The 144,179-nt window shown below is 36.3% G+C and overlaps 3 protein-coding genes, 2 long non-coding RNA genes and 3 other non-coding genes across 18 annotated transcripts in view; all 8 read right to left on the bottom strand.

Annotated features, from left to right (window-relative positions):
* The window catches only part of LOC125105380 (uncharacterized), a 77,646-nt gene extending 74,264 nt beyond the window's left edge, over window positions 1-3,382 (bottom strand). For 5 of the 6 annotated variants that reach the window (XM_047738827.1, XM_047738826.1, XM_047738828.1 and 2 more), the window contains exons 1-2: window positions 3,272-3,382; window positions 2,147-2,184 (exon numbers count right to left, since the gene is read on the bottom strand). In XM_047738827.1, the coding sequence (XP_047594783.1) occupies window positions 2,147-2,184 (38 nt within the window). In that variant the 5' untranslated portion in view covers window positions 3,272-3,382. The remainder of the gene's footprint in view (window positions 1-2,146; window positions 2,185-3,271) is intronic. The other variant, XM_047738830.1, reaches the window with a different exon arrangement.
* On the bottom strand, window positions 2,648-2,714 carry LOC125105928 (small nucleolar RNA SNORD109A). Its single transcript, XR_007129167.1, has one exon. It is a non-coding gene; the product is annotated as a small nucleolar RNA SNORD109A (small nucleolar RNA).
* A 32,248-nt stretch (window positions 3,383-35,630) lies between the features above and the next one.
* Window positions 35,631-62,612, bottom strand: LOC125104003 (uncharacterized). The gene is made up of 4 exons (XR_007128559.1): window positions 62,452-62,612; window positions 39,561-39,688; window positions 38,722-38,759; window positions 35,631-38,006 (listed from the first exon to the last, which is right to left on the bottom strand). It is a non-coding gene; the product is annotated as an uncharacterized LOC125104003 (long non-coding RNA).
* A 322-nt stretch (window positions 62,613-62,934) lies between these two features.
* Window positions 62,935-86,313, bottom strand: LOC125104002 (uncharacterized). 3 transcript variants are annotated; one of them, XR_007128558.1, is made up of 8 exons: window positions 85,626-86,311; window positions 84,651-84,802; window positions 72,417-77,025; window positions 68,507-68,636; window positions 66,871-66,982; window positions 65,374-65,524; window positions 63,784-64,064; window positions 62,935-63,289 (listed from the first exon to the last, which is right to left on the bottom strand). It is a non-coding gene; the product is annotated as an uncharacterized LOC125104002 (long non-coding RNA). The 3 variants fall into 3 exon arrangements; XR_007128556.1 differs by having other exon boundaries at window positions 62,935-64,064; window positions 85,626-86,313; XR_007128557.1 differs by lacking the exon at window positions 72,417-77,025 and having other exon boundaries at window positions 62,935-64,064; window positions 85,626-86,271.
* Window positions 82,896-82,962, bottom strand: LOC125105917 (small nucleolar RNA SNORD64). The gene has a single exon (XR_007129156.1). It is a non-coding gene; the product is annotated as a small nucleolar RNA SNORD64 (small nucleolar RNA).
* LOC125105922 (small nucleolar RNA SNORD107) lies at window positions 86,014-86,086 on the bottom strand. Its single transcript, XR_007129161.1, has one exon. It is a non-coding gene; the product is annotated as a small nucleolar RNA SNORD107 (small nucleolar RNA).
* Window positions 86,314-90,254: 3,941 nt separating the features above from the next.
* On the bottom strand, window positions 90,255-104,502 carry SNRPN (small nuclear ribonucleoprotein polypeptide N). 3 transcript variants are annotated; one of them, XM_047736147.1, is made up of 8 exons: window positions 104,365-104,427; window positions 98,028-98,085; window positions 96,639-96,790; window positions 93,686-93,797; window positions 93,105-93,257; window positions 91,083-91,221; window positions 90,536-90,661; window positions 90,255-90,432 (listed from the first exon to the last, which is right to left on the bottom strand). In XM_047736147.1, exons 2-8 carry the CDS (start codon window positions 98,028-98,030, stop codon window positions 90,395-90,397), a joined length of 723 nt encoding a protein of 240 aa, XP_047592103.1. In that variant the 5' UTR covers window positions 98,031-98,085; window positions 104,365-104,427; the 3' UTR covers window positions 90,255-90,394. The 3 variants fall into 3 exon arrangements, with proteins under 3 accessions (XP_047592103.1, XP_047592104.1, XP_047592102.1); XM_047736148.1 differs by lacking the exon at window positions 98,028-98,085 and having other exon boundaries at window positions 104,365-104,502; XM_047736146.1 differs by lacking the exon at window positions 104,365-104,427 and having other exon boundaries at window positions 98,028-98,096.
* SNURF (SNRPN upstream open reading frame) lies at window positions 103,587-121,121 on the bottom strand. Of its 2 annotated transcripts, XM_047736149.1 has the most exons (4): window positions 119,219-119,633; window positions 111,748-111,843; window positions 104,392-104,518; window positions 103,587-103,642 (listed from the first exon to the last, which is right to left on the bottom strand). In XM_047736149.1, exons 1-3 carry the CDS (start codon window positions 119,503-119,505, stop codon window positions 104,413-104,415), a joined length of 489 nt encoding a protein of 162 aa, XP_047592105.1. In that variant the 5' UTR covers window positions 119,506-119,633; the 3' UTR covers window positions 103,587-103,642; window positions 104,392-104,412. The 2 variants fall into 2 exon arrangements, with proteins under 2 accessions (XP_047592105.1, XP_047592106.1); XM_047736150.1 differs by lacking the exons at window positions 103,587-103,642; window positions 119,219-119,633 and adding an exon at window positions 120,988-121,121.
* Between the last annotated feature and the right edge of the window lie 23,058 nt (window positions 121,122-144,179).

Here is a 144,179-nt window from a genome sequence, read left to right as displayed (position 1 = left end):
GTATATAGTAATATAATTGACTTTTATATATTGATCTTGTATCCTGCAATCTTACTAAACTCAGTTTTAGTCCTGGGATTGTTATTGTAGATTCTTTGATTATTTTCTAATATAGGTAATTGAGTTTCTTGTAAAAAAGCCTTTTTTCTTACTTTCTGATTTTTATGCCTTTTATTTACTTTTCTTGGTTTATGACTGTACAGAAAAATATAAATAGATGTGATAGGAGAGGACATTGTTGTCTTGTTCACAATCTTAGGGAGAAAGGACTTCTTTTTAAAGATCTTATTTATTTATTTATTTGACAGAGATCACAAGTAGGCAGAGAGGCAGGCAGAGAGGGAGAGGGGAAAGCGGGCTCCCCACCGAGCAGAGAGCCTGATGTGGGGTTCGATCCCAGGACCCTGAAATCATGACCTGAGCCGAGGGCAGAGGCTTAAGCCACTGAGCCACCCATGTGCCCCAGGGTAGTACATTTTTAATACCTGCCCCTTAAAGCATAAATATTATATGTGATATACTTCTATACCTTGAAACAACAACCATGCACTACAAATGCACTTTTATATTTAAATAAATATTATATAAATATACAGATGGGAAAATATACAAGTGATTATTTGTAGGATCATATTGATTATACTGAAATATATTCTAGTGTTCCTATCATTTATATTCATCCTCAAATATTTTTCTCAATATATAGATAGATAGATATAGATATATCTAGACATATATTTATTTTAATAGTGGAAATTCTGGAGTTTACTTCAGTATCTGATAGGGCTCTTTTAATTTATGATGTTACAATTATTAGTGTTCAAGTCTATTTTATTCATTACTATTGATTTCATTCGAATGACCTTGCTACATTCTGGAAAAATAAATACACACTTTAAAATATATAAATATATATCTACATGCGTACACACATATATAAGTATAAAGTATGTGTGACAAGAACATTGTCAAGAAAAAAAACATTGACCTCTTCCTAAAATATTAAACACCAAGTTCCAGGTAACATAAACCTTCTATATGATCCTGACAAGGAAGACACAGACTATTTTTCTTATTTATGGATATTTCAAATTATAAAAAAATGATTAATAAATTAATATATGCAATTTCACTATCTATTCACTTGATTAACCCAAACTAATATTGTTTATGAGACAAATACCATATGGAAAATTGAATTTCTTTGTGTTTTAGAAAAATCTTTTTTGAATTTGTTTCTTTATCATTTAAATGAAGGCCAAGGGGGCACCTGGTTGTCTTAATGAATTAAGCATACAACTCTTGGTTTTCATTCATGTCATGGTCTCAGGTCATGAGATCAAATCTTGCATCAGGCTCTGTGCCCAGCTTAGAGTCTACTTGCAATTCTCTCTCTCCCTCTGTCTCTCCCCACTCTTGTGAGCTCATGATCTGTCATAAATATATAAATAAAACATTTTAAAATAAAATTAAGGCCTTAGAAAGATCTTAGAAAATTATCTTATATTTTTTCACACCAAAAAATGAAAAGATAAACATAATATAAAATACAATAATGCAAAAAGTAGCAATAATGATCTTACAGATCTGAACAAAATCATCTATCATAATCTTAATCATGGAGTCAATATTATGAAACTATCATAATTTTAAGGAACTCCAATTGTAGCTTAATTTCATAAAAGAATATTTCACTGCAATATAAAACTAAAATCAATAAATTTTCCAAAGTTCTACAACTGTCAATCCATACAGAACTCAGATAATATAAAATTTAAAAGTTGGAAAGGAGGGTGAAGACACTCACCAAAGAAAATGACACATAATGGGGATTCACAGATGGCTCAGTTGGTTAAGCATCTGCCTTCGTCTCAGATCGTAATCCCAGCGTGCTGGGATCGAGCCCCATGTTGGGCTCCCTGCTCAGTGGGGAGTCTGCTTCTCCCTGTCCCTCTGCCTGCCACTTCTCCTCCTTGAGCTCACTCTCTCTGGATCAAATAAACAAATAAAATCTTTTAAAAAATAAAATGAGACATAAGGAAGATATCATCCTGTAAGTCATTGAAAAGATGGAACACAGAGACCTCAGGATGAGGCACAGAACACATGACATATGAATTTAAAGGATGCTGGTGTAGTTACTCACTGCTCTTCTCTGAAGTGGAGGACTTCATTCCATCCCATCTACCTCAGAAAAATATGACAGAAAGAAAAGAAAATATGTAATCTGTGAAAGTCCTCTACACTGAAAAATATTAAGCACTAAAATTGATTCCATTGTCAATATTTAATATAAGTATGCAATATTTCCTTCTTTTAGCCAACTCTAATGACACTTCAAGTACTCATCACAGTTGCTTGAACTCTTAATTTAATCTTTCTTTTGTTTCATATATTACGCAAGAAAATGTTCCCTATATACAAATATCTATCAACAACTCTTTGTTCAATGTGAGCAAAATGAAGCAAGTCTGGGGCCATATAGCATACCTAAAGTTGCACACTGCCTCGTGAGATAGGAGGCTAACACCTTGCTCCAAGAGAAATAAAAGGTATGCTCACAGCAGTATTGTTTTTTTCACTTAAGGTCATCAAATACAGCCAGGCTTTGAGAGTCTTATTTGTCCTAGCAGAGGGCCACTCATCTGGACCTCAGATTGACATCTGGAATGAGTCCCTCAGCATCCTCAGACAATTGTGCTCATCATTGATCCAGACAAAAATCCTCTCAAACAAATAAGCATTTCCATAGCCAGGCTTATTTTCTTCAGGCTTATCTACTACATTATAAAGAATAGTAAATGTACAAGATATGTTTTATTTAGTATCTGAATAATGGAACTCTTATGTACATAGAACAAAAGGCATATAACCTTGGATTTTCTAATAAAATGACACAAAATCAATTGGGAAAACTTAAAAAATAGTCAACTAAAATTTCAAGGAGAAATGAGGATACATTCATAAGTGTGGTAGCAAATAAGGTATGATTACAGTAGAATATGAGTTGAAACATTTATATTCTGGACTTGCCAATAATAAAAAGATAAATAAAGGAATATTTTGGTGCATTTCATTTTACCAGATTACTTACAAACACTATAAAATGGTACAAAAAGCAAATATATCAATGATTCCCAGAAATTATACAGGTTACTTCCAGAAGAGATTTTTTTTTTAATTTAATGAATGAAAGAAATAATAATGAATATTTATTTAACAAAGTAGGCACATTTATGGGGAAAAGAAACCTATTATTAAAATATTCTACCTTGGACTTTTGAAATAATGAACCCAGGGAATGTGATGTTCTGACATTGCTGGTCTCAACACACACAGAAATTTAAAAGCATCAGACAGCTGCACATCTCTCTTCCCTAAAGTATGTTACTTGACCCAGTCTTTGTCCTGCAGGAAAACATCACAAATAATATAAGTTAGAGCCCAGAATACATGAAAGCCATTTAAAAATAAAGCACAATCATTTGTTCTTAGCTATCAACTATCAACCACAGATGGTTCTTAGCCATCTTTGCCATTCATTTCTTCACTTATTTCCTCTCTGAATTATTCATACTTCAAATCATCAATAATCCTCTCTACCATGCTATGTAAAGTGGTGGCACAGCAATTTTCTTTTTGAATGAGAAATTCTAAGGTTGTATTCTACCAAATAAAGCCTTTATGAAGATGCTTTTTGATGTGTAAATTAAAGGCACATGATAGGGGTGTTGTAAGACTTATATTTTTGAAGTAAGAGATAAGAACTTTGAAAATCTATTACAACATATAAAAACTAATGGAACAATTTTAAAAATTAAAAAACAGACAAAAAATTTCATAAGATAATGGAAATTATAAAATAGAACAAAATGGAAAAGAACATCAGAAGATCAAGACATAAAAGGACTAAGATAGAATAACCATAGCTGATCTTTATTCAAAACAGAATGCAATTAATTATCCTAGGAGTTCGTTGATTGGTTAGCATAGGTCTTTGAAGGATAAATGCTTGGTAGTGAACTGGGGAACTCAAAATGCTTTTTACAAGGAGCTGGACCTCAGAGGTTATGTAATGTTAGATTACATTTAAATGACATTTTGTTAAAGGCAAAACTATAAAAATAGTGGTCACAAGAGATTATAGGGTAGAATGAGGGGCTGCCTAGAAAGGAGTAAAATAAAGAAGGTTTTTAGGGGTAATGGAACTCCTCCATATCATATTTGTGGTGTTAGATATACTATTCTATACACTTGTCAAAATACACATACATCTGCACAATAGTGAATTTTACTGTAGGTAAAATAAAAAAAATAAAAGTACAAATATAAAATTGAAAACAGGCTGGGACAAACACATGTTCACTGCACACTCTCATGTATTAAAAGCTCATATATTTGTTAGCAAGCACACATGCAAAGGAACACCATTTAACCAAAGAACAAGACATTCAGAGATTAAATATTTAATACATGAAAAACTGGTAGAATTCAAAACCATGAAATTGTGAGCTAGCACTTAAATAAGTAAGTAGAAGTCCACCCTCATTTGCTTAGAATAGAAAGAGTGTACTGTTTACCAACAGTGGTTTTGTCTCTCATTTTCTTCACATTTTTTACATTCATTCAAAAGGGTACTTTTCACTTGCTGCTTATGAGAAAGAATAGACCTTGAAGTCACCCATGAAATCACACAAGTGTTCATAAACCTAAAACATACTGAACCACTTGATTTACACATAAAAACTGAAGAGGACGATAAATGATGGCTGTGTCAGTTACGAACCCCACAAGCGAAAGTTTTTCACTGTAGTCTACATGAACATTAGTCAAAAAAAAATTTGCATGATTTCTGTGGCAAAATTCTACTGATCTTAACAATCTCTACTATCTTTGAGTATTATGCAGCTCATTTATTCTAGATATCCTTTCTGCATTTTTTTTTACTGGTTGTTTTGCTTTATTAAAAAAACAAAGCAACATCTTTTCTTTTTCCTTTCTGCATCTTGATGTTACAAGGCAAGGAAATGCTTTATATTCAAAATGACATTGATTCTATAACGTCTAGAATTCTACTGAAAATACAAAAGCAAGAATGTACGATGATAAAAATATATATACATCCACTAAGTCAACAGGTATGAGGAAATAGACTTCAATGGTATATATAACACTTACTCAATTGACTTAATTATATCTACAATAAGAGTTTCCTCCACTATTTAGCATAACATTCACTGTGCTTAGACTTTTCTTTTAAATGCAACAAATATGATCTTAAAAATCCTGGTCAAACACTTCCCCAACATAGTAACATAGATTTACCATATTATCACCCCTAAAAAATTAAAAATATAAGATATACACAAAAGCCTCTACACAAATGTTCCTGGCAAAGTTATTCAGAACAGACAAAAAGTGAAAACAACACAAATATCCCCTAAGTGATAAATGGATAAACAAAATGTGATATATCCCCACGGTGAAATATTACTCATCCATAAAAAGGGAATGAGGTTCTGATACATGATACAACATGGCTTAACTGTGAGAATATTTTGCTAAGTGATTAAGAGTAAAAATATTTGTCTGTACCTGTATTTGAACCATTTACATTACAAGCTATAATTTTCCTTTATCCCCTAAATCATTTTAATTTCTTCAAAACAAGGATTTTCTAATACATAGCCATAATACCATTATTATTAAAGCTAGGCAATTATTACCATCATTACATAATACAAAATATAATCTATTTATGGAATTTTACATTTTTCCAGTGTTTCCTTTAAGGTCTTTTATAGAAATCCTGAATCAACATTGTACTGTTTTCATATCTATTTAGTCTAACATAATCTAGAACATTTCCTCAGTGATATTAATGTTTGTAGACTAAATGGCAGTTTGTGGGAGTTTTGTTTGTTTTATAGAATGTTACTCAACTTTGGTCTGTTATTTTCTCATGAGTTGATTCAGTTTTATTTACTTTTGTCTGAGGTACTGCAGAAATAAAGCTAGGTTCTTCCCAGTGCTTCCTATCAGTGATTCCAGATGATTCCAACACCAGTAGTATTATCATGTCTTACTTAATTCAGGTGGGATCTTCCAGGTTCTCCACCATTACCTTTTCTTTGCAACTGGTAAGTGTATCATGGAGGAGATAATAAAATCTATAAAAATATCCTGTTTCTCCTCAAATTTCCTCCAAGAAGTTTTAGCATCCTTTGATGTTTCCTGGTTGAAACAATTATGATCATTTCCTAATGTCTTTATCATTTCTACCTCATTTATTACAGCTGTTATATGGCACTTTACTTTCTACCCTATTTACCCATTCACTCATTCATTCACATATTAGTTCATTATAAACACCTTATCATTATTAATCAGTTTTTTTTGATTCCTTAGAGATTTACCATGTGCAGACATGCCTGAATTTTATCAGTCAAAACAAGAGGTGGTTCACTGCTCAGTGTCAAGCATCTTTGATGGATGCAGATTTATTCATCTGTGAAAGCTTTCTCCTTCTGTACTTCTACTCCTCCTTCAGCATTCCAGATGTTCTAGAGACCCAACTGGGAGTATTGTACATAGTCCATTTCCCCTCAAAATGCCAGAAAATAAAAAGGCAAAGTTAGAATAGCTTTGCACATTTCTTACATTATAAGCCAGTCAAATTCTAAACATAATCTAACCACTGTTATGGCATAGTCAGGCAGAATTTGTCACAATTGTCTTTACCATTTTGGCCAACATTTTAGCTACTAGTTCTGAGTTGATAATTATACTTGCAAGACACCAAGTGTTATCTTTAGAGAAGGGCTAGAATGAACACAGATAACTAAGGAAAGTAAACTAATTGTGAAACCCATATTCAATGGAGGTAAACAGTTTAGAATCCAGACTACATGGTCATAAATTACAGAAAAAAAAATCCCAATAGGAGATTATAACATTTAAAATTTTATCAGTTGGGGATGGCTCTTCACCCTGAGATCTTCATTGGCCTTTTCCCTACTACCTGCTGTATTTATGCCTGCGTCTGTCTACCATCATATCGTATCTATTCCAAAGTTGGGATGGGAGATGAACCATGAGATTCTATGGACTCTGGGAAACAGAGGGTTTTGGGGGGCAGGGGGTTGGGTGAGCCTGGTGATGGGTATTAAAGAGGGCACAGATTGCATGGAGAACTAGGTGTTATACACAAACAATGAATCATGGAACGCTACATCAAAAACTAATGATGTACTGTATGGTGACTAACATAACACAATAAAAAATAAAAATAAAAATAAAAAAACACAAAGTTGGTTTCTTCTATTTAGTGACACTCTTCCTTTTGGCTATTTGGAGTTTGATCTATGCTCCCATGGCATCCCAGAGTTCTATCAATGAGATGGTTTCTGCTAAGGAAGACAGTGACCCATCTCCTAAGCACTGGCACCCCATATTTCTAGAGATCATTCTTTGTCGCTTTATACCATGGAATTTTCCACAAACCAGTGTCCTGACATTATTTTCTCCTGTTCCTGCAATATCTCAACAGCTACACTTTGTAGCCTGAGGAATTGCACTTGAAAATCCTTATCGCTCTGACCTTTAAAACACAGGGAGAATGAATATGACCTCAGAAATGTATGTTCTTCCCCAAAACATGGTTTTGCTCAAAATATTTAGCAGAATATAAGTATTTTTTTAAGTAGTTTCCATGTCCAACATGGGGCTAGAACCCTGGCCTTATTATTATGCTCCACTGACTGAGCCAGCCAGGTTCCCCAAAGTATAAGTATTTTTAATTAACATCTTTCACTGGCTGTTACACCATAAGGTTGCATTTTTAAGTTGCGAACAATAGTATGAATTACACAAACAGCCTAAGACTCAGTTTCTATTTTCCTATTTTTAAAAAAGGCATAAATACCCTACTTTCTATGATTATTATCAGCATTGACTGAGCTAATTCATTAAATAGTGTTTATTTTGGCATTTGATAGACTGACTTAGACTAACAACTCAGTAACTGCTATATGTAATTAAAATGTGTATCTGAAACCGCACATACTCACACACAACACAACGCACAAATGAAACAGCAAAATAATGACCAGAACTCATTATCAACATTTTTAATATTCTTTCTATAAAATTGGTTTATTGATCACATCTGCACAAGCACATATTTATATCATTTTACATGAATGAAATACAATGTTATTGCCTCAAACATACTTGGTACTCAATAAGTGGTAGATAAACTTATGAAAGGCTTGGATTTGCATATCAATTAATTCAAACATACATTACCATATGTAACAGAATATAATCCAACTGTATAAATGTATCAACATAAATTTACTTAGAATTATGATTTTAGGTAAACAGGTTACTTACAATTTTACAAGTACAACTAAGGCTGTAATGATTACCCTTGAGTTCACATACATCTTGGAACACTTCCTATTATAAACTTAGGTAAATTCCTAAAAATAAAATTGTTAGTCAAAATGTGCTAATTTCCATCTAATATATTTTTCACTGTTCTCTGGAAAGGCTGTAACATACTAGGAATTCCAAATTCTCCATTCTTGGTTAACAAATGTACCTATTAATCTGATAGGTGAAAAAAGACAATTGTTGATTCATGGCATTACATGTGTATCTACATGGGCTCACATTTAAATTTCATTATATTTATAATAGTTTATAACAATTTCATATATATTTAATTATTTAATTATAAAGAGTGGTAGATTTGAGGATATTATTCTATGCTTTTGGCCATTCACAATGCTTTTCTCTTATAAATTGTTCATTTATATGCTTCCCATTCTTGTACTGGGATGCTTGTCTTTTTCTAAACTGATGTGAGTGAGGCTTTCAGAGAATATTAACACTGAATTTGTCATATACATTTTAAATAAATACACATATATATTTTTATTTGACTGCAAAGAAATAGCCCAATCTTAAGTTACCATGTTTTAGATTCTGTTTTTCTCTCCTCTAATCCCTCCATGCAGATAACACAAGAAAGCAGGAGTAAACTTGGAAGTCACGGTTTAACTGAGTCATTGCATAAGAATACTGGATACCATGAAGGAGGCTTAAACAACATTTCAACTCAAACTATGTGAAAGGAGAAAAGAAAGCAGTCAAGATTTTGGTCACTAATTCCTTGGTGCCATTACAAATGGAATGTGGGAGAAATACATTCAATTTTGAAATTTAATTTATTGGTTTTAACTGGAAAGGGGTTCATTTTACTCTAACTCCTTATAAAGTGCTGTTTTCACATTGTTTAGGTTATGATAACATATACCACAGATTTATATGACTCTCTTGTGAAGAAAATATAGCAAAGGAGCTAAAATAATTTTAATGAAAATAAAATGGAGATATAATTCTCAGATATTTTTACCATGTGTCTAAATTAATCTGATAATTGTTCAGGTTCCTGTTTAACCAATGCTCTAGTCAAGGATTGGTAAACTCAAGCCTAAAGTCTGTTGTTAGGATAAAAAAAAAAGCACTTTTGCTGGAATACAGCAACACTTACTCAATTACACATTGTGTTCGGCTGCTTTCATACCAGAACAGCAGAGTGCAATGGCAACTGCAACAGTCTAAAAATTAGCAAGGTTATTTGGCCTTTTACAGAAAAGACTTGCTAATCCATGGTCTGCACTGAGGTGATAATTCCAAGTAATTAGAACTTGAATATTAAAATATGGAAGTATAGGAAGACTGGAAAAGTAAAGTCCTCATATTTAAATTTTCTCATGTCAGGCTGACATACAATGGAAGCAGCTGTATTTTGATTGACAGAGTTCAAGCATAATAATAAGGCCAGGGATCCTACTAGGCAGGTCCCTGAATTAATTTTTCTCATTCATGCTTTGTTTTTTCTTTCTCCTTCTATACATCATCACCACAGAGACACTGTTACCATTGTCCTCACACGTCCTTGGTCCTCCATTTCTACCTTCTTCTGCCTCCTATATCTAATGGCAGGATGGATATACAGATAGGCCGACAAATATATGATAGACTAACAGGTAAAATGGATGACAGACAAATTATTGATAGGCTGAGATAAACAGATAATGGAAAATATATTGTCAGGTAGATAGATGAAAGTAGAATAGGGCTGAATTTGAAAATCATTAACGTAAGACCTAACAACATCAATCAGAGTGTTTCTCAAAACTGAGCATCTGTTTCCACAAAACCGTATTTATCTTACATGTTCACTGGAACGTTAGTTCTAAATTTCTCATAAGATCATAGATGAACAGTAGTCTGTTTTTCGATGGTGTGCATGGGAAAAAACTACAACAGGTTTCCTTTTCTGCACTGATTGTCATGGGGGTTGACACAAGGGAGACAAGCCAAAGTGAAAAAAAATTCCATTCACATCAAATGTTATCTTTCCTAAATTCAGAAGTTATAAAATGCCTATGCCCCACTTATCTTCAATAAAAAATGATATTTCAAGAGCTAGATCAATTCTGTGTTAAGAGAATTCACATCAAATGTTTACAATACAGGACAATTCACAAAACATTCTATATTTCTATGCTTTGACCATAATGACAGGGTAACCAATTAATTAAATGAAATCATACTTCTATCATCAATTCACCCCAATCTTTTTACCCTTTTTCTAAACACTCCTGCAACCATATAAGTCATCCTTATACTCTCTAACTTATTTTTTCACTATAATACCATGAAAGCTAAGCCAACCATTTAAAAATATGGAATAATTATTTTTATAGGACTTTGCCTATAAGATATGAATATATATTAAAAAAAAAACAATTCCCTGTCAAAGGAGCTCATTTTATCAAAATCGTGAAAAAGAAACAGAGAGGAAAACATAAGACAATCAGGAACTCTTCAGAATTGCCCTTTATTAAAATATCAAATCCTGCTCTGCTAGACAAAATTTTTGTTTCTACTATTTTCTACAACTATCCAAAGAAGGAAACTTTTCTTTTAATTTAAAAAATGTGCAATATTGTTTTAAATATCTTTAAAGTACTAGAGATAAAAAAGTCAAAACAGAATTCTATATTCAGTAACAGTAATTCAGTAACAACCTCACTAAAGACTGCTAAATTTAAAAAAAATGCTAAATAAAGCTACTGTCAGATAAAGGAAAACTGCCATATAAAAGAAAACAGAAAAATTACCACCAGTAGTTGTGGTGCTAAAAATTCCTTAGGAAGATAGATAATAAAAACAGAAGGAAACATGATTCTTCAGGATAGAAGAGCACTGAAACTGGTTAATATTTAAATAAATAGGATTTTTTCCTCTTCTGTGAAGAAAATATACCGATTTATAACAATTATATTATTGGTGTAGGGCTGTAGGGTTTCTGGCAAATGTAGATATATGACAACTCTAGCATAAAAGAGGACAGGAACTTTGATCAGGATAGCACTGAAAGTATAAATTGCTCTGGGCAATATAGACATTTCCAAGTGCTAAAACAAAAAATCCCAAAATTTATATGGAACCAGAAAAGACCACGAATAGCTAAGGAAGTGTTGAAAAAGAAAAACAAACCTTGGGTATCATGCTGCCTGATTTCAAACTTTATTACAAAGATGTGATCACCAAAATAGGATGGTACTGGCACAAAAACAGACAAATAGACCAATGGAACAGAGTAGAGAGCCCAGATATGGACCCTCAACTCTATGGTCAAATATATCTTCAACAAAGCAGGAAAAAATATCCGGTAGAAAAAACTCTCTTCAATAAAGACTGCTGGGAAAATTGGACAGCTATGTATAGAAGAATGAAACTTGACCATTATCTTATACCATACACAAAGATAAACTCAAAATGGATGAAAAACCTCAATATGAGGCAGGATTCGACCAAAATCCTTGAAGAGAACAAAGGCAGTAACAGATTCTTTGACATCAACCTCAGCAACTTCTTCCAAGAAATGCACAAAACAGATAATCATGTCAAAAAATAGGCAGAAGATATAAATAGACACTTTTCCAAAAAAGGCATACAGATGGCTAACAGACACATGAAGAAATGTTCATCATCACTAGCCATCAGGGAGATTCAAATCAAAACCACACTGAGAGGGGCCTGGGTGGCTTAGTGGATTGAGCCTCTGCCTTCGGCTCAGGTCATGATCTCAGGGTTCTGGGATCGAGCCCCGCATCGGGCTCTCTGCTCAGCAGGGAGCCTGCTTCCCCCTCTCTCTCTGTCTGCCTCTCTGCCTACTGGTGATCTCTCTCTCTCTCTCTCTCTCTCTCTCTCTCTCTCTGTCAAATAAATAAATAAAATCTTTTTTTAAAAAGTTAAAAAGAAAACAAACAAAACACACTGAGATACCACCTTACACCAGTTAGAATGACCAAAATTAACAAGACAGGAAGCAACAAGGGTTGGAGAGGATGTGGAGAAAGTATAAGAGAACCCCCTTATACTGTTGGTGGGAATGCAAGTTGGTGCAGCCACTTTGGAAAACAGTGTGAAGATTCCTCAAAAAATTAAAAATAGAGCTACCCTATGACCCTGCCTTTGAAATACTGGGTATTTACCCCAAAGATAGAGATGTAATGCAAAAAAGGGCCATATGTACCCCAATGTTCAAAGCAGCAATGACCGCAATCACCAAACTGTCGAAAGAGCCAAGATGCCCTTCAACAAATAAATGGATAAAGAAGATAGAGTCCATATATAGAACTGAATATTATGCAGCCATGAGAAAGGATGAATACCTAACTTTTATTATCAACATGGACAGGAATGGAGGAGATTATGCTAAGTGAAATAATTCAAGCAAAAAAAGTCAATTATCATATGGTTTCACTTATGTTTGGATCATAAGGAATAACATGAAGGACATTAGGAGAATTAAAGGAAAAGTGAAGGGGGGAAATTGGAGGGGGAAACAAAGCATGAGAGACTATGGACTCTGAGAAACAAATTGAGGGTTTTGGAGGGGAGTGTAATGGGGGGATGGGTGAGCCTGGTGGTAGATATTAAGGAGGGGATGTATTGCATGGTGCACTGGGTGTGGTGTATAAACCGTGAACCTCGAAACACTGAAAAAAATAAAATTGAATTTTAAAAAAGGGGGGGCATGAACTAGAGAAGTGGACATAAATGGTTTTAAGATTTTTATGGTTTATGTGAAGTGATATAATACTTAGTCTTAAAATACTGAAATAACCAATTATGTATACTTTAATCACTAGAATGTCCACTAAAATATGCAAAGAGATAGAGTTAAAAAGATAAGAGGAGATGGAATTCTCTGAAAAAATGCAATCAAAGGAGGCAGGGAAGAAGGAATAGAAGAACAAAAAACAGAAGAGAGACAAGGGAGAGTAGTTCACACTTAAAAATAAATGATTAAAATGGTAGGCCTAAATCCACCATTTAAACATAAAAATTATGTTAACATAATTAACATGATCAATTATGGTCTAACATAATTAACATAACATTATGTTAATTGCAAATTGGAATAATCCATCTGTTAAAGCTTAAAACATATACCCACTATATGCTGTCTAAAATTATAAAACTTTAAAGATACAGGTTGGTGGGAAAAAAAGATGAAAAGATATACCATACAAACAGTAAGCATATGAAGACTAGAATGGCTTTATTAATTTCAGATAAAGTAAACTTCAAGACTATGTTACCGGAGATAGAAACATTTCTTAAGAGGGTCAAATTGTAAGGAATACAGTAATAATTATGAACGCTTGTGACTAATAACAGTTTCAAATTATGTGAAAAGAAACAGATATAAATAAAAGGAGTTGTAGACAAATCCATAATCATAGTTGATTATTTTAAATTCAACTCCTTTGGTAATTTATAGAACAAGACAAAATATCAGCATAGAAGAATGCAAAAATACTATCAAACCTTTCCTTTTTTTAAAATTTTTTTTATTTCTTTTCAGCGTAACAGTATTCATTGTTTTTGCACCACACCCATTGCTCCATGCAATCTGTGCCCTCTCTAATACCTACCACCTGGTTCACCCAACCTCCCACCCCCCACCCCTTCAAAACCCTCAGATCATTTTTCAGAGTCCATAGTCTCTCATGACTCATCTCCCCTTCAAATTTCCCTCAACTCCCTTTTAATGCACATTTATAAAACACTATAGCCCATGACTTAAGAACAAATGTACTTTTGTTTAAATTTTCCATGGTATGTTCACCAAGATACACTACACTACAGAGTAGGCCACAAACCACGTCTCAAAAACGTTAAAATCATTCAATTGACAAACAACATATTCAATAACCATAAAAAATTAGAAATCCAAAAAATAAAATATCTTTAAAGAAAAAGAGGGAGCCTGGGTGGCTCAGTGGGTTAAAGCCTCTGCCTTCAGCTAAGGTCATGATCCCAGGATCTGGGATCGAGCCTCACAATGGGCTCTCTGCTCGGTGAAGAGAATGCTTCCACAACACCTCTGCCTGCCTCTCTGCCTACTTGTGATCTCTGTCAATAAAATAAATACAATCATATATATATATATATATATATATATATATATATATATATATGACAAATATATATATACACACATACACACACACACACATTAAAAAAAATAAACAGACTCTGAAAAACAATCTGAAGGGTTTGAAGAGGTGGGGGGGTGGGAGGTTGGGGGAACCAGGTGGTGGGTATTAGAGAGGGCACGGACTGAATGGAGCACTGGGTGTGGTACAAAAACAATGAATACTGTTACGCTGAAAAAAAAAAACAGAAATGGTGAGGGAAATATATATTTGTGTAGGTAATGAAATTTGTTGTAGCTGATGAAACTATGATTTTCCACTGTTTTAAAATTAGCCAAACCTTACATGAAGGGGGAAGTCTACAAAGAACTAAAATGCAATTCTTGAAGAATGGTTCCACACTTCAGGAAAAGATTTGACAGAAATATCTTTATTGTTTTTAAATTAAGGAATCTTACCCAAAGCAAAAAAAAAAACCTCTGTTATTAAAATATCATTAAATAAAATACTTCAAATTTGGGGGAGTGGAACAATTTTAGTGCAAAGGCAATGATTTTGATTGAGAACAATTAAAAATTATTGAGAATCAACTAAGATGGTGACTCAGGACACTCCTAAGTTTATCTCCTCCCTCAGACACACTGAATGTACAGCTACAGATTGAGTAGTTTCCTCTGAAAGAGATACAGAAACTAGCTCAGCTTCTAATCTGGCAGGCATCTAGGAGCTGGCTGCAATCTTCTACAAAAACCAAGGGAAGTAGGTGGACACTTCTTGAACCTTCTCCCCTTTACGTTACTCCAATAATAAAATCAAGTTACCATTATTTACCTGGAAGAACACATATCTGGTGCCCCAATTTTTGCAACATTCACCTGAGTGACATGCCCTAAGATCACCTGGTTTTAACAGCCAATAGGGCTTGCATTTACAAATTCCAAAGGACTGTAGCAACCAAAGTAGTTCTTAATGGGTTCAGGAGCACACTCCCATGGCTATACACCCAGGCCACAGGAGAAGAAGCAAGCAAAAAAAAAAAATCCAAATCATGAAAAGATTTGGCAGAAATATTTTTTAATTTATTATGAACACACACACACACACACACACACACACACACACACACACACAGGTTCCCTCTGGAAGGGGCTTACGTTTCCCAGCTGCTGCCTAAGAAGCAAGCATATAATTAGCCTGCATCTATATGCTGACTGATCCTCCCCTTCGGGACACTTATGGGTCTTGGTACACCACAGCCACAAAGTACAAAGAAGGCTTTGACAATCAGCAAGGTTTGAAAGAGAACTAAGAACTCAGGCTGAGTTGATCAGTGTGTTTCATCTTCTATAACAGACCATTCTATCTAATTAATAAATTTAATTAGTCTTTAAAAATCTTAATAAAATGGAGATAAGTGACTTACCTGATCAAAATGTGATTAAAGTAATGGTCACATATATGTTCACTAAGTCAGGAAAGCAATGCATGAACAAAGTAAAAAGTAAGAATTTCAACAGAGATAGTGAATTTTTAAAAAGATTTTATTTTTAAGTCATCTCTACACCCATGATGAGGCTCAAACCTACAACCCTGAGATCAAGAGTCACATATTCTCCTGACTGAGCCAGTGAGGTGCCCCTATATATTTTTTTGTTTTGTTTTTGTTTTTGTTTTTAAATACCAAGAAAATGAATGAATGAAGAACCCCCATAAGACTATCAATATATCTTTCAGCAGAAATCTTTATGGCCAGAAAGGAATATGAGGATATATTCAAACTGCTAAAAGGAAAAAAAAAAACAACACCAAAAAACAAACAAACAAACAAAAAACTCACTACCAACGAAGAATACTCTACCCAGCAAAGTCGTTTCTCAGAATTAAAAAAAGATACAGAGTTTTCCAGGCAAACAAAAGATCAAAAAGTTCATCACTACTAGACAAGATCTATAAATGTTAAAGGATGATCTTTAAGCAGAACTGAAGGGATGTTAATTAATAATAAGAAACCATATTAGAGTATAAAAATTACTAAAGTCAAATATTGAGATAAATTCATAATGGTCTAAAGTTGTAATAGTAATGAGTAAATCACTTAAAACAGGAATAAAGATTAAAAGAAAAAATAAATTATAACAATACATTAATGGATACACAACATAAAAAAGATGTAAATAGTGACATAAAAAATACGTTGTGTTAGAGCATATTTTATACATTTGAAGTTATTATCAGCTTAAAACGGGCTGTTATACATAAAAGATATTTTATGCATGCTTCATGGTAACCACAAAATACAAGCCTATACTAGATACACAGAAGATAAAAACAAAGGTATCGAAGCATACTACTGTAAAAAAAAATCATCAAATCACAAAGTAACAGATTAAGAAAGGAAAAAGAAAACAAAGGCATTACAAAACAATTTACAAAACAATTAAAATACCAACAGTAGGGGCGCCTGGGTGGCTCAGTCAGTTAAGGGACTGGCTTCAGCTCAGGTCATGATCCTGGAGTCCTGGGATCATGCATGGCAGGGAGTGTGCTTCTCCCTCTGACTTTCCCCCTTCTCATGCTTTCTCTCCTCCTCTCATTCTATCTCTTTCTCTCTCTCTCCTCTCTCTCTCTCAAATAAATAAATAAAATCTTAAGAAACAACAACAGTAAATTCAAACCAATCAATAATTACTTTAAACGGAAAGTTATATTCCATGCAAATAGAAACCAAAATAATGCAGGGGTAGCTATACTTATATCAGAAAAAAGAAGACTTTAAGCCAATGACCGTAAGAAGAGACATAAAAGTCATTATACAATAATAAAGGGATCAACTCATTAAGAGGATATGACAACTGTCAATATTTATACACCCAACATTAACACCTAAATACATAAAGCAAATTTTGGCAGATCCAAAAAGAGAAAGATATGACAGACAGTACAGTAATAACAGAGAACTTCAATCATCCATTTTCAACAATGGATAGATCATCCAGATGTAAAATCAATACAGAAACACTGAACTTAAACTACTTATTAGACCATATGTCTTCACAGACATACAGAGAACATTCTATTTAAAAGCAGCAAAATGCAAATTGTTCTCAAGTGAACATGGAACATTCTTTAGGACAAATATAAGACTACTAAACAAGTCTTAATATATTTAAAAATATTGTTTATAGCAACAATGTTCACAATAGCCAAAATATGGAAAGGCCCAGATTTCTATCAACAGATGGATAAAGAAGAAGTGTTTTATATATATACAACGGGATATTACTCAACCATCAAAAAGAATGAAATATTGCCATTTGCAAAGGGGTGGATGGATCTAGAGAGTATTATGCTAAGTGAAATAATGCAGTAAGAGAAAGAAAAAATAATACGATTTCACTAATATGTGGAACTTAAAGAAACAAAACAGATGACCATAGGAAAAATAAAATAAGATATGAAGGAAAAATAAAATAAGATGAAAACAGAGAAAAAGGCAAACCATGAGACTACTAACTATAGGAAACAAACCGAGGGTTGCTGGAGGGAAGTGGGGTGATTGGGGCATGTTAGGAAGGTCACTTTAAATAATGAGCACAGGGTATTATGTGCAACTGATGAATCACTAAATCTTACCTCTGAAATAATATAGTATATGTTAATTAAACTGAATTCAAATTTTAAAAAATTAATGTAAAAAGAAGATTGAAATCATTTAAACGGTTTTTCTTACCACAATGGTATGAAACTAGAAATCAATTATAAGAGAACTGAAAAATATACAAATATATAAAAATTAAACAATATGCTTCAGAAAAATCAATGTATCGAAGAAAAAATATAAAAAGTTCAATGTGCAGCAAAATCAGTTTTAATAGAGCAGTTTATTGTGATAAACACCTACATTAAGAATAAAAATATCAAATAAACAAACTTTATACCTCAAGGAATAAGAAAAAGAACTAAGCCAAAAGTTAATAAAAGGAAAGAAATTAGAAAGATTAGAACAAAAATCAATAGAGACTACATAGACAACAGAAAATCTCAATGAAACTAAGATCTAGTATTTGTGAAAAGATAACCAAAAACAAAAATTGAAAAAACAAACAAACAAGAAACCTTTGGTTAGGCTTACCAAGAAAAAAGAGAAAAGACTCAAATAAATAAAATTATGAATCAAAGAATTAGACATAATGGCTGATAAAGAGAAATACAAAGCATTATAAGAGACTACTTTGACAATGTATGCCAACAAACTGGATAATCCAGAAGAAATGGACAAATCCCTAAAAATATAAAACCTATGAAGACTGAATCATGAGGGAATAGAAAATCTGAACAGATTAACTATTAGTAAGGAGACTGAATCAGTAATCAAAAACGTTCCAACAAAGAAAAGTCCAGAACCAGATAGCTTCACTAGTAAAGTCTACAAAACATTTAAGAATTAATCAAACCTTTTTAATTATTCCCAAAAATAGAAAAGAAGGGAACACTCCCGAACACATTTTATGAAGCCACATTAAAAAAACAGACAAGAACGCACATGAAAAGAAAATTACAGGCTGATATCCCTGATCAACACAGATGTAAAAATTCTCAACAAAATTTTAGCAAACCAATTCAACAATACATTAAAATGATTATGGACCACAGATCATAGACCATAAAGTGGGACTTAATCACAGAGATGCAAGGTAGCTCAGAATCTGCAAATCAATAAATACGATATACTACATAAACAAAATGAAGAATAAAAATCATAGAATAGTTATTTAAATCATTTTAATAAATCAGCATCTGTTCATGATAAAAACTCTTAACAAGGTGGTTTTAAATGTATCTCAACATAATAAAACCTATGTATGACACTCCCATAGCTAACATCACACTCAAAAGTAAAAAGCCAAAAGCTTTTCCTCTAAGATCAGGAACAAAACAAGGATGCCCACTCTTGCCACTTTCATTCAACCCTTTCATTCATGCAAGTCCCAAACAATGCAATTAGGCAATAAAAAGAAATAAAAGGAATCCATATAAGAAAGAAAAAAGTAAAACTGTCACTATTTACACATGACATGTTATATATAGAAAACTCTAATGACTCCAACAAAAAACTGTTAGAAGTAATAAACAATTTCAGTAAAGTTGCAGGACACAAAAATCAATATACAAAAATCAATTCTGTTGCTATACACTGACAATAAACTTTTGAAGAGAAATTAAGAAAATAATTTAATTTAGAATAGCATTAAAAATTATAAAATACTTAGGAATAAATTTAAGGAAAGAGGTAGAAGATCTATAAGATATGAATGAAAGAAATTGATTAATTAATGAAATAAATATTCTGTCTTTATGGATTAGAAGAATTAATAGTTAAATGGCCATACTACCCAAAGCAATCCACACATTAAATTCAATCTCTATAAAAATTCCAATGGAATTTCTTACTAAAGTAGGAAAAATTTCTGAAATTTTTATGAGGCCAGAAGAGACCCTGGTCAGCCAAAGCCATCCTGAGAAAGAAGAACAAAGCCAGAGGTATCACACTTCCTGATTTCAAACTATATTACAAAGATAGAGTAATCAGTATAGTATAGAAGTAGACACATAGATCAATAGAACTACATAGAGAGTCCATACATAAATCCATTCAGCTTTGGTCAATTAATTTTCAACAAAAAAGCCAAGAATACATAAGAAAGAAAGAACAGTTCCTTCAATAAATGATATTGAAACCCTGGACAGCCACATATTTAAAAAATGAAAGAAACCTATGCTCTTATTTTATACAATACACACAAAAAAAATCAACTCAAGCTGGATTAACAACTTAAATATAAGACCTGAAATCATAAAACACCATAGGAACAAGGTCCTTGACATTGGTCCTGGAAACAATTTTTGGGATTTTCACCTGAGGCTACGTAAAACTAAACAGCTTCTGTTCAGCAACAAAATTCATCAGCAAAACGAAAAGGCAACCTATATAATGGGAGAAAACATTTGCAAACAACATATATAGAGGTTAATTAGCCAAAATACACACAGAATGCATAGAACTAGTAACAAAACAAACAAATAACCCAAATTTTAAAAAGGCAAGGACCTGTATCTTCCGAAGACAAACAAATGTCCAATAGCACATATAAAGGTATTCAATATCAGTAATCATGAAGGAAATGCAAATCAAAACAACAATGTGATATTACCTGGCATCTGTTAGGATGTCTGCTGTTAATAAGACACCAGTGGCACTTGGGAGACTCAGCTGGTTAAATATCTGACTCTTGGTTTCGGCTCAGGGCATAATCTCATGGGTTATGAGATAGAGCCCCAAGTCAGGCTCTGTGCTCAGCAGGGAGTCTACTTGAAGGTTCTCTCCCTCTACCCTTCTCCCCAGTCTCAAAGGTGTGTGTGCTTGCTCTCCCTCTTTCTCTTTCTCTCTCTCTCTCAATCTTTCTTTCTAAAGTAAATAAATTTTTAAATAAAAAAAAAACAAGACAGGACATAAATGCTGGTGACAATTCAGAGAAAAGTGAAACCTTGTATAGTATTAGTGGGAATATAAATGGAAAACAGTAAGTAGATTTCTCAAGAAATTAAAAATGGAACAACCTCCTCAACTGTCAATCCCAATTTTGGGTACACATCCAAAGGAAATAAAATTATCTTGAAGACATAGCTATACTCCTATTTTCATAGCAGCATTATTCATAGTAGCCAATGTATGGAAACAACCTATGTGTCCATTAACAAATAACTCAATAATGAAAAATGGTGTGCATATATAAAATAAATAACTATAGATAGATAAAATAGATTAAATTATAATTATATAAAATTTATAATACATAATTGTAATTATGTAATATTTTACTATACTATAGATAAATATCATTAACCCTTAAAAACAAAGAAATCTTGTCTTCTGTGACAACGTGGATGAACCTGGAGGACATTACACTAAGTGAAATAAGCCAGATTTAAAGACAAATCAAAACCACATAGTATCACTTACATGAGAAATCTTAAAAAAAAATGTAACTTCATAAGCAAAGTAGATAAGCAGTTTCCACGGGCTTGGGGTTGTGGTAAACAGGGAGAGGTTGGGAAAGGGTACAAAGTTTTAATTATAAGATGAAGGACATCTGAGGATCTAATATAAAATATGTTGACTATAATTTGTAACATTGTATTATAGAGGATGAATTTGTTAAGAGAATAGAACTTAAATATTCTCACCAAAAGAAAACAAATATATGAGATATGATAGATATTTTAATTAACTTGATAGGGGAAATCCTTTCATATTGTGTGTAAGTGTGTATATATGTATGTATGCATGTATACACAAGTGTATATATACACATATTAATCAAACACCTATATACACATATACACACATGTATGTTATGCCTGTGTTATATATATCATATACAATATGTGTATGTGTATTATATATCAAATCATCCTTAATTATCACTTTATAGATCTTAAAATTTCACATCATACTTACAAAATCTTACAATCATATATATCAGTTATACCTCAATAAAACTGACCAAAATTTAGTTTGTTTTTAAGCAGTATCAAAGAATTTTTAAGCAATAAGAACTGATAAACCTAAGCCCTAATACTTCCATAGACAACAGAGAGAGCATTTTCCTTGCATCACAAAAAACCTCCAGACAAACCTAAAGTGGTTTGTCCCTTCCCTGCATAAGTTCAAGAGTTAGCCAAGTGCCAATAGATGCTTAGAAGGGAGTCCCAAAGAATAATCCTGTTCTCATTTCGCAAATTTAGACATGTTCAATGCGCTTCAACCATTATTTTTAAATACATGATATCCCTGACTTATGATGGTTTGACTTAATGATTTTTTATAACTTAAAAGTTGTATATACTCGGTATATACTTAAAAGTTGTATATACTTGGTAGAACTAAACTTTTAATTTTGAATTTTAATCTATTCCAGGGCTAGTGACATACAATATGATGCTCTCTTGTGATTCTAGGCAGAGACATCAAGTAGCAGCTCCTAGTCAGCCAGGGGATCATTAGAGTAAACAACTGATAAACTCATAATCATTCTATACCTATACAACCATTCGGTTTTTCACTTTCAATAATGAACATATTACATGAAAGTCAATATTTTACTATACAATAGGCTTTGTGTTAGATTATTTTGAATAGTTGAGGCTAATAGAAATGTTCTGAGCATGTTTAAAATAGGGTAGGCTAAGCTATGATGTTTGGTATGTTGGGTCTATTAAAAGTATTTTCAACTTATCACATTTTCAACTTATGAGAGGTTTAACTGTAAACAATTTTATTCTCAGAGTTAATATCTATATGTCTATGTATCAGAAAAAAAATCACTAAATCTAATGTTCTTTTCTTTCAACATTGTCAAATATGAGCTTCTCAAATTACTCAAATATGATTTGTCTCTCTGAATCACACTCTCATTCTGTTATTGTTAGATTCTCTCTCATTATTTATGACCTCTCTCACTCATTTTATCACAAATTTATTTCCCAAACTTTAATGAAATTCTTACTTTAAGGTATTGCAACATAATAGAAAAAAAGTCCCTGTCAAGTAGGAGCTCATGTGTGTTTGTGTGTGTGTGTCTGTGTGTATACATATATATATACATATGTGTGTGTGTATATATATCTGTATCTATATCTATATGTGTGTCTCTGTGTATGTGCATATATATAAATAATGTATAATTAATGATGTGTAAGCCAGGCATAAAATGAATCAAAATTGGTGTGTGCATTGATAATGATATAAACAAAACACTTAAATGCTGAAGTAGGGAGCCAAAGCAAATAGGATTCAATGAATGCAGCTATTTACATTAAGGCGTATGGACCAATCCTGAGATACTTCAGATATGGGTGCCATTCAACAATGGTCTCATCCTGAATTTACCATTTTATTAATGGATCCATTCAGATGCTCTCTCCAAACCAGCATTTTCTCCACTAATGGAAGGGAGGTATGGATGTGGGTATCCAGGCTGGACAAAACATTTCTAGACTTAGGGCTCCTGCAGGCTCAGTCAATATAGCATATGACTCTTGTTAATCTCAGAGTCATGAGTTCAAGCTCCATGGTGAGCACAGAGATTACTTATACAAATATTACTAAACCGTTAGGGAATGACAATGTACAATATTATTATGAATGAAGATAACCATTAATCAATGACACAACTTAACAAGGCATTGGTTGGATCTATCACTCCTCCAAATTGAACCAATAGCATTACTTTTCTAAAGTTACTGAAGGTAAGGAATTCTAAAGGTAATGTAGTCATAAGATATCTTAAACTTACTCGGAACTGCTGATTAAAAGCCAGAAGGAAAGCAAGGAGTACAGATCTTATTTACCTATTGTTTCATTGTCTTTCTGGAATTCAACACTTTCTGACAACTTGGTCAGCCCTTATAAGAGTAACAAGAAAGGCCCACGTACAATTCCTATTTTTCCTTGTTGTCTCTTCTGGACTACCATTTAAAACACCTACATATAATCCCATCCTTCATTAGTCAGTAGACTTTTCTTCAGCACTCCTTGAATCCTAATACTAAATAAATGAACTGGGTCACATAAATGGTTATAATTAACATCTCTTCTGGGGAATACGCATCATACTTAGCATGGTAGAATGGCATACAGATATACAAAAGAATAAATTTTATAATTTAGAAAATTCAAAGACAGCAATATTAATACATTTTAGGGACACTGAAAGGTCTCACTGAAGTCAGTCATATGAATTGTTTATATTGTTCCTTTCCATGACTGAATGTCCTTAGTGACTACATTCTACACCTTAATGTGTTATCATTAAATTGACCTGTCCACAGTCTCTCCTCAAGAACAACTCTTCTCTTTCAAGATGATTTTATTTTTTTTGCAAGGTAATTTTAAAAGTAGAGAAGTATAATACATAGAAAATAAATGTATTCTAGGGACAGATTACACATAAAAAGATAAATACTACAAAACATGTTCATTCTATCCAGAAGAAAAAGTCTACAATCCGTAGGTCCACCAAAAGTCTACCATCCAAGTCTGCCATACCATGCAAGCAGGGAACTAAACAAGGATGGCATTTTACTCCACCAAAATTATCAATGGGAATTTATAACTCAACCCATAATTTTCAACATAAAAAGTCTAATCCAGCAGATACTCAATTCTCCTACACTATAATCTAGATTTGCAATTTCTAACACAGCATGCCTAAAGAATCTATGATTTCCTCATTCATGGCCAGAATATTACCTAAAAAATATTCTCAAGGAGCTGCCTCATACTGGGTCTCTATAAATTTTACTTTCCTAGCCCTTTAAGTGAATAATTCATCAAAATCTCATTCATCCACACACTAAATAAGAAGTTAGTCAACACAATTACAAAATTACATTATCTGCTACATACTAGGCTCTGTAAGGTAACAGAAAGTTAAATATGAATAGGAAAACATCCCTGTCAAAAGGAGCTCATTATTTCTAGTCCGCTAAAACACATAAACAAACCAAAATCTGGCAACTTAAATGTTAGAGGCATGATATAAATTAAATGGTGGTGATTCAGACCAGTCAGATAAAAATTTCCAGTATTCCAGATTCGATTAAGAAAGATCACTTTCCATATTCTTATCTTCTCCTTGACCTTAGTGGTGTCATTTACATTTACTACCCTACAGAACTAGTATTTAAAATGTACGTTCAGCACACTTTAAACTTGTCCTTATAGCTCTTTCCGTCAAAATTCTTCCTTCTATACATTTTGTCTTGCTTCACTCACTTGATTCCTAGCATCATTCTTTCTTCATGCCTTTTTCATTTGTACATGATTAGGCTGTTGGTTTTTCTTTCCCTTGTCTCCTCACCTGCTCCTTTCCTCAATAGCCTTTGCTCAACATCTCACAAAAAACAAGATCTCTGGAACTACAAAGCAGTTTTGCCTTAATGAAATATTCTACTGTGTTCAATAGATGTAGGATCAGATCAACACAATACAAGTGGGAACTCAATGGATCAAGTTGCACAATGATTATTATTTTTTATTTCTAAATTTTATTTTATTTTTGCGGTGTTCCAAGATTCATTATTAATGCACAAAGTTTATTACTGGAAGACTGAGTAGTTGTAATGAAGACAACCAATTATATCCTGTATGCATATAATGTGCAATACTGAAGAGGATCTCAAATTGTACAACTGAGATTATCTTCATTTTATTATGATTCATGCAAGAAACTCGGAAGACATCAGCATGTTTCTATGCCAGGTTGACACTGCTAACAATATTACAAAGCAAATTGTGGACTCAGATGGCTCCTTTGATTAAAAGCGGTACCTACCCTCCTCTACAACATAGGACTTTTACTTAAAGTCAATGACATTCTCTTTATTTCCAAAATTAACTATGCTTTTCAATGCCATATGAAGGCCAACTGCTACCTCATTTTTTTAAATGCATTCATTTCCCTTCAGGAACAATGAAATCCTTTAAATTTCACAGTGACTCTAGTCACACTTGACAATATCTTTAAATAAATTCTCATTTACTCAATACATATCTAATTCTAGTGGTGGCACAGTCTTAGGGTGAATATATTCCTACTCCCACCTATACACCATCTCTAGATGTCAGCCTTTCAAATGGCTATAAGTAGCAGCCTGTACTGATTCATCCAATGTAGTAACTCAGTCCCCAGCCTACACCCTGTGCCCTTGCCTGAGCCCTATTTCTACATTAAAAGTCAAAATCTTAATGCACAGGTATCAGATGAATATAAAACTGGCAAAATAGATCTCTTTCTTACCATGCATTTTAAGAAAATCAACTCTGCCTAGCATAGTAAATGGTATTCCCATTTACACAGTTAGTGAGGCCTGATCACAACTATCTTATTTGAATCCCATTCTTGTTTAACCCATTACCATTCAATACTTTATCAAGTAGGACTGACAATACTTTCAAAATGCATCCAAAACACATTACTTCTCAATAGTTCCATATCATCAACCTAGTACAACACCTTTCATATGACTTCTGAAATAACCATGTGCCTTGCCTTCTTATTTCAAGTTTTGATATATCATTAGTATTTTATTCACAGTAATCTTTATCTTACATAACTTGTTTATATAAAACATAGAAAACTTAAGGATGGTACAAGTCAAAATTTGGAAATTTAAAACAAATGAAAGTAGTTGGCATGGTAATTATGAATAAAATACAGCCATTGAACAGAACAGTAATTCTTGCCCCAACATTATATGAGAACATGCTACCTTAGGAACTGTTGAATGTATCCAGCAAGGCTGACATTCAGAATGGAAAAGAGATAAAAAGCCTCCAAGACCAGCAAAGTTTAAAAGATTATGTGACCACCAAGCCAGCACTACAAGAAATATTAAGGGGGAATCAATAAAAGAAGAAAGAACCCAAGAGTGACACAGAACAGAAATTTACAGAGACACTCCATAGAAACAAGGACTACACAGGAAACATGATGACAATAAAGACTTTTCTTTAATAATCACTCTCAGTGTGAACGGCCTAAATGCTTCCATAAAACAGCACAGGGTTGCAGACTGGATAAAATGACAGGACCCATCCATATGCTGTCTACAAGACACATTTGGAACCTAAAGATACATCCAGACTTAAAGTGAAAGGATGGAGAACTACCTTTTATGCCAAACAGCCTCAAAAGAAAGCTGTAGTAGAGATTCTCATATCAGATAAATTCGATTTAAAGCTAAAGACTGTAGTCAGGGGGCGCCGGGGTGGCTCAGTGGGTTAAAGCCACTGCCTTCAGCTCAGGTCATGATCCCAGGGTCCTGGAATCGAGTCCTGCATTGGGCTCTCTGCTCAGCAGGGAGCCTACTTCCTCCTCTCTCTCTCTGCCTGCCTCTCCACCTACTTGTGATCTCTGTCTGTCAAATAAATAAATAAAATCTTTAATAATAAAAAAAAAGACTGTAGTCAGAGATACAGAAGGACACTACATCGTTCTTATAGGGTCTATCCACAAAGATAATTGTAAATATTTATGTCCCCAACATGGGAGCAGCCAACTACATAACCCAACTTCTAATCAAAATAGTCATATTGATATGAACACATTAACTGCAGGGGATCTTACGAGCCACTCTCAGCAGCAGACAGATCATCAAAGCAGAAAATCAACAAAGAAAAAAGAGCTTTGAATGACACACTGGACCAGATAGACCTCATAGATATATACAGAACAACTAAAACAACCAAATATTCATTCTTCTCCAGCACACATGGAACTTTCTCCAGAATAGACCACATACTGGGTCACAAATCAGGGCTCAACTCATTACAAAAGACAGATTATTCCCTGCATATTCTTAGACCACAATGCTTTGAAACTAGAACTCAACCACAAGAAAATGTTTGGAAGGAATGCAAACACCTGGAAGCTAAAGACCACCCTGCTTAAGAACTTTCACATCAACCAGGAAATCAAAGAAGAACTTAAACAATTCATGGAAACCAATGAGAATGAAGACATATTGGCCCAAAACCTATGGGTATGGCAAAGGCGGTTCTAAGTGGGAAATACATAGCCATCCAAGCCTCACTCAAAAAAACTGAAAAATCCCAAATACACAAACTCTCTTTACACCTCAAAGAACTGGAAAATCAACAACAAACTAAACCAATCCCATGCACAAAAAGGGACATAATTAAGGTTAGAGCAGATATCAATGAGTTAGAAACCAGAGATATAATAGAATACATCAGGAAAACTACAGGCTTTTACTTTGAAAGAATTACTAAGGCCAATAAACGACTGGCCAAACTAATCCAAAAGAAAAGAGAGAGGACCCAAATTAATAAAATTATGAATGACAGGGGAGAGATCAAAACTAATATCCAGGAAATGGAAACAATCATCAGAAATTATTACCAACAGTTATATGCCAATAAGTTAAGGAACCTAGAAGAAATGGATGCATTCCTGGAAACCTATAAACTTTCAAGACTGAAACTGGAAGAAATGACAACATGAATAGACCAATATCTAGTAACGAAACTGAAGCGGTGATCAAAACACTCTCCCAAAACTAGAACCTGATGGACAACCTGGGGAATTCTACCAAACATTCAAAGAAGAAATAATGCCTGTTCTCTTGAAGCTGTTTCAAAAAAGTTGAGAAGGAAAACTTCCAGACTCTTTCTATGAAGCCGGCACTACCATGATCCCAAAACCAGGCAAAGAACCTGTCAAAAAGGAGAATTTCAGACCAATATCCCTGATGAATATGAATGCCAGGATTCTCAACAACACCGTAGCTAACATGATCCAACAATACATTGAAAATATTGTTCACCATGACCAGGTGGATTTATCCCTGGGATGTAAGGGTGGTTCAACTTTTGCAAATCAATCAATGTGATAGAACAAATAAATAAGAGAAGAGAGAAGAAACACATGGTCCTCTCAATTGATGTAGAAAAAGCATTTGACAAAATATAGTTATCCTTTCCTGATTAAAACTCTTTAGAGTGTAGGTATAAAGGGAACATTCCTCAGCTTCATAAAATCCATCCATGAAAAACCAACAGCAAGTATCACTCTCAATAAGAAAAAGCTGAGTCTTATCATTGAGAGCAGGAACACAACAAGGATGCCCATTCTCATCACTGGTGTTCAACATAAGAAGTCCTAGCAACAGCAATCAGACAACAAGGATAAAAGTTTTCAAATTGTCAAAGAAGTCAACCTTCTCTCTTTGCAGATGACATGATACCTTATGTGGAAAACCAAAATATTCCACCTCTAAATTACTAGAACTCACAGAACAATTCTTTAATGTGGCAGAACAGAAAATCAGTGCACAGAAATCATTTATTTTCTTATACACTAACAATGAAAGTATAGAAAGGGAAATTAGAGAATCGATTCCATTTACTATAGCACCAAGAACCATAACACACCTTGGACTACACCTAACCAAAGAGGTAAAGGATCAGTACTCGAGGAACTGCAGAACACTCATGAAAAAAATTGAAGAAGACACAAAATGATGGTAAAACATTCCATGCTCAGAGATCGGAAGAATAAACATTCTTAAAATGTCTATGCTACCCAGAACAATCTGTATTTTCAATGCCATCCTTATCCAAATTCCACCAGCATTTTTCAAAGTGCTGGAACAAACAATCCTAAATTTGTATGGAACCAGAAGACTCCAAATCGCTACGGAAATGTTGGAAAAGAAAAACAAAGCTGGGGGTATCGTATTGATAATTTCAAACTTTATTACAAAGCTGTAATTACCAAGACAGCATGGCACTGACACAAAAACAGACACATAGACCAGCGGAACAGAGTAGAGAGTCCAGATACAGACCCTCAACTCTATGGGCAAATATATCTTCAACGAAGCAGGGAAAAAATCTCCAGTGGAAAAAAAGACAGTCTCTTCAATAAAGGGTGCTGGGTAAATTGGACAGCTATGTATAGAAGAATGAAACTTGACCATTCTCTTAGGCCATACACAAAGATAAACTTGAAATGGATGAAAGACTTCAACATGAGATAGAAATCCATCAAAATCCTAGAGAACATAGGCAGTAACCTCTTGGACATCGACCTCAACAACTTCTTTCAAGACATGTCTCCAAAGGCAAAAGAAACAAAAGCAAAAATGAACTTTTGGGACTTCATCAAGATAAAAGGCTTCTGCACAGCAAAGGAAATAGTCAACAAAACCAAGAAGCAACCCATGGAATGGGAGAAGATATTCACAAATAACACTACAAAAGGCTGATATCCAAGATCTATAAAGAACTCCTCAAACTCAACACCCAAGAACCAGATAATCATGTCAAAAATTAAGAAGAAGACATGAATAGACATTCTCCAATGAAGACATACAAATGGCTAACAGACACAGGAAAAAATGTTCATCACCATTAGCCATCAGGGAAATTCAAATCAAAACCATATGAGATACCACCTTACACCAGTTACAATGACCAAAATTAACAGGACAGGAAACAACAAATGTTGGAGAGGATGTGAGGAAAGGGGAGCCCTCTTACAATGTTGGTGGGAATGCAAGTTGGTGCAACCACTTTGGAAAACAGTGTGGCGATTCCTTAAGAAATTAAAAATAGAACTACCCTATGACCCTGCAATTGCACTACTGGGTTTTTACCTCAAAGATACAGATGTAGTGAAAAGAAGGGCCATCTGTACCCCAATGTTCATAGCAGCAATGGCCACAATAGCCAAACTGTGGAAAGAACCAAGATATCCTTCACCAGATGAATGGATACAGAAGTAGTAGTTCATATATACAATGAAATACTACTCAGCTATCAGAAATGACGAATATCCAACACTTGCATCAACATGGATGGGACTAGAGGAGATTGTGCTGAGTGACATAAGTCAAGCAGAGGAATTCACTTACTTGTGAAACATGAGGAATAACATGGAACACATTAGGAGAAGGAAAGGAAAAGTGAGTTGGGGGAAATCAGAGGGGGAGAGGAACCATAAAAGACTGTGGATTCTGAGAAACAAACTGAAGGTTTTGGAGGGGAGGTAGGTGGGGGCTTTAGGTGAGCTTATTGTTGGGCATTAAAGAGGGTACACTCAAAATTTAATCAATTAATTAAGAAAATGTTAAATGAGAAATTATGGGATGGAAGATTTCTTTGGTCTATAATTTTTGAAGATAAATGACATATCAAATTTAGAATTTACTAAAAAAATTAGAATTTACTTTGTGTAAATTTAAATAAAGAGTAATGTGACCATTACATAATCTCATATGATGAACTATGTAGAAAAATATAAATTAAATTATTTCACACTGTCAAAACTGTAGTATTTTTAACCAATTGCACAGTTTTTCCTTGGAACTAACTTCATGTTCTATCCTATTAAACTAGTTATCAGAAAAGCCACAGGCCTAGACTTTTGTGCAAACAATTTATCAAAGTAACAAAACTCAAGAGACATATAAGGAGCAAAGAGTAGCCACCACTTCTTTCTAGTCACTTCACACTGCTCCCTCTGGGAGGAAAAGGCTTCACCCTGTTTGGAGAGACTTCATACTAATCACTAGGCCTCTCTGTAAGGGGAATTCAGAGTTCTGAAGTCAGCCATGTGCTTACTCTCATTTGCATTCTTTTTTTTTTAAAGATTTTATTTGTTTATCTGACAGAGAGAGACCACAAGTAGACAGAGAGGCAGGCAGAGAGAGAGAGAGAGAGAGAGAGAGAGGGAAGCAGGCTCCCCGCTGAGCAGAGAGCCCGATGCGGGACTCGATCCCAGGACCCTGAGATCATGACCTGAGCTGAAGGCAGCGGGCTAACCCACTGAGCCACTCAGGCACCCCTCTCATTTGCATTCTTATTTCAAATTCATAGGCTGCTACCTTGAAAATGCCTTGTTAGATGAAAAGACCCAGCTACATTGCCCCCTTGCACTCTTCTCCATGGTAAGGACATATGGATTCCATTTAGGTCTGAAATTTGAGAGGCTGAGTTTCCTTTGGTACTACTCTACTACTACTCTACTCTCTCTGTATCAAAAAGTTTTTGGCAGCACAGTTTCTTTTTTTTTTAAAGATTTTATTTTTTATTTATGACAGAGAGAGAGATCACAAGTAGGCAGAGAGGCAGGCAGAGAGAGAGGTGGAAGCAGGCTCCCTGCTGAGCAGAGAGCCCTATGTGGGGCTAGATCCCAGGACCCTGAGATCATGACCCAAGCTGAAGGCAGAGGCTTTAACCCACTGAGCCACCCAGGTGCCCCGGCAGCACAGTTTCTATTATCATCTCAGAGAATAATTAAATTGTAACATGCTCTCCTCTTGTGATTTATTTATTTTTAAAACTCACTACACATCATGGAAATTATAAGGGTTTGCTAGATGGAGGCTCAATTTATGGATCTGGTAGTAAAACTGGTCTTAATCACAGCAATACCAAAACAATAATCTGATACATTTGGCCTCATAAAAGAGAGGAGGATATGTTTTAGCCAGCCAGACTTCAAATTTTCTAAGATACCCTTATTATGCTATATATGAAAGTAGCAATATTTATATTAATACAGTAACAATACTCTTGGACACTGGCTCTCTTCTTACACTGTTTTGCCCTTGTTACGTGAGAAATTTCTTCACTGGTTTTTTTATTTACCAATTTGCATATTCATTTAGTTGATATTTCACTTGTTTTCAATTATTAATTTTGGCCTTACTTCTGTTTTCTCCTTTATATATTTTATGAGACCATTTGCTGAGCCTCTGCTAACAAGCTTGTCACTAAAAACAGTACACAGTTTGATATGAGAAGTGGGGAGTATTCAGATTACCATTTTGATCCAAAGCCTTGGGCCATATTCATGCCTCTATAAATATATTGCATTAGTTTACAATTTATAAATTGGTATGATGTTTCTACTCATATCAGGGGGCCTGTATTTCAGCAACACCAAGCCTGCCTTTGAAAATCATATTCAGATGACTAAAAACATTTCATTAATTCAACCAAGTCATTTTTGGAAACTTAAAACATCTTTATTCTGGAAACCTTCCTTTAAATAGCATGAAATTTATGACTGTGAATAAACTTCTTAAAATTCCCCCATCACAGACAACACAGAATAGAATTTAGGGATATACAGGTTTTAGCCAACATACCACTGCATTGTCTGTATCATCTGCACAGACAGCACTACAGAGGGATGGAGAAATAATGAGTTATAACATAAATAAAAAAAAGCTGAGGGTACATCTTTAAATAGCACCTCAAATAAAGTTCATTCACCCTCAATCTCAGACTCTGTAAAGGGTTATGGCAACTTAAAAAAAATAATGACAACAAAGGAGAAAAACTATTGATTTACATCTACACAGAATATCAGATGCATCTGAACCAACTCCACTGCCCTGCTTCACAGTCAGTTCAAAGAAAACAAAACAAAACAAAACAAAACAAAACACTGTTGAACACCCTGCCAAAAATGATGGCACCATCACATTCCCTTGCTGGAACTTATTGTTAAAAACCATGTTCTTCTCAGGCACCTGGGTGGTGCAGTTGGTGAAGTGCTGCCTTCAGCTCAGGTCATGATCCTCAGGTCCAGGGACAGAGCCGTATCAGGCTCCCCCTACTCTGCAGGGAGCCTGCTTATCCTTCTCCCTCTGCCTGCCACTCCCCCTGCTCATTATCTCTCTCTCCCTATCTCTCTGTCAAATAAATAAAAACTTTCAACCATAAAACAATAACATGCTATTCTCTGTGATGTGAATGCATTTCATCAACCACCTCTAAAAAAGTTCTACCTGCCACCTGCATTTTAGACCATAGTTTAGAGATGAGCTTCATCAAATCCTTTAATTAACTCATTCCCTGCTTTGTCCTGTGGATCACCATCTCATTTTTTCACTAAGTATTTTCAGTAAACATTTTGTTGAAAATTTCCCACAGCCATTACACACAAATTCCTCCTGTGAGAATAAGATACACAAACAATAAAAGATTTTGAAAAATCACCAATGATTCCACCTAAGAATCACCTATAACTGTTAAAACTACTAGCATAAAAGTTTGATGATAAATAGGAAATTTACATAGTTTCCCTACAGAATATTTACTAATTACAAAGGAATGTTAACTTTAAAGTGGATAAATCTAGTGGACATCAACTGAACCAAGTGATCAAAATTAATGTCATTAGTAACAGGAAAAGAGGTATAATTTTCCACCTGTTGTCAATCACTGAAGTGGACAGACGTAAGTACGAAATATGCTTGACAAAATTGTAGAACCTAAACCTATTCAGGAGGAAACAAAAAAGTTCAAATTTGAGGGATCTTTTAAAAAACTATTAGCCAATACTTTTTAAAGAATACTGATGTCATCAAAACACAAAAATGCGGAGAAAGGGGAACCCTCCTACACTGTTGGTGGGAATGCAAGCTGGTGCAACCACTCTGGAAAACAGCATGGAGGTTCCTCAAAATGTTGAAAATAGAACTACCCTATGACCCTGCAATTGCACTGTTGGGTATTTACCCTAAAGATACAAACATAGTTATCCGAAGGGGCACGTGCACCCGAATGTTTATAGCAGCAATGTCTACAATAGCCAAACTATGGAAAGAACCTAGATGTCCATCTACAGACGAATGGATAAAGAAGATGTGGTATATATACACAATGGAATACTATGCAGCCATCAAAAGAAATGAAATCTTGCCATTTGCGACGACGTGGATGGAACTAGAGGGTATCATGCTTAGCGAAATAAGTCAATCGGAGAAAGACAACTATCATATGATCTCCCTGATATGAGGGAGAGGAGATGCAACATGGGGGGTCGAGGGGGTAGGAGAAGAGTAAATGAAACAAGATGGGATTGGGAGGGAGACAAACCATAAGTGACTCTTAATCTCACAAAACAAACTGAGGGTTGATGGGGGGAGGGGGTTGGGAGAGGGGGTGGGGTTATGGATATTGGGGAGGGTTTGTGCTATGGTGAGTGTTGTGAAGTGTGTAAACCTGGCGATTCGCAGACCTGTACCCCTGGGGATAAAAATATATGTTTATAAAGCTGTAAAAAAAAAAAAAAAAAAAAAAAAAAAGAAAGAAAGAAAGAAAGGATGAATCCCCAAGTTTTGTAGCAACATGGACGGGACTGGAAGAGATTATGCTGAGTGAAATAAGTCAAGCAGAGAGAGTCAATTATCATATGGTTTCACTTATTTGTGGATCATAACAAATAGCATGGAGGACAAGGGGAGATGGAGAGGAGAAGGGAGTTGAGGGAAATTGGAAGGGGAGGTGAACCATGAGAGAATATGGACTCTGAAAAACGATCTGAGAATTTTGAAGGGGTGGGGGGTGGGAGGTTGGGGGCACCAGGTGGTGGGTATTGTAGAGGGCACGGATTGCATGGAGCACTGGGTGTGGTGCAAAAATAATGAATACTGTTATGCTGAAAAAAATTAAAAAATTAAAAAAAAAAAAACGCAAAAATGAATGAGAAACTGCTCCAGATTAAGTGAGACTAAAGAAACATTACACTTGATTGAACACAATACAGATTCTTTTTTCCAGGTCCTGAAGGATGAAAGAAATTGCCATAAAGAACAGTATTAGAACTGGTGAAATCTAATAACAGACTATATATTAATGTAATATGTTGGTACTATTAATAAATTTCCTGATTTAAAAACCTGTACCAGAGTCTCAGAAAGTCAATACTGAGACATTTTGGGATACAATGACATAAAATCTCTATCTTACTTACAAATACTTAATAAAGTAAGAATAACATAAGGTGGGGGAGAGAGAGAAGAGAGAGAAAAAAAGAGGGAACGAGGAAGAGCAGGAAAGCAAGAAAAAAAAGAACAAAACAATGTAGAAAAAAAGTCTGGGTAAGAGCATCTGAAAGGGATTTCTATATGATTCTTGCAACTCTAAATCTAAAATTATTTCAAACATAAAAAGCAAAAAAAAAATACTACTGGTATAAGGTATGCTTAAGACAGTATGCTTACGTACTGGGGATCCTGTGTGGCCCTGTGTCAAGCTCCCTGTCTAGTGGGGTGCATGCTTTTCCCTTGGCCTGTCACTCCCCCTGCTTGTGCACTCTCTCTCTCGGACAAATAAATAAAATATTTTTAAAAAAAAGAAGCTTATATACCTCCAAGAACCCCTCCACCGAGAAAAGGTCAATGGTTTCTACCTCTAAACAAAACCAGGATGACTCTTGTGATTGGAGGAAATGTGTACTATTTTTATTTTTTCTTATAAAAAAAACATAACATTTATGGTCTTTTTTTTAATCCCTGGCCAGTTACTATTTAAGACTTAAGTTAAAAATACGGTTTTCACCTATTAGATTGGTTGAAAACTTAATGGATTGATAATATATATCCTATAAGTTTTTATGAAAATTAGCACAGCCATTACACCATAGTTATGTGCTGGCAATTTCACAATATCTACTGAAATTAAAAGTATGCAGAGCTGATGATCCAACAGTGCCACAACTAGAAATCTATCTTACAGACATAGAAGACCAAGTGTTTTAATATTATATATATACATATATGTAATTATATATATATATAATTATATACATTAAAACATTTTTTGTAGCAGCAAAAATAAAGGTTTATTCTGCATTTCCCAAAATAGAGAAATGGATAAACCCATTATATCTACTTTATAATCAATGAAATGTTTGTAGGTAAGCTTCATTTATTGGTTTAGAAATACGTCCACAATATATTAAAGAAAAAATATAATTGCAAAACCATAATGTCATATTTATAAAATACATTCCAGATAAACTTATATATAAGCTTAGAAATGTTATACACCACTAGCACAACTGATTAACTCTTGACACACTTAAGAAGTAGGAATGAAAGAGGATGAATGACCACATTTTGTTCTAGATTGTTTAATAACCAATTCATCCCTTATGGCCCTGATTCAATGTACTAGGGGTTAAACTTGTCTATTGAGACAGGTTGGGCAATGCACTTAGTAGTTCTCTGATGACAGTGTAGTTTATGTTCCAGAAAAGTCAGTTAAAACTTCCAAAAAACACAGCCATCAATACTAAGCCCATTTAGATTAAACAGAAAACAAATGAAAATCAGGATAATGTGAATGAAAGTAAAATTATCTTCGTGCCTTGGGTTTTTTGGTCCAATTCCAGTGATGACAATAAAATGATAGAACTATGTGTTCTACAGTCTGGATCTTCCTTACATAGCTGGAATTGTGATAGCATCTGAGTCTTAAATTTGGGCACTAAGGAAAACATCAACTATGGTCAGGCTCAGATCCTGTTCTAGAGGGAGACCTAGTAGGTACCATAAAAAGTAAAACTATAAATGGTCTATTTGCATGTAACAGAAATGTTTTAAAAGGATCTAGTTTGGGGACCTCTCTAAAAACTGTGGGCTCATGATTCAAATGAGAAATAAAGTATTTTACAAATGGTATCCAAACTGGCCTATGGGAGGTACTCAGCTTGTGACAAAGCCTGGTTAGAATGCTTTAGTGGGACCAAGTGTCCATGCGATTGCATTAATTATATTTACCACACACAAATCTTATTCCTGCTTCTAATGTAAAACATGGAGGGAAAAAAAATCAATGAGGTAAACAACTATAGAGGAAAATGTAAGATATATTCAGAGAACAAAAAAAGTACTTAACATTCTGGGCAATTACTTGCCAAAAAGCAGATCACTTCTATTCCTGGTGGTACATATATAAAACTTGTGCCTTTTGAATTATAAAGATGCAATGAGCTTCCAAAAGGGGAAATAATGACAGGAAATAGGTGATGCTGTGCATGGTACCACCGCAGAAGGTATAGATGGTCCTCTTCTACACATGTTCACCACCTGGGTTAGTGCAGAGGGTAGATTGCAAATGGAAATAAACAACAAATTATCACAAAGCCATGCATCAGGACAGATGGATATCACCCTTCCAGTCAAGTATTCTACTGTATCCATGAAAAACAATTCCCATGAGCCATATACTAAGTATCTTCAAACTACAAAAACCAGATATATTTACAGTAGAACGACAAAACCATAATTTTACTTCCTCAGCCCATTTACTGTGATTTAAGTACCAATATTATATTCCAAATTATTTTCATGTCATTTACACACCCATACATCCATTCTTTGAACTGCCATTTCTAGTGTTAACTTCTCAGTGTTAATTCATATACCAGTCAAGGGTTAAAAAATAAAAGACAATGGTACAAAAAATATTAATAATCTGCCCTGTGAATTTCATAGGAATCTTTCCAAAAACCAAACCCCATTATCACAGTACCCACATTATCTACTCTTCCTGCTTTCCCAGTTTATTGTGATGCTTTTGATAGCTCTAACTAGAAGAAAACTTCTACATCCTTAAGTGTTGCTTACATACAAGTGAGAACACTAAAACTTTAAGTTAAACTATAACCTCAAAATAATCATGTAGGTCCTATAAGAGGTTTGATGAAAAAGAAATTTACTGTCAAATGACTCAAAAGCCTAACTATCAATATTGCCAAAAAACATATCTTAAAAATCAGAATATACACCTCAGTATCCTTACCTGTAGACAGTTTCTTTGATCCTTGCTTATGAAACATGCTAGAAAAGGAAAGGAAAGGAAAGGAAAAAGGAAAAAGGGAAGGGGAAGGGAAAGGGGAAAGAAAGGAAAGGAAAAGGAGAAAGGGAAAGGGAAGGGAAGAAAAGGAAAGGAAAGGAAAGGAGAGGAGGAAGGAAGGAAGAAAAGGAAGGAAGGAGGTGGGCAGGCAAGGAAGGAAGAAAAAACAGAGAAAGTGAGGAAGGAGGGGGAAGGGAGAGAGAAGCTTGAAAATAACTGAAAAATATCATCATTCATTCATCAAATGAAAGGGTGTTAAGGATCTAACTTCTTAACATTAATAATAGAATATTCCTCAACTCATGTCTATCTACCTTACCTACCCACTGATAATATTACCAATACCCTAAATTATTCATCTGGAAAAATATTTTAGCTTTCTGCTATCATTAAGACCCACATTATTTGTAGCAAATTGTACTTCCTAATGGCTTTCCTTTCTAGTGCCTTTTTATCCTCTTTTCCCTTTTTTCCCCACCTGCCTGACTTCCTTGTCTAACATTTACTGAGTGCACTGACAGAGATTATAGTCTCTGTACAACATCACATTTTATGATAAGAGTATATTAAAAGTAGTAAATCAAAATCTATACAATCTATGTATCAACACTGCATCAAAATTTAATAGCTTTTTTAATCTATTCTATTCCATCTAATTGGCAATCACTCCACAATTTGATAAACCTATGTTTTTCTGGAAATCAAAAATGGTTTGGAATCTTAAAATATTATCAATTGATTCCACATCAAACAACAAATAATATACCAGTGTTACTGATTCTTACCAGTACTTTTGAAGAATGAAGTCCACAGAAATGAGAAATAAGTACAAGAGTTTGGATTGATATAGAAATGTCAGGTAGTGAAGCATCTAAAATGTCTCAGGTCTTAAGCTGTAACACCTCAGTTAAAACTGTGGAAAATATGGGAAAATTGTCATATATAGCATGATCAACATAAAATACTGATGGTAAAGTTGACTCTGATCAATCTCTTAAGAGTCCCCCAATTATTAAAATATAAAATGGTATCATACAAAATTACTCTCATAATTTCACTATAGTTGGTTTTTTGTTTGTTTTGTGCTTTTTAAAAATGACTATCACAATACATTGAGAGAGCAGTCACTAAATTTTTCTAAGTTTGGAAATAACTAATTAGCCTATATCCCTCAACCGTTTTTAATTTAACCATTTTTAAATTCAACTTTAGATACGTCATTTTATATTAGTCTATTCTTCCAGTAACAAAATTCCTAAACCATCCCTTCTTGAATTAAACCATCTATGCATCAGTATGTCTATTAAGCCACCCTGAAAGAATCAATGAGATTATCACACTCACACAAACCATTTACGTATGCATTGATCCCTACATTCATCATTACTGTAGCCAGCCATATGTGCACCTATGAATCTAAACACCCATTAATTTGCAGATGATGCCTGCACCCAACAATCCATTCTGGAAACCACTCAGATCTAAACAACTATGCCTTCACTGAACATTAAGTCCACCAAGCCATATATACCTCCCGTCTTTCTGAAACATTAATTCTTTATTCTTGCATTAACAATCCACTTAATATTCTAGTTTCGATCCAGTCTTTCATTCATCCAATTCTGCACTGATTCATCCACTGTTGTACCCTCAGTTACATAAAGCAATAGTTCATTATATCCACTTTCACAGCTGACTTTTAAAGTATCCCATCTTGCATTCCTTCATCCACTAATTTTTATTTTATTTGTGTATTTATTTGATAGAAACACAGTGAGAGAGGGAACACAAGCAGGGGGAGTAGGAGAGGGAGAAGCGGGCTTCCTGCTGAGCAGGGAGCCTGATGCAGGGCTCAATCCCAGGACCCTAAGATCATGACCTGAACTGAGGGCAGAACCTTTAACCCACTGAGCCACCCAGGTGCCCCTAGATTTTATTTATTTGACAGAGAGAGATCACAAATAGGCAGAGAGGCAGGTAGAGAGAGAGGAGGAAGCGGGCTCCCTGACAAGCAGAGAGCCTGGTGGGGACTCGATCCCAGGATCCTGAGATCATGACCTGAGCTGAAGGCAAAGGCTTAACCCACTGAGCCACACAGGCACCCCCATGACATAATCTGACTAAGTTTTACTACCCAAAGAACTAAAAAATGCGAGAGTGTTTAAGAATTAAAATGAATTTTAGGCACAACTCTCTATAAATAGAAAAGTTCTGTACCTCCCTTGGAGGATATTTTCTACATTGCTTTCTTAAGGGCTCTTTCTCTCTGACAAATAAAATCTTAAAAAAAAATGAATACTTAAAAAAAAGAAGTTCCTATGTCTGCTTATCAAGAGTAGGCAAAGTGAGATCTAACACGCACATCAGTGGAAATCACCTCTTGAGAAGAGCGCACAACTGAGAAATACTGGACTTTTAGCTAGATGAATCTTTTTTTGTTTGTTCCCAATGAGAAGGACTCACAATTTAATGTGTAAATACAAAGTAAACTCATTATCTGAAGTCTGAGATGTATCCTATGGTAGATATTACTATTGATTCATATGTTCTGTCTACTCTCCCTTTGAAGACATGGGAGAAATAGCTTGTGAACCCTCTAAGTTTACAGATGTGTATATGATTGATTTTACCCAAGACAAAATCTAAAATATTATTTCTCAAGTTATTATGTAATTTTCCATGTTGTATCTCCAAGTGACAATAAACTCTTATGTTGTGATCATAGTGACATGAAAAAATCATGGTCTTTCTGGTATTTGGCCTATCAGTGACTGTCACTGAACCCAGGTCACCTAACAAATTCCTATTGGAACAGTCTTTAAGAATACATCCTTGTAATTTAAAGTAACCAAAATTTACGAATTAATCTTTCCTGAATCAGTCTACCCACATATTCTTTCAGGGATATATCCATCAAATCATTCATCCTTAAGACCATCTATTCATCTGTTCATTTCACATTATCAATGTATAATCCACATATCTGTTTCTTATCCATACTCCCTTCCACTCTCACATCAGAGCTGAGAGTAGTAAATAGGTCCTAAATTATTTGCTTAAATGTGCATCAAATCAGTCTGACCACAGGATTAACCTCAAATGACATCTCTACTTTATAATCTTTGCAAAGTTGTGATAAGCACCGGGTGTTGTATGTAAGTGTTCAATCACTATATTGTATACCTGAAATTAATATTACACTATATGTTAGTTGGAATTTAAATAAAAATCCTAAGTAAGTAAAAATTAAAAAAAATGAAATTTTTCCATAGAATCTCAGGTAACTCTATTATGACTTTGTAGTATTGGCCAAACCCTTCAAGAGCTACGGTAAATCATTCTGAGGGATTGGGGTAAATGAGAGTGGGAGATGAAACATGAGAAATTGTGGACGCTGAGAAGCAAACTGAGGGTTTTGGAGGGGAAGAAGGTGGAGGGAATGGTTGAGCCTGGTGGTAAGTATTAAGGAGGACACATAATGAATAGAGCACTGGGTTTGAGGCATCAACAATGAATCTTGGAAAACTGAAAAAAAATAAGATAAAATTAAAATGTTTTAAAAAATCATTCTGAGGGAAAACAAAAGGAGAGAAGAGCTCAGGATTTTGGAAATATCCATTATCCCCAGTACAAAAAAAAAATGCTGTCTTTATATTTACACAACTTTTAAAGGAATACCAAATCTTTTCTTTATTGTACTAACAAAACCACCAATCCCTTGAATTCTTACCTAAATCAAAATGTATTCCATCCTTTTATTTCTAACTTTTTCCATTAAAACAGCATTTATTTTGTAGGACATTGAATGTAAGAATTAGCTATTTACAAAATTCTGTTGAAAGACCTAAACTGTTTTCAGATGCTACCCAGGCAACAGGAACAAAGAACATTCACATAGTTGTGATGATAAAATCATTTTTTTGGGGGACCTGCATGGCTTGGTTGGTTAAGTGTCTGTCTTTGGCTTGGGTCATGATCCCAGAGTCCCTGGATGGAGCTCTGAGTCAAACTCCTGAATAAACCTTGGAGTCTCCTTCTCCCTCTGTCCCTTCCTACTCCTTACTCCCTCCCTACTTCCTCCCACACAAGTGCACACACTCTCTCTCAAATAAATAAGTAAAATCTTTTTTATAAACCATCATTTTGCTATCATCACTTCCTACATCCTGACACTTATATCTTATTTATACTTATGTCCCAAAAATCATTCCATAGTACCTTACATGTACTTACCAATCAATTATAAGGTTACATATTACTACAAGATATATAATGAATTTGCCACAAATTAAATAAATTCACTAAATACTCAATCCCTATCCTTATTAAGTTTTAAGTTATACACTACCACCATCATACAGTTTTACCAGATTTCCCTCCCCTCAGCTTGCTGAAAGAGAGTGTTGTCAAATACCTGGACTTACTGGAAATCTAATAGCTGAGACATTTATTATATCTTGTTTGTATTGTTAATTATAATTATACTTAGTATAAACAAATCCAAGGATACTTCCATATCAATTTTTATTCCTTCCATGACTATCTATTTAGTCATGGGTGCCTGGGCTGCTCAGTTGGTTAAGCAACTGCCTTCAGCTCAGGCCATGATCCCAGCATCACAAGATCAAGTCCCACATTGGGCTCCCAGCTCTGCATGGAATCTGCTTTTCCTTCTGACCTCCTCCCCTCTCATGCTTTCACTCTTCCTCACTCTCTCTCAAATAAATAAATAAAATATAAAAAAAATAAATGAGTTGTCCTTAGATTTTGTTGGTAGTTTTCTACCCCATATTAGGATCTATCTGTATTAGGAGATTTCAGCATTCTTATATTACAAGTATCCTTTCTTAATTATCATTTGGTGTTTGCTTTGCCCATTATGGTATTTTAACATTATGAAACTCATCACTTCTTTTCTTAACAATTCTAGAATTTTAATAATAAGGAATAAAATATCCTTCACTCCTAGCTAAAGAAATTCAGCATGTTCTGTAATTCTGTAATTTCCTGTTTAATTTAAGCCTCTGATTCACGTAAAATCCATCCTGCTCTATACTGGAAGAAATGCGTGAAACTTCATTTTTCTGTATTTGGCTAACAACTCCCTCCAGTGATTGCAGGTAATTTTATTGCACTTTCTATTTCCTAATGAACCTGTAAAGTTCTTGATTTTCTGTACTATTGCATTACTGTGCATTCATGTGTAATACATTTCTTCTTTTTGATGTTTAATCTTAAGATAAACTTAGTGGCAATTATCACTGCCAATTTTAAGACTTCAACTCTCAATATTCTATCTTTTGCAGTAATACATATAAGGAACAGATCTATTGAGAACAAGATTCTTCTGTGACATATTTATTGCAGATATAAATATCTGGGGGCCCCTGGGTGGCTCAGTGGGTTGAAGCCTCTGCCTTCAGCTCAGGTCATTATCTCGGGGTCCTGGGATCCAGCCCACATCTGGCTCTCTGCTTAGCGGGGAGCCTACTTCTTCCTCTCTCTCTGCATGCCTCTCTGCCTACTTGTGAGCTCTGTCTCTCAAATAAATAAAATCTTTAAAACTAAATGAATAAATAAATGTCCAAATCATTCTAGAGGAAACAGATAGCCTGTATTTATATATGTTCTTATAAATATAATGCTATCCTTAGCATAGAAAAGAGCCTCTTGAAATACAGACCTATTCCGAATTTCCTTAATACTTCTGTCTTCTGTTTCACCTTATTATCAATAAATATTGCTTAAATGATTACCAGACATGTGATATAAATAGAGCAGATGAAAACAATAATCAAAGAAATCATACTGTTAACTTTTTTAGAAGCTAACTAAATGTCATTACTATTTCACTCATATGTGCAATTTAAGAAAAAAAAACAAAGGAGGAGATAAACGAAAAAAAAAAATGTCTTAAATATAGAGAATCGTTGGTTACCAGAGGGATGGTGGGTAGGGGGATGGTGAAATAGCTGAAGGCAATTAAGAGGCCACTTATTGGGATGAGCAATGAGTAATATATAGAATTACTGAATCATCATATTGTGCACCTGAGACTGTATGTTCATTATACTTGAATAAAAAATTACACTTAAAAGCTAACCAAAGGTAACTTATGAATACACCTGAAAATTTTTTACTGTCTCCTATTCATTATCTGCATTAGAAATTGTTTTCCAAGAAGAAATGACTAAGTCTTCCTGCACTTTTTCCTAATCAAATCTTTCATGCATTTTCTACCCATGAAGACCAGATATGTGAGATGAAACTCACATTCACTGTAGAATATTATGTGACTTGTACTCTGAAAGAAATCTGAGAAGGTGCTATCAACTATAACTTAAAGCAATTAAACAGTCCCTTCTGGGTGCCACACAGAAAAACACAAAATAACAAAATAAGATCCTCTACTATCCTTAAGAACTAGTTTTCAGAAAATAATTCAACAAATTGCCACCGCAAAAATGGTATCGGATTAACTAACAGCCAACTCATTTACTCAATTCTCATATATTTTTTAAATTTTTATTTGCTAATGCCCTCCCTCTTCTTAAACATATGAAAATATTCATGCAACCTACAATCTTCCAGTAACATATGATGTATTGCCCTTTATACTGAGTTTATGATGAAAGTTGCCTACAATCTTCAAGAACATAAAACTAGGGGTGCCTGGGTAGCTCAGTGGGATAAAGCCTCTGCCTTCAGCTCAGGTCATGATCCCAGGGTCCTGAGATCGAGCCCCACATCGGGCTTTCTGCTCAGCAGGGAACCTGCCTCCCCCTCTCTCTGCCTGCTTCTCTGCCTACTTATGATCTCTCTCTCCCTATGAAATAAATAAATAAAATCTTTTAAAAAATGTGATTGTATAATCAATGAACCTATGAAGTAACTTAATGAAGTTGGATATACTAAATATATACTCAGTGGCAGCAACCAAGTATTACTCATGAGTATATGGGATTATAGCATTAAAGTTATGGACCAAGAACTTAAAATGTGATAAACCAGATCCTACCTGAATAATCTGTAAGCACAAATATAAATACGGTCAGGAAATAGAGCACTGGGATAGCCAAGATCTCTTCTTAGCTATTTGTATATAATAATTATTCATTCATATTCATGAATTCTTTTAGTTAAACACAGTATTTGTCCTTACTTCAGTGGTGAGTAAACTAAGACAGATCTATGCATGGAATAAAAGTACAGTATCTCACAAGAGACTTACAAAGTCGTAGAATAAAGTATATAAAAATAATAGAGAATGCCACTTAAATTTGGTTGCTGGAGGTGAGGTGGATGGGAAGATGCGGTAACTGGGTGATGGACGTTAAGAAGGGCACTTGATGTAATGAGCACGGGTGTTATATGCAACTGATGAAATCACTAAATTCTACCTCTGAAACTAATACTACAGTATATGTTAATTAAACTGAATTTAAGGGACACCTGAGTGGCTCAGTTGCTTAAGCGACTGCCTTCAGCTAAGGTCATGATCCTGGAGTCCCAGGATCCAGTCCCAGATCAGGCTGCCTGCTCAGCGGGGGAGTCTGCTTCTCCCTCTGACCCTCTCCCCTCTCATGCTCGCTAACACTCTCTCTCAAATAAATAAAATCTTTTAAAAAATAAATTTAAATAAAAATTTTTGGGTGCGGTGTAAAAACAATGAATAATGTTATGCTGAAAAGAAATAAAAAATTTAAAATATTAAAAAAAATTCATGGTTACAGTTCTATTCTTTGGGTATTAATATTTACAATGAAATATGGAACATGTTATTTTTATCAAACTTAAAAAAAGTCAAAAATAACATATTTACAAATTTTTCAAAAGCTCTCTCGTGCTCTTTATATATATGTGGAATAAAACTGAATTTTATAAAGCTTGAGGAAAAACATAACTGCAAGCTCTGAAATAAATTCCATAAATTAAATACAAATCTAAATAAATTGGAAAAATTAAAATGTATATTACCTAATTTCCTATATCTACATGTGTATATTGGTTTCAATAACTCTAAGTTTAACACTCATTACCTTTGCAATATAAATACTCAAATTTTTTGCAGTTATGTCTTTACACTATAGCACATATACAAATCATCTCTGGTGACTAATAAGACATTGAATTAATTATTCTGTAATTTACAAGTAAAGGCAAAGGATCCAATACGCATCCTACATTTTCTTTTAAATTAAGAATTTTAATTAGTTGATATAGAAAACTCCTTTTTTTAATTGTGTGCTGTTTTTATACTCACCTTATAGTACATCCTTGGTTTTTGATGTTGTATTCCATGATCCATTGGTTGCATTTAAGACCCAGTGTTCTATGCAATACATGCCCTCCTTAATACCCATCACCAGGCTCACCCATCCCCCCACGCACGACCCCTCTAAAACCCTGTTTCTCAGAGTCCATTCTCTCATGCTTCATCACCCCCTTTGATTTACCCCACTTCCCTTTTCCTTTCCTTCTCCTACTGTCCTACATGTTATTCTTTATGCTCCACAAGTGAAACCATAAAATTTTATTTTATATATTTTTATATGTCTCTCATGGTTTGTTGTCAAGTCAAAAAATGGGCAGAAGACATGAGCAGACACTTCTCCAAAGACATACAAATGGCCAGCAGACATGAAAAAGTGTTCATCATCATTAGCCATCAGGGAAATTTGAATCCAAATCTCACTGATACCACCTTATACCATTTATAATGGTAAAAATCAACAAGGCAAGAAACAAATGTTGGAGAGGTTGCGCAGAAAGGAGAACATTCTAACACTGCTTGTGGGAATACAAATTAGAAAACTCTTATTTACAAGAAATTCCGTATTAAGAGTAATTTTATTTAATTAGAGCAAAAGTTCACCTACTAATAAAATAATGAACAGAGGCCATTATTTTCAGAAAAGCTTATGGAGAAATTAAACACTGCATGACCACCAAACATTATAATGTGATACAAAAAGGAGTGTTCTTCTAGGAGGTGATATTCTAGGATAGGAGGACCATAACCTCACCCTACTGCACAATTACAACCAGGTATCACATCATGAAAATCAAAGTTAATAAACTAGATAATGATCCAAAGATTACACAACAAACTCCACAACTAAATATTGAGAAGTTTCATGAGAGAGGTTGACACCAACAGACAGCAAGCATAACCCAAAACAGGCAGAGGGACTATGCAGACATTTGGACTAAAAGGTAAAGCTACTTAGGTACAATAGCACAATGCAAGCAAAACCCATAGGAGACTCCCCTAAATGCAAGGTTCTGGTGAACCAGGGATACAACACTACAGGACCTGTTTTTCATAAAGCCACTGCATTCAAGAGCAGAGGATGTAACTGACTTTCTTAACTCACAGAAACAGAAACAGACAAGAGGAGGAAACAGCGTAATTTGTCAAAATGAAAGAACACTATAAAATCACAGGAGACCATGAAAGAGAGAAACAAGAATATGCCTAATAGAGAATTCAAAGTAATAATAATAAAGATACACACTCGATTTGTGAAAAGAATAGAGGACATCAAAAAATAAAACAAAGAAATAAAAATACAAAATATATCAGAAATGAAGAACCCAATAAATGAAATTTAAACTATAGTACATGGAGTAAATAGTAGGTTACAGGAAGCAGAGGAATATATAAGTGACCTAGAGGACAGAATAATGGAAAGCAATCAAACTGAATAGGTTTGGTTAAAACACAAAACAAAACACTGAATAATGAGAATAAACTTACAAGAACTCAGTAACTTTGTCAAGCATAGTGACATTCGAATTATAGAGATCTGAGGTGGCATCACAATGCATGACTTCAAGCTATATTACAAAACTGTTATTATCAATACCGATAGTACTGACACAAAAATAGACACATAGATTCAACGATACAGAATAGAGAACCCAAAAATGGACCTTCGCTGCATGGTCAACTAATCTTTTACAAATCAGGAAAGAACATCCAATGGACAAAGGGTGGATGGGACTGGAGAAAATTATGCTGAGTGCATTAATTCAAACAGAGAAAGTCAATTATTATATGGTTTCACTAACTTGTAGAACATAAGGAATAATATGGAGGACACTGGGAGAAGGAAAGGAAAAGTGAATTGGGAGAAATTGGAGGGGGAGACGAACCACAAGAGTCTGAGGACTCAGAAACAAACAGGGTTTTAGAGGAGAGGGAGGTGGTAGGATAGGTGAGCCTGGTGGTGGGTATTAAGGAGGTCATGTATTGCATGGAACACTGGGTGTGGTGCATAAACAATGACTCTTGGAACACTGCATCGAGAGCTAATGATGTATTGTATGACGACTAACAACACAATAAAAAACAAACAAAAAAACCAAAACAAAACAAAAATGGTACTGGGAAAATTGCACAGCCACATGCATAAGAATGAAACTGGATCATTTTCTTAATACATACACAAAAAGAGACTCCAAATGGATTAAAGACCTAAATGTGAGACAGGAATCCACCAAAATCCTAGAGGAGAACACAGGTAACAACCTCTGTGACTAGGACTGCATAAAATTCCTACTGGACACACCTCCAAAGGCAAGGGAAATTAAAACAAAAATGAACTGTCTGACTTCATCAAGATAAAGGGGTTTTGCAGAGCAAAGGAAACAGCAGACAAAACAAAAATACAACCAAAAGAATCGAAGATATTTGCAAATGACGTATCAGATAGAGGATTAGTATCTAAAACCTATAAAGAATGTATCAAGCTCAACACAGAGAAAACAAATAACACAATCAAGGAATGGGCAGAAGACATGAACAGACTTTTCTCCAAGGACATGCAAATGGTCAACAGACATATGAAAAAATGTTCCAGATCACTCAACACCAGGGAAATACAAATCAAAACCACAGTGAACTATCACCTCACACCTCACATAATGGCTAAAAATTAACAAGTCAGGAAACAACAAACACTCGAACACAGTTTGTGGGGATACAAGCTATTGTAGCCACTCTGGAAAACAGTATGCAATTTCCTCAAAAAGTTGAAAAGAAGGGCACCTGTGTGGCTCAGTGGATTAAAGTCTCTGCCTTTGGCTCAGGTCATGATCTCATGGTCCTGGTATCAAGCCCCGCATCGGGCTCTCTGCTCAGCAGGGAGCCTGCTTCCTCCTCTCTCTCTGTCTGCCTCTCTGCCTACTTGTGATCTCTGTCTGACAAATAAATAAAATCTTTAAATAAAAAAAGTTGAAAATAGAGCTACCCTATGACCCAGCAACTCCACTACTGGGTATTTACCCCAAAGATACAAATACAGTTATCTGAAGGGGAAGCTACACTCTAATGCTTGTAACAGCAATGTTCATGATATCTAAACTATGGAAATAGTCCTCATGTCCATTCAAAGATGAATGGATAAGTGCGTGGTGTACACGTGTGCACACACACGCGCACACACACACACACACACAGGAATACTATTCAGCCATCAAAAATGAAATCTTGCCATTTGCAACACTGTGGATGGAACCAGAGGGCAAAGTGGTATTAGTCAGAGAAAGACAATTATCATAGGATCTCACTCATATGTGGAATTTAAAAAACAAAACAGAGGATCTAGGGGAAGAGAAGAAAAAATAAAGATGAAATCAGAAATGGAGAGAAACATAAGAGACAAGCATAGGAAATAATCTGAGGGTTGCTGGAAGGGAGGGGGTGATGGGATAGACATTAAGGAGGGCATGTGATGTAATGAGTGCTGGGTATTATTTAAGACTGATGAAGCACTGAGCTTCATTATAAGTATTATGTATAGTACATATTAACACACTATGTATAGTACCATTTTAATATAGTAATATATGCATTATTATATGTAATTAATCGAATTTAAATTTTAAAAATCCTTAAAAATCCTTAAAGAAAGGAGACAGAGGACAATAGTAAGTTATAATAAAAGGGATCACCCAACAAGAAAATACATAATTTTAAATATTTATGTACCCAATATTTGAGCACACAGATACACAAAACATCAAAAAATCAAAAAGGAACTATTTGATAGTAATACAGTAATAGTAGGGCATTTTAATAACGCTGAAATACAGATCATCTAAACAGCAAATGAACAAGGAAACATTGACTTTGAATGACACACTGGGCCAGATAGACTTATGACATATATGTAAAACATTCCATCTTAGAAAAACAGAATACTAATTTTATTCAAGTGCGTGCGTTACATTCTCCATTATAGATCACATGGCCACAAAACATACCTCAAATTCAAGAAGATCAGAGTTATATTATGCATTTTTCTAACTAGAACACTCTGGAATTAGAAATCAACAAGAAAACATCTGGAAGACCACAAATATGTGGAGATTAAAACACACGCCACTAAATAAGTGGGTTGAACAAGAAATTAAAGCAGAACTCAAAATGTACACAGGACGAAATTAAAATAAAAACAATGGGGGCGCCTGGGTGGCTCAGTGGGTTAAGCCGCTGCCTTCGGCTCGGGTCATGATCTCGGGGTCCTGGGATCGAGCCCCGCATCGGGCTCTCTGCTCAGCGGGGAGCCTGCTTCCTCCTCTCTCTCTGCCTGCCTCTCTGCCTGCTTGTGATCTCTCTCTGTCAAATAAATAAATAAAAAATCTTTAAAAAAAAATTAAAAAAAAATAAAAATAAAAATAAAAACAATGGCACAAAACCCCTGGGATGAAGCAAAAGCTGTTCTAAAACAGAAAGGTTTATAGCAATACAAGCCTGCCTCAAGAACAAAGAAAAATCTCAAACAACCTAAATTTATACCTAAAGGCACTAGAGTAGAAAAAATAAAGCTAAAACCTGGCAGAAAGAAATGATATAGACAGAAATACAGATAGCAAAAATAATATATATTATATTTTAAAATAATATAAATAGCAGAAATAAACAACATAACACTAAAAGAAAAATATGACAAATCAATGAAAGCAAAAGCTGGTTCACTGAAAAAATTAATAAAATTGATAAATATCTATCCAGTCTTATAAAAAAAATAGGCCCAGAAAAATAAAATCACAAACGATAAAGGAGAAATAAGAACAAACATACCAGGGGAGTACAATGGTAAGAAAATACTATGAAAAAAAATATGCCAACAAATTAGACAACACAGGAAAAACAGATAAATTCCTAGAAAGATACACACTATAAAAACTGAAACAGGGGAGCACCTGGGTAGCTCAGTGGGTTAAGCCTCTGCCTTCAGCTCAGGTCATGATCTCGGGGTCCTGGGATCGAGCCCCACATTGGGTTCTCTGCTCAGCAGGGAGCATGCCTCCCCCACCATCCCGTCTGCCTGCCTCTCTGCCTACTTGTGATTTCTCTGTCTGTCAAATAAATAAATAAAATCTTAAAAAAAAAACCCTGAAACAAGAAGAAATGGTACATTTGAAAGACCTATACCAGCAGAGCAACTGAAATAGGAATCAAAAATCTCCCAACAAAGTCAACAACCAGATTGCTTTACAGGTGAATTCTACCAAGCATTTAAAGAGTTAATACTAGGATACCTGGGTGGCTCAGTGGGTTAAAGCCTTTGCTCAACAGGGAGCTTGCTTCCCTTCCTCTCTGCCTGCCTTTCTGCCTACTTGTGATCTCTGTCAAATGCATAAATAAAAAATCTTTAAAGAGTTAATACTTACTCTACTCAAACTATTCCCAAAAAAAAAAAAAAAAATAGAAAAGAAGCAAAACTGCCAAATTCCTTCTCCATGGACAGCATCATCCTGGTAACAAATCTACAAAAAGACCCTACTAAAAAAGAGAACTACAGGCTAATTACCCTGATGAACAAGAATGCAAAAATTCTCAATAAAACAGTAGCAAAACAAACCCAACAATACATTTTAAAAAATTATTCACCACAATCACTGTGGGATATATCCCTGGGCTGCAATGTTGGTCCAAAATTTATAAATCGATCAATCTGATAAATCCACACTGAGAAAACAGAAGAACCATATGATCATTTCAATAGCTGTAGAAAAATGATTTGACAAAGTAAAACATCCATTCATGCTAAAAAACAACCATCAAGAAAGTAGGTTTAGAGGAAACATACCTCAATATAATAAAAGCTATACAGGAAAAACCCAAAGCTAATACCTTCGTCAGTGGGTAAAAACAACTTTTTTTCTATGGTCAGGAACTAGAGAGGGTTACTCACTGTCACATGTTATTTACCATAGTACTAGAAGTCCTAGCAACAGCAAACAACCAAAAGGAATCCAAAGTGGAAAGAAAGGCAAATACTTTTTACTCTTTGCAGATGACATGATACTCTATTTTGAAAACTCAATAGACACCACCAAAAACCTATTAGAACTGACGCACAAACTCAAGTACTCGAGTCACAGTATACAAAAATCAAAGTACAGAAATCTGTTGCTTTTCTCGATGTCATTAATGAAGCAGTAGTAAGAGAAATTAAGAAATCAATCCCATATAGAACTTCACCAAAGACCACGTAACTAGAAATAAAGCAAACCAAAGAGATGAGAGACTATTCTCAGAAAACTATAAAAACTGATGAAAGAAACTGAAGAAAACATAAAGAAATGGAAAATCATTCAATACTCATGGATTGGAAGAACAATATTGTTAAAATGTATACAGTATCCAAAGCCATGTACTCACTTACTGCCATCCCTATCAAAATACCACCTGTATTGGAGCGCGTGGGTGGCTCAGTGGGGTAAGTAAGCCTCTGCCTTTGGATCAGGTCATGATCTCAGGGTCCTGGGATTGAGTCCCACATCAGGCTCTCTGCTCAGCACGGGAGCCTGTCTCTCCTACTCTCTCTGCCTACTTCTGATCTCTCTCTCCCTCTTTCTCTCTGTCAAATAAATAAGAAATCTTAAAAAAATAATACTACCTGTATTTTTAACAGAGCTAGAACAAACATCCTATAATTTGTATCGAAGCACAAAAGACCCTGAATCAAAAAAGCAACTTCGCGGGGCGTCTGGGTGGCTCAGTGGGTTGAGCCGCTGCCTTCGGCTCAGGTCATGATCCCGGGGTCCTGGGATCGAGCCCCGCATCGGGCCCTCTGCTCAGCAGGGAGCCTGCTTCCCTTCCTCTCTCTCTGCCTGCTCCTCCGTCTACTTGTGTTCTCTTTCTGTCAAATAAATAAATAAAAATCTTTAAAAAAAAAAAGCTCTAGTAATCAAAAGGGTGTGGTATTAGCACAAAAATGGACACATAGAAAAGTGAAACTAAAAAGAAAATAAGGGGCGCCTGGGTGGCTCAGTGGGTTAAAGCCTCTGCCTTCAGCTCAGGTCATGATCCCAGGGTCCTGGGATCAAGCTCCATATCGGGCTCTCTGCTCAGCAGGGAGCCTGCTTCCTCCTCTCTCTCTGCCTGCCTCTCCACCTACTTGTGATCTGTGTCAAATAAATAAAATCTTTAAAAAAAAATAAAAAGAAAAAGAAAATAAACCCACAGCTATATGCTCAATTAATCAACAAAGCAGGAAATAATATCCAATGGCAAAAAAATCTCTTCAATAAATACAGTGGGGGAAACCGTAGACAGTAACACGCAAAAGAATGAAACTGGACAACTTTCTTACATTGTACACAAAAATAAATTCAAAGTGAATGAAATCCCTTAATGTGAGACCTCAAACAATAAAAATTCTAGAGGAGAACACAGGCAATAAATCTGCTGATATCAGCTGAAGCAACTGTTTTTCTAGAAAAGTCTCCTGAGGCAAGGGAATCAAAAGAAAGAATACACTACTGGGAACACATTAAAATAAAAAGCTTCTCAGGTGCCTACGTGACTCAGTTGGTTAAGCCTCCAACTACTAACTCTGCCTGAAGTCATGGTCTCAGAGAAATCAGATCTGTGCTGAGCATGGAGCCTTCTTAAGATTCACTCTCTCACCCTCTCCATTTCCCTTCCACTCACTCTCACTCTCCTGCTCTTAAAAAAATAAAAAAATAAAAATAGAAAGCTTCCATACAGTAACGGAAATAATCAACAAACTAATGGGCAACTTAATGAATGGAAAAATATATTTGCAAATGACACATCTGATGAAGAATTCATTATCCTAAATATATAGTCATGTAACTAAACACCCAAAAATCATAATAAATAGCAAAGACATGAACAGACATTTCTCTAAAAAAGACGTACAGATGGCCAACAGACACATGAAAAGATGCTTTTCACTCATCATCAGGAAAATGCAAATCAAAATTAAAATAATGCATCAGGGCGCCTGGGTGGCTCAGTGGGTTGGGCCGCTGCCTTCGGCTCAGGTCATGATCTCAGGGTCCTGGGATCGAGTCCCGCATTGGGCTCTCTGCTCAGCAGGGAGCCTGCTTCCCTCCCTCTCTCTGCCTGCCTCTCTGTCTACTTGTGATCTCTCTCTGTCAAATAAATAAATAAAATCTTTAAAAAAAAAATAATGCATCACCTCACACGGGTCAGAATGGCTAAAATAAACAACATAAAAACCAGCAAGGGTTGGGGAAGATGTGGATAAAAAAGAACGTTCTTGCCCTTTTGGTGAAGTGCAAAGTGGTGCAGACACTCTGGAAAAACAGTATGAAGATTCCTCAAGAAGTTAAAAAATAGGGGTCCTTGGGTGGCTCAGTTGTTAAGTGTCTGCCTTTGGCTCAGGTCATGATCCCAGGGTACTGCATTGGGCTCCCTGCTCAGTGGGAAGCCTGCTTCTCCCTCTCTGATTCCCCCTGCTTATGTTCCCTCTCTGGCACGCTGTCAAATAAATGAAATATAAAAAAATTTAAAAAATAGAACTACCTTATGACCTATGAATCACACTACTGTACATTTACCTAAATATTACAAAAGCACTAACTAAAAGTAATATATCCACCCTTAAGTTTATTGCAGCATTATTTACACAGGCAGGTTATATAAACAGCCATGTGTCCACTGACTGATGAATGGATACAGATGTGTGTGTTTCTATCATATATATGACAGAATGTAACTCAGTTATAAAAAATAGTTAGGGGCGCCTGGGTGGCTCAGTGGGTTAAAGCCTCTGCCTTCGGCTCAGGTCATGATTCCGGGATCCTGGGACTGAGCCCCGCATTGGGCTCTCTGCTCACCAGGAGGCCTGCTTCCTCCTCTTTCTCTCTCTCTCTTCCTGCCTCTGCCTACTTGTGATCTCTCTCTGTCAAATAAATAAATAAAATCTTAAAAAAAATAATTAAACTATCATTTGCAACCACACAGATCGAGGTTGAGAGTACTATATTAAGTGAAATAAGTCAGTCATAAAAAAACAAATACTACATTCTTTCACTCATAGGTGGAATTTAAGAAACAAACTAGCAAACAGAAGAAAGAGAGAAACCAAACCTCTTACCTCTAGAGAAAAAAAAATAATGGTTCTTAGAAATGATGTGGGGGGTATAGGAATTGAGTGCACTTGTGATGAATGCTAGGTGATACATGGAATTCCTGAATCACTATGTGGACACTTTAAACTAATTTAACATTGTACCTTAACTATATAGGAATTCAAATTTAAAAATTCTTATGTTCAGGCCCCTGGGTAGCTCAGTGGTTAAGTGTCTGCCTTTAGCTCAAGTCATGATCCCAGAGCCCTGGAATCGAGTCCCAAATCAGGATCCCTGCTCAGTGGGGAGCTTCTCCCTCTGCTTCTCCCTCTCCCACATGTCCAGTTGGTGTTTCCTCTCTCACTGTATCCCTGTCAAATAAATAAAATGAAATCTTTTAAAAAAAAATAAAAAAATTCATACTGTTCTCATAGTAAATGAATTATATTGTACTACCATTGAAAATATTCCGGTAATAAATAACCAATGAGGGGCACCAGGATGACTTGGTCATTAAGCATCTGCCTTTAGCTCAGGTCCTGATCTCAGTCTCCTTCTCAGCAAGAAGCTTGCTTTTCCCTCTCCCACTCCCCCTGCTTGTGTTTGTTCTCCCTCTTTCCCTCTATCTCTCAAATAAATTAATATATAAATAAAATGTTTTCAAAAAATGATTTAATGACAAAAGAATTAATAAAACCAATATGGTATGTCATTTACACCTAGCTATCACAGCAAATTGAGGACATTATAGCCTGTGACAAGGATGTCATATACTAGTTGACGAATCTAGGAATGTAATAGTTTTAAAAGGCAAGTAGCCTGATATTTTCCAAATATAAATAGAACAGATTATTTTTTAAAAAGGGCTGCCACTCGGGGCGCCTGGGTGGCTCAGTGGGTTAAGCCTCTGCCTTCGGCTCAGGTCGTGATCTCAGGGTCCCGGGATCAAGCCCCGCATCGGGCTCTCTGCTCAGCAGGGGGTATGCTTCCTTCTCTCTCTCTCTGCCTGCCTCTCTGCCTACTTGTGATCTCTGTCTGTCAAATAAAGAAATAAAATCTTAAAAAAAAACGGCTGCTACAGCTTCAAGGAATTATACATTAACAAGCCAAGTGGAATGCAATGCATGATTATTCAAGTGTTGATTTGAATGTAACTATTTTAGAAACACATTACATATGAATAGTATTTTTTTTAAGATTTTATTTTACTTGACAGAGATCAAGTAGGCAGAGAGAGAGCGGGAAGCAGCCTTCCTGCCTATGCAGAGATGCAGGGCTGAATACCAGAAGGCAGAGGCTTTAACACACTGAGCCACCCAGACACCCCTGAATAGTATTTTTTTTATCTAGAAATACCTCAAAGTACTTTATATATCCCCCTGTGATACACTATAATGATTTATTACTATATTTTCTTCACCAGGTAGCATAATGATTATCCTTTACAAGTAATGGGACCCCCCAAATGAGGAAATACAACAAAATACATTGAGAAGACATTATAAAAGCGATGTAAGCCTTAATTATTATTTCTAGGATAAGACACGAGAAAATCTAAGTACATATTCACCTTCTATTTTCGACATAGTGTAAGAAATGATCATGAAACATTGACAGATGGTCAAATATTCAACATGAAAAGAAAAAAAAAGAAAATTGAGGTCAGGACACCAATAGCAAGTCATATTAATAAGACTAAGATGGTCCCTAATAGAGATAGAGATACAGACCTTTAACAATAGTGAATCTGTCACAATTACTTATAGTGCTTTGTACATAGGAGACTCCTCTTTCCACATACCCATCATGTATTTAAAAGTCTGAGCTATACTTTTGCTATGGTCTACCACAGATATATATATCTCAGGTATACTATATATACATATACATACATATATATATATATAATAGTCTATATTCTATATACAAATAAGAATGTATATTATATTCTATATATAGTCTATATAATTCTGTTATTTTTATAGATAGTTACATAGGTACGTGCCAGAGAATACAGGAAAGAGACAGACAGAGAAAACCTCAAGGTAGAAATAACATGTATATTAGTCATAACAACGCACTTAATACACCAGAAATAGTGGATAAAATCAATAGGAATATATAAAAAACAGAAAAATTAAGATCCTGTCTTAAGTCTTCACTTCCCAATGAAATGAATTATAAAGTATCAAGTTATCTTTAACATATGTAACACATGAAACAAAAAAGCAAGGGAAAATGTCCTATATTAAAAGAGAGAAAAAGATTTAATATTAGGACTAGATTACTATAAATAACCAAATATAAAATAAAAATGGCCTAGATAAAAATGCATGGTCCCAGCTTGGATCCAGATTTACTAATTCTTATGGTATCTTTGGACCCACTCACACATTTACATGAGAATTTATTTTTAAACTCATTAAAGGATTCTACTTAATAATAATAATACATATTATATTATAGTTATTAAAAATTCTTTTCTAGAATTTTTAGCCACCTATTCTAGCCACCTGGGTGGCTCAGTGGGTTAAAGCCTCTGCCTTCAGCTCAGGTCATGATCCCGGAGTCCTGGTATCAAGCCCCACATCAGGCTCTCTGCTCCGCAGGGAGCCTGCCTCCCCCTCTCTCTCAGCCTGCCTCTCTGCCTACTTGTGATCTCTGTCTGTCAAATAAATAAATAAAATCTTTAAAAAAATAAATAAATAAATAAAACTCTTTTCTATATGCATTCAGAAAATTCAAGATTGAAATTTCTTGGGATTTGTAACTTTCAAAATATGGCAAAATACTGAAAATTATTCATTTTAGTTGCTCAGTATGTTTAAGTTCATTATTATGATCATATATATATATATATATATATATATATATAATTTTTTCTCCCAAGATTGTGTCTATTTTATGAACAGAGAGAGAGAGAACAGGAGCAGATGCAATAGCAGGCAGAGGTAGAGGGAAACACAAAGAGAGCACAAGTAGGCAAAGTGGCAGGGAGAGGGAGAGGGAGAAGCAGGCTCTCTGCTGAGCAGGAGCCCAATGGAGGACTGAATCCCAGGACCCTTGGATCATGACCTGAGCTGAAGGCAGAATGTTAACCAACTGAGCCACCCAGCTGCCCCTGAATAAGAAAATTTTGATAATAAAAACAATCCAATCCTCAGAGAGTTCAACATGATAATACCCATGCCTCCTAGCAAATTTCTTAGATATATACCCAAAGGAAATGAAAACAGGGACTCAAGACATTTTCATGCCAATAGTCGTATTAGCATTATTCAAAGTGGACAACCAGAAGCTGAACTAGTCACAAAGTCAAAAAGAACAAATATCTTAGTGTTTAAAAAAAAAAAAAACTAGTAAAATTGGACATATATATACTTTGGAGTATTACTGGGCCACAACAGTAAATGAAGTTCTGATGCATAACTTACTTCCTAAGTACCATTCCCTATAAGGAACCAGGTTTACTCAGAGAAATTGCTGTTCTCATAACTAGAACAAGAGAAAAAATAAACCTGGATACTGTTAGGTGGCCAGAAAGTATATGGTCCTCAGAAAAGGACATATGGACCCAGAAGCCAACTTAAGACAGAGGCCAACTAAAGAGAGATCTAAATTGACAAATGAGGGAAAATTTGATTCAAGAGTAATAAATTTAACCCAAATGACAAGTGAAAAATGTCCATGCGTCCACACTGAATTGAATAATCCAAACTTAAATGGGGGACAAGGAATAACTCTTATAGTACAAAATTTCAATTTCAGGGGCGCCTGGGTGGCTCAGTGGGTTAAAGCCTCTGCCTTCGGCTCAGGTCATGATCCCAGGATCCTGGGATTGAGCCCTGCATTGGGCTTTCTGCTCAGCAGGGAGCCTGCTTCCTCCTCTCTCTCTGCCTACTTCTCTGCCTACTTGTGATCTCCGTCTGTCAAATAAATAAATAAAATCTTAAAAAAAAAAACTTATCAAACTCAACACCCCAAACAAACAAAACAATCCAGTCAAGAAATGGGCAGAGGGACGCCTGGGTGGCTCAGTTGGTTGGATGACTGCCTTTGGCTCAGGTCATGATCCCGGGGTCCGGGGATCGAGTCCCACATTGGGCTCCCAGCTCCATGGGGAGTCTGCTTCTCCCTCTGACCTTCTCCTTGCTCATGCTCTCTCTCACTGTCTCTCTCTCAAATAAATAAATAAAATCCTAAAAAAAAAAAAAAAAGAAATGGGCAGAAGACATGAACAGACATTTTTCTGAAGAAGATATGTAAATGGCCAACATGAAAAAAATGCCCAGCATCCCTCTGCATCAGGGAAATACAAATCAAAACCACAATGAGATACCACCTCCCATCACAATGGCTAAAATTAACAAGTCAGGAAGTGACAGATGTTCCCAAGGATGGGGAGAAAAGGGTTGCTACTGTTGATGGGAATGCAAGCTATTGCAGCTACTCTGGAAAACAGTATGGAGGTTCCTCAAAAATTTAAAAATAGAACTATGACCCAGCAATGGGACTATTAGGACTATTAGGTATTTATCTAATTGATACAAACAGAGAGATTTGAAAGTACACCTACACTGCAATGTTTATAGCAACAATGTCCACAAAATCCAAAACATGGAAAGAGCCCAGATGTCCATCAATAGGTGAACAGATAAAGATGTGGTACATATATACAATGGAAAATTATTCAGCCATAATAAAATTGAAATTTCATGATGGGCAACAATGTGGACGTAACTAGAAAGTTTTATGCTAATCAAAGTAAAAGTCAAAGAAACACAAATATCATGATTTCACTTGTATGTGTAACTTAAGAAATAAAACATGAACATAGAGGAAGTTAGGAAAAATTAAAATAAGACAAAATCATGGTGGGAGACAAACTCTAAGAGACTCTTAACTCTAAGAAATGAACTGAGTGTTGCTGGAAGGGAGCTGGGTTGGAGAATGGGGTAACTGGGTGATGGGCATTAAGGAGGGCACGAGATGTAATGAGCACTGGGTGGTACATGTAACTGACAAACCACTAAATTCTACCTCTGAAACTAAAAGGAAAAAAGTGTTTTGTCAAAAAAAAAACACAATTTGTCAAACACCATGTGTATTAATTATTACAAGCAACAAGAATCTAAAATTTGCAGATAAGTATAACAGTATTTATAGTATCTTCTGTAACATAATTGCTACGTAACACTGTAATCAAAGTAACATCACTAGTCACAAGGCGTATCAGCAGTATGTGATTTCTAGTGATGAACTGAGAAGGGAGTACCATTTCTGTAGTAATCTTATGCACAACCTCAATTTCAATGACAAAAATCACACAAACCCATATGGAGTTATGTTAATAAATATTCTGTAGACTCTTGAAAATCATCAATATTGTGAAAATAAAAGAAAACTGGGCATCTGCCTCAAGCAAAGGGGCATTAAGGAGACTATGACAACTATCTGCAGTGTAGGATTCCACTTTCAATCATGGATTATAAAAACATCAGTTAACAGGAATATACCAATTTCCTAGTATAGGTAACTGTATAATGCATATGAAAGATGTTAATATAAGAGGAAGGTAGAGAATAATATACATTTTTGTAAGCTGAAAGTTATTTGAAAATAAAAATTTAAAAAATTATTGCTAATACTTCTGGTTTCCAGTTGATAAAAAATAATACTCCAAATATATTGATTGAACAGGTAAACCAAATACAAAAACCTGACAAAAGCAGAATAAGCTATTTATTTAGGATATTTTCAGAAATTGCAAAGAAAAATTGTAACAATAGGGAAATATTTACGGATATATATGCACAACAAATAGACATCCACATTCATACATAAAGTATAGCTCAAGAATGTTCATTTTCAGGAAGTTACTTTTTAGCCTAATCAATAATTATAATGGCATGTGTGATCACCTATAATCACCTATAATACGTGACAAATACAAAGCATTTTATTAAACTGTCAACAAATTTTGCATAAATGCCCAGGATAGGAAAGTTACCTAAAATGACCCATAAGTAAATGAACCTTAAAATAGTAAGATTAATATTCACTGTCAAATAAGCGAGGGCTGTTTCTGCTTCCATATTTCTATAAGAACCATGAATTAAGAAAGAAAGGCAAAATTCTGGAATTTTAACAAAATGTCACTAGGAAAGTAAACAAAAATGGCTCTTTATTAAAATAAACTAGTTGTACTATTCCCATAACTACACTAACAAAACTATGAAATGACTGGGAATGAATTAAAAAATCACACCCGCAGTTACCCAACAATTTGATTAAAAAAAAAAAAGACAGACATACCTTGCAGATTGATAGGAAGACTCGCTTTTAAAGACATCTATTCTCTCCTAATTAATCTATTAAATTTGGTGCAAATGAAATTAAAACTGCATTTTTTTCCAACTCGCAAAATAATTTTTAGCATCAATTGACAGAAAAAAATGCGACTATAGAGAAGGAATATTCTGAAAAAAAAAAAAGAAGAGAAATGAGATAGATCTCAATGGAATAGACAAAATCATCAGTAATTTTAAAATATCAAAAGACAGTAAGGCAAACAAATAGAGATGCAGATGATTCTATGTGGGAATTTCTAAGTAACTATGGTAGCATTTAGCTAAGTGGTAACTGCTTAAGTCAAGGTAAATAATTTGGGTAATGGTTTAAAACCACAGTAACAATTAATGGAAAAAATGAAATGACAGACTGACAAAAAACAGAATACAAAGAATGCATGAGAGTGATGGACACAGCTCTGAATAAAAATGCAAAATTCAAAAGGCATAAAGCAGAGCATTGTATTTGAAAACACAACTTTTGTACAACCAAAACATCACAGTAAAATGGTGATGAGAATATATAGTATGTAATTTGCAATGCATGACAAATGGTTAACATACTAACATACTTAGTCATAAATGATCTCTTAGAAACCATTACAAAAACACTAATATTAGGAGGGAAATAAAAAAAAAAACAACAGAGGAAAATGAAAAAACAAGTGACTAGTAAGTTTTAAGGATATATGAAGATGACTGAACTGAACAGTAAGAGAATAAAAGCAATTTTTGGTAACACCACATTATCAAAGATTAAAACTCTGAAATGTAATGTTTGTACTATTTAAGAAAAGAGAAATCTCATAAACAAATACTGGAAGAAAAACTGATGAGGACAATCTATACCATTTGAGGAAAATTTTTACTTTTGACTCAGAATGTAAATTTTGGGTATACTTAATTCTGAGAAGGTGGAAATACTATGACTATTTTCAACAAATTAGCCAGAAAAGTTAAAAATCATTTCTAAATAAAGCATATTAACTGCCTAGAAAATTTGTAGCTAATATATTGGCCCAAAAGACAACTAGCATAAATTTTGTTCATCAATATACCCGAAGAGTATAAACACAAAACTCCATTAACTGTAGATAATTTTGGAGAGTAGAATTAGGAGAAAAAAAGCATTTAAGAAGTAAAAAGTTTATCCTTGATAAATTTCTGTGCCTTTTGAAATCTGGAAAAGGGTAATTTTTTGTCCATCAATTTTAAATTTACCCTGTAATAAGTGAAAATTATAAATACATGTACTTTATTCTAATGGGAATACTGAAATGATGCCTTTCAATCACACCATACTGAACCTCTCTGGGTAATAACATCTCCACCATTCAAGCTCCTGAGATTTAGTCCAATGTCAATTTTGAAAACAGTCAACATGCCTGGTTACAATTCCCTCCAATGACACTCTAGGTAATTTTCAAACTTGAGTTTTGTCAGTCCATTTTTTCTGATCTGCGAGGAGTATCCACTCCAACACATGAAACAGAAGTCTCCATACATTATGAAGACTGTCTTTTGGATTTGAAGATGGTGGCAGAAGCAATAGCATCAGTTTTTCTGTTTAGTCAACACCTGAGAGACACATTGGGGAATGGTTAAAAGTTAGAAACATACTTTCACATAATTATCACTAGGAGCTAATAAAATTATGTACAATGAAATGCAACATCCATTAAATTGTGAAGAAAAAAACAGATGGATCAAAATTACTTTTGGAATTTTCTAATAAGGCTGGGGATGATAACTACACTCACTGTGTTGAGCATTACATAATTCACAGAATTATCTATTCACTATCACTATTCACTACTGATACACCTGAAGCTGATGTAACATTGTCAACTTAAAAAAGCCAATTATTGGTATTCTTTCTTCTCATACCTTTCTAGTTCTCATGTTATGTTTCTGTTCAGCTATGTATTTGAATGATTGCTTGTATCCCTAGATTGTTCATTCACATACAGAATTATTTGACATAATCTACATGCATTTCTGTACACAGGGTAACAACGCCAAAAAATTCCCAAAAATTAACAAATGGACCTCAATGTGTTTGGTGAGAAAAATGGTATCTGTAAGATATAGAGATAATGGAACTTATATCTTAAATCCTTAGGTCTAACTTAGCTCTAACTTAGAAATAAATCCTTAGATTTAGATCCTAACCCATTATTCAAGCTAACTATCAAAAAATTGTTGAGCTGGGGCGCCTGGGTGGCTCAGTGGATTAAAGCCTCTGCCTTCGGCTCAGGTCATGGTCCCAGGGTCTGAGGATCGAGCCCCACATCAGGCTCTCTGCTTGACAGGGAGCATGCTTCCTCCTCTCTCTCTGCCTATCTCCTCTGCCTACTTGTAATCTCTTTCTGTCAAATAAATAAATAAAAATCTTTTAAAAAAATTGTTGAGTAGACACTTCCTCCAAGAAGTCTTAATCCTAACCCAGAATAACCTTAAAGGTGAAGACGTTAATCATAAAGTATTTTTTTCTTAGGATTAATCATTGCTAAATAGAATATTAAGGACTTCTTGGAGGAAGTACAATATGTAACCTGAATAGACCTCAGTGCCCACTAGCTATCACCATAAATCCATTAATCTTAATAAAAGCATAATATTGGGACACCTGGGTGGCTCAGTTGGTTAAGCGGCTGCCTTCAGCTCCGGTCATGATCCCAGCATCCTGGGATTGAGTCCCGCATCGGGCGCCTTGCTCGGCACGGAGCCTGCTTCTACCTCTGCCTCTGCCTACCACTCTGTCTGCCTGTGCTCACTCTCTCTCTCTAACAAATAAATAAATTAAAAAAAAATAAAAGCATAATATTAGCTCCCGTCTAACCAAAGTGTCCCTTCCTGAATCAAATGAGCACTTATCTGTTCTTACAGTACTTTCTCCAAGGGGAATTCCTGGAACCAGAGATCAGAGGTGAAGAACCCTTGAATGAATAATACTGCCAATGAGAGGTCTGATGATACCAATTCTTGCAATTACAAACCAGGAGGGCGGAAGTGTGTTTTCATGGAACTATCACCTCCTGATAGGTAAAGAAGAAACACTGTAAGGTAAGGTATAGAACATTCTCATAGAATAGCTAAAGCAGCAGGTTAAGTGGATACTCTTCTTGAACTGTTTTATAACTCCTTTAATTCTTAGAAACAAGTCATCATCAATCCCACAGTTGATGCAACTCTTCAGCATTGGCCATTACTTTACCCATACTTTTAAGTTTTTTAAATTCCAGTTAGTTAACATACAGTGTACTAGTTTCAGATGTACAATTTAGTGATTCAACACTTTCATACAACACCCCTTGCTCTTCACAAGTGCCATCCTTAATCCCCATCACCTATTTTCTCCATTCCTCCTACTTACTTCCCTCTGTTAACCTTCAGATTGTTCTCTGTATTTAAGAATGTTTCTTGGTTTGCCTCAGCCTTTTTCATTCCATTGCTAGTTTGTTTCTTAAATTCCACACGTGTAAAATATATGGTATTTGTCTTTCTTTACTGACAACTATATGACTGCAATCCACCTCACTGCAAATGGCAAAGCCTCATTGTTATTTTTTTTTAATTTATTTGACAGACAGATCACAAGTAGGCAGAGAGGCAGGCAGAGAGAGACAGGAGGCGAGGCAGGCTCCCTGCTGAGCAGAGAGCCCAACGCGGGACTCGATCCCAGGACCCTGAGATCATGACCTGAGCCGAAGGCAGAGGCTTTAACCACTGAGCCACCCAGGCGCCCCGCCTCATTTGTTATTTTCTGGCTGAGTAACATTCCATTGTTTATTTACCACTTCTTCTTATCCATTCACCAGCTGATGGACACTTGTTCTATTTCCATAGTTTGGCTATTATAGACAACCATTTTATAAACACTGTGGTGCATGCATCACTTTAAATTAGTATTTTTGTATTCTCTAGGTAAATGCCTCATGGTTCAACAGCTAAATCATATTTTTAACTTTCTGAGAAACTTCCATACGTTTCCACAGTGACTGAACCAGTTGGCATTCCCACCAACAGTGCAAGAGGTTTCCCCTTTATTTTGCTTCCATGAACTTCTCCCTTTAACACACTATAAAACTTACCTGCAAAAATTCTGTCCAACTAATGAACAATTGATCATTACCTTTATAAATTTATGTCATGATATTTGATTACAAATAAGGTCATTAATTGAAAGAATACACAAATAATCTCCTACATTCTACATCTAATCCACATCTGTACTTCAACAAAAATTATCTTTGGAAAGAATTGATTTTCTCACTAATTCTCAGACACGGTTCAATATTCCAAAGTCTGCCCCAGTGATATTTTCCTGAGCCTTGCCTGAGCCTTGTATTAAAACACTACTTCTTGGTCCAGAACTTCTTACCTATTGTTCCCACTTAAGACTTTTACATTAAGGAAGTCCATAGCATGAGGTATATTCCTGATGTCAGTTGTCCTCAGGTTATCTATAAATCTCTTCTTTTCATCATGTACTTCTGATAAGAAAGGATACAATATAGACAGTTACAAGTGAGACACCAGGACACACAAGTTAGGATGACGACAAAATTATCAGGAGTAATAAGGAAGATAAATAAGCAGTTAATAGCACAGTAACTTTTTAAAAATTTTCTCACCATATCAGTGAAATTTTAACACAAATTTATTGAAATGTTTCTCAAGTTTATTCTGAAAATTAAAAAATGTAAAATCCTACTTGAAATCCTTCTGGCAGACTGCCACTAGCACAAAAGAAAGTGAAGAAACCATTCTCTAATTACTCCCATTAATTAAGAGTAACTTCCAACTTATTCCAATAAACTCTCCCTCAAACAACGTGATCTAGCTGGTAACCACAAATACAGCAGTGAATTATGAAAATTTACCCTAATGAGCAGACACTTCTCCATTATAGACCTACAAATGGCTAGCAGACATATGAAAAAATGTTCACCATTATTAGCCATCAGGGAAATTCAAATCAAAACCATACTGAGATACCTCCTTACACCAGTTACAATGGCAAAGATTAACAAGACAGGAAATGACAAATGTTGGAGAGGATGTGGATAAGGGGAACCCTCTTACATTGTTGGGAATGCAAGCTGGTGCAGCCACTTCGGACAACAGTGTGGAGATTACTCAAAAAAATTTAAAAAATAGAGCTACTCTATGACCCTGCCATTGCACTCCTGGATATTTACCCCAAAGATACAGATGTAGTGAAAATAAGGGCCATATGTACCCCAGTGTTCACAGCAGCAATGGCCACAATAGCCAAACTGTGCCAAGAGCTAAGATGGCTTTCAACAGATGAATGGATACAGAAGATGTGGTCGATATATACAATGGAATATTACTCAGCCATCAGAAAGGCTAAATACCAAAAATTCTATCAACCAGTTGGGACTGGAGGAGATTATGCTGACTGAAATAAGTCAAGCAGAGAAAGTCAATTATTACAGGGTTTCACTTACTTGTGGAACTTAAGGAATAACATGGAGGACATTAGGAGAAGGAAAGGAAAAGTGAATTGGGGTCATCAGCAGGGGAGATGAACCATGAGAGACTGTGGACTCTGAGAAACAAACTGAGGTTTTCAGAGGGTAATGGGGAGAGAAGATGAGTGAGCCTGGTGGTGAGTATTAAAGAGGGCATGTATTTCATGGAGCACTGGGTGTTACACACTATGAATAGTGGAACACTATATAAAAACTAATGATATAATTTTGTAGTGACTAACATAATACAATAAAAAAGTTTCAGTTAGGGGGCGCCTGGGTGGCTCAGTGGGTTAAGCCGCTGCCTTCGGCTCAGGTCATGATCTCAGGGTCCTGGGATCGAGCCCCGCATCGGGCTCTCTGCTCAGCAGGGAGCCTGCTTCCTCCTCTCTCTCTACCGGCCTCTCTGCCTGCTTGTGATCTCTCTCTGTCAAATAAATAAAATCTTTAAAAAAAAGTTTCAGTTAATTTTAATCATTCATGTGTTTGTAAACCCAAATACAATTTTTTAGCACCTACCTCATATCCCATCTTCTCCCATATTCTTTTCGTGTATCCCACAATACTGTTTCAGTGTGTAAAACTCTGCTGTACTAGTCTCTAAATCGCACGTTCTTCATGATCACTCACAAACTATTCATAATGGCCACTGGGAATACAAAATTGAATATAACAGCCCAATACTCTCAAGATGTCAACAGGCAAGGATACAGAAAGGCACAAATTGGTTGTATCTTTTAAGTCCCCTTTTGTTGTTTAAATGTTCCTTTTAAAATATCTTCACAATTTCAAATGCCAAAAGCAGAAGCAGCCCTTCCATTCCCAACTCTCTACATAGTAATGTTACATTTTTGCCATATAATCTTCCAGACAACTTTCTATTCAACAATTCACATATTCATTTGAGATTGTCAAGTAGCAATATACAGATAATTAACAATGTTTTACCATTTAACTAAAACATGTACAAAAAATCTTATAAAAAATGCTTAAATAATCACCATTATATTAACTCTGATGACTAAGCATTACTTAACTCTATAAATCATGGCAGAATAATTACATTCCTTGGGAATAGTAAACATTAACACTTTCATCAGAACAACTAGAAGCATATGGATACACCTCTGTAAACACACTACTGATGTTCGAAAAATAACATAATTAAAAATATCCACTTAAAACACCCGTTCATATCAGAATATCTTCCAGTGTTTAAATTATATTCATATGATTAATAAGATTTAACCATTATGATCCTTTAGGGATGTATTATTTCAGATGCTCCAACTATTTAATACTCAATATATAGCATACTTCTTTGTAAATTTGAGACTTTGGAATAGATAAAATCCCAGCAGCAAGTTATACCACTTCAAATGTTTACATACTTTAATTTCAACTATTATTGCCAAACTGCTGTTAAAAAAATATATTAATTTACATTTTCATTTATATTCTTTGTTTCTTTGAAGACTACCAAGATGTAACACTTTTGACATTTGACTATGCATAACATACAAATATAACTACACACTGGATATTTTTGATAAGCTCTTAGATTAATAAAATATTCATAATCACAGCAATTTTTTTCATTTAGATGTATATATACATGGTAACAAAAAACACACACAGGAGCTAACCATTTTATATTAAAAATAATATGCATTTAGATATATCATGAAGTGGAATTATAGAAATGTTTAAGCTTAGATTTGAAATATTTCCATATATTCCAAAAAAATAAAATGGAAAGCAATACGGTAATAAATGAGAAAGAGAATAATATCAGGTTTATACTCCTAAAACTAATTTTACTGTATACAGGTGTTTAACATTTATATTATACATGTGTATTTATATATACATATAAATTTGCCATAGTAGATCTATATAACACAGTAAAATAAGTTACTTAGCAATACAAGTATCATTTAACTATGAACAGATCTGTGATTTTAAACAATTCCCTTTCTCATGTCTTCCTTATTCTAAGGATAACATACATTCTGAGTATTTTTTTTTAAGATTTTACTTTTTTATTTGACAGAGAGAGAAATCACAAGTAGGCAGAGAGGCAGGCAGAAGAGAGAGGGGAAAGCAGGTTCCCCGCTGAGCAGAAAGCCTGATGCGATGTGGGGCTCAATCCCAGGACCCTGAGATCATGACTTGAGCTGAAGGTAGAGGCTTAACCCACTGAGCCACCTAGTAGCCCCTTGTTTGTTTTTTAAGTATAAAATCCAATCTTTTCTTCTATATGAGAAGCTAACAATCTGAAGATAAAGGAAGCAATCTGAGGATTTGATGATCTATCTATCCCTCTGCCCAAAAACCTATCTAACAAACATCAAAATGTTACATAACCTTAAAAGAACAATTATTACTTATTACACTAAGAAAACATTTAGAAAAAAAAAACAATTTATGGTATTTGACAATGTAATATTTATAAATGTATACATTGTGAAATTTCATGTCTGGAAAAACTAGGTATTTATAAATAATATAGTCATCTGCTATTTACAAAGTTGTCTTGAATGCTGTCATGGTGTCCAGTTATATAGAAAACTGAATAGTTCTAAGAGAGAGAATAAAATTTCTTATGTTGCATATTTTCTATGATTAAATACATAATGCCCTTTCAGCAATACACCTATAAAATTATGACTTTGGATTCTTAATGTGTAATAAACAAAAGGACTAAACAGTGATTAAAATGTAAAATTTTCTCTGAGAGAATTCAAGAGTGGTAGTACACCCTTCTAACTTTCTCCTTCCCCTAACAACTCCATAAACAGATACCAAAATATGTATAGCTCAAGAAACCTAAAATTGTTACTATTACAACACTTGATAACAATGACTATGAGATTTTACAATGAATTATTTACAAAATTATACTTTGTGAGACTCTACACATCTAGAAAGACTAGATGTTAAAAAGTAAAAAAAAAAAACTGTATCTGCCTATTATTTACAAAGTTGTCTTGAATATTGTCATGCAACCAAAGGAACACATACAGAACTGTATATTGTTCCATGAGGTAGTATAAAAATCTCCTTAAGAAAGTCATTTATATATCCAATGTAAACGACAACAATAAGACAAATATGGGAGAGGGATGAATAGGTGGAGCATAGAAAATTTTTAGGACAAATTAAATAGTCTGTATAATGCCATGAAGGATGCAGGGCATTATACATTTGTCCAAACTCACAAAATGTACAACACCAAGAGTTAGCCATAACAAAACATGGACCTTGGCTTATAATGATATGTCAATGAATATTCATCAGTATTAACAGATGTACCAGTCTGGTAAGGGATGTTGATAATGGGGGGTGATTATGCATGTGCAGAATGGTTAATGATGGAGATTATGCAAGTGTTGGGCTGGGGCTATTTAGCAAATCTTTGTACCTTGCCCTCAATTTTGCTGTGAACCTAAATCTGCTATAAAAAAAAAAACAGCCTTAACATAAAAATAAGATGTATATACATCAGGAAAGTCCTAATAAAATATGTCACAATACATTCAGAAACATCAAATGAATTTACATGGTGTAAGTTTAATGGCATACTATTTTACTATAAGAGTGGAATAAAGCACAATCTATTCTATTTCTCCTCTTAACAACCAAATTAATAGATAAATGTTGCACAACTCCACGAGCCTGTACATAAATGATCAATTTCTTTGCTGTGCTGATTTTAAAAGACAATAATCCTAACACATTTACAATGAAAACATTTAGATTATACTGTGACACTCAATACATCTAGAAATATTAAATCTTTAAAAAAAATAAATATTTCACTTGCTTATTTATTTACAAAGTTGTCATATTGCCACACAACACATATACACAGAATTTTCTGAGTCAGATTCTACAAAATGTTCTTTAGCAAAATGAATTTCATCAAGAACCTCAGTACATCTGAGAAAATAAGATATAAGAAAATAAGATATAAGAAAATAATAAGGTATACCTGCACGTCCCTTAAATTGGCAGAAATATTTTTATATAAAGTGGGTAACAATTTAATTATTGCGTCTAACTTTTCTTCTAAATAAAACTGGAGACAAAAACTTTTGACCACTCTGTCCTCTCTGACTGTATACATTCATGTACATGTGTATAGGCACACTAATGTTAACAAAAATAGGGCTCAAAATCCTTTAACTCAATTTTTAAAAAATTTGTCTTTAAAAATCTCAACAATCCATGCAATTCTACACAAAGGTAACAGTATCAAAAGAAAACTGTTTCTTCCCACTGTCATTATATTTATCAACAATTCTATGTACTTCCTAAGTCAAATGTTATAAAGTAGCCATTATAAATACCACTCTTTAACAAACCAAAGAGTTACCCATACGGAATTCTTAGAATAATGTGCAAATGCTAACCATGTCAAACTTACATTTTATCAATAGCATGACTGCAACATATACGTGATGTTCACCATCTCTTTAAACCAAAAAGAATAGTTAACAATTAAAAAAAATCATACATTATAGACGAGATTGGAAAACATCCACCCCTCCATCCATATCCCTCACAACAAACCACTGAACATGCAGAGAATCTAATTACTATACTGATTTTTAAAAGTATGATATTTAAATGTATGTTTGTCAGCAATGTCTATGTACCTAGAAATAACAAGTGTTTTATAAATAATTACATACACAGCATTCTAGACATCACACTTAACAACAGAAGGTTATTTTATCATTTCATGTCTACAAGCATTAAAAAAAAGTTTATTTGCTCTAATTTTAGGTGAAATCTATTCAAATATATAACAGCAATATCTGAACATCTATAAAATTATATGGTATAAAAATAAACATCTGATCACATGTGCATAACTACTTAGTAACAACCCAACACACACCAGGTGAAAACACAGAAGTGGTCTTCTAACAGTTCTGTTTTTGCCCTAGTTGTTCAACATTAATAGATTTGCTATGTGCGTGTATGCATGCTGTGTGTTTATGTGTGGAGAGGTTATTTCTATATAGCTAGAAATTAAGATGTTATATAAGTTAGTGAAAGGTTTCCCTGCACTGTTCTCAACATTTAACATCCAAAATTTATATTCAAATAAGAAATTATTCAAATTTCACATTTAAAAATATGAATGACAGCTTCTGTACTTTAACAAAAGTTGTTGAAAAAAAAACTAAGTAACACAAAGAGAGAGAAAGAGAGGCAAACCAAGAAAAGACTCTTAACTATTATGAAACAGTGTTACCAGAGGCGGGAGGTGGCTGAGGGCACAGATTAACTAAGTGATGTGGATTAAGGAGTGCACTTGTGATGAGGACTAGGTGTTGTATGAAGTGCTGAATCACTATATTGTACACCTGAAATTATTACTATGCTGTATGTTAACTATCTGAAATTTAAATAAAAACTTCACAAAATACACAAATATTGAAAAAAATCAAAATCAAGCCTAACTCATGAAGATGCTCACTCTATTTACACTCAATGTTTCTACCTCTAATGTTTCAATGAAAATATATTTCTAAAATTATTGACAGAAGTTATATATCCCACAATGTTTTCAAAAATGACACTGATCTTCTATATCAAAAAAAAATAGTAATACAATCTCCAGCACCAAATACATCCTAAACAGACATGTTTAGTGATTCAACTTGCCAAAATAAAATGTTTTCACACTGTCTCTCAGATGTGTATTCAAAAAATAAGTGCCTATCAGCAGATGTTCTGAAACAAAAACTAGTATTGGTCTATTGACTTAGGTAACAATCTAACAATATCTTCAGCAACTAAAGCTCAAACTGCAACTCCCTTCATCATGAACCACAAAATGACATAAAGAACAGACTAAACCTGAGTGATAATTACTTGGCCAAAAAACGTCTCTTTGCTATGATTTTTAATAAACACTTATTTTATAGACCTGTATACTATACAGTTGTGTGTATATTACACAGGTGTACATGAAAGAAACCCTGTAAAATCAAGAATTAAAAGTTTAAAGGAAAAACTATTATATATCCTAACTATTCCACAAAGAACAATGTAACAAAATCCCATGAACTTCACCTGCCTAATTTTTTACTAAGAGATAATCTGACAACTGTTACGGTAATTTTTCAGTATTTATAATTAATATATTTACAAAACATGCTGATATAATAGTTCCTTGGCTTTAATAAAACATAATAACTGTGTCTATTATATGCACATTATATAAAACATTTCTTGGATCATCCCATCCTTTAATGACCATAGGTTTGACAGATAATTGTGAACATCTCACAAAAAACTTACAATCACCTACACCTATATAATTAGATGTAAATATATTAAAACAAGAACAATTTGGCTATTATTAAATGTGGAATTCCACTGACATGAAAGCTTTTCTAACCTGTTACGTTTAACCACATGTAGGATTTATCTAGTAACTGTATTTTCTGTTGGTATACAAACATCTGAAAACCATGAACAGAGTCAGACCAATTGATATGACATTTCTACCATGATAAATCTTACGTAAAACAATGAGATATTATACTAGACACTACACATTTACCAAAACCTAAAAGTTGAGCCTAAATATCTGAAGAGGCTAGATATAATATCACTTTGGGGAAATAAAAATGTCTGTCCTATAATATTTACAGTTGTGTCTATATATGTAAAAAATTAGATGTTAAACAAAGAAAGTTACATTATATATAACACTGTAATAAAATATGTAACATTATCAACTGAAAAGGAATTAATTTTTGGAATTGAGAGGCAATTCCACAATTCCAATTTTGTTACTAGTTAAAAGAGTAACAAAAACCCACACCAGTTTAACATTACAGTATTAATAAAATACATGTAAGATTCCCAACATCTGAACATGGAGTAAAGCCTGCCTGATCAAGAACTATCTCTGTACATATGCAACTCCTATAGCCTTCAAAAATTTCTTATTCTCTATCTTCTAAATTGTGCTTTTATTTGTTTAAAACAAACAAGGCAATCTAGAAACTCCTCTCTGTAATCCAATGAAACTACATTCGAACAATTTAAATGACCAAATGTCAACCATCACCATGCTTAAAAGGGTGTTTTAACAGTACTTTTTTCTATTATATACAGAGAAATAAAAAAGCCCATTATATCCTGGTCCATTAAACATGCATAGAGACTGGCCTCTTATGCAGCAATTCCATCATGAGAATTAAATCTCGTACCAAACAAATATTAACATAATGAGCATTTAGAGGATAACATCCACAGCCATATATAGCAGCCTTAAAAAATTTCTTATTATGACCACTGCATACAGAACAATCCCTACCCCAATCCCAACCCCAAAAAAAGCCACAGCAATCCCATCATATGATATTAAATATCCATCATTCAGAGGTAACTTCTATTTCTATAGTCATGTTACTAAAAAAATATTTTTTCTACATATGTTAGCAACTACCTTCTTAGCAATCACAATGCCTTAAGGTCACAAAGCAATTATATTTGGTTATTTCATATACAACAGTCTCAAAATGCACATAAATAACTAGTACCTTACATTTTTTCCTGATTAATATAGTAAATGCTCCCATGCCCATTTCCTCTTTGCTTTACATAAGCACTTGTACAATAAATATAGAATTCAGTACATCTTAACAAAATGGCCCATTTCTTTCTAAAATATTTTCCAGAAGGCAGTTTTACCAAACATGTTTTTATAAACTTCCCTAGGAAACCTCGATTATCACAGCAACCATTTTTAAAAATACCTAAAAACAAAGATTTGTTTATAAATGTAGGTCTCTGTGTTTTAGCATTAGATTCCAAAAAACGTTAAGCAAAGAACGAATAAAATACATAGAAAATTACTACATGTTTAATTTCATTTCACCACCAAATATCTAATGAACAGTTCATGCATATTCATCATTTACTGAGTACTTTATATTTCCATTTCAATACCATTACTCAATCACAATTTTTGTAAGTATTTAGATAAATTCTTAAGCTATATATGTCCAGTAAAATAGTTAATAGAGGAGGTTCCTAGCTCTTTTAAAATGGCAGACAGTGGAAGAAAAAAAAAAGAAAACTAATACTTGTGTTTATCACATATGTAATCAATGTCACATATGCAAGGCTCTCACTGGTAAACATTTTGATGGCAAGTTGATACTCCATAAAAAGCAAAATATTGAGATTATTTTCCAAATTCAAAGACTAGCAATGAAATATAAATATTTGAAAGGAAAGATGAATTTCAGGACTGTGTGCATCTTTGTCTGTGATTATTTGTAGTTGATGAAACTTCTAGATTAATACATGATGTGTTGTCCTTCCCCTTCTTTTCATATCTTCCTAGAAGGCTGGCTTAAATGTACTTGAGATTGTCCACACAAGACCAATACTATTAAGTGTCATCCACTTGAAATAATTTTCAACTCAGCAGACACGTTCACACACTTGCATTTTTGGGAATAATTTGGAATGAGAGATGATGTGCTGATCATGTTGGACCATGATATAGAGCAGAAGATCTAGACTGTCTCTACAGGAAGGTCCTGGTCAGTGACCCCTTAAATCAACATCAGATTTAGACTTCCATAGCAGTCCATAAGTAAAATTGCACAGGATACCCCAGAATAACTTGAAAACTACAATTTTATCAATGCAGAGGCACTCAAACTATCCTTCCCTGTCCATGTTAATGGGAAAAAGGTTCGCACATTATCCTCTACCATTGTGGATTTTAATCACATTCTTTCTTGCTGCAAAAATTTCTCCAGATTATCAGGAGCATCTTATTCAGGGAGTGAAAGTAGAACTTCCAGTTCTGTCAGAGTCAAAAGATGCTCTAAATATTATCAATTTATATAATCTTTGTCCTCTTCTCTGATTATTGCTTATTTCTATCACTCTTGAAACATGTCAACTGCAGATTTTTGAAGCAACATGATGATATTTGTCATTATCTTTCCAAAAGGCTGCTCTGGCAGACAGATGAATTAGAGAATCTGAAGCTAGAAGTAAGGGGATCAATTAGAAGTTTTAATACAGATAAAAGACAGCAGTAACAACAAAACTAATTTAGAAAGGCAGCTCCAGAACAACCATCTAATGGAATTTATATAGTATCTACTGTCCAATTAAGTTTTCTAAGTTTCCAGATGAAATACCATCCTTGTTCCTTAGCCTCCATTCACATCCACGAATGATAGCCACATCCTAACCTAGCTGGATCACCTTTTTATGTCTCTGTAAAATTGATAAACAAATATATCATATGATGATTTCTAAAGGATGTTTATGAGTGATTTTCAGACATTTCATTTTACTTGCCAATATTTTCTTCTTTGAATTATCTGTACATGTTTTGTCATTTTGAATACAATCGTTCCAAGTCTTTAAGAGTTGTACAAATATTTATGTACATTACAAAAACCAAGAAAATAAGTAACTGATACATTTTGTCAACTGAAATGATGACACATTTTCATATGTTTTTATGTGCCCAACTACTCTATTACTTACTAACAAGTAAACGTCATATACCCTCAAAAACAATGCTCTCTTGATTTCATGAGATATGCACAAAGGGCTAAGTTCAACAGAACGCAGACTTTTTAAAATATTTAAACTTGGAGGATTTATTCTCCTTTGAGTTGTACTGAAACAGGAAGAAATATCCAATAAGAGAAGACAACCTTAAGGAACATCATTTTCCATTTCCACCAAGGTCACAAATTAAAATGTGGCACTCTCTAAATGACAGAATGGGCAAGTTGATTTTAAGATAATAAATGGACCCACAACTCTGTGGTCAAATAAACTTCGAGAAAGCAGGAAAAAAATATCTAGTGGAAAAAAGACAGTCTCTTCAATACATGGTGCTGGAAAAATTGGACAGCTATATATAGAAGAATGAAACTCAACCATTCTCTTACACCATACACAGAAACAAACTCGAAATGGATAAAAGACCTCCATGTGAGGCAGGAATCTATCAAAATCCTGGAGAACATAGGAGAACATAGAGGAGAACGTCAACATCAACCACAGCAACTTCTTTCAAGAAATGTCTCCAAAGGCAAAGGAAACAAAAGCAAAAATGAACTTTTGGGAAGTCATCTAGATCAAAACCTTCTGCACAGCAAAGGAAACAGTCAACAAAACCAGGAGACAACTCAAGGAATGGGAGAAGATATTCATAAATGACACTACAAGTGAAGGGTTGATACCCAAGGTCTATAAAGAACTCCTCAGGGCACCTGGGTGGCTCAGTGGGTTAAAACCTCTGCCTTCTGCTCAGGTCATGATCTCAGGGTCCTGGGATCGAGCCCCGCATCGGACTCTCTGCTCAGTGGAGAGCCTGCTTCCTCCTCTCTCTTTCTCTCTCTCTCTGCCTGCCTCTCTGCCTACATGTGATCTCTGTCAAATAAATAAATAAAATCTTTAAAAAAAGAACTCCTCAAACTAAACACCCAAAAGAGATAATCATGTCAAAAAATGGGCAGAAGCCATGAACAGACACTTCACTAATGAAGACATACAAATGGCTAGTAGACATATGAAAAAATGTTCATCATCATTAGCCATCAGGGAAATTCAAATCAAAACCACACTGAGATACCACCTTACACCAGTTACAACAGAAAAAATAAACAAGGCAGGAAATGACAAATGTTGCAGAGGATGTGGACAAAGAGGAACTCTCTTACACTGTTGGTGGGAATGCAAGTTGGTGCAGCCACTTTCGAAAACAGTGCAGATTCCTCAAAAAATTAAAAATAGAGCTACCTTATGACCTGACAATTGCACTACTGGGTACTTACCCCAAAAATAAAGAGTGAAAGAAGGGCCATATGTACCACAATGTTCATAGCAGCAACGGCAACACTAGTCAAACTGTGCCAAGAGCCAAGATGCCCTTAACAAATGAATGGATAAAGAAGATATGGTCCATATATACAATGGAATATTACGCCTCCATCAGAAAGGATGAATACCCAACTTTTGCATCAACATGAATAGGACTGGAGGAGATTATGCTGAGTGACATAAGTCAAGATACTTGATTTTCTCAGGGTTTCACTTATTCGTGGAGCATAAGGAATAACATGGAGGACATTAGGAAAAAGAAGGGAAAAGTGAATTGGGGGAAATCACCAGGGGATACAAACCATGAAAGACTGTGATTTCTGAGAAATAAACTGAGTGTTTTGGAAGGGAGGAGGTTGGGAGGATGGGTTAGCCTAGTGTAGGTATTAAGGAGGGCACATACTACACAGATCACTGGGTGTGGTGCATATACAATGAATCTCGAAACACTGAAAAAAATAGAACAAAATTTTCATAAAAGATATTATCACTTAATTTTGTGCTCCCAGCAATGTGCACAATAATATGTCCACGTTTCATGACTCGAAAAAATTATAAAGAATGAGAAATTTGAGTTTTAAACTGAAGCCAAGTTTTGTCTATACATAAGGAAAATTTCTTGTGCCATTTGCTCATTTATGTATTTATTCCACCAATACCTGTGAAATATCAACATAACAAAAATTGCTACCATTCCAAACTCCTACAAGATTCCAATTATTAATGTTTTGTTCTCCCTGTAAGGGAAGGGTTAAGTCTATGGCTTCATGCAACCATTTTAATGAATCTTCCATATTATAACCTTAGACATACAAATATTGTTTGTTAAGTCAGGGCTTTTATGCATTGTTTTTCCACTGTGACTTCACCAATCTTAGAGGAAATGAATATTTCTATTGTTACTTTGATAACATTTAAGGCCATGAGTCACTTAGTTGAGAAAACACCCCATCTGGGATGCCTGGGTGGCTCAGTCAGTAAAGTGTCTGCCTTTGGCTCAGTTCATGATCCCAGTGTCCTGGGATCCAATCTCCCACTGGGCTCCCTGCTTAGCAGGGACTCTGCTTCTCCTTGTGCCTGTGCTCTGCGCTCATTCTCTCTCTCTCTGAAAAAAAAGAGAGGGAGAAAATACCCCATCTATCTAGAATACAAAGCCATTGTCCAGAGAAGCTCACCAAAGCAGATTATACATTATACAAAACATAAGTAAGAAAAATACAATGAGCAAAATGTTCTGCCATGGGGCGCCTGAGTGGCTCAATGGGTTAAGCCTCTGCCTTTGGCTCAAGTCATGATCTCAGGGTCCTGGGATCAAGCCCCCCATCGGGCTCTCTGCTCAGCCAGGAGACTTCTTCCCCCTCTCTCTTTTCCTGCCTTTATGCCTACTTGTGATCCCTCTCTCTCTGTCAAATAAATTTTTCAAAAGTTCTAAAAAAAAATATCTGCCATTCTTCAAAAATAAGAAAACCAGTTTCACTGCAATAATTTATTTTCAGAAATCGTAAGTTACAATATTAAAAAATCATCTGTAATTTATTTTACTTACTCCAAGCCACAGAAAACAAGTCCCCTCATTTCAATTGTGGGTTCCTTATTTCCTATAGCATGGTGGAATGACTGATTTGACCTACATCTAAATTCTTTAGACTCTGTATCCTAGTGAAATCCTTGGCTAATTTTCATTGTTTCTAAGTAGAAGTAGACAGTCCATTTTAACACTATTCCCATTAAGCACCACCATTAGAAAACAGCCCAAGATTTTAATAACCATATAGAGCCACCAGAGTATTCACAGCCAAGCTATAGCACAATGGTTGAAATTTCCCCAGAAAACAGACTCAATCCCAATATCAACACCCAGAAATCCATTGGTATTGCCAGTTTCTGGCCTATTTAAGATGATCCACAAGTGGCTGCTTAAAACAAAACAAGGGCACCTGGCTGTCTTAGTCATTAGAGTGTGCAACTCTTTATTTGGGGGATAACTAAGTTTGAGCTTCACACTAGGTGTAGCGATTACCTGAAAATAAAATCTTAAAAAAATGCCCAAATGCAAAGTAATTCAAATTATGATGTTGTGTGATTAAGAGAACACAAACCAGATAAACCTTGTCCCAAAAGTAGAATTATTATACAGAAATTACCATGTCCTGGAAATCACACAATTCACTGAGATGACGTCGACTTAAAAATAAAATGACGTTTGTTTGTTTTAGATTTTTATTCATTGATCATCTTACTGAATGTGAACTTGGTGAAAATTTGTATAGTTAATTCATTATCAAAAAGAAATTTGGAGTGCCTGGGTGGCTCAGTGCGTTAAACCCTCTGCCTTCAGCTCTGGTCATGATCCCAGGATCCTGGAATTGAGTCGAACATCAGGCTCTCTGCTTAGTGTGGAGCCTGCTTCCTCCTTTCTCTCTGCCCACTTCTCTTTTCTACTTGTGATCTCTGTCAAATAAATAAACAAAATCATAAAAAAAAAATTACTTCTTCAAATGATGTACATAATTTAAATGTATACTGGCTATTTGTTCTCTGAAGAAAACCCAACTGTTTTCTACATGTGGTGCTAAAATCAGCATCTATCAGCTTCTCAGACCTAGACCTACTGCTGATCCAGAATCCGTCATTTAAACTACACAAGCCCTCCTCGTAATTCACTTTTTTATTTGTTTTAAGATTTTATTTATTTATTTGAGATACAGTGAGTGAGTGAGAAAGTATGTACATGCTGCAGAGGGGTGGGGGAGGCAGAGGGAGAAGTGGACTCCCTGCTGAGCAGGAAGCCTGACTTGAGCCAGGGCTTGATCCTGGGACCCCGGGTTGGTGACTTGAGCCAAAGGCAGACACCACAAGAGTGTGGTTATTTGCGGGCACCCAGGTGGCACAATCAGAACACTGAAAGTAACCAAACAAAGTATGAGGTTATGAATATTCTAAAATTTCTGGCAGGGAAACAAGGACTTAAGAGAAATATCTATAAAAAGACTTACCCTCCCTGCTCCTTTGAAAAAAAAAGGAATATAATTTTTCTGAACCTAACAAAGCTTTTCCCTATAAACTACCACTTGTCATAGTATCAATACCCACGTTATTTATACACACACACACCCCACATACTCCTTAACAAATTAAGATAGCTATTTAAGAATTACATCCAGGTATATTCAACTATCCATAGTACATTTCTATAAAGGCTTTTCCCAATTACCTGTTTAATTATTACTCAATTCCCTCATAACTAAAATAAGCAAATCAGAAGGATCTATCATAGAATGCCAATCACAGATAACAAAAGGTCCATTACTCACTCAAGTAAATATAAATAATGAAGAATAATGGGAGATTAAGGTCCTGATTCAAAAGAAAATGTATGGTACTTAGCAAATCAGCTCCTCTCTAGGGCTCAGTATTAACAACTACGAAATGTCACCTTCATCTCCTTAAATCACAGTCAAAACTTCTACATCTCCATTTAGGACTTGATAAAGATGCAGAAAGTAGTAACTTATTAAAACAATTAGAGTAATCCATCTGATGTATCTTTAGCATTCTGCTTAAGGTGTAACTCTCATTTCAAACTCATTTCAAACTCTCATTTCAAACCAAAGCAGTTTCTCAACAACAAACTAGAAATTTCTTATTCATATGTTAACTGGAGCTGCCTCATAGTTTGGGGACATGCTCTTGGGAAACAGATATAAGGTTCAAACTGAATGATGATAGTAATATTAAAAAACCAGCAAAGTATCTACCACATCATTACTCACTTGAAATTCCTAATAAAAAAGATCAGATATACAAATGTTACAAACATAGAAGACATTCTATAAAAGCAAACTGCAGTAGTGTAATTTAGAATTCACTTCCCTTTACATCTCTGGGAAAACCTACACTTCTATATTCCCTAACCTGCACAATATTGCTCCAAATACCTTCTGAAATTTACAGGCTAAGAACTTACGGTCAGGATATGTGTGTCCCAAGTACTTGGACTGACTCTTAGGCTGTACTTCAGAGTACTCATGCTGAGCCTCATTTCATCATGCTCAGTTATCATAACTCATCACAAACCCAGTTAAGGTCTTTTCCAACAACCACTACAACTCTGTAAAGGAACTGATATCTGCAGACAGTACATCTCTACTAATGCAAAGTCTTCTAGCTTAAGAAAACAAACGATCATCTTCATGATGATCAAGGTAACAAGGTAAGTTAAATGGCAGCAATATCATTCAACTGACACAGAATAAAGGTAAAAATATGGGAAAAAAATTAAAAGACAGTAAAACCCCAGCAATGTGACAAAATAACATTAAGATCTTTGCTGTCTTCGTACTAAATATAATAGTTTATATTCTTCTTCTACAAGCAAATCACCTAGCAAATTAAAAAAATGAATATTCAAATATATTAAGGATCTAGATTACATTGAAAACATCTACAAAAATATTCTCAAGTTAGAATCAATGTCAATGGTCAAATAAAATTAAGGAAAATCAAATAAATAAAACACAAAGTCCAACCAGTCCACTGATACGTGATGTTGAGGATTCCGAAGGAGGTCTAACATTTCTAATACAAAGAACAAAGTGATATGATAATACAATCCAAACTATCATGGGACGAACACAGCACACACTACTTTTCCTGATACAGATCTCCTAATAGACAATAAATTATTCCTATCAGGAACTGTACTTTTTAACTTTCTTTCTCTGTCAGGTTAAATATGTGATGGACGATTTAGGAGTGTGCCAGGTATTATATAGAAGTGTACTGTATGTTAACCAACTACCATTTAAATAAAAACTTTTTTTAATAGAAAAAAAAGTAACTAGGGGTACAAATAAATTTTATATAAGAACAGATATTACCATTTACATCGAAATGGATGGAATTGGAGGGTTATTATGCTGAGTGAAATTAAGTCAATCTGAGAAAGACAATTATCATATGGTTTCACTCACATGTGGAATCTAAGAAAAACTGCAGAGGACCATAGTGGAAGGGAGGGAAACTGAACTGGAACTTATCAAAGAAGGAGAAAAACCAAGAGAGGCTCAAATTAACTACAGTAAACAAACTGGGGTTTGCTGGAAGGACATGGGCAGGGGGATGTAACTGGGTGCTGGGCATTAAGGAGGGCACGTGATGTGATGAGCACTGGGTATTATACGGAACTGATGAATTACTGAACTCTACATCTGAAACTGATGATGTACTATAGCTTGTCTAATTAAATTTAACTTAAAAATATGGGGACAGTCCAATGATTGCAGATGTACAAATATCTCACCCCATGGGTCATTGTGTTACCCTTGTTAACAGTTAATCTAATACAAATGATTCATAATCATCAAATATCTGGCTGGTTTTGGAGGCTTTTTATTGAATCTTGGCTACCTCACCTAATTTTTAAATTATTTTCTCCACCAAAGAAAATTAATCCAGTCTAGTCTTCTACTAACCAATTCTATTCTACATTAGAACTTCCTAAATTTAAGAGGCAAAAAAAAAAAAAAAAAACATTGATGTTAGCAACATGGACTCCAGAGCAAAATGAGGTGACACTCAATGCAGAAGACCTATTGGGACTATTTTTTTTGGTCTGCATCCCTGCCAACAGAGGATACCAGGGGCAAATGGGACATCACTTTTAATACAAGGAAAGTCCCTTGAGATTTCCTTATCTATCATTTAAGAAATTGAATGAAGTATACTGCAGCCAACACCCAGCTGCTCCCCTTCACATTCTACTCACTTTTGGCATAGATGGACTTGTTGCACTTAATACCTGAAGTCATTAATCAACATTCACATCTAAAACAAATATATCCTTGGAACTGGATTTCAAATACTGCTCTCTTATTGGTCCTTCATCATCTCAATTAAGCAGTAGAGATCCTCTCACCCCTGTAAAATCAAACAGAATTTTCTTATTTCTACTCTTTGACCGAAAATGACTAAAACGCATTGTAAACATTATGACAAGGTACCTAGCTTCATTAAAATAAGTCCATACAAACATATTTCTGACTGGCTCCTATTTAGGAAAACCTGACCACTTCTGCATTAAGATTACAGAGCTAAGGGTGCCTGCGTGGCTCAGTGGGTTAAAGCCTCTGCCTTCGGCTCCGGTCATGATCCTGGGGTCCTGGGATCGAGCCCCACACTGGGCTCTCTTCTCTGAGGAGCGCCTGCTTCCTCCTTTCTCTCTGCCTGCCTCTCTGCCTACTTGTGATCTCTGTCAAATAAATAAATAAAATCTTAAAAAAAAAAAAAAAGAATACGGAGCCAGATATTAGTTAGGCATAGATTCTAATCACAGACATTCCACTACATGGAAGGAACTATTATAAATCTTAAAAACTTGCACCCTAACATTTTTTAAAAATTGGTAATGCTGACACATTTCTTTTTTTATTAATTATTTTTATTAACATATAATATATTACTTGCCCCAGGGGTACAGGTCTATGAATTGTCAGGTTTACACACTTCATAGTTCTCACCATATCACATACCCTCCCCAATGTCCATAACCCAAACTCCCTCTCCATAACCCCACTTCCCACAGCAACCCTCAGTTTGTTTTGTGAGATTAAGAGTCTCTTATGGTTTGTCTCCCTCCATGTGATAGGGTCTATGCCCACTGATCACTGCAGACAACTGAAGAAAAACAAAAACAAAATAAATTGTCTTCAAACACCAGCGGTGTCCCTGTAAGGACACTTACCATACTCACTGCATTTTATAATACATGTTCCACAAATATTAGTTCCCCTCTTTCCTGGACATCACTAATTTTGGCATTCTATGTTTGATCGAAGAGGTTGTTGTCTCCCTTTTACATGTCCTTGCTTCCATCTCAACATGTGTGTGCACCTTCTGGGATCTAAGGATGAGTTTCCTTTTTTGCTTTCAACAGCATATATGTTTAAAAAGAAGGGAAAAATAATAAGCTCAGAATATCTTATGAAAACTTAAAAAAAGATGTCTGAAGAATTGGCAATGTATACTGACAATTTACACCTGCCATTTCTAAGTATTCAAGTTTCCACAGTAAGTCAAAATATCTGTTGAAAATAATGTTCTCTGAAAAGTCTACTGAGGCACATTGACTGGATTTCAGAGTGTCATTTAAGCTCAAGTTTTGAAATCATTATGTTCAGACAAGGTCCTTTGTCATCATGAACCTAGCCAAGGCCTCTATAATACACTATTACTTTTCTTTACAAGGTTATTTTACCTGGAATGATTTTTGTTTGTCCTAAGTGCAGCTAACACCATTTTCAGCTTCCTTCTGATACTACTGGGTAGGATCCAGTGACAGGTCAGAAAACTGAGTGGTTAAATTCTCTCCTCGTTTCAGAGTCATCAACTATGTGGGCAAAAAAACCTTATTAAGACCAAAAAAACTGCAATGCAAAAAAAAAAAAAGAGAAAAGATTAGAATATGACCCCAAAGAAATAAAAAATTATTTTAAAAAACTGTATCTTGCTTTAATTATTTACTATAAATCAAATATGAAGCTTTATTATATGAATGGCCAGTTGCAGGGAACTGGAATGTAAAGATCAGTAAGAATCTGGGAATGTATTATCAATTGGATAACATGTATTTGAAAACGTCATATAATCTCACAGAGGGCGTAACTGACTACTGGCTGAAATCAATTAAGTTTTATTGGAAATGAACACAGTAAATTGTTTTCCTGATCTCTAAAATCAGATTATATAAGTTCTAGACAAGTATTACTATTATTACATAACTCTGTAAGTTAGTTTCTACTACAGTACTATTCTAATGCAAGTTAAGACCTACAAAAAATAAAACACCGGTTAGGTTTACAAAAATTACAAGACTTCTGGGCAACCCCCTTGGGTCCCCTCCCTCCTTAGGAGCTTTGTATTACCATTTGTTATCACTCAATAAACCTTGCATTGTTGCCCAAAAAGAAAAAAAAAAAGTCATCCGGTATCACCTGCATGTGAATTCCGAAAAAGTTAAACAGCCTATAATGGTGGTTGCCTGGGGCTGATGGGGTGTGTAAAATGGAGATGCTGATCAGAGGGTATAAACTTTTAATTATAAAATGATTAAGTTCAAAGGATTTAATACACAGCATGGGAACTATAGTTAACAGTATTGTAATATTCGAAATTTGCCAAGAGTAAATCTTAAATGTTCTCATCACAAGAAAAAAAATGGAACTATGCAAGGTGATGGATGTGTTAAATAACCTTGTTGTGGAAATCTTTTCACAATAGAGGTGTATAGTAAATCATCATGTATCATACCTGAAAATTACACAGTATAATTTATCAATTATACATTGATAAAGCTGAAGAAAATTACAGGACTTATAAAATTTTACATGACTGAAGAGTAATGAGTGTATGAAGGCAGGAAGCCACATCATTTTTATACACTTTTATATGAAGTCCAGTTTACCTATCATATCATATAAACACAAAATACCACAAATAACTCAAAATCATAAAGATTTAAGGTAACATTAACTATTAAATCCTAGAATTCTATTTAAAATTATTATTTAAACCACAATGAAAAATCTGTATTGATGTGCTATGTGTATGTATTTATGAAATTACTGCTAATAAATGTGACCAGGAAATCAAGAAGTCATTGCCCAACTATACTTTAGATATAATGTGTAATTCACGTGAATAAGAATGGGATAAAACCATAAGGGACAAGTATTACTGCCATGAATGTTTGAAAACTCTTATGTCATTATGTGTTTACAACGGAACTATGTAGAAGCTCAGATCTAGCAATCCTAACAAAAGATCCACATTCATCTTACACTCCACATGCAATTATAGGAGTATCTGTGCCAAGTATTTTTTTCAATATGTGTTCCCACAATCAAGGTTATCAAACAACTAGGGACGTTCTAGGAAAAGAATATTACCACCTAATCAAAACACCCATTAGAGGGGCACCTGGGTGGCTCAGTGGGTTGAGCCGCTGCCTTCAGCTCAGGTCATGATCTCAGGGTCCTGGGATCGAGTCCCATGTCGGGCTCTCTGCTCAGCAGGGAGCCTGCTTCCCTCTCTCGCTCTCTGCCTGCCTCTCCGTCTACTTGTGATCTCTCTCTGTCAAATAAATAAATAAAATCTTTTAAAAACACCCATTAGAAGTAAGCATCTTGGGGCGCCTGGGTGGCTCAGTGGGTTAAGCCGCTGCCTTCGGCTCAGGTCATGATCCCAGGTCCTGGGTTCGAGCCCCACATCGGGCTCTCTGCTCAGCAGGGAGCCGTGCTTCCTCCTCTCTCTCTGCCTGCCTCTCTGCCTACTTGTGATTTCTCTCTGTCAAATAAATAAATAAAATCTTTAAAAAAAAAAAAAAAGAAGCATCTTGCAGAATCTAGAGTTCTTGTCACTTACCTCTACCTTGCAAAAGTAGCCATCAACTTTACTTAAGGAAATATGAGAGAACAGGTTTTCTTTGAGTATGATGCACAATCACTCATGCCAAAATCTAAGGATCATCTACATTAGCAGATCTATGCAAGTAGGAAAGTTTTCCTTTCAAAACAGGAAAAAGTACCATAAATTATTCAAAAGTTGGTCCAGAAAGGCCAACTGCATAGAAAATAACGCTCTTTGCATATCACACACACAATTTTGAGCAGAAGTTCTAAGTCATATATATCAGTCAATTTTATCTTAACAGAATTGCTTTGCCTTCAGAGATCCAGATCAATCAAGTACTTTGCCTGGTGCTCTAGTAACCAAGAAGTTCCATTATAACATTTACAATCTCTAAACTTTAAGTATTACACCTGTCTTATATAAACCAATGAAACAGAGGTGGACCTGGCTACTTTACGTTCCCTTCCTGATAGTGGCCATCAATATTAGAAACTACTTTGGGAGAGACCATACAGATTTGGTGACAACAACTGCAGTAATTTTAAGGGTCCCTTTTCCTTGGGAGACTATTAGTTGAAAGGCCGTGATGTAAAAGATGGAAACTGAAGGAGCACCTGGCTATCTCACTCAGTAGAGCACATGACTCTTGCTCTCAGGGCTATGAGTTGGAGCTCCACTTTGGGTACAGAGATTATTTAAAAACAAAACCTTTTAAAAAATTAAAACTAAAAGATGGAAATGGTGATATACACACAACACTTTTTGGTAAAATCAAAGGAAAAGACACGATCAATCTACTGAAGTCTGAAGTTACTGAGGAATTAAAACCATCTTTAACTCATATTTTATAAGCTACTCTTACAATCAATAAGGACCAATACATTGCCCAGTTGAAAGCTTAGCAGTAAAACCTAAAAATTCTACTGTCTCCCTTTTAAAAGTGAGTTCACCATTGTTGCATAACCATCACAAACTAGACCCAGATATCTGGGCATCCCTCAGCTATTTAACTGGAAGATATTTCTCATTCCCTTAAACATTTCCAGTACACCACTAAGTGATGTGATTGGATAATTTGTACTCAAGAGTTATCAACTACATTTTAGGATGTAAGTTATATGTATTTTAAGTAACACAACTTATCCCAAATAATGAAACCTCCCTAGTTCCCAGTACCCACGCTCTTCCATTCATTTAAAAAATTTTTAAGTAAGGGGCACCTGGGTGGCTCAGTTGGTTAAGTGACTGCCTTCTGCTCAGGTCATGATCCTGGAATCCTGGGATGGAGTCCCACATTAGGCTCCCTGGAAGGCAGGGATTCTGCTTCTCCCTTTGACCTCTCCCCTCTCCTGCTCTCTTTTTCTCTCTCTCATTCTCTCTCTGAAATAAATAAAATCTTTAAAAATAATAAACTAAGTAAAAAAATGTATAAGTAAATACTTACTGGTAGGCAGTGATGATTATTCCAGTATCATATCATCTATTCCGATCACACAAGGCCCAAGGGCACTGTAAAAGCTCATCACCTGATACAAACTTCCATGAAAAGGAATTTCAAATGCTTTGATTAAATGAACAAAGTTTGTTTCAGTACCAGTTTCTTTCCATAGGTGGCCTTACACAGCCTTTCATCCCATCCCTCCTTCCGTTCGGGTATGTATGACATAGCAAAGAGGAAGATGCCATATGTAAGTCTTAGCCTATCTACTTAATCCCCTGGTTAAGGGTTTTCTTTGGTGTCATGGTTACAGACTAATACCAGTCAATGCACAAGGTAGAAGTTAGGAAGCTTAATCAGGTATCACAACCATTTTATCTTAAGAATCAAAGAGAAAATTATTTAAATGCATTGCTTAACAGAATTCACCTCATCCATAGTAACTGCAAAACAAGAAAAATCCCAGTCTTCACTTTGACCACAACAAAATCAACAGGCAAAAAAAGTACAACATACAACAGTACCTCGCAGTTTAATTGCTCTGTGCATTTATTAGCTAGTATTAATGCAGCAAGGAGGGAACAACAGCTCACAAACACTCTACACAATTTCACAAGACACATCGCAGGGAAAAAAGTGACTTTTTAAGAATGATCAACAGTATCCTAGGGTCTTGGTGGACGCATTCCTGGGGGAGGTGGACCTGGGGGGAAAAAAAAGCAAAATTCCATGGGACCATTAGAAAAACATCACATAAATATTAAAGGGCCCAGCTGGCACCAATGCACAAAAGCGTAACCACTCACCTCTAATTCCTGGTGGAGGGGGTCTCATTCCTGGAGGGGGCATGCCTATTGGCGTCCCTCGAGCAGGGGGAAGCCCAATTGGTGGTCCCATGGGGGGTCTCATACCAGGTGGAGGAGCCATAATGCCTAGAGAAGAAATATGGTAGAAATAAAGACCTCATAATTAAGCTCAGCTAAGATGATAGAATAAAATACAAGATAATATTTAGAGAAATGTGCCCAGATACTAAGTAGAGGGTTGAACAATTTCTCCTGGACCATTACCATGTAAGCCATCCCAACTCCATTAATAAGAGTCCACAGCTTTTCATTAAAAAGAGGTTTAAAAGTGGGAAACAATCTAAGCAACTAGTTAGGTACTTGGGCTGTTTCTTAGTTCAGTATGTTCTTAGAATATTTTTTGACGTCACTTTCTCCAAAAAATATAATTTTTTCACGTAACATTACACACACACACACAAACACACACAAACACTACACACATATGTATTTGATATCTATATAGATAAATATCAAATTCTCTTACTTTTTATTATCAATTTCTTACCTGGAGGTGGTGTTGCTCGGCCCACAGGAGTGGGTGGGGTCCCCCGACCTGGTGGGTATTGAGTTGGGGCTCCGGCAATGCTGGCAGTAGCAGCAACTGCAGCAGCTGCTACAGTGCCTCTTCCCTGTGGAGTCATTACCTGACAAGGTATGGTCAGATATTGTAAAGGTAAGGCATATTCTCACATTATTTAAACAAAGTAATCAGCGGATACCATGGCCTATTAAATATGATATAATAATTTTGGGGTGCCTGGGTGGCTCAGCGGGTTGGGCCGCTGCCTTCGGCTCGGGTCATGATCTCAGGGTTCTGGGATCGAGCCCCGCATCGGGCTCTCTGCTCGGCGGAGAACCTGCTTCCTCCTCTCTCTCTCTGCCTGCCTCTCTGCTTGTGATCTCTGTCTCTGTCAAATGAATAAATAAAAAATCTTTAAAAAAAATATGATATAGAGAGTTTTGAAGGGGTGGGGGGTGGGAGGTTGGGGGCACCAGGTGGTGGGTATTGTGGAGGGCACGGATTGCATGGAGCACTGGGTGTGGTGCAAAAATAATGAATACTGTTATGCTGAAAAAAATAAAAAAAAATTTAAAAAAAAAATATGATATAATAATTTTGTATTTCTCCCATTTTCATTTCAAAAATCTTAACACACTCATACATCCTCCTAAAACCCCACGTTCCTTATTTTCTTTTACTATTATTTTTTTTATTTATTTTCAGTGTTCCAGAATTCATTGTTTATGCACCACAACCAATGCTCCATGCAATATGTGCCCTCCATAATACCCACCACCAGGCTCACCCAACCTCTCACCCCTCTCCCCTCCAAAACCCTCAGTTTGTTTTTCAGAGTCCACAGTCTCTCATGGTTCATCTCCCCCTCCCAATTTCCCCCAACTAACTTCTCTCCATCTCCCATGTCCTCCCTGTTATTCCTTATGCTCCACAAATAAGAAAAACCATATGATAATTGACTCTCTCTGCTTGACTTATTTCACTCAGCATAATCTCTTCCAGTCCCATCCATGTTGATACAGAAGTTGGGTATTCATCATTTCTTTTCTTTTTTTTTTTTAAATAATTTCATCACGAATTTTTTTAATCTTTTTTCTTTTAAAGATTTTATTTATTTATGTGACAGATCGCAAATAGGCAGAGAGGCAGGCAGAGACAGAGAGAGGGGGAAACAGGCTCCCCGCTGAGCAGAGAGCCGATGTGGGGCTCGATCCCAGGACCCTGGAATCATGACCCAAGCCGAAGGCAGAGGCTTCAACCCACTGAGCCACCAGGCGCCCCGGGTATTCATCATTTCTGATGGAGGCATAGTATTCCATTGTATATATGGACCATATATCTTCTTTATCCATTTCTGTTGAAGGGCATCTTGGTTCTTTCCACAGTTTGGCGACTGTGGCCACTGGTGCTATGAACATTGGGGTGCAGATGGCCCTTCTTTCCACTACATCTGTATTGTTGTGGTAAATACCCAATAGTGCAATTGCAAGGTCATGGCGTAGCTCTATTTTTAATTTCTTAAGGAATCTCCACACTGTTTTCCAAATACATTCCCTATTTTAATCTACTAAGTCCTTTCACATTTTTTCAACTTTTTTCTTGAAGATTTTATTTATTTGACAGAGAAAGATCACAAGTAGGCAGAGAGGCAGGCAGAGAGAGAGGGGGGAGTAGCCTCCCCACTGAGCAGAGAGCCTGATGCAGGCCTTGATCCCAGGACCCTGAGATCATGACCTGAGCCGAAGACAGAGGCTTAACCCACTAAGCCACCCAGGCATCCCTCAACTCTGGTTTACCCATCCATATTTCTCTTTACTCACCCATTCTGGTAAGTTCCTCTTATCAAAGTGGCTTTAATCCTTTCCCCTCCTAATGTGTATTTGTCTTCCATCACCTTCTACAACATATGCTGCTTACATAGTATAGGATGTGCACTCAGGCTTTTAAATCTATTCGGCCTCTAGACATGTTCTCTAAATAATATAAAACCTTCTCCTATCTTCTCACCTGTTGGGAAGGCCCCCCAACCCCTCGGACAGGGCCTGCTAATCCAGCAGGAGCCTGGGGAATTGGAACACCAGCTGGCACTCCTCTGCCAGCTGCCCTGCCAACCCCAGGACCTCCTGCAGCTCCAGCAAGTGGTACCCGAGCAATTCCAGTCTGAAACAAGAAAAATTATTTGAAATCAAATTATTTACCAATGTCATGAATAATCTTATTCCTAAAATATCACTACCTCCCACTATTTTCTCACATCATCTAGTTTGTATTAGTTCCATATTCAAAGGAATAAACAAGTACACCATGGAGGCTTTCAACACATTAAAAGTATGTATGTCAAATTTTTAGTACATATAAATCCGTCACTCCCACCCTTATATAGGTAGTCCCGGTACATAGAATAATTCATTGAAAAGTCCTTTATCACCATATATGGACAAGTAAGAACTGACAATAAGTGCTGGGCACATTTTACTTGACAAATGTACATTATTATTATGCCTTATTATACCTTCATTTAGCAAACATCTCAAATAATCTAATGTCCTTCCACATTAATGTTCTGTCCTACCCTACAGCTTCCTTACATCTTTGGGGGGTGGTCCTTCCACAGTCATGGATACCAAGTTCTCCCCACGTAGTAACACCAGACCTAAAACACGCTTTTCTTCACGCTCTGGCTGCTTAGCATTCTTTGGCCTATAAATCAAAAGTAAACATTGTTGAGATTAAATTAGTGATGACTCACTAAAATTTAAGTTAGGTATCAACTAAGACAATAATTGATAGAAGATATTCATGCTCAGTTACTAAGTTATAACAAAACAAAGACCAATACACAACACTAGACTCACCGACATATAAGGATAAATAGTAAACCCCTTTCCTATCAAAATTTTTCAGAATGTTACCTCAATGTTTTATTTCAGCAATATTAATTTCTGCTTCGTTAAACAAAATGCAAATTATGCAGCTAAAACTTTTAAGACAAGTAAACTGTAATGTGTTTTCATGTTAACATGGGAAGTAATTTTTTTTAAATCATATTTTAAGTAAATCTGGATGACAGACAACTAAAATAGTAACAATAAGAGGCAGTGTGTTCATACCAAATGATAAAGGCAAAAAAAGAAAAAGGCTTTGAAGACATGACTATGCATTATTGGCATTACCACTTACATAATATAACTATAAAGTAAAATAACTATAATTAAAAACAAAATTGAAAAAAAAACTTGTGTAGTCACAACTGTCAGCAGCAAAAATCATATATTCATGAGGCATATACTATGTAATATGGGTAAAATCAACTGACAATGTCATTCAACAATCCTCACTTAGTATTATCAGAGAATAATGCGCAGTTTGAAGCATTATGCATGTGAAATTATCCTTGTATCTTAGTGAGAAAAATGAAACAGAGAAATTAATATGCCTAAAACTCTCAAATACCTTTAGAATTTGTATTTTAGGGAAAAATCTGGATTATTTACACACACAAGAAAAAGCATTGAAACATGCCACCATCCTAGAATATCTGAAGTAATCCTACTTGGTGTGCAGGGAGGAGATGGAGAATACATAAAAAGGGAAAGATGTGGAATAGGTTTTTGAATATGTTTTTTGCCTGAGAGGAACAGACTTAAAAGAGTACAGCAGACAACTCATGCTGAGCATTATCTTGTTCTGCATATTTAATAAAACTTATATGAAATAGGCAAATTAAACTTCTGGATATAACTGACTGTGGAAATAAAGTAAATAAAGCCAAGAATCCAGGGTGATGCCTCACAAGTTCTACCCCATGATAAAAGCCTAAAACAAAGCCATCTTGAATGTCCAGAGGTATTACAAGCACCAACTCAACTCCTCTGAATGAAAAGTCAACTGAGTGGAAATAGGATGCCACTAAGATCCACCAATTTCTGTGATCTTGCTGCAGATAGTCAACAGCGCCCTGTGAAAGCAAGCTCCCTGGTCACAGGTATAAAGATGGTAGCTTAATACGGTAAGGCATAAACATAAAGGTTATTCCTGAAGAAATGAAGTGGGCAAATGATAAATACAATAAGCAAAAAGAATTAAGAATGGACAGCAAATCAACACTGCACATGATGAATTTGGCCAAAACAAGGAACATGCAAAGAGGCTAGTAGAACAAATGTTGAACTTAGCCTGGAGTATTCTAATCATATCCCAACTCCTCTACCACTAAGACCGAATTGTTATCTGTGGGAGGCCGCAATAAGGCTTGAGACGAGGACCAAAGCAGGCCCTGACTTGTGCCTCCTTTAAAGTCTGAATAACCTAACAAAAGTTTTAGGACGGGAAAAGTTGAGTAGCACTGAGAAAGGGTCTGTACTATGTGTTGTGCGCTCGCCTACGTGACTTCCCACACGCTTGCTAAACAAATGAGAACAATTCGGTTGGGGTCATAAGTTCATGGCTGGTCCTTGCTGCCCTAGTACAGCCCATAAATTACTTTCAGGTTTGCTGTATCAATACAAAACAATTGTACTGGCATCACCCATTTGGCGTCACAAGGTCTGCTTATAGTTAATTGTGAAACTTATTATGGGAACTTGTGGCTGTTTAACTAGACACAGATGTACTGCTTCTCCTATTGTAATATCACTATATATATGGCCTTAATGCTTTGAATAAACTTAGCACTGTTGGACATCCTCCTCAGTGCTCCTCCTGCCCCCATCTCTCTGCTTCTTGAGTTCTTTTCTTCATCCTCTTACCCTCATGTTCCTGGTCGATTTGTCGCGCCGGCCATGACAGTTATCCTTAAGATTCCCTCAGGAATGCTGCAGAACCTAACCTATTAATAACATCTTCTAACTTCTTTTTTTAAAAGATTTTATTTATTTGCCAGAGAGAGAGAGAGAGTGATCACAAGTAGGCAGAGAGGCAGGCATAGAGAGGGGAAAGCAGGCTCCCCTTGGAGCAGAGAGCCCGATGCGGGGCTCGATCCCAAGACCCTGGATTCTTGACCTCAGCGGAAGGCAGAGGCTTATTAACCCACTGAGCCACCCAGATGCCCCATCTCATAACTTTTTAAATAAATGTAGATACTCTGTTCATACTGTGAGTTCTATTCCAAATTAAGTTCTTGTATGTTTGCAAACTTAAAACAGTAGTGTAAATACAGTGACTTTAAGACTGGGAGACCCCCACGGGCGCCTGGGTGGCTCAGTGGGTTAAGCCGCTGCCTTCGGCTCAGGTCATGATCGCAGGGTCCTGGGATCGAGCCCTGCATTGGGCTCTCTGCTCGGCAGGGAGCCTGCTTCCTCCTCTCTCTCTACCTGCCTCTCTGCCTGCTTGTGATCTCTCTCTCTCTCTCTGTCAAATAAATAAATAAATAAATAAAAAGACTGGGAGACCCCAATCCAATTCAGTAATGGTTTAGGTTGTGAGGCAATAGACTAGCCCTGCCACATTTTTCCTCCTCCCTTAACAGTTACCCTCTATAATTCCTTATTTCTATTACCCTCTCCCTCATTCTCCCACCAACCAAACCCAAAATGGTCTTACTTGATCTTTCTGAATTCATCACAATCACAGAGGATCAAGTTCATATGTTTGTCAAAAGCCTTAAACGTGCCAATGAAGATTCGGCCATCTTGCAAGATACATCTCATTCTATAGTCAATGTGCTGCAGCATCTTGCTGCTCTTTCCCACAGTCTGAAAGGAGTAAGAAAGTTGTCAGTCAGTCATAAGCCAGTTTGTAATTACGTTATAACCTCCCCACCATGTCTTCCCTATTCCTTTGTCAATCCAAACTTGGTTTCCTTAACACATCCTGCCTCCCTTGTTTTCTCCAAAAATCCCTTCAGTCTCAAGATACTGGACCCAATTTAGGCCCAGAACAACTATACTCCTCTGTGGAACCCTCTACTTCTCAGAATGTATCAAGTGTAGTCTCCCATCATCCTAATTATATTTCCCTAACTACATTTCTTCCCCAACAGAGTCACAAACCCAGTTTCATGTTAGTATTCTATCATTCTAATTAGTCTCCTTTCCCAATTTTAATCCCAAATCCCACTCTCTTTCAGAATACTCAACCCTATGGAGTATTTCTTTTCCCCTAGACCTATAGCCAAACAGTGGGAAATTCCTACCTCCATCAGAAACTTTCTAATTCCCATTGACCCAATGCAAACACAAACTATTATTTAGTTCCCTGAAGACCTTTATCCTAGCTATATCACACCCTATATCCCCTCCCCTTCAGAGTTTGGAAAGGTTGTTTCTCAAACCTTTTTCAGTTTGATTTAACCTACTAAGTCACTTCTAAAAATATTTTTATCTTAAATTACCCACTCTACTTAAATTTTAATATGCTGATAATATTGTATCTCTATTTATATACTGTAGTCCTTAAGAAGACCACAAGCTATCATAAAATCTAATATTCCTTCCACTTTCCAAATCAATTTCTCCTGCCTTAAGATATCTTTCCTGTCGGGAATACATGCTATAAGTAATCTAAACTTTAACAGGAACAAAACAGATTATTAGGGTGTTTTATCTCTTTAGAAACTGTTTATTATTATGCATTTCTCATGCCCTGAATTGCTAAACCCCTCCATCTTTAATGTAGAATTTATGTCTATTATAACCTGTCTTCTATCCACTGGATGATCTCTTACTATTTTAAGTCATAAGGAAAACTCTCTTCTGTATTTTCTCACATGTAATATCCCTCCTTAAGATATTTTCAACCACTTTATTACTATTATAGGATGACAGACATAGCTGTTCTTCAGTTGATACTTCATACAATGAGATACCATCTCTTAAAGACTGATTTCTTATTTCTAACATTAAGAAACCAAAGATACCCCACACTCTGGTAAACCACTATACTAGGTCCTTCCAGTAGCTTTTCACCCTCCTGTCTTAATATACACCTTACCATGGTTGCTGTTCCACCAAATCCAATGTCCACAGGAAGGTTTCAGGATCCTTAAGACCTAAGGGAAGGCTACAGATAAAGGTATGACGCAGGTTCTCCTATAAACAATGCAAGCTTGGGGCAGAAGCTTCAAACAGTAGATGGGAGCCTGCAGAGGAAAGCATGATCTAGCTGCACTGAGATCTACCATGTTTAAAAACAGGCAGACAATTTTTCATGAAAATTATTTTAACAGACATGTTCAAAACACTTCCCATGTTCTTACACCCACCAAGTGAATATCAAATTTCACTATTCCCTCACTGTAATTCCCCCATTTGTTTATATGACTATACGGGCAACTTTCTTAGCAGTCAAAAAATATGCATTATGATAAAAGTTGTTTTTCCCCAATATACTAATGAAAATGCTCTTAAGTCTGGCAACCAACAGAGTCAAAACTGGAAAAGATCTCAAGCTACTAATTATACTTATTTGAAAAGTAAATACACAAATTAGACTTGAATGGGAATTTGGTTTTTTGCATAGAAGTAACCCCATATCATAAACAAAACTGATATAATTTTACTTTTAACAATACAGACATTTCTAGTAAAACTGTTCTGCTTTCAATAAAGGCACTTTTCAAACAAAAATGTACACTGCTTAAGTAAATTATGAATTATCTATTTCAGGATATGAAAAAAAAATTATAGTGTGAACTGTAACATCAAAACAATAAGGTAGGGGCACCTGGGTGGCTCAGTGGGTTAAGCCCCTGCCTTTGGCTCAGGTCATGATCCCAGGTCCTGGGTTCGAGCCCCGCATTGGGCTTTCTGCTCAGCAGGGAGCCTGCTTCCTCCTCTCTCTCTGCCTGCCTCTCTGCCTACTTGTGATTTCTCTCTGCCAAATAAAAAAATCTTTAAAAAAAATAAGGTAAAAGAAATGTTTTGAGGATACAGTTTTCCATGTGGAAATACAGGACACTAGATCAGAAGGTAACAGAATGGTATGAAAGAAATAATTCAGTTAAAGTGGTAAGATGTAGATGTTTCTCCGTAATTACAAAAATGTGATGGTAGTTAAATATCTATGAGAATTTGGAGTACCATATTGTCTAAAAAATAAATTCATCATTACTCCAGAGTATCTCCAAAACTTTGTTCTCCAAATGCAAACTGACATGCACCATTTGTGTCTTTTTTTCTGAAAGACAATCTACCTGTATCCTCAACACTGTCCACGCTTCTCTTTCTTAAAAAAGATTTATTTGTTTGAGAGAGACTGTGCACATGCACGTGCACAAGCAGGGGGTGGTGGGTAGGGAAGGGAAAAGGAAGAATCAGACTCCCCACTGAGCAGGGAGCCTGATGCCAGCTGAGCCAAAGTCAGATGCTCAACAGACTGAGCCACCCAGGAATGCCTCTTAACATTTATCTTAACTGACAATAATAGCTATACACTTTTTTCTTCTCCCATTTACCTAATTTACATCTTTAAAGATACAATGATATCAGGGATAACCCCTTTTGTAGCATCCAATATCTGTACATGAAATAACATTTTGCATAAAAGTGGCATGTAAAGATCTCAAAGGATCTATTCAAATCATCATACCAATGCATGCTCCCCTCCCCAAATAATTGTAGTTTCTTTTTAATTTAAATTCAATTAGCCAACATAGGAGTAGTTTAAGGCCTATAATATAGATGTTCTTAATCCTGACAGCATTATCTAGGAAGCAGAGTCTACAATCCTATACTTGTTTATTTTTAAGTTAGCAACTCTTTTAGCAATTTGTATTTTTATAATATGTATCTATTACGAAATAAAGTCTTCAGCAATCTATTTTAGAAGAAAATAATTTATCTACAGAAATGGAAAAAAATAAACATTGAAACAGAAAGTAAATTATTATTTTTTTAAAGTTAGTTTATTTTTTATTTTATTTAATTAATTTATTTATTTATTTGGCAGGCAGAGAGAGAGAGAGAGAGAGAGAGTTGGAAGCAGGCTCCCAGCTGGGCAGAGAGCCCGATGTGGGGCTTGATCCCAGAACCCTGGGATCATGACCTGAGCCGAAGGCAGAAGCTTTAACCCACTGAGCCACCCAGGCACCCCCAGAAAGTAAATTAAATGGTAACCTGAAGTTGGGTGTGGAAACAGAGAATGTATGTAAATGAGCATGAAGGATCTTACTTTGGTAATGCAACATCCTAAAAGTACCTGGCAATGGTTGCAAAAGTCAGTAAATTTATGAAAAAATAGGGTACATTTTATAGTATATAAAATATATATCAATAGAGCTGTTCTTAAAATGTAAAAAGTCAAGACCTTCACATAATATACAAAGTCTGTAACATTACTTTTTATATTGCCATTATTAAAAAAATAAAACAAAAACAAATAATGCTAACCATTCAACAAGACACTATTACTGGAGTACACCCCCTCTACCATCAACAATGGAGACATGCTACGGAGACACTAAGCCACAAGACCGTGATTATTACCACAACAACAACAAAAATGTAGGTTTAGATTTCAAGATTTCATTTAAGGGAAAAAATATAATCACTGAAAAGTTTCTTATGTAAGGGTGTAATGGGACCCAGCATCAAATGTGCATTTAAGGTAAAATCTGTAGTCAGTCACCTTTCCAATGAAAATTTAAAATTCAGAAAAAAGACTTTTACCTTCAAATGCCAAAAAGATTTGAGTACAGATTTCTCTATCAGCTTCAGTTTAAATGTTCTATCCCAACTGGTGTTTCAGTGAACACATAACCATCAGACCTAATTCACAGTTTAACTATAAGAAACCAACAAATCCAAAAAAACATTTCCTTGTATAGTGGAAGAGTAAAATGGAAAGTCTGGTCAGTAATGTTTCTGTCCATCATGGAAACTGTTTGAGTTTCCAAACCCTTCCCACATCTACTAGATGTTGTTAGCCAGTTACCAAGTATAAAAATGTACCTAAAGATTTGAGTCATAAACTAAAGAACTGGAAACACGGATGTGTAATATAAAATAAAATATTCTATATAAGTAAGAGATACACATTTTACTCACAACTCAGATTAAAGGTTAACTGAAGTGATTTAGTAAGTTCCCTAAATTTAGCAAACCATAATCCGGAACCCTTGTAAGGGAAAGGATGTTTCACTTAAGAGATTGATCAAATTTATCTCCATAACAAACGACAGCAAAATCCTTCATGAAGTAGAGCATAAGAGCAGCAACATGACACCGCACTGATGAATTAGCAGTTACGATAAATCTCCTTACATCAAAAAGCCATGTAAGCAAATAAATGGCCCCAGGTTCGTGACTGGGGTCCGGAGATTCCTCATATGAAAAATTCTTAAACTTTTGGAAAGTCTGGACTTTCAAATGATTAAACTTTATAAAAATATAAGTGAAAAATATAAAAATATAAGTGAAAAGATAAGATGCTCTAACTTGGCCAAGATACATACAACAAATGAGAAATCATGTAATAATGGTAATGCATTAGTGCTCATTCAAATCTGGTAAAATATCACACCCCTCACAGAAAATGTGCATAGAAGTTAAACAATTAATAGGAGAAAGCACACATAAATGGGAAAGTACTCACCCACAAAGCAATGCCAATTAAAACCACACACACACACACACACACACAAACAAACATTTTCCATTTTTGGAACTGTTTATTTATTAAAGAAACAGACACACAAAGATGATACTGAGAAACTAGCGCTAGTAGTAATTACCCTTGATGGTAATCAACAATGCTTATGATGCTGTCACAAAGCAATGTAACAGTACATTTAAGAGTCATACGAATATGCATACCCTGCACTCCACAACTGGATCCTTATCCTAATAAATTTAGGATACCAAATGTATCTTTAAAATATAGAATATTTATAAAGCATAGCAAACTAGAAAAAAAAAAACAAGAACAAGGGAAAAGTAAATCATGAATGAACTATCATTTTATTCATTACAAATGATAATTATGTTGACTATAGTAAAATGAAGAAATATTAGTGATATACATTTAAGTGATATAAACACAAAATAAATTTATTTAAAAGCATGATTCCAACTAAAAAAAGCAAATGGGCAAAATGAAAGAAAATTCAATCATTTTTCCTTTTTAATTCAACCTTATGCTGTGGTTTAAACATGGGTTTTTTTTTTTTAAAGATTTTATTTATTTATTTGACAGAGAGAGATCACAAGCAGGCAGAGAGGCAGGCAGAGAGACAGGAGAAGCAGGCTCCTTGCTGAGCAGAGAGCCTGATGCGGGACTCGATCCCAGGACTCCGAGATCATGACCTGAGCCAAAGGCAGCGGCTTAACCCACTGAGCCACCCAGGCGCCCCTAAACATGGGTTTTAAAATCTTTGGTTTACCTCCCCATTTTTCTTGTCTATCACTTGGAAGCTTTAGATTTATATTGTAAAAAGGAAACATAACACTTGTCAAAATGTCTTTAAAAACTACCCAATCTACATTTACTCTTTAGATATAATTCTTTAACATGGTTCTTAGACCTTTATCCTAGAAATTTATCTGGTTCCCTACCCTTTAATGTTTACTTTCATATACCTTCCTTCCTAATAAGCCCTTCCTCTTCACCACCTTCTATAATATTACTAGACCCCCTATTGTCTCAATTTGGTGTTTTCATCTTTAAATGTGATTCTCTAAGAAAGATGCCTGAGAACTTTCTTTTAAGGGAAAAGACAGTATTTCAAGCTTTGCCTGCCATTCAATCTGTCACAACTACTTCAATATGCTGTAGTGACAAATACAGCCACAGACCATACACAAATGAAAGGACAAGACTGTGTGCCAATTAAAATTTCCTTTGCGAAACCTCTGATGTAGCTAAAATAATCTTAGAAACTAGTGCTGGTTAACAAACACTTGAGACTAGAATAAAACATAAGATCAGAAAATCAGATAATCCTATATGCAAGATCATACTGTATGATTTAATTATTACAGGGATGCTTGGCTGGCTCAGTTGGTGGAGCATGTGACTCTGGATCTCAGAGTCATTAAGTTTGAGCCCCACATAAATAAATAAATAAATTAAATTATACTTAGGAACTATAAGAGTATACGAACTACAACGAAGAGAAAAAAATTCCTGGTTAAAAAAAAATCTGTTCTCAATCTCTTAAAAATGGCTTTACTCTGGGGGAACAGCTGGGGACAATGCTCAGATTCTACTGTGTGAAATAAAGTCCACTGCCCTGCAATCAGCTTCAGGTAATTACTGGAGAATGCTGAGTAAAGGATTCAGCTGGGGAGAATTCTTCTCAGAAAATTTGTTTCTATCTTTTAATTTAGTACCAAAATAGTGGCTATAAACAGGCCCAAGTAATTTGAGTCAAGAGGTAATACACTAACAGAAATAGAAAATCTAGAATAAACTCATCTATAAAACTGTCTCTTGGTTTCTAAAAAGTATATTAAATCCTTTGGATTACAGGTACTCAAATCTTAAAATTTAAAAAAGGTCACATAAAACATAAAAAGACAGACTATAAATAAATCCATATCACATTGAAAATACCATGGATAACAATTTTATCACACTGTCAGCTGAATCAAATACACTGACATTGTCAGCTGATTCAAATACATTGTTAAAAAAGTGAAAAAGACAAAACAAAAAAGGGATAATTAGTAAATATGCATGGAAAATTATTTAACTTACTTGATTATGAATGTGGTATGTATTTGTAATTCAGCAGGCAAAACTGATAATGTAATTAAAACAATCAATGCAGGTAAAAGTATATCGTAACTAGTATTCCCTTTTTTCAGGGTAACAGTGACTAATACTTCATAATACAATTAGAAAATGTACCTAAGCTTATATTTCTGATTTAGTTTATTTTCACATCTGCATATCAGAGGAGATGATCCTAATATGTTATGCTCAGCAGTTCACTGAAGCTTTACTAAAACTACCAGGAAAAAGATTAAGTTTTTCGCAAATGATAATTACAAAGCTTTCACTAGCAGGACATTCAGCAGCTATTTATAATGCAGTATGTTTATATAATATTAATTGGAAAATCAACAGAAATTAGACACAAATAAAACTACCTAAAAAGCATGAACTAGAATGACTGGGAAACTAAGTGTTGGATTAAGACGACCAAGGTCCTATTGCTTGATTTTACTTTTTTGATCTTTCTGCAATGTGCCTACAATAAGAACACTTTTATTTAATTTTAATTAGGAAATTTTTAAGAAAAAAACTTATTTCAACACATCCCAAATAATTAAGTGACCTACAAACACATTATTTATTTATTTTTAACCATTACTGAATTAATTCTAACCTGGTTTTTCACTTGGAAATCAGCTACCTGGATGTTCCAATAACTGCTTTAACCACCTCTCGGTGTCTCAGCTAAGAATGCCTGTCTCAGTTCCGCCTGGAAATCCACCACAGGTACTTGCTGCTGCTGAGATCTCCTTGGGTACAGCTGACACCTATGACCAGAGCACAATACATTAAAATGAATATAAATGGAAAGAGAAAATTAAAAGGATAACAAAATGAAAGAAAATGTGTAGATCCTTACATTAAGGAGAGCCTCAATTGGAGTCAGAGCTTCCTATTATCTTATAAAGATATTCTAAGAAGAAACAGGAGTCTCTGTACACAGAACGTGCAAGGAACAGAAGGACACTTACTACTGTGGGGATACTACACAAAGAAACTTTAAAATTAAAAAAAGTTCTTTTGTTTTAAAAAACCCTGTGGAAAAAACATCAGAACCATATGCATCACTCACTTTCCTATCTGAAAACAATTCTTTAACCCTTAGCAAGAAGGAGGCATTTGCTAAGGCATTTCCACCAAGACATTAAGGCTGTTAGCCATACTGAATACTCCAAGGAGTAACCATCTGAAACAAGGAAATACCAGAGCCCAAGCTTTTAGGTTCTTTTTTTTTTTTTTTTAAGATTTTATTTATCTGACAGAGAGAGATCACAAGTGGGCAGACAGGCAAGCAGAGAGAGAGAGAGAGGAGGAAGCAGGCTCCCTGCAGAGCAGAAAGCCCGATGTGGGACTCGATCCCAGGACCCTGAGATCATGACCTGAGCTGAAGGCAGAGGCTTAACCACTGAGCCACCCAGGTGCCCCAGCTTTTAGGTTCTTAAACTATATAAACTACCTACCTATTAGTTGGAAGGGAATTCAGACAAAAGTCCTCAACATATCTCTATGGATCAGTTATTTGGCTGTGAATCTGATTCTATGAATAATGATTTAGAAGTATTGCTGGCTAACAAGTCAAGCATAAAAATAAATCACCAGCAGTTCTGTTCTTGCTAAGTGTGTGTGTATGTATGTATGTATCACACACATATGCATTATATATATGTATGTGTCTATTTATGAAACTACTCAATAGTTACATTTGGAAACGGGCCTGAAAAAAGGTATTCCACGGTTTTCCTAGTTTTTAAATACACTTTAAACATTCTGTTATATAATAACAAATTAGGTTGGACTTTGTCCATGGCTCATGGAAGGTAATCTCTAATTTCTCAAATTTACCAAGTGATAGAAATATCTTCATTATTCTTGATGAGCCCCTTGGATCACACCTAAGCTAATAGTAACAAGAGGATTCAGGATAGAGGCTGGCCAAGCCACAAAGAGCAAGTATGTGATTAGAGTGTAGGGCCATGGACCTGACCTCTTGGGATGGGATGGCATCAAGGAAGACGGAGTTCAACACCATGCTGAATGATTCAATCATGTTTAAATAATGAAATTCTAATAAAAACTCTAGAAGACAGGGTGCCTGGGTGGATCAGTTGGTTAAACATCTGCCTTCAGCTAAGGTCATGATCCCGGGGTCCTAGGCGTCCTGATACCAAGCCCCATGTCAGGCTCCCTGCTCAGCAGGGAGTCTGCATCTCACTCTGCCACTCCCTCCACCCACAACCCATGCTCTCTCTCTCTCAAATAAATACATGAAATTTTCTTTTCTTTTTCAATTTTTTTTTCTTTTCGGTGTTCCAGAATTCATTTTTTATGTATCACAACCAATACTCCATGCAATATATGCCCTCCATAATACCCACCACCAGGCTCACCCAACCTCCCACTCCCCACCCCTCCAAAACTCACAGATTGTTTTTCAGAGTCCACAGTCTCTCATGGTTCATCTCCCCCTCTAATTTCCCCCAACTCCCTTCTCCTCTCCATCTCCCCTTGTTCTCCATGCTATTCCTTATGCTCCCCAAATAAGTGAAACCATATGAAAATTGACTCTCTCTGCTTGACTTATTTCACTCAGCATAATCTCTTCCAGTCCCATCCATGTTGATACAAAAGTTGGGTATTCATCCTTTCTTTTTTTTTTTAAGATTTTATTTATTTATTTGACAGAGAGAAATCACAAGTAGGCAGAGAGGCAGGCAGAGAGAGAGGAGGAAGCAGGCTCCCTGCTGAGCAGAAAGCCCGATGTGGGGCTCGAACCCAGGACCTGGGATCATGACCTGAGCCGAAGGCAGCGGCTTAACCCACTGAGCCACCCAGGCGCCCTATTCATCCTTTCTGATGGAGGCATAATACTCCATAGTGTATATGGACCACATCTTCCTTATCCATTCGTCCGTTGAAGGGCATCTTGGTTCTTTCCACAGTTTGGCGACCGTGGCCATTGCTGCTATAAACATTGGGGTACAGATGGCCCTTCTTTTCACTATATCTGTATATTTGGGGTAAATACCCAGTAGTGCAATTGCAGGGTCATAGGGAAGCTCTATTTTTAATTTCTTGAGGAATCTCCACACTGTTCTCCAAAGTGGCTGCACCAACTTGCATTCCCACCAACAGTGTAGGAGGGTTCCCTTTCTCCACATCCTCTCCAACACAGGTTGTTTACTGTCTTGCTAATTTTGGCCATTTGAACTGGTGTAAGGTGATATCTAAATGTGGTTTTTGATTTGAATCTCCCTGATGGCTAGTGATGATGAATACTTTAAAAAAAAAAAAACAAACAAAAGGCACCCAAAGTTCTGGTGAGCTTCCTGATTGGTGATATATATACACTGATGAGCTGAGAGTATTACAACCTAAGGTCATGAAGTTATGGATTGTGTCCTAGGAGTCTCTACGTTTGGCTTATCCTGATTTGTATCTTCTATAGAAATCTTAATAGTAAGTGTAGTGCTTTTCTTTTGTGCTGTGAATCATTCCAACAAATTATGGAACCTGAGGAAACAGTGGAAACCCTGAATCTCTATCCGGACGTTCAGAAGTGCAAGTGGCCTAGAAACTCAAGGACTTGCAATTGGTATCTGCACTGAAGATAATCTTAGGGAGGGGACTATACCCTTAACATGTCAGATCTGCACTAGCTCCATTAAGAATCTGAATTACACTGCTCATGCTTTTAAACTGTCACATTTTTATTGTCCCATTTTATTTTATTTACTTATTTATTTCCAAAAGGCAACTAAGAGTCTCACCTAATATGATTCTAGAAGTGTTTCAGAGAAAAAAATATATTCTTTGGCATTTTAAAACTCCTGTTGGAGTGTTCCTCTTGGTTAACCTGAAACCCAGCTGTAGACTAAATTAGAATTGAGAAAATAAAATGCAATACAGATTTCATTTCATAAAATGCAAAAGGATGCATAAAATATACTTTCCAGGAGACTCTCCAGCCCCCATCTCCAAATTCTCTCAAATTTATAATACATCAAGAAATGGGAAAGACATTCACCAGCCCCAAAGATCAAAAACTGATTTACTTGACAGATCTATTGGAAGATGGTACAACCATAAATTCCAAGAATAAAAACCAATGAGCTTCTATTAACAATAATTGTTGGTCTACGAGAGGTTTTGTCTGCATCGTTTTGGTTTTTATTCAATTTTGCTTTGTATCTTAGATGGAACATGAATAGCAAATCTTTACTAGCATTATAACCAGTACCACACAATTTCTCTGGAATACTGACTTTTAGTACTTATGGTCTGCGAAAATGTGGGATATATATTGATGAGTTATCATTAAAATAAACAGACTACAGCTATTAACTATCCAAATACTGAGAGAATTCTGAGCATACGTATCAGTATGCAAAGCTTAGCAAGTAACAATACTGCTTACCCATTTTATAATACACTTACTCTCAAAATGAGAGAAATGACTGGGGAAATTACACTATTTCCCTAACTCGAAACTCCCCTTCCCCATTTAGCACCCTGTAGTATTTATATATAATATAAACAGCAGAGGTTAGGAAATGAACTTATTTCTTCTTTGAAAGCAATAAAATGTTTCCATAGATTTGGACAAGAAAATGACACCTAAAAGAGGGCTTAGAGATAGTTATGGGATTTATTATGCTGGTTCACACTAGTCCTGTGCAAGATAAAGGCTCTAACAAAATTTAACTATGATAAAACCATTATCCACTAACAAAAGAATCTCCCTTCAAAAGAATCCCCTATACCTCAACTACAAAAATTTTTTTTTTAAGATTATATTTAGTCATTTAAGAGAGACAGACAGAGCACAAATAGGGAGAGAGGCAGTTGAGTGAGCAACAGTCTTCCCACTGAGCTGGAGCCTGATGCAGAGCTCAGGCCTCCATCCCAGGCCCTGGACATCATGACTTAACCATCTGAACCACCCTGGCACCCCTCAACTGCAATCTCTAAACATCCTTAAGATACTTCCAGAGGACCTTTTAAAAAAAAAAAAAGATTTTATTTACTTATTTAACAGACAGATCACAAATAGGCAGAGAGGCAGGCAGAGAGAGAGAGAGGGCAGGGGAAGCAGGCTCCCTGCTGAGCAGAGCCAGATGTGGGGCTCCATCCCAGGACCCTGGGATCATGACCTGAGCCAAAGGCAGAGGCTTTAACCCACTGAGCTATCCAGGTGCCCCAAAAATGGCACTTTTAAAATCTCTGAAGTTATACGGGATGCCTGGGCTGCTCGGTCATTAAGCATCTGCTTTTGGTTCAGGTCATGATCCCAGGGTCCTGGGATTGAGTCTCGCATTGAGCTCTCAACTCAGTGGGAAGCCTGCTTCCTCTCCCACTCACCCTGCTTGTGTTACCTCTTTCACTGTGTCTCTCTCTGTCAAATAAATAAATAAAATCTTTTAAAAAAAGCTTTTAAGTTACAAAAGACATTATCATACAAGAGAAAATTAATATGGCAAAAGGTCAATTATAAAGGACAAATTATAGGGGCAACTTGGTGGCTCAGTTGGTTAAGTGGCCAAACTCTTTGATTTTGGCTCAGGTGAGGATCTCAGGGTTGTGGGGTTGAACTCTGTTCCATGCTCAGCAGGGAATCTCCCTGAGAATTCTTTCTCCCTTTGTCCCACCCCCTCTCACTTGTGCATGGCTCATGCTCTCTCCCTTGTTCAATAAATCTTTTAATTTATTTTTTTGTTGGTTAGAACCTATTTTATCTTATTTTACTTTATTTTTATTATGTAATGTTAATCACCATACAGTACATCATTGATTTTTGATGTAGTGTTCCATGATTCATTGTTTGTGTATAACACCCAGTGCTCCATGCAATCTCTGCCTTTCTTTTATCACCAGTACATCTTTTAAAAAATAGAACAAATTATATAGAATATCCATTCAGAAGATACTTCTTTTAAAGAAGTTACCAAACTAAAAATGTAAAGAATAATGAGCTCAGAAGAATAAACAAACAGGGAAAATGGGGAAATTGCTAGCCTCACCAGTAACTCAAAATGTGCAAGTGAATATATTGCAATTTTCCCATATAAAATAAGAAAATAACAGAAATAGAAGACAAAATTTTACCTCCATTTTATAACAGCCTTTTTAAAAAAAGCTTTGTATTTGAGGAACTGAAATAAAGTGTAAATAATTAATATTAAAGAATATTAACTTTCAAATTGACTGCCCTTATCTTTGTTGATAATAGCTAAGAAATGTAAACCTATCTATCAGTAAGCTAATAATAAATAAAATCATTAAACCACCCAATTCTACAATTTCTAAAATAAGGTATTTGTATGTACTGACATAGCAAGATCCCCAAGACATATTGTTGCAGAACAATAAATATTGCATATGTAAAGAGATCACAAGTATGCCTCCATTCCTCTCCCTGCTTCCATGTGTGCATATACATAAACAAACAGGAAAAGGTATGAAAGTATAGACATCTACATATCTATGGATCCTCTCTAGGGAGGGAAGGGGAAAGGACAGATGGCAAGTTGAAGCAGATACTTTCTATCTCAAAGTTATGTGTTTTATAAAGAGACAATATTCATGTACTTTTAACATGTGTAATTTTGGATAATAACTAAAATAGCTTTAGGAAAATAAAAAGAATGCTACATACTGATTCTGTCAAGATTTGTGATAATAACAAAATGGAAGCTCCAATAAATACTATGTATCAGGTGATTCAAAATGTTGGTATATTTTGTTAAAATCCCCCTTTTGGAAACCTAAATTTAAGAGTGTCGGGGGGTATCAGGGTGGCTCAGTTGGTTAGGTGTCTAACTCTTGATTTTGGCTTGGGTCATGATCTGGGGTCCTGGGATGGAGTCCTGCATCTGACTCCATGCTTGGTAATGAGTCTGCTAGAGATTTTTCTCTCTCTCTCCAGTCCTCCCCAAGCTCCATCTCATACTCTTTTTTCCTAAAATGAATAATTAAATCTTTTGAAAAAATTAAAAAATAAAAGTGTGTGCATCTATGTGTAGATATCCTATGTAAGAGGAGGAACAAATGGGGGTGCCTGGGTGGCTCAGTGGGTTAAGCCTCTGCCTTTGACTGAAGTCATGGTCTCAGGGTCCTGGGAATGTACCCCATGTTGGGCTCTCTGCTCAGCAGGGAGCCTGCTTCCCCCTCTTTCTCTGCCTGCCTCTCTACCTACCTGTGATCTCTCTCTATCAAATAAATAAATAAAAGCTTTAAATTAAAAAATAAAGAGAAACAAAAGTACACACTTCAAGCATTTTTTAAGATTTTATTTATTTGAGGGGTGCTTGGGTAGCTCAGTCGGTTAAGCAGCTGCCTTCAGCTCAGGTCATGATCCCAGGGTCCTGGGATCAAGCCTTGCATCAGGCTCCCTGCTCGGTGGAGAGCCTGCTTCTCCCCTCTCCCTCTGCCTGCCTCTCTGCCTACTTGTGCACTCTATCTCTCTGTCAAATAAATAAGTAAGTAAATCATAAAAAAAAAAGATTTTATTTGAGAGAGAGAGCACGACTGAGAGAGCAGAAGCAGGAGAAACAGAGGGAGAGAGAGAAGCAGGTTCCCTGCTGAGCAGGGAGCCCAATGCAGGGTTAGATCTCAGGACATGACCTGAGCCCAAGGCAGTTGCTTAACTGACTGAGCGACCCAGGTTCCTTACATTTTAAGTTTTTAATTGGATAAATGTACTAATGAAAAATAAAAATCTGAATAATGCAGCATATGCATGAATACGTAAATTAGCATTTGGTCATTGAATAAAAAAAACTGCAAACATAGAAGTGAATTTAGTAACAACATAAATTAAACAAATAATTTTAATATCAAAGTTGAAGGATTTAGAATTTTATTGATAAAACCACCTACACATTTGGGAAAAAATGCATTTTACTGAAATTTTTAACATAAGTTAGTACTACCTGGTTAAGGTTGATTCGACTGTTTTGCTGTATCTTCTCTAAATTGGTTCTCAAATGAGACTACTCACTCTTGGTTGCTCAGTGAGGCTGTCCTCCTACGTTTGACTTGGACTTCCACCTCTGGCACGTGCTGTTCTGTAGTCCGTCTCAGGTGTAAGCGGTCCCTGAAGCAGAAAGAATAATTTATTTGATAAGATTTCATCAATTTTAAAATAACCACTTACTTAAAGGCTATATTTATTTTTAAAATGTTTTATTTGAGAGAGTGAGCAAGTGAGAGAGAGCACAAGCAGGTTGAAGGGCAGAGGAAGATGCAGACTCCCCACTGGGCAGGGACCCCCCCCCCCAATGTGGGACTTGATCCCAGATCTCCAGGACCATGACCTAGCTGAAGACCAGAGCATCGACTGAGCCTCTAAAGGCTGTATTTAAAACTATATTTAATATGACGGAGTTTTTAAAGTGCTTATAATCGGGGCACCTGGGTGGCTCAGTGGGTTAAAGCCTCTGCCTTCAGCTCAGGTCATGATCTTGGGGTCCTGGGATCGAGCCCCACATCAGGCTCTCTGCTCGGCAGGGAGCCTACTTCCTCCTCTCTGCCTACCTCTCTGCCTACTTGTGGTCTCTGTCTGTCAAATAAATAAATAAAATCTTAAAAGAAAAAAAGTGCTTATAATCCAATTAAAACAAGGTACAGTAATAATGTATGCCAATTGTATCTCAATAAAAATGGTGGAAAAGAAAGGAGGCAAAATTTTAATGACAATATCCTCTAGTAGTCAGGATCTACCCTAAAGTCACTTCCTCCCTTTAGAAGCCCCTTAATGTCAGAGATGCCTGAGTATCTCAGTCAGTCAGGTCATGATCTCAGGTGGTGAGATGGAGCCCCTTGTCAGGCTCTGTGCTCAGCAGGCTGTCAGCTTGGTTTCTCTCCCTCCGTCCCTACCCTCACTCACAAGCACGCTCTGTCTCTTTCCCCCTCATTCTCTCAAATAAATAAATCTGTGTTTAAAAAAAAAAAGCCCCCAGAGGTGCAAGAGGCTGGATGGCTTAGTGAGTTAAGCGTCTGCCTTTGGATCAGGTAAGATCTCAGGTCCTGGGATCAGGTCCCACCCATATCTGGCTCTGGGGGAGCCTGCTTCTCCCTCTGCTGCTGCTTCTGTTGTCTCTCTCTCTCTGTGTCAAATAAATAAACAAAATCTTAAAAAATAAAAAAAAAAAACCCTGACAGCATGAGATATCAGAAAACTGGGGGCTTGGATATATCAGAGAAATAAGCAAAAAGAAAATATTTATTTCCACATGTTTTTATATATACAGATATAAAGCTATACATTTACAGAGATATATGCACTAACCTCCTACCCATACCTACATCACCTGAAAAAAACAGCAATGTTGATTCCAAAACTGGCTTGAAAATATTTTAAAGATACGTTGAATTTATTTATTTGAGAGATTGAGAGAGAGAGAAGTAGGAAAGGGGGGACAAAAAGGAAGAAGCATATTCCCTGAATAGGGAGTCTGAAGAGGGACTTGACTCCAGGACCCTGAGGTCATGACCTGAGCTAAAGGCAGACATTTAATTGACTGAGCCACCCAGGTGCCCCTGGCCTGAAAATATTTTATTGGGACAGATCTTTTAGTATAATGGAAAAAGCGTTAACATTTAAATTATAAAATTTCTACTGAAGCAACCCCCTGTGCAAATGCTGTTTTCCTAGGATTTATAAAACAAGAAATAAAAAGGATGCTTAAACAAAAATAAATACATAAAACCAACATATCTACCACTGTCTGATGATCGGCAGAACAGCTCACAAAATGGCTGCTCAAAGGATGTGAGCATGTAAATCTCCCACCTGGGTCATCCATCCATGTTAGAAACTACAGGAACCACTCTTAAAACTGCAACTTAACAATGCTAATCAGAGAGGATAGCATAAACAGGATTTTACAAGTCATGCAATGTAGTATCTCCATGGCAGAATTCAAAAGAAGCATCCCCCAAACTAATTCTTTGAACCCTTGTTATTTTCAAATTCATGTTAGATTATGCAAAGTAACCCAATCAAATAGCTTTCCAATAAGCCCAAGTTCTTTTACTACTTATAAAAGCTTTACTGTTTCAATCAAGCAATAGAAATCATTTAAAAAGCATATATATACATATCAGATTTTTTAAATGATAAAAGTATATAATTTACTATTCTCCTTGACCTTTGATTAGGCAATGGTTTTCTTAAGATACCTGAAGTACCTGAGAAAGGAATCCATAAGTTGGATTTCATCTGAAGTAAAAAATATATTTGCTTCAAGGACACTTTATGTACAGCTGGCCAGCCAAAGGGGAGAAAATATTTGCAATTCGCACAGCTCGAGTACTCTTACAACTCAATAAAATGAAAAAAAACTCCACTTAAAAATGGATGAAAAGATTGGAACAGACATTTATATGAGCACTAAAAAAATACTTTATAACACTACAGTTATTAGGGAAATGCAAATAAACACTACAAACATACCATTTCATACCTCCAGAGTGGAGGAGGTAGAGAAACAGGTAGTGGGAATGTGAAATGGTGGAGCTTCTGGCACTTCCTAAAGATGTGTACCATGGGGGCGCCTGGGTGGCTCAGTGGGTTAAAGCCTCTGCCTTCGGCTCAGGTCGTGATCCCAGGGTCCTGGGATCAAACCCCGCATTGGGCTCTCTGCTCAGCAGGGAGCCTGCTTCCTCCTCTCTCTCTGCCTGTCTCTCTGCCTACTTGTGATTTCTGTCTGTCAAATAAATAAATAAAACCTTTTAAAAAAATGTGTACCATGGAGTTAGCATATGACACTAATCCCACTCCTAGAGGGAGTAAAATTATGTACTGCCGAACTGAACATAAGAGGGAGTAAAAAAAATAATTATATATATATATATAAAAACTTGAGTGTGAATGTTCCCAGCAACATTTATCGTAGAGCCAAAAAGTGGAAAGCACTTAAAGTACAACCACTAAAAAAATGGATAAACCAAATATGGTGTGTTATGGTATAGTCAACACAATAGAAATGTCATTCAGTGCCAAAAAGGAACGACGTATATATTGATCAAACATAACTTCACAAATGTATTTAATATATTAAAACTATGTAATAAAAAGAACCATAATAAACCTTTATGGCTCATAGGCCATCAATTATGATTGATCTAATCGTAAAATTGAAAATATTCCATTACCAAAAAATTAAAGAAATAAAAATCTTCAGTTCTTTTATTCCTTCATAGCAGTTGCTCAGTATGAAAAGATCTGAGTTCATGGGATAAATGAAACAGCACATGAAATTATTCAATTTTCCAAATCCATTTTTATTTATTTATTTTTTAAAATTTTATTTATTCATTTGACAGACAGATCACAAGTAGGCAGAGAGGTGGGCAGAGGGAGAGGAGGAAGCAGGCTCCCCACTGAGCAGGGAGCCCGATGCGTGACTCGATCCCAAGACCCTGAGATCATGACCCGAGCCGAAGGCAGACGCTCAACTGACCAAGCCACCCAGGCTCCCCTAAATCCATTTTTAAAGCTACATGTAAAATCATCAAAGAGCAGCACTGTTTTCACAATATAGGAAGTGTATTCTAAATATACATACATATGAATGCATTTACAATCTTCTACTGCATTCCCAATCTAGAAACCAGCTTTCAGAAAATAAGCATTTAAAGGAAAAATAGAGAGGTGCCTGGCTGACTCAATCAGTGAAACATGCAACTCTTGGGTTCAAGCCCCACACTGGATGAAGAACTTACTTAAAAATGAAATCTTAAATAAATAAGTAAACAATAAAGGAAAAAGTGATGGGATTTGTTGGCTCAGTTGGTAGAGCATGTGACTCAGTTTCAGGGTTGTGAGTTCAAGCCGCACATGTGGCAGAGAATACACTTTTAAAAGTTAATGAAAAATAGGGAAAAAATTCTATGGGTACAATGTTAATTTTTTTGCTCCAAAATTGTTTTCATTAAAAAAATAATACTAATTTGGAAATACACTGAGAAACAAGTGATGAGATCAACAATGTTTTTCCAAATAGCCTAACATTCTTTCAAATATATAATATGCCTTATGTTCTGCCCAAAAAAAACTAATAAAAATTCAACTACTAAGATCTCAAGAACAAAAAATTAAAAAAAGAAAATGTGAGGTAATCTTAATCTACAGATCTTCCCATAATCATGAGAAAATCAGTGCCTCTAAGCCAAAACCTGCAAACCAACAAAAAGCAAATTCTAAGCCAGCCAGCATTCAGGAACTAGAAGACAAAATAAGTGACTCCCTTACACAACCATTGCTAGTGAGAGAGGCAACCTTAACCATCAACAACTCTTAAGCTTTATGGCTCTGGGCCACAAAAGGGGAAGAGGAAAAGGACACAAGCAATAAAATCCTAATGCACACTGAAGAAAGATAACAAGTCTCATTGTCCCTGTCATATTGAGAAAATATCCATACCCTGCTTATTAATTCAAGGATTCTTTCTATATATAGCTAAGTAACAGAGTACAGTGTCAAAGTAAGAGATTAAACTCAAAATGGAAAGACCTAAGTGTGAGACCTGAAACCATAAAACTCCTTAAAGAAGATATAAGCAATAATTTCTTGGGACGTTGGCCTTAGCAACATTTTCCTATATATAGGTCTCCTCTAGCAAGGGAAACGAAAACAAAATTAAACTATAGGGTCTACACGAAAATAAAAAGCTTTTGCAAGCCATGGACAACATCAACAAAACAGGCAACCTACTGAATAGAAAAAGGTATTTGCAAGTGATATATCTGATAAGTTTAAGTAATATAATGTATCTGATAACGGGTTAATATATAAATAACATAAAACCCAATGCATGCATGTACAAAAACACACAAATCAAAAAATCCCATTAAAAATGGGTAGAGGAACTGAACAGACTTTTCAAAGATATAGAGAGAGCCAACATACTCTTAAGATGCTCAACATCACTCACCATCAGGAAAATGCAAATCATTAACATCATGAGATATCACCTCAAACCAGTCAGAATGGCTAGTATCAAAAAGACAACTGGGCGCCTTGGGTGGCTCAGTCATTAAGCATCTGCCTTCGGCTCAGGTCATGATCCCAGGGTCCTGGGACCAAGGCCCGCATCCAGCTCCCTGGTCATGGGAAGACTGCTTCTCTTCCTCCCACTCCCCCTGCTTGTGTTCCCTCTCTCACTGTCTCTCTCTCTCTTTCTCTCTCTCTCTCTCTCTGTGTCAAATAAATAAATAAAACCTTTAAAAAATACAAGAAATAAGTCTTGGTAAGGATGTGGAAAAAAGAAACTCACATGCTCTTGGTAGGAATGTAAACTTTTTCAATCACTGTGGAAAACAGTATATATGTTCCTCAAAAAATTAAAAATAGAAATAGCACATGATCCAGTAATTCTACTTCTGAGTATTTATACAAAGAAAACAAAAGCACTAATTCAAAAACATACATGCACTCCTGGGTTTGACTGTAGAATTATGTATAATAGCCAAGGTAATAAAGCAACCATCGAAGTGTCTGTCAATAGATGAATGGATAAAGATGCAGTATATAAATACAGTATTAATCAGCTATAAAGAAAATTTTGCCAGATTTTACAAGATGGATGGACCGAGAGAGTACTATGTTAAATGAAATAAGTCAGAGAAATTCAAATACCTTACTATTTCACTTATGTGTGGAATAAAAAAAAAAGGAACAACAACAAAAAAACAGAAACAGGCACCCAAAAGTAGAGATGAAAGTGGTTGTTACCAGAAAAGAGAAGGTGGAGATGGACAAAATGGTGAAGGGAAGTGGGAGGTACAGGCTGGGGATGCAATAGGGAATATAGTCAATGATATGTATTTTAACAGCACTGCATGGTGACAGAGGGTAACTACACTTATGAACACTGCAGAACAGAGTTGTTGAATCACTACATTGTACACTTGAAACTAATGAAGCACTGTGTGTCAACTAAACTCCAATTAAAAAAAAAAAAGATTAACTTTGAGACTTTGACATCTTAAGTGTGGAATTAAAAAAAAATCTGAGCACATTCAGAGGAAAGGACAGGAATAAAGATGTCACATCACCACATATGAGGAAAGGATTTCAGCAATGAAAGGTGGGACAGATGCGTTGGGCAAACGAAGATAATACAAAATAATCTGAATAAATCCAAACTAGACACTACCTTGCCTTAAGTAGCAATACAACCATCCCTGAACTGTTTCCTTGCACTAAATCACAGAAAGGGTTCACAAGGCCGCATCATTTTTCAAAAAGTCCTGATACTAAGCCAAATATTCAGTGGGCAGGGCAGAGACCTTGAAACTTCAGAGGTCTTTCCAAAGGGATCCGCCATATTGACATCCTGAGCCTGCGTGTAAAACTACAAAATGGCTGACCAAGGTAATACACGCTCATTTTCTAAATATCCAAAACGATCAGAAGTTAAGCAAAATATATTTGAAATAGTATATGTATATGAGTAGGGAAAAATGAGCAAACCGTACTTATGGCAGAATTCCAAACTCCTGCTATTTTTAAAACTACTCAAAAAGAAACAATTTCCATAACAAAGCTTTCCAAGACTTCTGGGTTTGTTTTCCTTAATTACCTTCCAACTTAGCACAACCATATTTGTCTGTGATAGGGGGCGGGGAAAGAGAAAAGCCTGCCCACCAGCATTCTGCAAAGAAAAACGAAGTCCTTGAAAATGCTCCCCTCCAAAGGTGGAATACAGAATACAGAATAGTTACTTTGTTAATTATATATTCTCACCTAATTTTCACAGTAGTTCCCATTTCAAAAATGATGGGTCAAAAGCATCACTTTAAAAACTGAACTGGGGCAAGAATTCCCTTATCCAACCTGTACTTACAGCCGTGTAGCATTCTACTTTTTTGATTCTCTGCTCTGTTCCTCTTCAGCAAACAATACTTACAGGTCTCAGCTCCTAAGAACCCTGGAGGAGCCCTGACCCCCGATTTAAGGAAACTATATGAAGGCTGCGTCACAAAAAGAACATCCACACATTAAGAAATATGACAGACTCTTAAAGATGATGCAGTCCTACAATTATCAAATCTGGAAAGGGGAAATCAAATGTAATAAGGGATTTTCTAAAGGGTCACGAATCCCATTTGAATATTAAGAATAATTAGACTGGTCATAATACAACCTAGGGAATCTACAAAAATGAAAAGGTGGGGCTCTCTTTAAGTGAGAAAACACTTAAAATCAGCACCACTGATAAAGGTGGCCTGAAGTAGTAGCACTGCAGATCACGGTGACTTCGCCTTTCTTTCCCTGCCTGCAGACCCCCATCTCTTTCCTCTATGGTTCAACAGAAAGGCAGGGGCACAGCATGGCTGCCAGTCTACGCAGGCGTAGAATGTATAAATCCCTTGCCCCGTTGCCATCTCCACTCCAATGGCCTTATGGGTAAGGGGCGGCCCAAGGTACCAGCTCAGCAAATCCATGTCTTCCTTCTGCCTACCCATGGCAACCCAAGAGGAAAGGAGCAGTCATTACAGCATACAGGTGAAGGAGGTAGCTACCAGCCCCACCAAGTGGACACTGCACAAACCCCCTCCTCTGGTGCCCGCCCCACTGCGGGGCGGAGACGCTATCTTCCCAGTTGCGCCTGCGCATCCAAAATCCCGCACCCTTCCCCACTGCGGCACTTTGAGGAGGAGGCAGCTGCCCACGTTGCCAGCCTCCTCCCCTCAGCGCTGCGCTTTGAAGGTGCCGCGGAAATTGCTGCCTGGGAGAAACCTCATACATTACCCTTCCCCCACTGCGGCACTGGCGGAGGTGTAGGTTGCCCCCCACCCGGTCACGCCTGCGCAGATCGACACATCTGCAATGGCAGCCATCTTGGCGAGCCTCACAATGGTAGTGACGCGGCAGTGGACCCCAGAAAACCTTACTCCGAAGGCAGGGAAAGATGCATGCAAACAAGACACGCCTCTGCAGTGTTACATCCCAGAACCTGGCACAACTCTCACAAGTTCATAAAGCAAGCTCTGCAAACCATACCCCTAATCTTATACCAAAACTTCAAAAGCAAGGAATTATACAGCAGTAAAATATCTGAAGACAAACTTTTCTGCAGCTATTCCTTTAGGTGAGCAATGGAGAGTAGGTTCACCCTAATACAGACTCTTAAGACTGTAGAGAACAACTGAACGTTCTCCCCTTTTCCTCAAACTAAAGGTGTGGACCCCTCGCCTCTTCTATCAGCCCACCGCCAGACTCGTGGTCCACTGCTCCCGCCCCTCTTAACGCGCTCATTCAACCACCGCCATGGCGGCCACTCTGCCAAGGTACCCACCGCCACCCGATCGCCCCTCCCGTCACCACCATCATGGCTGCCTCGCCACCCCCCACACATACCATATCCAAGGTGGGTCACCCCTTTCACCGTGCCGCCCGCTTTGTAGCACCCTCACGGTGGCCTCCCTGCCACCACCTCCCGAACACCGCCATGACAGCCACCCCTAGCTTACCAACTCCGCCCCTCCCTACCACCACCATGACGGTCACTTCACTGTCCCCTCCCGTGGCAACCATGATCACCCTGCTAGTCACCCCGCCATCTCTTCTGTATTACTGCCGCTGTGGCCACCTCACTGACCCCCCAAACCACGAGCACGACCACCGTATCTCCCCCTCACTACCATCACCATGAAGAACTGCCTACCCTCTACTCCCTCCCACCACCACCATGACGACCACCATGGCGACCACCATTGCTACACCACGATCACATCATAGTGGATATCTCACCCTAAAGATCCTTCCTTACCATACTTACCACTGCGAGTACGCTGCTACCCCTGAGATACCACTGTCACCAAAACCGGATGTCCTACCCTGTCACCCCCTCCTTGGTACTGCGGACTCCCCAGTGATTCCACCCCTATCTTTCGCACCATAGTCATCACAATATACCTTCCTCAACCACAGTCATGGCCTCAGATCTCAAGGACAAAAGGCCACTTTAGAAAGGATCTGACAGGACACGATATGGTGGCATATACCAGCTGCAATACGACACGACATGGTCAGAGCACCGTCCAGGGAGGTACAACCAATCCCCAAACCTTCAAAAGTATCTCATTCAGTTCTCCAGAACAAAGAACTTTAGAGCCTGGATTTCCACTATATACAACAATACTTTAAATTCTGCAAATCTGGAACACTGAACAAACAACAAGGACTATTCCCAGGCTGTTTCTAAGGGAAGAAATCCACACAGCTAACCTGGCCCGCTCCATCGCGCTGCTACCCGCTCCTCAGAACAGACCGTCAGGCATCTCCGGAGACCACTCCACTCTGCGCTTGAGTCACTGCAGCAACACCAACTAATCACGCCAGTTCCACCTGCGCATGCGCAGCAAACCGCCCCTCCACCTTTGGCTGCGCAACCGCAACAGTTTGCCGCAGTGCTCAGGTCCTGCCGCAGTGCAGGGGTGCCAGTGCCTCTGCTAACTGTTATTACCGGGGTGTGATGTTTGCTTGACTTCAAGTAGCCAAGGCATTAGCGCCCTACGAAGGGGACTCCAAGGACGGCAGCACCACCCTGGGGTTCAATGGCAACGTTTCTCTCTTTCTTAAATATATATAAAATGTTGAGGAAATAATTCTTGGTTCCCCAACAAATCTTTGCAGGCACCGTGGGCCAAAAATCCTGATTTACAGTCATCTTCATGTCTTCCTATACCATGTCAGAAATGCTGATTTGGGGGGCACCTGGATGGCTCAGTCCTTTAGCATCTGCTTTCGGCTCAGGTCATGATCCCAGGGTCCTGAGATGGAGCCCAGCATGGGGCTTCCTGCTCCACAGGAGGCCTGCTTCTCCCTCCGCCCCTCCCGGTGCTATGTTCCCTCTTTAGCTGTGTTTCTCTCTGTCAAATAAATAAATAAATAATATCTTTAAAAAAAAAAAAAAAGAAAGAAAGAAAAGAAAAATGCTGATTTGGAAAAGCTAAATTGATGCAAAACCACAGTCAGTGCAGTATTGCTAGATCATCGAAACCCAATCTAGAAGAAAATGCCTTTTAAAAGATACTGTATTAGAGCACGTGTGTGGCTCAGTCATTAAGCAACCGCGTTCGGCTCAGATAATGATCCCAGGGTCCTAGGATCCCGCCCCACATTTGGCTCTCCCTCTCCCACTCCCCATGCTCTCTTACTGTCTCTCTCTGTCAGATAAATAAATAAAATCCTAAAAAAAAGATAATCCATTATTTGAATTTGGTTAGATTTCTTTCCCTCTTTTTATGCTTTCTACAGTTTTGGGTTTTGTTTTGTTTTGGTTTGGTTTTTTTTTTTTTTTTGCAAATTTTGAAAATTATGCCAAAACCATCATAATGTAATTAACCTCTCAAATATAGAATGGATAAGTAATTAAGTTGGAAAAGTTGTCTACTCAATTTCTATAAAACGAAAAATGAACTTGGATTCCTACAAAAAACAAAACCTTTACATGGGTATATTGAAATTTTTACCAATAATCAGTGATAGCTAGAGTGGGGAAAATAATACTTTCATACAACAGGGATGAGCAAGTAGATAGAATGATTTTCTTTTTTTTTCCCTAATAATACCTTTTACAGATTTAAGAGACACTTTGGTAACTCCAAAACTTTTACATATGTGTAACATGGAGAAAAACAATGCTAAGGACAGAAAGCTAAGGGAATAATCCTGAAGCTGGATTTGCATAGAATTTTACATTGTAATTTCTCAATTCTCCATGTCAATGAACTGAGGGGGAAGGTGGGCTAATGGTGACTAAATAGCTAAAATCCCCTCCCCATTCCCTTAAGCTAGTGCTCTGTTCCCAATCATTTTATACTTTACAAACAAGTGTGAAGAGACGTGTCAATGCAGACATCTATCATAATAAAATCTTGAAAACTATGTAATGTGCCTCATGAAAGATATATAGGCTAAGTAAATTTTACATATGTATACAAACAATAATAGGCTGATATATAGAAATATAATACAGCTCATATAAAGAATCATTTGAAATTATCAATATTAAACAGATTTTTATCTACAAAATTTCACTAATAGTTCATTTTTACACATTCTTGTGGAGTAACATATGAAGGAGTTCATAATATACTACCCTAAAATATGCCACCCTGGCATACTGACTACTTTTAGTTACTCCCCTATAAATAGAAAGTCAACCCTGATCATGGGAGCAAATAGTAAAATATTATGTAAAATTAATGCTATGTGAATATTTTATGTAAATATATGTTACCTGCACATTAAAAAAAAATGTATGAACGAATACACACCAACTATACTGTTGAAAACTATCCTTGGATTCAGAATCATTTGATTCAAATTCTAGTTTTGAAACTTGACAGCAACGTTACTTGAAGCAATTATCTAACTTTCTGTGCCTAAGTTTTTTTAATCTGTAAAATATGGAGGAATTGTACTTACCTTACACAATGATCTGACAGCTAAATGAGTTAATATGCCTATATAGAATAGTTTGTTTCAGACCAAAAACTCCATAAAAGTGTTAGCTCTTCAAACAGCCCCAAATACTACAGTGATAACTTCTACTAGGAAATAAAAATTTGGTATATGTGTTATTATTGTTAATTAAAATCTGCACCTTATCCATATTTCCTCAGATTTTTCTTCATGTCATTTTTCTTATTGCAAGATACCATACATGTTTTTCAGGAGTCATGTCCCTTTAGGCTCCTGTTGTCTGTAAAAATTTGGGTGGGTTTTTTTAAATGTTTTTACCATGTTTATACTTTGTACAATGTTAATTACTTTTAGAATTAAAAAATAAATATTAAGATAAAATTATGCTTAATTCGCAGCTCTAATATACTTGATTGTCTAGTTACTGACCCAGCTTCCAAATCCTTCTCCGGCCTGCTCTTTTTGACAACTCTGACCACACTCCTGATAGTTTTCTGGCTGTTCTACCACCTTAAGAAACTGGTTTTAGATGCCAAAGAAGGCGTGATAAGTTCCCTGAGCCTTACACACACTCCAAAGAGAGCTGACATATTGGATCATTCATATACTTAAAGAGTATAATTTATATCAGTTTATAAGTCTGATTGAGCATTCCCTGCAATTGGGAAGTAAACATACAAAAAAAAAAGAGAGAGAGAGAAAGAGGGACTTTACCAATACACTTTGTTATAAGGACTGTGTTGCTAGACCCAGATATGTCTCCCAACAATTCCATTTTTCCTAAAGTCTAGACCTATCCCCAAGTCATACACTCATAGTTATACACCTAAGGGACAACAAATCTGGAGTAAAACTATCCTCAAAATTAAAAAAAAAAAATCTGTATACAACTGAAGCTAAAGAATCTGCAAAACTGATCAGAGCTCCTCCATCATATACAAAAATTAAGTCAAAATGGATTAAAGACTCAATATAAGAGTTTAAAATATAAAACTCTTAGATGAAAATATGGGTGTAAATCTGTGTGACCTTGACTTAAGTAAGCAATGTTTTCTTAGAAAGGATACAAAAAAAATAAAGTAGACTTTACCACAATTACATTAAAATTTTTGCTTCAAAGGACACCATTAAGAAAATAAAATGACAACCAGCAGAATGGTGGATACTATTTGCAAATATCCTATAAAGGAAGTCTTATAAGTCAACAAAAGATTGAATAAAGTGTGAAAGATTTGAATAAATAATTAACCCAAAAAAACCGATATAAACAAATGGCCAATCAGCACATGAAAAGATGTTCAACACCATTAGTCATTAGGGAAATGCAAAAGATTAGCTCAATGAGGTGCCACTTCACACTCAGTAGGAGGGCTATAATCAAAAAGACAATAACAAGTGTTACGGAGGATGTGGACAAATTGGAACATTCATACTTTGCTTATAGAAATGTAAATTAGTGCAGCCACTTTAAAAAAAAATTTTTGTAATACCTAAAACTTTAACCATAAAGTTATCCTATGATCCATAACTCTACTCTTAAGTATATAACCATAAAGAAATGAAAACACACACGTATGCAAAAATGTGTACATGAATTTTCATAGCAATCTTATTATAATAGAGAGAGAAAGTAACTCAAATGTCTATCAACTGATGAATGGATAAACAAAATATGTGGTATGGCATATCTATATTAAAATATCATTTAGCCATAAAAAGGAATGAAGTATTGATTCATGCTGTAAAATGGATGAAGCTTGAAAAATGTCATGCTAAATGAAAAGATTCAAACATAAAAGGCCACATTTGATATGAGTCCACTTATATGAAATGTTCAAAATAGTCAAATTCATAGACATAGAAAGCCAAGCAGCGGTAGTCAGAGAATGGGGGAATAGGGATTGACTGCTAATGGTTATTGGGTTTCTTTATAGGGTGATAAAATGTTTGAAATTAAATAGTAGGGATGCTTATAAAACATTGTGAATATACTAAAAATCAATGAATTGTACAATTTTTAAAAGGTGGATATTACAGTGTGTACATTTTAATTTTTTTAACTCCAATTGAGGACCATTTTATAAAACACCTGAATAGTAATCCAAAAACTGTCAAAAACAAAGAAAGTCTGAGAAACTTTCTGAGTTTTGTTACAACACAGAAGAGCCTTGAGAGAGGAGTACTAAATGTAATGTTATCCTGGATGAGATCCAGAACAGAGAAAGGACACTATGAAGAGACTGAGAACATCTAAATAAAGTCTAAACTTCAGTTTTGGTTCATTAATTATAACCAATGCACCATACTAATGTAAAATGTTGATAATAGAGGAATATATATGTGAGATATACAATAACTGCACTATCTTTGAAGTAATTATGTAAGTATAAAGAATAAAATGATCAGAAATTATATACAGAAGTGTCCTGACATCGTCACCTACAAAGGGAGCAGGTTGGTGGACAGGGCAGAAAGGAGAGGTACCACTGAAGCATCTCTGTAAGCATATTTTTTTAATTATCATTTGAATTTATGAACTGTACCAAATCAAAAGCAAACAATCAAATGATACAGAAAAAGTTGTTTAAGGACACATGTATGGCAAAAGTATATAATAAACAAGGTTAAAAGAGACAGGAGAATACTTTTGGAATACATTTAATATATACCCGTTACATCAGGAACTCATAGAAATCAATAAGGAAGAGAGAATTTCCAAGAAAAAAGTGCAAAGATGTTAGTCATTAAAAAGTATTTGTTCTTTGTGATCTCTCTACTTTGCAACTGTGGCAGATCTCTCTCTACTTAGGTGGTCCTTCTTACCTTCTGCTTTGGCCACACTCAAACCTACAAAGCACACAGATTCCCCACTCTGTCCCTTCTAATTCCTCTGGAAGGTGAAGAACAAAGAATACAGGCTCCCTTCCTAGCAGTGGAGCCCACCCTCTCCCACAAGCCATTACAAAACCCAAGAATACCCTCCGGAGAAGTAGGGGGCAAGCAGGTAAATAGGAAGAAGTCAAGAGGCAGCCAGCCGAAAGACAATGGTTGGATTCTATCCATGAGGTCTTCCAACTTACACACACACGTTCTGCTCCTTGGGCAAGTTCTACATAAATCCCAACAGCATTATTTTGAATTATCTAACCTTTTTGAAATAATCCAAATAGACAGTGACAAATTAAAATATACAGACTTGATATTTTCTTTTCTTTTCCTTTTTTTAAAGATTTTATTTATTTATTTGACAGAGAGAAAGATAGTGAGAACAGACACGTAAGCAGTGGGAGTGGGAGAGGGAGAAGGAGGTTTCCCGCAGAGCAGGGAGCCTGATGTGGGGCTCCATCTGAGGACCTGGGATCGGGACCAGAGCACAAGGCAGATGCTAAATGACTGAGCCACCCAAGCACCCCTTGATGTTTTCTAAAGTAAACCCATCAACATTAGGAGAAAAGCTTGAGGATGGGACGAAGCAAAGAAAAAGTGTTTTGAAAGTGGATTTCTGTTTTTGAATTTGTTATATTGTGAAATTATTATGTGGTGAAAATGTATATAATTAATACAACACTAATAAATTTTCATAGAAAAATGAATGATGGAGGTGCCTGGGTGGCTCAGTCGGTTGAGCATCTGCCTTCAGCTCAGGTCATGATCCCAGGGGTCATGGGATCAAGCCCCACATCTGGCTCCTTGCTCAGCAGGGAAACTGCTTCCCCCTGTCCCTCTGCTACTCCCCCTGCTCATTCTTTTTTCTCTCTCTCTCACGCTCACTCTCAAATAATTTTTTTTAAAGTAAGTGATAGGTTGTGATGGTTTTGACTCATATAAATTGTTTTGTATTTTTTTTAAAGATTATTTATTTATTTGACAGACAGAAATCACAAGTAGGCAGAGAGGCAGACAGAGAGAGAGGAGGAAGCAGGCTCCCTGCCAAGCAGAGAGCCCGAAGCGGAACTCGATCCCAGGACCGTGGGATCATGACCTGAGCCAAAGGCAGAGGCTCAACCCCCTGAGCCACCCAGGCGCCCCTAAATTGTTTTGTATTTGATGAATGTGAGGGAAGTATAAAAATCCTGCCCAGGGGGGCGCCTCTCTGCTCAGTGGGGAGCCTGCTTCCACCTCTCTCTCTCTGCCTGCCTCTCTGCCTACTTGTGATCTCTGTCTGTCAAATAAATAAATAAAATTAAAAAAAAAAATCCTTCCCAGGTTCGAAAATAAGATGTCCTTCTACTTGAATAAAATTCCCCTTGTAGGGAATAAAAAAAAAAAAAACTTTAAAATAAAATAAATATAACTATATAATAGAACAAGTTATAAAATATTTAAATATAAAACAAGATATTATGAAGTTTTGTATGTGGGACCATTAGACAATCTCCAGTCTTCTTTTCTGCCACTAGGAGGACTTTTGTGGAGGAGTCTTTAAAACATGATTATTTATCTTTTTTGTAAAAACATTTTTGTTAATATGAAAATGAAAGCCATACCCACTAAAACCACTTTTTTGGAATTTTATTCCAATGTATCAGAACTAAAACAAATTCAAAAGATAAAATTATAAAATAAGAGGAAAACATTTTGAGATTCAGGTAAAATACTTCATATCTTAAACATATGTGGAATGTGGACAATATTTGAAATGATACTGCAGAAAAGCTAGATTCCTTTTTATGACAAAATTTAAAATTCAGAAGCAGAAGTTCAAGGCAATAAAGACTGCATGGTTTGAAGTTTGCATTCTATGCAGAGCAGCTATTTTTCATTATTCATTTATTTATTTTACAGACACATATTCTGCTTACTATGAGTCAGGTAATTTTTCCAGGTACTTTACCATTAGTCCAAATAACTACCCCTTGAGTTGCTTTCTATTTCCAACCCTCTCACGTATTAGGAAACTGAGCCCCAGTGAAGTCCAGAACCACACCCAAAGTCACACAGTTCACAACCAGTTGAACCCAGATTCAAACCCAGCACTCTGTTTACTTTGCTCATGCTCTTAACCACTACTCTATGCTGCTGTAACTATTATGGGCAATGACTCGTTATAATTCTTATTCCACAAACCTAAAGCCCAAGCAGTAAACTGGGTGAAAAGACAAAACAGAACACACACTTTGAGCACAAAAGCCCAAGACAGTGCCTACAGGCACTTTACTCAAGGCACTGGGTGGCAGCCTTTCCCTACAGGCAAAATCTATTCACAGGAGAACTGACCAGGAGATATTTTTGCCTTAGGCTCCCTTCCCCCTATCTGGGGAACCACATTCTTGAAAATCCCAAGACTAGCTCCAGAAGAGGCTGTGCAGGGGGAGGAAATGCCTACTCCTCTTGAGAATACAGCAGGTCACAAGTAACGAAAAAGAGAGTCTTTCATGGATGGCTTTTGTATACATTCTCACTGTATCCAGGCTTTGGGCAAGAACCCTCTAGGTGGTCAGCAAATGACACCAAATCTCGCCTACTGCCTATGTTTTAAGTAGTTGGGAGGGAATCAAAAGAAAGGCAATTTTGTAACACATGAAAATTACATAAAGTTCAAATTTCAGTATCCATACATAAAATGTAATTAGAACACAGTTGAATAGAAAAACCCAGTCTTTCCTTCCTAAATGGGAAAAATCCAGCTCTCCACTCCTGTGTGTTTCTCCTTCTCACACTATTACCCCGTTCAGTTGGAATACTTCACTTCTAATCCTTTTGTCACCAAATTTATGGGTAGTATTAACACCAAATAATTCTCTACAACACCAGCTGGGTATGTACAATTTAGCTCAACTCTGATAATATGTTACCTGGAGGTAGTGTCAGATTCTAAAGTTAAGGGTCAGTCCCAGAAGATTGCTCCTACCCACTTCAGATGCCAATTCCAAGTAGCAGGTCCAGAGGTTCCCCATAACATCTGTCTGGAGTGGCTACAAATCAGAGGCTTATGTGACCTTCTGCACCTTTTGGTTTAATTAAGGCTCACTAAACTCAGGGAAACATTCACAGTTGACCCTTGAACAACAAAAATTTGAAATGCATGGGTCCACTTTATAGGTCGATTTTTTCCAATAAATAAATTAGGACGATTTTTGGAGATTTGTAACAATTTGAAAAATTTTGCAGGTGAACAATGTAGCCTAGAAATACTGAAAAAATTAAGAAACAAACTGAGGGTTATAGAAGGGAGGGGTGGGGGTATGGGATAACCCATGGGGAATGGTTATTAAGGAGGGCGTGTGATATGATGATCACTGGGTGTTATACACATCCGATGAATCCTTGAACACTATATCAAAAACTAATGATGTACTACATGTTGGCTAATTGAACTAACTAACTAACTAAATAAATAAATGTATCAATGCTTTCTAATCAAAAAAAAGAAAAGAAAAAGTATTGTTGAGGGGCACCTGGATGGCTCAGTAGGTTAAGCCTGTGCCTTCAGCTCAGGTCATGATCTCAGAGTCCTGGGATCAAGCCCTGCATCAGGCTCTCTGCTCAGCAGGGAGCCTGCTTCTCCCTCCCTCTCAGCCTGCCTCTCTGCCTAATTGTGATCTCTCTCTCTCTCTCTATCAAATAAATAAATAAAGTCTTTTAAAAAATGAAAGAAAGAAAAAGTATTGTAAGAGCCTGGTGGTGGGTATTAAAGAGGGTACCGATTGCATGGAGCACTGGGTATTATATACAAACAATGAATCATGGAACACTACGTCAAAAACGAATGATGTACTGTATATGGTGACTAACATAACACAATAAAAAACAGGAAAAAAAGAATATAGTATATAATACATGTAACATACAAAATAGGTGTTAATCAACTATTTGTTATCAGTAAGGCTTCTGGTCAATTGTAAGCTATTAGTAGTTAATTTGGGGGGAAGTAAAAAATTATACATAGATTTTCAACAGTGTGGGAATTGGCACCCCTAATCCTCACATTGTTTGAAGGTCAACTGGACCAGTTTAATCCGGTTTAATTAAGGACATGCTAAAAGGATATAAATGAACAACCCTATGAGGAGACACCCAGGCAAAGTCTGAGAGGCTCCCAAGAACAGAAGCATTTGTCCCATGGAGTTGGGGTGTATCATCCTCCGAGTAATGGATGTTTTCACCAACCTGGAAGCTTAGTACCATACATTGGGTTTTTTTGTGGAGACTTCGCTAGGATGACATGATTAATTATTAGCTCCATTTCTAGTCCCACTCTCCTCCCTACAGAAGTGGGGGTGGGGCTGAAAAACTCCAAGCTTCTAATCGTGACTTCACCTTCCTGGTAGTCAGCTCCCATCCAGGAGCCATCCAGGAACCCACCCAGAGTTGCCTCCTTAGAACAAGAGATCCTCCTAGGGTTCTTACCACTAAGGAATTTACAAGGGTTTTAGGAGCTCTGTGCCAGGGATGGGGTTGAAGACCAACTGTTAAAATAAGAGTTGCTCTTAGTGTTCTTATCAATCAAAAAAATCACAAGGATTTTAGGAACTCTGTGCCAGGAACTGTGAGTGTGTGTATATATATATATTTTTTTTTTCTTTTATTAAAGTATAGCTGATACATATATTTTTTTTCTATTACCTCATAAAGCCATGTCCATTTGTTTATATATTTATCTATGGCTACAACTTCACAACTGAATAGTTACAATTGATGTAAGACTAAGCCAGAATATGGCACCTTGGCATATTGAATATTTAAGCCAATGGAGTTTGAGAAAATTATAGAAGAAAAAAAATTCACTTTGAGGGCACCTGGGTTGCTCAGTTGGTTAAGCGCCCCTCTTGATTTCATCTCTGTTCATGATCTCAGAGTTGTGAGATACAGCCCCACACTGAGTTGAGCGCTAGGCCTAGAGCCTGTTTAATATTTTCTCTTTCCTCTCCCTCTGCTCCTCCCCACTCTCCCAGGCTCTCTAAAAGAAAAGTTCACTTTGATCTCCCTCCCCACCCTTCTCCTCTGAAATAGGACATAGACTCCTCCTTTGAGAGGTACTTTCCCTATGCCTAGAGAGAAGATGTATCCTTATCTCTTTTAAAGACAAAGAGATGCCAAGAATTGAAAAAAAAAAAAAAAAAACAGCTCTTGCTAAATTTCTCCCAGTTTGCTACACTAACCTCCAATTCTCTGACCTAACATATTCTTCCATGACTACTCACATTTCCACAAATCTGGCAAAAAATGATCATCTCTGTTTCTTTGGGGCTTCATTTCCTTAGCAATAAAAGCTTCTGGGTCACATAAAACTTATATCAAATAAATGAATAAATAAATAATTTAAAATAGAATAAAATCAAACTTACATTAATTTTCAGACCCAGCCAGAGCCCTAAAGAGGCTTGAGGAAAACTTTTCCTTCCCTACATAGCAGAAACCAGATGGTTCACAAAACAAAAATATTTACTATCTGATAGTGATGGTAATTTTGTGTGTCAATTGAATAGGCCATAATACTCAGATATTTGATCAAACATCAACCTGTGTGTTTCTGTGAACATATTTTTAGATGGGATTAATATTTAAATAGTTTTAGAATAAAGCAGATTACTTTCCATAAAGTAGGTTAGCCTCACTTTTAATCAACTGAAGGGTTTTTTGTTGTTTTCGTTTTTGTGTTTTTTGTTTGTTTGTTTTTTGTTTTTACTGGGGGGAGAGTAGGGGAGAGAAAATGTGCAAAAACTGGGTGGGGGGAAGGGGAGGGACAGAAAGACAGAGAATGTCTAGCAGGCTCCACTCTCAGCAGAACCTGACTTGGGCTCAATCTCATGACCGTGAGATCATGACCTGAGCCAAAATCAAGAGTCAGAAGCCTAACCAACTGAGCCATCCAGGTACCCCTATTTGAAGGTCTTATGAGAAAACAGAGGTCCCCTAAGTGGGTATTTTGCCAGTAGACTGACTTTGGACTCAAGGTGCAAATCAACTCTTCACTGGACCTCCAGCCTCCTAGCCTACTCTATAGATTTTGGATTTGCCAGCCTTCAGAACCACATGAGTCAAATTAAAAAAAAAAAAAAGATTTTATTTTTAAGTAATCTCTACACCCAATGTGGGGTTCCAACTCACAACCCTGAGATTAAGGTTCACATGCTCTTCTGACTGAGCCAGCCAAGTACCCCATGTGAGTCAATTTCTTAAAATCAATGTCTCAGGCACCTGGGTGGCTCAGTGTGTTAAAAGCCTCTGCCTTCGGCTCAGGTCACAATCGCAGGGTCCTGGGATCAAGCCCCACATCAGGCTCTCTGCTCAGCAGGGAGCATGCCTCCTCCTCTTTCTCTGCCTACCTCTCTGCCTATTTGTAATCTCTATCTGTCAAGTAAATAAATAAAATCTTAAAAAAAATCAATGTCTTTCTCCCTTTCAAAATAAAGGGGGAGACACACACACACGCACATACTACACACAGACTGACTGACCAATATACACACCCTATTGGTTCTGCTTCTCAGGAGAATGCTAATACAGATTTTGGTACATAGGGTGATTCTAGAGGAACAAAATATTAAGGATGAGTTTTTGGAATTGGTTCTGGAGTTTCTGTAATTGGTTCTTTTTAAGATTTTATTTATTTATTCATGAGAGACAGAGAAAGAGAGAGGGAGGTAGAGGGAGAAGCCGACTCCCACCGAGTAGGGAGCCTGATGCAAGACTCTATCTCAGGACCCTAGGATCATGAACTGCGAAAAGATAGATGCTCAACCAACTGAGCCACCCAGGTGCCCTGTGCAGTTGGTTCTTTAAGCTGATTAGGCTTAAAGGGATCCCATATATATTAGTAAAGAGAACATGGATAGTCTATAGTATGATGTAGTAATGGAGATATGCAAAATACAAACTTTGGACACCCTTATCACACACTTACAGGAAGCAAGACTGTGGGTGACTGTGTACATAAGGCCCTCAATTTGTTTCTTAAACTAACAAATAAATTTATATTGCCTGATTATAGGTTCCCTATGATCATATGATAGAGTAAGAAAAAACTCAGGCCTGCAGAATATGCAGACATGACCCAAAAATACATAGTTGCAGCACTATGTCCTTTTTCTGGGATATTCCTGAAGGAACACAAAAAAGTGGTAAATTCTTTTCCAGTGGGCAGAACTTCTAGCAGTGCACCTAATTGTTTATTTTGCTTCGGAGAAATGGCCAGACATGTGATTATATGTTGATTGTTATGCTATAGCCATTGGCTTGGCCAGGGATTTGGAAAGAACATGATTGGGAAATTGGCAATAAGGAGGTCTGGGAAAGAGGTATACAGATAGACTATTCTGAATGGGCAAACATTGTGAAGACATTTTTGTTCCCTGTGGATGTTAAGCAAAGGATGAACTCAGAAGGGAAGGATTTTAATAATCAAGTGAATAGTATGACCTATTCTGTGGACACCAGTCACCCCATTTCCACAGCTACCTATCATCGCTCAACAGACCCATGAACAGAGAGACGATGGTGGCAGGGACAGAGGTTATGCATGATCTCAGCAAAATGGACGTCCACTCACCATGGTAAACCTGGATGCAGCCACTGCTGAGAACCCAATCTGGCAGAAGCAGAGATCAACACTGAGTCTCTGATATGGCACAATTCCCTGGGGTATTCAGCTAGCTACTTGGTGGCAGGCTGATCACATTGGACTGTTCCATCATAAAAAGGCAACATTTCGTTCTTACTGAAATAAATTTAATTACTTACTCTGGATATGGATTTGCCTTCCCTGAGTGCAGTATTTCTGCCCACACTGTCAAACTACCACCCATGGTCTTACAGCATATCATATCCACTGACATGTATCCTTCTCATCAAGGAACTCACTTCAAAGTGATGGGGTTCAGGACAGCTACACCCAAGTGTGTCACTTTAACATATTGGATATTTGAGAATAAAGGAGTTTGAGAAAAAAACAGAATCAGGAAGTTCACTCATACTCTACCCTCCACCTCACCCTAAAACAGGCCATAAAACCTCATGTGAAAGATACCCTCCCAATATCCAGAAAAAGTAAACATATTTATCTCTGAACACAAAAGCATATTGAGAAAAATCTGAGCAAACAAGACCTTTTATGTTTCCCCACGTTTACTATAATTACTTCCTACCCCTTAGCATATTTCTCCATGACTGCCCACTTTTCAAAAACCTATCATCAATATACTCAGGTCTGTTTCTCTGGGTCTTCATTTCTTTAAGGCTCCCATGTTACATAAAATTTACATTAAGTAATTTGCTTGATTTTCTCCTGTTAATCTGCCTTTAGAATATTCAGATCCAGGGGCACCTGGGTGACTCAGTCAGTCTGTCTTCAGCTCAGGTCATGATGTCAGGGTCCTGAGATTGAGCCTCATATCCACTGGGCTTCCTGGGGCCCATCAGTGGAGAGTCTGCATCTCCCTCTCCCTTGGCTCCTCCCTGCTACTCATGCTCTTTCTCTCTCCAATAAATAAATAAAATTTTAAAAAATTCAGATCCAGCCAGAGGCCCTACAAGGGTCAAGGAAAACTTTTTTCTCCCCAGTAACAGGAAATGAAGTATAGCGCTGGTACAGCACTGGTGGGAATTCACTCATCTTACCATGTTTCCCACCATCCTAAAGCTGCTGGCTTATAGAATGGTAAAATGGGCTTCGAAAGACTCAAATGCAGTATCAGCTAGTGGTAATATCTCGTAGAGCTGGGGCAAGGTTTTTCAGGAAGATGCATATGCCATGAATCTGCATTCAATATGGTATAGTTTCTCAGATAGTCAAGATTCATGGATTCAGGAATTAAAGGGTAGAAATGGGAGTGGCCCTGTTACTTATTAATCCTAGCAACCTACAAGCAAAGTTTTACTTCTTGTCCCTATGACCTATGCTTTTCTGGCCTAGAGATTTTTGTTCCAAAGGGAAGGATACTAGGGCACCTGGGTGGCTCAGTCAGTTAAGAATCTGCCTTCACTGAGTGAAATAAGTCAAGCAGAGAGAGTCAATTATCATATGGTTTCACTTATTTGTGGAGCATAACAAATAGCATGGAGGACAAGGGGAGATGGAGAGGAGAAGGGAGTTGAGGGAAATTGGAAGGGGAGGTGAACCATGAGAGACTATGGACTCTGAAAAACGATCTGAGAATTTTGAAGGGGTGAGGGGTGGGAGGTTGGGGGCACCAGGTGGTGGGTATTGTAGAGGGCATGGATTGCATGGAGCACTGGGTATGGTGCAAAAATAATGAATACTGTTATGATGAAAAAATAAAAAAATTAATTAAAAAAAAAAAAGAATCTGCCTTCAGCTCAGGTCATGATCCTGGAGTCCTTCAATTGAGCCCCATGTAGGGCTCCCAGCTCAGTTGGCAGTATGCTTCTCCCTCTGACTCTGCCTCTCCCCCTGCTTGTGCTCTCCCTTGGTCACTCTCTCTCAAATAAAACAATAAAAATAAAAAAAAAAGAAAAAAAGGATACTTCGGAAAGAAGACAGAGTGATTCCACTGAACTGGAAGTTAAGACTGCCACCCAGCCACTTTGGGGTCCTGTGTCTTCAAAACAACAAATAAAGGAGCTACTGTGCTGGCTAGGCGACTGTTCCTAATTACCAATGGAAAATTCAATTACTAATCACAAGAGAATTAAGGAAGAGGATGTTAGGACATCTCTTAGTATTACTATAGTCTATAATTAACAATAGAAGCCTACAACAACGAGGAAGACTATACGCATGGTCCAGACTCTTTAGAAATGAAGGTTTGGTTACACCACCAGGTAAAGAACCACAACTAGCCGAGGTGCTGGCTGAAGGCAAAGGGGATACAGAATGGGTAGTGGAAGAAGGTAGTTATAAATACTGGTTAAAACCACAGGAAGGAGGCCTAAATAGTAATTAATAATAGTATTCTCTCTTCATTTTGTTATATGTTTGGGTGGCTGTTTTATTTAGGTATCATTAACTTTACATCATAGTATTTCAATGACAGGGTAGCAAGGAAAAAAGTTAAGATCACCCAAAGACTTTGTATCCTTTTCTGGATAAAGAGTGAGTTTTTAGTTTTTTTTATTTTTTTTTTTTAATTAATTTTTTTTTGTGAGTTTTTAGTTTTACTCAAAGTTTTAGTTTTACTCAAAATAGCTGTATCATGCTAGGCAGAAATAGAACATTGCTAATATCTTTATTTGGAAATTGAGTATGCTTGTTTGGGTTTTTTCGAGAGGGAGGGGCAGAAGGAGAGAAAAAAATCTTTCTTTCTTAAGATTATATTTATTATTTATTTGATTTTTAAAAAAAATATATTCTTAAAAAATTTTATTTATTTATTTGACAGAGATCACAAGTAGGCAGAGAGGCAGGCAGAGAAAGAGGGGGAAGCAGGCCCCCCACTGAGCAGAGAGCCCGATGTGGGGCTCGACCCCAAGACCCTGAGATCATGACCTGAGCCAAAGGCAGAGGTCCAACCCACTGAGCCACCCAGGCTCAATTATTTTAATCTTAAAATTAATTTTTTAAAAAAATATTTTATTTATTTATTTGAGATAGCACAAGCAGGGAAGAAGGGCAGAGGGAGAGAGAGAAGCATACTCCCTGCTGAGCAGGGAGCCTGATATGGGGCTTGATCCCAGGACCCTGAGTTCGTGACCTGAGCTGAAGGCAGACGCTTAACCGACTGAGCCACCCAGGGGCCCCAAGATTATTTGAGAGAGAGTGAGAGTGAGAACATGAGTCGGGGGATAGGTAGAAGAAGCAGAATCCCCACTGAGCAGGTAAGCCCCCCCCCAATGGGGGCTTGATCTCAGGACACTTAACTGACTGAGCCACCCAGGTGCCCCTGGAGATTAGTATGGCTTGAGGAAATATAAATGAACACCAAGTTGACAGGAGATGGACTTATGATGTTAATGTTATGTGTCAAATTGGCTGAGCCACAGCACCCATATATTTGGTCAAGCATCAGCCTGGATGCAATTGTGAAGGGGTTTTTTAGAGGAGATCAACAACTAAATATACCATTAGTTACGTGGATTAACTTCTTTTGTGGATGGGTCTTATCCAATTAGTTGAAGGTTTTGAGAGAGAACAGAGTGAGGTTTCTTAAGAAAGAGGAAATTTGGGGCACCTGGGTGGTTCAGTCTTTAAGTCTCTGCCTTCAACTCAGGTCATGATCCCAGGATCCTGGTATTGAACCCCACAACAGGCTTCTTGCTCAGTGGGAAGCCTGCTTCTCCCACTCCCCCTCCTTTGTTCCCTCTCTTGCTATGTCTCTCTCTGTCAAATAAATACATAAAATCTTGAAAGAAGAAAGAAGAAAGAAAGAAAGAAGAAAGAAAGAAAGAAAGAAAGAAAGAAAGAAAGAAAGAAAGAAAGAGGGAGAGAGGGAGGGAGAGAGGGAGGGAGGGAAGGAAATTTGGTCTCCAGCCTGGTGTTGGATTAAAGTCTGCAACTCTTCTTTGTCTCTAATCTACCAGCCTACCCTGCAGATTTTGGACTTGTCAGTCTCCATAATTACATGAGTCAATTTCTTTTCTTTTTTTTTTTTTTAAGATTTTATTTATTGATTTGACAGAGAGAGATCACAAGTAGATGGAAAGGCAGGCAGAGAGAGAGAGGGAAGCAGGCTTCTTGCTGAGCAGAGAGCCCGATGTGGGACTCGATCCCAGGACCCCTGAGATCATGACCAGAGCTGAAGGCAGCGGCTTAACCCACTGAGCCACCCAGGTGCCCTACATGAGTCAATTTCTAAAAGTAAATCTCTCTGTCCTTAATAAACTTGCCCTTTAGAAAAAAGGTTTGCTGATCTGTATCCTGGTCACATGGCCTATATCACGAAAATTGTCAGAGATTCCTAGTCAGAATAGTGTGATTTAAAATCTTCCTCATCATATTTATTCTTACAAGATCTACTAGGAATGCTAACTTTGAAATGTAAACCCTAAAAAATATTTTTAAAAAATGCAAAACACATAGACAAATGGAATAGAACCCAGAAATAAACTTGCCTACAACTCAAATGATTTTAACAGGAATACAAAGGCCATTCAGTGGGGGAAAAGATAGTCTACTCAACACACAGTGCTGGGAAAATTGAATATCTCTATGCAAAACATTGAATTTGTATAAAAGACCTAAACTTAAGAGCTAAAATTATAAATCTCATAGAGAAATTCTTCATGACATTCGATTTGTCAAAGATTTCTTTGATGACACCAAAAGCACAGGAAAAAAACAAAACAAAAAAAAAGATTAAATGGGAGTACATCAAATTTTAAAACCGCTGTGTATCAGTAATGTGAAACAAAAACAAGCTGCAGGATGGGGAAATATTTTCAAATCATATATCTGATACGTGGTTAATATCCACAATATATAAGACTTCCTACAATTCAACAACCACCACCACCAAAATACCCTGGTTAAGAAATGGGCAAAAGACTGGAATAAACATTTCTCCAAAGAAGATGAAGATAAACCAATCAGTAAAAGATCAGCATACAACAAGATACCACTTTACACCCTTTTGAGTCGTTATTGAATTAAACAACCATAACAAAAACAGAATAATAAGTATTGGCAAGGATATAGAGAAATTAGAACCCTTGCACTTTGCTGTTGGAAAGGTAAAATGGTACATCTGCTATGGGAAACAGTGTTTCCTAAAAACAAAAGGACAGAATTACCAGATGTGGCATATATATGTAGTATATACATGCAACAGAATATTAATCAGTTTTTTTTGTTTGTTTGTTTTTCAACATTTCCTTAGCAATTCGGGGTCTTTTCTGATTCCATACAAACTTTAGGATTATTTGCTCCAGCTCTTTGAAAAATACTGGTGGAATTTTGATCGGAATGGCATTAAAAGTATAGATTGCTCTAGGCAGTATAGACATTTTAACAATGTTTCTTCTTCCAATCCAAGAGCATGGAATGGTCTTCCATCCTTTTTGTGTCTTCTTCAATTTCTTTCGTGAGTGTTCTGCAGTTCTTCAAGTACAGATCCTGTATCTCTTTGGTTAGGTTTATTCCCAGATATCTTATGGTTCTTGGTGCTATAGTAAATGGAATTGATTCTCTAATTTCCCTTTCTGTATTTTAATTGTTAGTGTATAAGAAAGCCACTGATTTCTGTACATTGACTTTGTATCCTGCCACATTACTGAATAGCTGTATGAGTTCTAGTAGTTTGGGGGTGGAGTCTTTTGGCTTTTCCATATAAAGAATCATGTCATCTGCTAAGAGAGAGAGTTTGACTTCTTCATTGCCAATTTGGATAACTTCTATTTCTCTTTGTTGTCTGATTGCTGTTGCTAGGACTTCTAATACTATGTTGAACAAGAGTGGTGAGAGTGGGCATCCTTGTCATGTTCCTGATCTCAACGGCAAGACTGTCAGCTTTTTCCCATTGAGGATGATATTTGCTGTGGGTCTTTCATAGATAGATTTTATGAAGTTCAGGGATGTTCCCTCTATCCCTATATGTTGAAGCATTTTAATCAGTAATGGATGCTGGATTTTGTCAAATGCTTTTTCTGCATCAATTGAGAGAACCATGTGGTTCTTCTCTCTTCTCTTATTAATTTGTTCTATCACATTGATTGATTTGTGAATGTTGAAGACTGGTGGCATCACGTTACCTGATTTCAAGCTTTACTACAAAGCTGTGATCACCAAGACAGCATGGTAATGGCATAAAAACAGACACATAGACCAATGGAACAGAGTAGAGAGCTAAGATATGGACCCTCAACTCTATGGTCAAATAATCTTCGACAAAGCAGGAAAAAATATACAATGAAAAAAATACAGTCTCTTCAATAAATGGTGCTGGGAAAATTGGACAGCTATATATAGAAGAATGAAGCTCGACCATTCTCTTACACCGTACACAAAGATAAACTTGAAATGGGTAAAAGACCTCAATATGAGACAGGAATCCATCAGAATCCTAGAGGAGAACATAGGCAGTAATCTCTTCGATATCAGCCACAGCAACTTCTTTCAAGATATGTCTCCAAAGGCAAAGGAAACAAAAGTGAAAATGAACTTTTGGGACTTCATGAAGATCAAAAGCATCTGCACAGCAAAAGAAACAGTCAAGGAAACAAAGAGGCAACCCACGGAATGGGAGAAGATATTTGCAAATGACAGTACAGACAAAAGGTTGATATCCCGGATCTATAAAGAACTTCTCAAACTCAACACACACAAACAGATAATCATATCAAAAAATGGGCAGAATACATGAAGAGACACTTCTCCAATGAAGACATACAAATGGCTATCAGACACATGAAAAAATGTTCCTCATCACTAGCCATCAGGGAGATTCATATTAAAACCACATTTAGATACCACCTTGCACCAGTTAGAATGGCCAAAGTTAGCAATACAGGAAACAACATGTGTTGGAGAGGATGTGGAGAAAGGGGAACCCTCTTCCACTGTTGGTGGGAATGCAGGTTGGTGCAGCCACTTTGGAGAACAGTATGGAGATTCCTCAAGAAATTAAAAATAGAGCTTCCCTGTGACCCTGAAATTGCACTACTGGGTATTTACCCCAAAGACACAGATGTAGTGAAAAGAAGGGCCATCTGTACCCCAATGTTTATAGCAGCAATGGCCAAGGTCGCCAAACTGTGGAAAGAACCAAAATGCCCTTCAACGGACGAATGGATAAGGAAGAGGTGGTCCATATACACTATGGAGTATTATGCCTCCATCAGAAAGGATGAATACCCAACTTTTGTATCAACATGGATGGGACTGGAAGACATTATGCTGAGTGAAATAAGTCAAGCAGAGAGAGTCAATTATCATATGGTTTCACTTATTTGTGGAGCATAACAAATAACATGGAGGACATGGGGAGATGGAGAGGAGAAGGGAGTTGAGGGAAATTGGAAGAGGAGATGAACCATGAGAGACTATGGACTCTGAAAAACCGTCTGAGGGGTTTGAAGCAGCGGGGGGGTGGGAGGTTGGGGGAGCCAGGTGGAGGGTATTAAGGAGGGCACATATTGCATGGAGCACTGGGTGTGGTGCAAAAACAATGAATTCTGTTATGCTGAAAATAAATAAATAAATAAAACACAAGAAAAAAAAAGAATATTATTCAGTTTTAGAAAGGGAGAAAACTCTGACACTTGCTACAACATGGATGAGCCTTGAAGACCTTATGTCCGTGAAATATACCAGACGGCAAAGAACAAATATTTTATGATTCCACTTATATGAAGTATCTAGACTAGTCAAATTCACAGAGAAAGAAAATAGAATAATCATTGCCAGGGACTGGGGATAGGGAGAAAGGGGGAATTGTTATTTAATGGGTACAGAGGGGCACCTGGATGGTTCAGTCATTAAGCATCGGCCTTCAGCTCAGGTCATGAACCCAGGATTCTGATCATAGGATACCGTAATGGAGCCCCACGTGGTGTTACCTTTTCTGCATGGACCCTTCTTCTTCCTCTCCCACTCCTCCTGCTTGTGTTCCCTCTCTGTGAAATAAAGTCTTTAAAATAATTGGGCACAGAGTTTCACTTTTGCAAAATGAAAAGAGTTCTGAAGATGTATGTTTGATGATTGCAAAACAATGTGACACACTTAATGCTGCAGAGCTGTACACTTGAAAATGGTTAAGATGGGGATGCCTGGGTGGCTCAGTGGCCTCTGTCTTTGGCTTAGGTCCTGATCTCTCGGTCCTGGAATAGAGCCCCATATCAGCCTCTCTGCTCAGCAGGGAGCCTGCTCCCCACCCCGGCCTGCCTCTCTGCCTACTTGTGATCTGTCTGCCAAGTAAATAAATAAAATCTTAAATAAAAATGGTTAATATGGTAAATTTTATGTAATATGCATTAAACCACACACACACATACACACACAGGTAATGCAAAGCATTATAACAAATAAGCAAATTACTAGATTCTTTTTTTATATAAAGATTTTATTTATTTATAAAGAATTATTTATTTATTTCACAGAGAGAGAAATCACAAGTAGTCAGAGAAGCAGGCAGAGAGATGGGAAGCAGGCTGCCCACTGAGGAGAGAGCCAGAAGCAGGCCTAGATTCAAGGATCCTGAGACCACGACCAGAGCAGAAGGCAGAGGCTTAACCCACTGAGCCACATAGGCGCCCTATATAAAGATTTTATTTATTTATTTGACAAAGAGGGACACAGTGAGAAAGGGAACACAAGTAGGGGAAGTGGGAGAGGGAGAAGCAGGCTTTCTGCTGAGCAAGGAGCCCAATGCAGGGATCGATCCCAGGATCCCCAGGACTCCGGGATCATGACCTGAACCACAGGCAGATGCTCCACAATGGAGCCACCCAGGCACCCCAAATTATTAGATTCCTGAAAATCAAGTCCAGATCCAAATTTTAAAAGTACTAAAAAATGTTGGTACATTATACGTGTCCAAGGAAAACTGTTTTGGTTTTACTAAATACTTTATAAATTACTACTAAAACATATTTATCTTTTATCAACAATTCTGTTGATTATTAAAAATAAGTAAATTTTTTTTTGGTTCCAACTCCCATGGCCTCAACCATTATTAATCCATTGATCCATACCTATATTATATTCAAATCTGACTCCCCTCCCACTGAGATTCTGGTTCCTAACACCCTCACTATTCTTACCAGGTATCAGGAATCTGGGCTCCCTGAAAATTAATATCGTATCAAACTTGGCCTTCCAACTTCTGATGATAAAGGGCATGTTAAGCTATCCCTGATGCTTAGAGACAAATTTTAAGCAAAATTAATAAGGAATAAAAATAAGCACATGTTTAAGCAAGAGATTCATTATTACACAATTCACAGGATACTCATGAAAATTTTCAGTGGGAAGGATGAGGAAGAATGAAAAATGGAGAAATAATATAAATAACACAAAGAATGAACACCTACAGTTCACTTTTACCAAAAGCAAGAATGATCTTTTGATACTTAACCTTATTTGGGGGCTTTTCAGATTCTCATGTTCTGAAAGATCTCGTGTTTGAAATTGCATTTGCTCCAAACAGACAACACATGCTAGAGATGACGTATTTAGAGCAACGTAATCTCCAATCCAATACACATTGGCATGTGTATCACTCCCCTTGAGACCTTTCAGGACTCCTCTCTCCAATACTGTCCTCAAAACACGTCCCACTTCACCTTCAAGAAACACTCCCTATTCCTCCATGGTCTTGTCACATCTAAATCTCAGGTCATACTCTTGCCTCTAGACTAGAACCTATTTCTCTCCAACCCTGCTTCAGTTTGGACAGTACAAACCTAACTTCTCAGAAGGCTTTTGGAGGTAGAGACCCCTTAACACAAAGCATATTCCCTATCCCAGTACTTCTATTGGGATTTCAAATAAACCACTAATTAAACAAAATCTATCTTCCACCAGAAAGTCATCTCTAAGATAAAAGGGGTCTTATCTTCCTAACTTGTGATCTCCCATGACAGACACCCAAGTAACTGAATGCCTGCCCCCACATGAGTTCCAGAAGAGTTTAATTGGATTAATCAGAAGTCAGCAACAGTTTTCTATAAAGAGCCAGACAGTAAATATTTTAGGCTTTAAGAGCAATGGGTCTCTGTTGCAACTACTTTGCTGCTGTGTAGTGCAAAAAAAGCCATATACAATGTGTAAATAAATGGACATAACCGTACTCCAATAAAATTCTAATTTTGTTGTTATCTTACAGACTTGTCCATATATTCCCAGAGGACTACCCCCAATGAAAATCCTTCAGTGTGTGTCATGTGCCCTCCCTCTATCCTATGGGGCCTGCAAAACCATTAAACTCCACATCCTGCCTTTCCCTTCTCTCTCCATGTTTGTGGGGCGAATCATTTTCCTTTTTGGCAGTATCTCCAAGTGCTTACTTTCCTGATCTGTGTACTTCCATCAAATCCAACACTTTCTGTACCCTGGAACTCTAACCCAATCAATGTCTTCTCTAAGAATCCCAACCTGGCTACCCTCTGCTAAGGTTGCAAACACTACATTCCCAAACATGCTGTACTTTGCTCACTGT

The sequence above is a fragment of the Lutra lutra genome, chromosome 7 (assembly GCF_902655055.1).
Source record: "Lutra lutra chromosome 7, mLutLut1.2, whole genome shotgun sequence".
NCBI classification, from domain to species: domain Eukaryota; kingdom Metazoa; phylum Chordata; class Mammalia; order Carnivora; family Mustelidae; genus Lutra; species Lutra lutra.
Note: the sequence above shows the minus strand (reverse complement) of the source record. Positions and strands in the feature narration are given on the sequence as shown.

What these genes read in the sequence shown, in the direction of transcription:
- SNRPN (XM_047736147.1), bottom strand. An exon ending in GATGAATTCAGAAAGATCAA is followed by an intron (nt 93,798 to 96,638) that starts GTAAGACCATTT and finishes TTTGATTTATAG; the next exon opens with GCCAAAGAATGCTAAGCAGC. An exon ending in TTGGGGGGCCTTCCCAACAG is followed by an intron (nt 91,222 to 93,104) that starts GTGAGAAGATAG and finishes ATACCTTGTCAG; the next exon opens with GTAATGACTCCACAGGGAAG.
- SNURF (XM_047736149.1), bottom strand. Translation starts at nt 119,505, where the DNA reads ATGTATGAGGTTTCTCCCAGGCAGCAATTTCCGCGGCACCTTCAAAGC. An exon ending in TTCCTCTTGGGTTGCCATGG is followed by an intron (nt 111,844 to 119,218) that starts GTAGGCAGAAGG and finishes TTTCTGCTTCAG; the next exon opens with GGACCGCTTACACCTGAGAC. An exon ending in GCCTCACTGAGCAACCAAGA is followed by an intron (nt 104,519 to 111,747) that starts GTGAGTAGTCTC and finishes CTCTGGTCATAG; the next exon opens with GTGTCAGCTGTACCCAAGGA.